The 138,403-nt window shown below is 26.7% G+C and overlaps 8 protein-coding genes and 2 pseudogenes across 12 annotated transcripts; all 10 read right to left on the bottom strand.

The window, feature by feature from the left end:
* Positions 1–2,588: 2,588 nt before the first annotated feature.
* Positions 2,589–10,929, bottom strand: LOC145973197 (aminopeptidase N-like). Its single transcript, XM_083102431.1, has 12 exons — positions 10,917–10,929; positions 10,208–10,694; positions 9,604–10,080; positions 9,282–9,465; positions 8,812–8,962; positions 8,301–8,382; positions 5,687–6,048; positions 5,240–5,517; positions 4,196–4,374; positions 3,619–3,975; positions 3,462–3,531; positions 2,589–2,788 (listed from the first exon to the last, which is right to left on the bottom strand). The coding sequence occupies exons 1-12, from the start codon at positions 10,927–10,929 to the stop codon at positions 2,648–2,650; spliced, it is 2,781 nt and encodes a 926-aa protein (XP_082958557.1). The 3' UTR covers positions 2,589–2,647.
* Positions 10,930–15,601: 4,672 nt separating this feature from the next.
* On the bottom strand, positions 15,602–24,605 carry LOC145973328 (aminopeptidase N-like). The gene is made up of 12 exons (XM_083102607.1): positions 24,509–24,605; positions 22,433–22,916; positions 21,829–22,305; positions 21,514–21,697; positions 21,049–21,199; positions 20,539–20,620; positions 18,800–19,161; positions 18,353–18,630; positions 17,232–17,410; positions 16,717–17,070; positions 16,562–16,631; positions 15,602–15,800 (listed from the first exon to the last, which is right to left on the bottom strand). The coding sequence occupies exons 2-12, from the start codon at positions 22,894–22,896 to the stop codon at positions 15,660–15,662; spliced, it is 2,742 nt and encodes a 913-aa protein (XP_082958733.1). The 5' UTR covers positions 22,897–22,916; positions 24,509–24,605; the 3' UTR covers positions 15,602–15,659.
* Positions 24,606–27,279: 2,674 nt separating this feature from the next.
* Positions 27,280–34,013, bottom strand: LOC145973329 (aminopeptidase N-like). Its single transcript, XM_083102608.1, has 11 exons — positions 33,532–34,013; positions 32,928–33,404; positions 32,609–32,792; positions 32,139–32,289; positions 31,631–31,712; positions 30,760–31,121; positions 29,933–30,210; positions 28,886–29,064; positions 28,309–28,665; positions 28,152–28,221; positions 27,280–27,479 (listed from the first exon to the last, which is right to left on the bottom strand). The coding sequence occupies exons 1-11, from the start codon at positions 33,999–34,001 to the stop codon at positions 27,339–27,341; spliced, it is 2,751 nt and encodes a 916-aa protein (XP_082958734.1). The 5' UTR covers positions 34,002–34,013; the 3' UTR covers positions 27,280–27,338.
* Positions 34,014–38,021: 4,008 nt separating this feature from the next.
* LOC145972907 (aminopeptidase N-like) lies at positions 38,022–48,967 on the bottom strand. The gene is made up of 11 exons (XM_083101950.1): positions 48,483–48,967; positions 47,901–48,371; positions 47,572–47,755; positions 44,563–44,710; positions 43,091–43,172; positions 41,124–41,485; positions 40,510–40,787; positions 39,580–39,755; positions 39,058–39,414; positions 38,901–38,970; positions 38,022–38,241 (listed from the first exon to the last, which is right to left on the bottom strand). Exons 1-11 carry the CDS (start codon positions 48,962–48,964, stop codon positions 38,101–38,103), a joined length of 2,751 nt encoding a protein of 916 aa, XP_082958076.1. The 5' UTR covers positions 48,965–48,967; the 3' UTR covers positions 38,022–38,100.
* A 2,069-nt stretch (positions 48,968–51,036) lies between these two features.
* On the bottom strand, positions 51,037–59,353 carry LOC145972908 (aminopeptidase N-like). The gene is made up of 12 exons (XM_083101951.1): positions 59,276–59,353; positions 57,580–58,069; positions 56,976–57,452; positions 56,657–56,840; positions 56,187–56,337; positions 55,676–55,757; positions 54,810–55,171; positions 53,983–54,260; positions 52,429–52,619; positions 51,944–52,270; positions 51,759–51,828; positions 51,037–51,539 (listed from the first exon to the last, which is right to left on the bottom strand). Exons 2-12 carry the CDS (start codon positions 58,047–58,049, stop codon positions 51,396–51,398), a joined length of 2,736 nt encoding a protein of 911 aa, XP_082958077.1. The 5' UTR covers positions 58,050–58,069; positions 59,276–59,353; the 3' UTR covers positions 51,037–51,395.
* Positions 59,354–60,612: 1,259 nt separating this feature from the next.
* Positions 60,613–69,733, bottom strand: LOC145972909 (aminopeptidase N-like). Of its 3 annotated transcripts, none has more exons than XM_083101952.1 (12): positions 69,655–69,733; positions 67,664–68,141; positions 67,057–67,530; positions 66,741–66,924; positions 66,251–66,401; positions 65,735–65,813; positions 64,324–64,685; positions 63,710–63,987; positions 62,617–62,795; positions 62,097–62,453; positions 61,940–62,009; positions 60,642–61,248 (listed from the first exon to the last, which is right to left on the bottom strand). In XM_083101952.1, the coding sequence occupies exons 2-12, from the start codon at positions 68,119–68,121 to the stop codon at positions 61,108–61,110; spliced, it is 2,733 nt and encodes a 910-aa protein (XP_082958078.1). In that variant the 5' UTR covers positions 68,122–68,141; positions 69,655–69,733; the 3' UTR covers positions 60,642–61,107. The 3 variants fall into 3 exon arrangements, with proteins under 3 accessions (XP_082958081.1, XP_082958078.1, XP_082958080.1); XM_083101954.1 differs by having other exon boundaries at positions 60,643–61,248; positions 66,855–66,924; XM_083101955.1 differs by lacking the exon at positions 62,097–62,453 and having other exon boundaries at positions 60,613–61,248.
* A 3,326-nt stretch (positions 69,734–73,059) lies between these two features.
* LOC145972910 (aminopeptidase A-like) lies at positions 73,060–77,627 on the bottom strand. Its single transcript, XM_083101956.1, has 8 exons — positions 77,358–77,627; positions 76,780–77,249; positions 76,451–76,634; positions 75,954–76,108; positions 74,776–74,954; positions 74,252–74,611; positions 74,093–74,163; positions 73,060–73,259 (listed from the first exon to the last, which is right to left on the bottom strand). Exons 2-5 carry the CDS (start codon positions 76,983–76,985, stop codon positions 74,930–74,932), a joined length of 570 nt encoding a protein of 189 aa, XP_082958082.1. The 5' UTR covers positions 76,986–77,249; positions 77,358–77,627; the 3' UTR covers positions 73,060–73,259; positions 74,093–74,163; positions 74,252–74,611; positions 74,776–74,929.
* A 2,646-nt stretch (positions 77,628–80,273) lies between these two features.
* LOC145973198 (aminopeptidase N-like) lies at positions 80,274–93,916 on the bottom strand (annotated as a pseudogene). Its single transcript, XR_014439386.1, has 12 exons — positions 93,901–93,916; positions 92,495–92,978; positions 91,891–92,367; positions 91,578–91,761; positions 91,157–91,307; positions 90,643–90,724; positions 89,768–90,132; positions 82,889–83,136; positions 81,305–81,531; positions 80,822–81,148; positions 80,637–80,706; positions 80,274–80,417 (listed from the first exon to the last, which is right to left on the bottom strand). The product of XR_014439386.1 is annotated as an aminopeptidase N-like (transcript).
* A 3,388-nt stretch (positions 93,917–97,304) lies between these two features.
* Positions 97,305–114,434, bottom strand: LOC145973015 (aminopeptidase N-like). The gene is made up of 11 exons (XM_083102134.1): positions 113,950–114,434; positions 113,377–113,841; positions 113,063–113,246; positions 111,530–111,677; positions 109,007–109,088; positions 103,168–103,529; positions 102,465–102,739; positions 99,032–99,210; positions 98,455–98,811; positions 98,298–98,367; positions 97,305–97,603 (listed from the first exon to the last, which is right to left on the bottom strand). The coding sequence occupies exons 1-11, from the start codon at positions 114,429–114,431 to the stop codon at positions 97,463–97,465; spliced, it is 2,745 nt and encodes a 914-aa protein (XP_082958260.1). The 5' UTR covers positions 114,432–114,434; the 3' UTR covers positions 97,305–97,462.
* A 5,117-nt stretch (positions 114,435–119,551) lies between these two features.
* On the bottom strand, positions 119,552–127,114 carry LOC145973016 (aminopeptidase N-like; annotated as a pseudogene). Its single transcript, XR_014439332.1, has 7 exons — positions 127,076–127,114; positions 125,594–126,097; positions 125,013–125,480; positions 123,568–123,751; positions 122,442–122,589; positions 120,908–120,989; positions 119,552–119,958 (listed from the first exon to the last, which is right to left on the bottom strand). The product of XR_014439332.1 is annotated as an aminopeptidase N-like (transcript).
* Between the last annotated feature and the right edge of the window lie 11,289 nt (positions 127,115–138,403).

Consider the following 138,403-nt stretch of genomic DNA (forward strand, 5'->3'; position numbering starts at 1 on the left):
TTTTACATATTGATAAAAATTAATATGTATATATTTGTTTTTATATGCTGTCTTTTTGTATACATTCTTTGTATTCCGTTTTCATATTTAAAGTTTTTATTTGTAACGATCATTTTTCTGGAACGTTCGCAAGATGAAATTAATTGAGAAATCGCATGTACATTCGATATATAAGATAAAAATATTCTACATTTTACATTATATCTTTATCTCTTTTAGAAAATTCCTGAATTTAATACAAAGTCTAGGAATGTACAATAAATAAAAAAAAAGTTGTCCATATCGTAAGAGTTGTCATTAAAATATTCGTATCATTAAAATATTTTACACTATCGTTTCCTATTTGGCATTAATTTGTACGCAAATTAATATATTCGATCATTTAATCGCTATAGAGGCTGAAAATCCATTTTTTTACATAGAATTGATTCTAAATTATTAATTATAGAAATTAGGGATAGCTTTCATCATGCATCGTCATGCATAGTAGCCACAAGATAGATTTATAAAATTTCGATTACAAATCAATTAGTCGTTATAATATAAAGCAATATACAGTTAATTGTGACATTGACGGAATGATTTAAATGTCTATAAAATTTTCAATAAATTTAAATTGCACATTTTCTGCTTTTAACTCAGAACAACTAAGTAATAAATGATTGCAAATAATAGTATATTTATTCCCTTGCTTAAAAAATGTTTATTTAATTTTTCGAATTTCTTAATGGTTTATTTTTAACAGTGAAACGACTAAGCAATAAATAGAGAAATTTTTTTATATTAATGCATAGAAAACAATATTGACACAGTAATTAAATTTCTTCACATCGTCCATTCTAGTACGCAAAAATTGTAGAATGGTTTAATATAAGATGTTGGAATGCTGAAAATGCTCGATAACATTTGATAGAGAATTTTACATTATGACGCAATAAAATTTAGTTACGAATTTTTAATAAATATGTATAATATTTTTTTAATTTCTAAGTGCTTACTGCTGCTATTTTTCTATTCAGTTATGGCTCTGAAATATGTACTATGAATTTTCAAAATAGCTTTGTGAACGTCGATAAATTTATACCAATATTATGAGATCACTTATCGATTATATGAGAAGAGAATAACAAAAATTATATTAACATGGAGAATGAGTTTACACATATTAGCTACTAAAAGAGCGAAGAATACATCATGAGAGAACTGACAAATATAAAACATCGTAAATCGAAACACACGATATCATCGAATGAAGTTTCCAGCATTTTAATTTATCGGACTTTACATGTATATATCTAAAATCATTCAGAAATAAAATTACGAGTGATATTGTTGAGTTCATATATTAATGTTTTTTTGCATGTTCGAAAAATGGGCGACAATCGGAATGTTAATGTTATGGTTGAAATATTTGTCCCATACATTGACATATTCATCAATTCAAAAAACGACATTTCTCTCGCTATGATACTCCGAGGCGTGATGTCTATAATATTATTTCTTTAATTCCGGAATGTTCAATTGCGAATTATAAAACCATCTGATTATATATTTTTGTATTATGGCAAATACAAATGATAAACGGATTTCAAAAACAAGATAATGAACATTCTTATTTAATATATAATAAAAATTAATTGCTTGTAATGATTATGAAAAATTAATTGTATTCTATGTTATTTCTTGAGCTACTTTAATTTCATGAGCAATAAACGGGTCAGCAAAATGGCTGTTTATTTTGATGTTGTACTTCTTAGCAGTGTTCCTTCAGCAAAGAAGAAAAATTAAAGAAATCTTAATTTACATTTCTCCATTCTTTGTTGATAACTTCTTTATTTCAAAGATGTGAGGAATATTTGTCGTCTTTCAATTTGGTCCATTTTAATTGAAGATTAAAATTTATAGGTTTATAGAGCAAGAAACATTTTCTTTCTCAACAGATCATTAATATTTATAATGATTTAACCACACACAACTTTGAATTCGAATAAGTGTTACTGCTTTGGTCGATTATTGAAAAATACACGATAGATGCAGTAATAATAACATATTTAATTGAGTTTCCTATATAGGGCTAAATAGTTTTGTATTATATAAGCATAGATTAAGAAGAACATCATTTACAAAGATTATAAAGTGTAATTGTTTATCTACTTCTTTGTCTTGGATTAAATTAAAAATTATAGTGGTAAATATTATATAATAACGAGTAACAAAAATATTAAGTTTGATATTTCATCTATATATTTTAAGTTTAATACACATATTTGCTAAATTTAGTTAATACTGAATTTTAATATTAAGTAAAAATATTTAAATATAATTAATTAATGTTATAAATATATACATATGTACATGTATATATATATATATATATATATATTTATATGCATATACATTATATATACATATATGTATTTATAATAAATATTATATAAATATAATTAACTATGTACAAATATTAAATTACAAAAATGCTAATATATGTAAAAATTACTTAAAATATAATTAAAAACAATTAATGAATTATTAACAATTATATGAAAATAATGATTAATTACATCAATTCATATATCTTATCCAAAACGATTATGCTACATTTTTCTTGGTTTCTAAACAGTTCGACACACTATAGATCTTTATATTTTTAGTTGGTAAAAAAAGATTGAAGAAATTCTGCCTGTCTTTTGATCTCCGACCGACGTATTTCTATCTTGTGGTCAATAACATAAAGAGTTGCAAAGAGATACCGGAAATCTTTAATCTCATTTCTGATAAATTTTTTTATCTGAAAAAAATGTTAACAAGTGTCATCAATAAATGATTTTGTAATTGTCACAGTATTATACAGGCAGAGCTTCATTGACAGAATCATGGAACAAGGTATATAGAAGATTGTGTATAAAATATATAACATACAAATTGTGTGTTTTATTCGCTGTTACAAACTTCTATAGTAGGTATGGGAGCTAATATTGAATACTTTTTGATAATAAACTTATGTTCGCAAATTTATAGTTTCATTGTGATAACAAATAAAAAGTAATACTTTCAGTCTAGCACCTTGATGAAGACAACCCATCGAACGCTACTGGTAGGTGTGTAGCAGGATCCTGTACGAGCTATGGGCTAGTCGACTTATGGGGCCTATTTTCCTATACACTGATTGAATGGCAGAGGAAATGAAATAGAAATGTTTTGTTATATTTTTATTTTAAAATTATTGTTTTGTTTTATTTTAGAAAATGTTTCAACAATTGCTCAAAATGAGTAAATTTGTCGTATGCACAACATCGGACTATATTTCGTACATAATAAGTTTACTATCACAAAATTCAATTTTAGCATTTCTAATCAGCAAAAATATGTGTAACATCGACTTTGAAACAACATATTGTAAAAAATATATTTTATAATAAAAATTTAACGATAAATATCAAACTATGATTCATTAAAATTACCTCGCCCAATTGTTCCTCAGAATACACATTATTAATTATAACAGTTAATACCGCCATCTCATTGACTGTCCTGTAAGAATAAAATAATACATTTCAATAATTAATATGTACAATAAATTTTCGTATCTATGTACTTTGAATTATGAAATATTGTTACCCGTAATAATATGTAAATTTTCTGAAATTATTTAATATGTCTTTAAGCATATATTTAGTATTTTTGGCAAGAGTAGAAAGAAAAATGTTAGCGATTAAGGCTTCAGTTCGCTCTACCGATTTGGATTGATTATAAGACAGATTGGTCATAAAATTATGCCGAAATGTTTCAAAACTAGCTGGTAATTTTTCCTCTATATAATTGAATATGATTTGAAAACTTTCACTGTAAGCTAAACATTCTAAAATTGTGTAATCAATCTCTTTCATGGAAAAATTAAGACTTCTATTCCATATAATATGATCTGGCGTTCTCAAACCATTACAATATGTCCATCTCTTCCATCCAGGCGAAATTCTACAGGAAAAGAATCCAAAAAAGAAGTAAAAATATTCTAGCAAAATTGTACTAATTGTTCTAGTGTTACATAAATAATTTTTGACGTAAGTAATAATAAATTTCTCAAACATACACCCCAGCAAATACCAAGTAACATTTATATAACTGTTATTTGATGTTTGCTGGGACAATTTAAAAAATATCTCTATAAAGTATCACGTATTATAAGAAGAATTACTTGTATCTTATAGGATTTATCAGATTCCATTTCAATTGTTCATATGCCGTCATTTTGCATATGTCATCATTCATAAGACATTTCCACTTTGCGAGTTCTTGCTTTAAACATTCAGTATGATCATCGTAAGTATCTTTGCTGAACATATTCCATTCTAAATCAAGCGGGTTTCGCACTTCCTAAAAAAGCATCTTTTTATTCAATTTTCTTCATATTATTTACAAGAATGAATATAATATATGTTCAAATACATGTATTTTTACTAGATAATTTTATTTTAATGAGTATATGAAACTTTATGGCATGAACCATTACAATTTCCAAATTTACCGATCATTTATTCGAATAATTGTTTACATATTTTATATCATCTAAATACATGCATTATTAACATGTACATATTACTCTGTGTACATTGATGTATATATCGATGAACTTGCTATATGATCTCCTTTTTTCGATGTTATACACAAATATGTCTTAAACGTACACATCACGCACAAAAACCGGTTTTAAAAATTTCAAATTGGTAGATATTCATTTTTTATAAAACGGATATTTACAAATAGATTAATATGTGCTATATAGAATGTGATAAAATTTAAATTTAAGTCAATTTGTAAAAAAAGTATTATGAAGTTTTTAATATCGCCACAAATATTTTATAACGGAAGAAAATTAATATAAAGCAAATAATTGTAATTGTATTCTATAATTTTCCAAAGTTAATTATAAATTATATCATTTATACTATAAATTTCACTATTATTCAATATTACTTATTTCAATATTAATATTACAAGAATATAGCAAAAGTTCAAAATTTAAAAAATGTAATTATTAAATTTAAAAATATAGGGGTCTTTTGAAATTAAATTTTTGACTTTTTCTGGCGAAGAAGGAGCTATATAATTAAGTTTATCTTTTTAATTCTCTACATGAATCTGATTCTTAAAGTATTATTTCATTATGATATATGAAATTACAATTATGATATGCAATTATGCATTGACTTAATAGAAAATTTCTTGATTTTATGTTTACCTTGAATTGAGGATAAAATTTTAAGAATGCTACAATATTTGACATAAATTCAAATGCTTTGATCATAGGATACCATGCTATATAATCTTCCTCCTTTCGCAAATAATTAACGAGTTCCCAAAACACGGAGACTTCAAGTTTCTTCTCGATCGCAAAATAGAATGCGTCATCGATAATTTGCGCTCGATTGAGAACATGTATATTTCTGTATTCTTCAGAATTTAAGTATCGCGCAATTTTTCGCCAATTCTCGGTATCATAATTGACACGATAGTATCCTATTATAAAATAAATTGCTTCTGTCCATTATTAGGTACTTTGAAATTACATATATTGATTCAACATATTTTGAAATGTTAAGTATATTTCGATATTACATCACAATATTGAAATTATACATACAATATGATACATAATAAAAATATAAGTTTATCATTCACTTTTTACCAGCTTGTTGTATGTTTAAAATGATCCATTGATCTTTCTCAAGAAAGAGTCCAATTATTGAATTCGATGGTGTTAACGACATGTTTGACCTAGTTCTGGTAAAATTGGACTCCGATTCCGTAGTATACGTAATAGGTATATAATATTGTTCCTCATCCAACTTGTTGTGAAATTGTGCTGATATAGTTACAATATTATTAGAATAATTTCGCATCACCTCCAACACGGGGAAACATATCTGCATGGCCCACGAATATACTGTGCTTTTCACATTAAACTGATACTCGGAATCCCATTCATCTATGATACGTTGCATGGCATTCCATAAATCATCAGCAGTTTTTCCTATAGACTCAGTGTAACTATAAGATTTAACATGATGTTAATAATGTTAAACTCTATGTATAATCAGCATCATAAAAAAGAAAATAACAATTTACATAATTTATCTTTGTACTTTTATATATATAAAAAATTAAACTATTACTAACATAGAAATATTTAAACTTTACAATATAATTTTAATATGCATAAATAATTATTTTAATTTTTAAATAAATATATAAAAGGAATAAGGCAATAAGAGCCAGCGCAGGTTTTTTGCATGTATATTATGTAATGATTGATAGGTTTACAAATCATGCAATCATTTCTTCGATTACATTAAATATTTAAATGACGCGAACGTTTCGACCCTTTTTTTGGGTCATCTTCAGCGCAACGAATTAAAGGAATAGAATACAATGGAACAAGATAATATGAACTTTCCGGTGTTAATTAAATCCATCGAGGTCGAATAAAAATAAAGAATTATCGCACATCTTGTCACATTTGCCGTGTCATAGGTCGATCGAAGCGTTAATAGGTCTATAAGACAGAAAGACCATAGATAATAATAACGACAAACCTGTCAGGTATTTTACAGTGCCCCTTTTACCATCAGTCTCAGAAAAATTCAGTCATATGGTGAGAGGCATTGATAATGTCAAAATTTCTTATTTTAGTTTTAATAAACTAAATAAGTTCATTAAAGGCCATAAAGATCCTCTACCGAAGACGGTATCGAGAAATGTAGTCTATAAGATCGATTGCAATGCGTCCTACGTAGGCCAAACAGGCAGACAACTGCTCTCTAAAAGTGAATCAGTGTATTATCACTGTAATCAGTGCTATACTTATAACTGTTTATAATCAGTGAGTATTTACTGTTTTTCAGTGATAATACACTGATTCAGTCTAGTGAAAGTAGTATATATACTATTTTCACTAGAGCGAATCAGTGTATTATCACTGAAAAACAGTAAATACTCACTGATTACAAACAGTTATAAGTACAGCACTGATTACAGTGATAATACACTGATTCACTTTTAGAGAGTGCATACTAGAATCGAAGAACACAGGAAACATATAACCAGAAATACTTCAAGTCACTCTGTTATTACGGATCACAGGTTGGGTTTAGGCCATGAATTTAAGTGGGATGAGATTAGAGTTCTAGATAATGAACCAATTTTTCATAAGCGCCTCATATCAGAAATGTTTTTTATAAAAAGACAAAGTAACAGTTTAAATTTACAGACTGACACCGAATGCTTACATCATAATTATATATCAGCTTTAAGCAAGCTTCCAAACATTTAAAGTTGTCCTCGACTGTTTACGTTTCGTTAGTACATTGTGAGTCGTTTATCAGTTCAGTCGAGGATTACAATGTTCAACTGCTTTCATCGTGTTGATTACATCCATTTAATCTATTTGATTTTACGTTTTGACATCTATTTATTTACATTGCACATCGACCTACTGTGAGTTTTCATTACCCACTTATTCCATTTAATATCACAGATTGGAGTGTTCGGGTTGATCACCTTTTAATCATTGACTTTTAGTTTTAATTTTTGGACTCTAACATGGACCAACTCATACCTCTTTGGTCTTTCAATCATGGAGGGGATCGACCTATGACACGACAAATGTGACAAGATGTGCGATAATTCTTTATTTTTATTCGACCTCGATGGATTTAATTAACACCGGAAAGTTCATATTATCTTGTTCCACTGTATTCTATTCCTTTAATTCGTTGCGCTGAAGATGACCCAAAAAAAGGGTCGAAACGTTCGCGTCATTTAAATATTTAATGTAATCGAAGAAATGGTGCATGATTTGTAAACCTATCAATCATTACATAATATACGTACAAAAATACCTGCGCTGGCTCTTATTGCCTTATTCCTTTTATATATTTATTTAAAATTTTTAGAGCCATATATTTATTTTCTTAGTTATTTTAATTTTTATTACAAAAATTAAAGTAATTTTTATATTATCCGCAAATTGGTAAAACTTGTTTCGCCAAAGATTGTTTAGTTTGAATTGTTTATAATTCGGAAACTATCAATCTACCACTTATTCACTATAAAAAACTCGAATTGAAATTTATTCGAGAAAAATTTATAAATATATAACAGGATATAAATGTGACTTTTAAAATATCCATATTTTTTAAACAATAAAAGGATGTATATTGTCAAACTTATTATATGTATATTTAGATTTTCTCTTCCTATACAATATACATACATATATTACATTACAATATAATACTCACTGATTGTTTAAATATATGTTGAGAGCTTTTGAAAATTTGTCATGCGATAATATTTGTTCTAACATGCGCCATATAATGGAACCTACGATTATTGAAATTAAAAAAAAAATGATTTAATAAATTATAATTTAAAATACTTTTCGTAATACATAAGTTTTTAAATAGCATTTAATTAAAACTAAATTTGTAACAAAGTTTGCAACTAATTGTAACAATTATATAGCAAATAATTAAGTATATGTAAAAACATTAATTTCAGTAGTAGATAGATATTTACAGTTATAATTTAAAAATTATATTGTGTAATTTAATAAAAACTATACAAAAAAGAGAAGTTAGCTTTTACTTTTACATGTTCTTTTAATACTGTCATTGCACGAAATATAATGAAATATGATAATAATAATAAAGTTAAATTACAAATACATTTGTTTATAATTTACATATGTAACTTTTCATGAAATTAACTTTCAGATGTTTAAAATTTATTTATTCAATGTTATTTACATACCTTTGAAATGAGAAAGAGAAGGAAATAAATAATTTTCCAAGTAACTATCATATTCTACAGCACAATTGATAACGACATAAGGGTTTAAGTCGAATAATTCGTGTTGAATTTGAACTACAAATAAATCCATTATCCGAGAATTTGGTAAAGCCTAAATGCAATTCAATATAATCAATCTATAATTAATGAAAAATAAAAGACTTAAGGTACATATACAAACTGGCTTTATTAAGTGCTTCTGTTAAAAATAATGTTTGTTCTTTCCTCAATAATTTAAATATAAACACATACATTCCTTATTTTTTATTAAATTTCTTTATGTAGAATTATGAAAATTTAAAGAATTTTAAGAATTATATTTTTTTATGTTTAAGAAATAAAATGGGAGATTTATACAAATATTTAAATGTTTTCTGTAGTCAACTATTAATCGTTTTAACAGTGTATTCATGCATTAGAAATAAAATAACCTTATCGATAATATCTGTTTGGAAAAATATAGCAAAGCCTTCGTTTAACCATAATTGAAACCAATAAGATGGACACAATAGATTGCCAATATATTTTTGTGTTATCCTACGTACTATTGAAGGTGCAATTATCATTTTGCGTGCGGTAGTATCCAATTCTTCATTATACATGATATCTATTTCTCTAAAAATCATTATACTAATATGTATACTGTATAAATGTATGAAAAATTTAATATAATAATAATATAATTTTTTAATTAAATATCTTAACTTATTATATTATAGAATAAATATATCAATTTTTAATTACTTATACTACCTGTAAAAGATGAATCCAAAGATATCTTTGACTCCGTCTTGTAAATTTGAGATTGCGACATGATCCACTTTATTTTCAGATGAAACAAGGGTCTCCTCAACGACTTTCTCTGAATTATGCCAATATATATAATTTTTTAAGTACATAGTAACATTTTCAATAACATATAGCGCAAATTTTGCATGCGGTATCAGTTGCGGTCTGCACCACATGCTAACAGTCTCAGTCAAGTTGATCCGATGAAAATCAAACACCATAAATGCTACATTATCTATAGAGATTAAAGCAGTCCTGTTAAAATATGTCCACACCTTATCACCTTCTGCCGGTTTAGATTCTCGTATTGGCATATTCGACAAAGCTCTGTACTTTCCATGATGCTTTATGTAAATATCAAAAGTAATTCCTAATTCGGGCTTATTCCAAAACGGAAATATTTGCTGTTCTTTTGATTGGATACCTGTTGTGATTAACCACCTGCCATATTTTAACGATATGTTTTAAATAATGGTTAACTTTAGACAATTATAAGCGCAGAATGCCTAAAGATACAATTTGTTATTTCAATATCATTTCATATGATTTCATATATTTTTTTACTTACTCTTGATCTCCGTTTATGTACGGAGTTCCGAAAGAGTCTTTTGCGATATTAATTGGAATTTCGACCCTTATGTATAGATTGTATATTCCAGGCAACAAGACATTTTCGCAATTGAACACGAATGTATTGTTTTCATAATAATTTGTTGATATGTTTTTACAAACATTCATTTCACTGTAATTTTGCGTTAATTTCCACGTCCTTACATTATTCATTGGGTCCAGAATATGAAAACTTATATTTTGTGTTGCATGAATAATATAAATAGTAATTGTGCAATCGCAAATGAAATAATCGTTGACTAATCTTAACTCCATGTTATAATGTAATGGCATTATATAAGTTGATAATTTATCGATTAATGCACTGCGTCGTGCGCTTTCTGATGTTTCATCAACCGAAATTATTGTTGCCACTGTAGCAATGTATATTAGACTACTATTTAATAATAGTTTTATGAATGTCATGTTAAATTTCACTCGGATATCTACAAAAACATTTCCTTATTAGGGTAAATGTTTACTATAGGTTACACAGCTCGAAAAATTTTTATTTTCACATATATTGTAGAGAATACATTCCTAAGTAATACACCGTTTGAATTTTGCAGCGGTCTCTTTTCGTTTCTGAGATATGCACTTTTGAAGTTTCATACTTTTATGTCATCTTTTCGTTGTATCCTATTTATATATTTACATTTCTTGTTTACATTTGTTCATCATGGTTTCATATTATATTTTACTTGTATGTTTATATTTTTTTGTTTACGTTTGCTATCTCTAATTATTATTCTAATATAAATATTCTAATAAAAAAAAAGGTAAACAATTTAAATTTATATAGAATTTAATACAATTTAATACAATTAAAAAATATCACAAATGTATGTGTACACACACACGCGGGGGGTCTTCGACCCCCCTCCCGCAACCACCCCACCGGTAGGCAAGGTGGACCTCGTTTTACAACTTACAGCATATATCCATTGTGATTGAACGCTTCGCAATGCGTCCCCTACCGGCGGGGCGGTTGCGGGATGGGGGGCCGAAGGCCCCCCTTGCACCCCCCGCGTGTGTGTGTGTGTGTGTGTACACAAACATTTATATTTTTTAATTGTATTAAATTGTATTAAATTCTATATAAATTTAAATTGTTGGGCCCATTTTATGCATAATTACCTATATTTCTTCTTAAACATACATGATGTGGTAAAATTTTATATTCTATTCATGAAACTTTTTTTGTTAATAACTATTTAATAAATAACAAACGGCTAAAACCTTTTGAAAGTTATTCAGAAAGATAGCCTCGGTATGACCAAATATAAACAGAAAAATATAAACATATTTAGAATGTAACGAAAAGATGATATAAGTATGTATAAAATTTCAAAATCGCAGGAACGAAGAGAGACCGCCGCAAAATTCAAACGGTGTATTACTTAATACTTAGGAATGTATCTTCTACAACATATGTGAAAATAAAAATTTTTCGAGCTGTGTAACCTAAAGTAAACATTTACCGAACAAACAAAGTAAACGGTAATTTTTATTTGTTTATTTCAAGTTCAGTTTCATCTTTATGATTTCTTCTAGTGCAATTACATATTTCTGTGTTCTTCATATTCTAGTATTCTATATATATAACAAATTTTAAAAACTTTAATCTCTTCCTTACATATACATGTTAAATTTATAGAAGCATAAAAATATATGAGAAATGGAAAGATATTCTCAATATAGCCGGATATTATAAATGGATTGTATGTTTACTAACATGTTATCTTCAAAATTTATATGTCTCTCCTAATATTAAGTAAGAGATGTATTAAAGATGAACGAACAATAAACATGTATCAAAATAAAGTTTATTTGAAACTCAATTGATATAACAATTCGGATCAAATATGAAAAAGAGACGATATTAGTATATGTCATGTCACATTCATTTTTTCGAACAAAATATTAATCTACTGCTCGTTCGTCATTCGCGTTCATTACATATTTAATTTAAAATGTTCTATTTAAGTAACATTAGGAGAGAACATTGGCTTTAGACATTCATTATAATAAAATATTTTAAAAACGAAATACAGATAATATTAAATATTTTTAATATAATTTTATAACTATGGTGTGTGTAAAATTAAACGCATATAATAATATTATAACGTCTTATAAATACTTCAATAAATACATAAATACGTCAATAAATACTTGACTTAGATTTCATATTTTCTATATCAAAATATGATTAAATGATGTTATTACAATATATTAATATTTTAATATCTTCTTTTAATATCTTCTTATTAGCTACACGATTTACAAAAGATATAAATAATAAAAGCAATATAGGAATATGGCTTTTGAAAATTGAAAAAGAATGTCTTTTTTAAGAAATAAAATAGTTATTCAACGTATTTTTGTATATATACATTCAAAGAAAAGGAGATTTATAAATATTTTATTGTAAATTTATTTAAAGTCTTACTCTACTTGTTGAACCAGACGTTTAAGTTAAGTTTAATTCCAAATAAACATTCAACAGCAATCTTATCGCTTCAAAAGACTGTTATAAACTGACGGCACTGTCGGCACCTGATAGTAAATATACAAGATACATTGTGTGTGTGTGTGTGTGCGCGCGCGTCTTATAAATATATAAATATTTTACATACCTTGATTGTATGTGTATATAACATAGGAATATTTTACTTATCGATAAAAATTAATATGTATATATTTGTTTTTATATGCTGTCTTTTTGTATACATTCTTTGTAATCCGTTTTCTTATTTAAAGTTTTTATTTATAACGATCATTTTTCTGGAACGTTTGCAAGATAAAATTAATTGAGAAATCGCGCGTACACTCGATATATAAGATAAAAATATTCTGTATTTTATATATTATATCTTTATCTTTTTTAGAGAATTCCAGAATTTAATTTAACAAAGTTTAAGAATGTAAAATAAATAAAAAAGCATTGTTTATATCGTATCGTAAGAGATGTCATTAAAATATCCAAATCATTAAAATATTTTACACTTATATTTCCTATTTGGCATTAACTTGTACGCAAATTAATATATTCGATCATTTAATCGCTATAGAGGCTGAAAATCCATTTTTTCACATAGAATTGATTCTAAATTATTAATTATAGAAATTAAGGATAGCTTTCATCATGCATCGTCATGCATAGTAGCCACAAGATAGATTTATAAAATTTCGATTACAAATCAATTAGTCGTTATAATATGTATAAAGCAATATACAGTTAATCACGACATTGACGGAATGATTTAAATGTCAGTAACATTTTCAATAAATTTTAATTGCACATTTTCTGCTTTTAACTCAGAACAACTAAGTAATAATAAAATGATTGCAAATAATAGTATAAATATTTCCTTGCTTAAAAAGTATGTTTATTTAATTTTTCGAATTTCTTAATGTTTATTTTTTACAGTGAAACGATTAAGCAATAAATAGAGAATTTTTTTTTATATTAATGCATAGAAAACAATATTGACAGTAAATAAGTCTTCATATCTTCCTTACTAATACGCAAGAATTGTAGAATGATTTAATATAAGATGTTGGAATGCTGAAAATGCTCGATAACATTTGATAGAGAATTTCACTTTATGACGCAATAAAATTTAGTTACGAAGTTTTTAATAAATATAATATTTGTTTTAACTTGTAGGTGTTTACTGCTGTTATTTTTCTATTCAGTTATGGCTTTGAAATATGTAGTATGAATTTTCAAAATAGCTTTATGAACGTCGATAAATTTATACCAATATTATGAGATCACTTATCGACTATGTGAGAAGAGAATAACAAAAATTATATTAATATTGCGAATGAATTTATACATATTATCTTCTACTAACAGAGCGAAGAATGTATAATGAAAAAGCTGACAATTATAAAATATCGTAAAACGAAACACACGATATCATCGAATAAAATTTTCGAGCATTTTAATTTATCGGACTCTATATGTATACATCTAAGAACATTTAGAAATAAAATTATGGGAAATATGTTGAGTTTATATATTAACCTTCTTTGCATGTTCGAAAAATGGGCGACAATCGGAATGTTAATGTTATGGTTGAAATATTTGTCCCATACATTGACATATTCATCAATTCAAAAAACGACATTTCTCTCGCTATGATACTCCGAGGCGTGATGTCTATAATATTATTTCTTTAATTCCGGAATGTTCAATTGCGAAATATAAAACCACCTGATTATATATTTTTTTATTATGGCGGATACAAATGATAAACGGATTACAAAAACAAGATAATGAACATTCTTATTTAATATATAATAAAAATTAATTGCTTGTAATGATTATGAAAAATTAATTGTATTCTATGTTATTTCTTGAGCTATTTTAATTTCATGAGCAATAAACGGGTCAGCAAAATGGCTGTTTATTTTGATGTTGTACTTCTTAGCAGTGTTCCTTCAGCAAAGAAGAAAAATTAAAGAAATCTTAATTTACATTTCTCCATTCTTTGTTGATAACTTCTTTATTTCAAAGATGTGAGGAATATTTGTCGTCTTTCAATTTGGTCCATTTTAATTGAAGATTAAAATTTATAGGTTTATAGAGCAAGAAACATTTTCTTTCTCAACAGATCATTAATATTTATAATGAATTAACCACACACAACTTTGAATTCGAATAAGTGTTACTGCTTTGGTCGATTATTGAAAAATACACGATAGATGCAGTAATAATAACACATTTAATTGAGTTTCCTATATAGGGCTAAATACTTTTGTATTATGTACATAGATTAAGAAGAACATCATTTACAAAGATTATAAAGTGTAATTATTTATCTACTTCATATTCTTGGACTAAATTAAAAATTATAATGGTAAATATTATATAATAACGAGTAACAAAAATATTAAGTTTTATATTTCATCTATATATTTTAAGTTTAATACACATATTTGTTAAATTTAGTTAATACTGAATTTTAATATTAAATAAAATATTTTAATATAATTAATTAATGTTATAAATATATACATATGTACATGTATATATATATATATATATATATATATATATATATATATATACATATGTACATGTATATATATATATATATATATATATATATATATATATTTATAAATATATATATTTATATGTATATACATTATATATACATATATGTATTTATAATAAATATTATATAAATATAATTAACTATATACAAATATTAAATTACAAAAAAGCTAATATATGTAAAAATTACTTAAAATATAATTAAAAACAATTAAAGAATTATTAACAATTATATGAAAATAATGATTAATTACATCAATTCATATATCTTATCCAAAACGATTATGCTACATTTTTCTTGGTTTCTAAACAGTTCGACACACTATAAATCTTTATATTTTTAGTTGGTAAAAAAAGATTGAAGAAATTCTGCCTGTCTTTTGATCTCCGACCGACGTATTTCTATCTTGTGGTCAATAACATAAAGAGTTGCAAAGAGATACCGGAAATCTTTAATCTCATTTCTGATAAATTTTTTTATCTGAAAAAAATGTTAACAAGTCATCAATAAATGATTTTGTAATTGTCACAGTATTATACAGGCAGAGCTTCATTGACAGAATCATGGAACAAGGTATATAGAAGATTGTGTATAAAATATATAACATACAAATTGTGTGTTTTATTCGCTGTTACAAACTTCTATAGTAGGTATGGGAGCTAATATTGAATACTTTTTGATAATAAACTTATGTTCGCAAATTTATAGTTTCATTGTGATAACAAATAAAAAGTAATACTTTCAGTCTAGCACCTTGATGAAGACAACCCATCGAACGCTACTGGTAGGTGTGTAGCAGGATCCTGTATGAGCTATGGGCTAGTCGACTTATGGGGCCTATTTTCCTATACAGTGATTGAATGGCAGAGGAAATGAAATAGAAATGTTTTGTTATATTTTTATTTTAAAATTATTGTTTTGTTTTATTTCAAAAAATATTTCAACAATTGCTCAAAAATGAGTAAATTTGTCGTATGCACAACATCGGACTATGTTTCTGTTGATTCTATCAAAAATCTAATCATCTCTAGCAAGCTCCGAACAATATGAATATCATTTTTGGATCGTCGCGTTAAAATTATGAATTTGCGAACATAAGTTTACTATCACAAAATTCAATTTTAGCACCTCTATCCAGCAAAAATATGTGTAACATCGAACTTGAAACAACATATTGTAAAAAATATATTTTATAATAAAAATTTAACGATAAATATCAAACTGTGATTCATTAAAATTACCTCTCCCAATTGTTCCTCAGAATACACATTGTTAATTATAACAGTTAATACCGCCATCTCATTGACTTTCCTATCAGAACAAAATAGTACATTTATAATTAATATGTACAATAAATTTTCGTATCTATGTATTTTGAATTATGAAATATCATTACCAATAATATGTTAATTTTCTGAAATTATTTAATATGATTTTAAGCATATATTTAATATTTTTGACTAGAGTGGAAAGAAAAATATTAGCAATTAAGGTTTCAGCCCGCTCTCTCGATTTGGATTCATCATAAGATAGATTGGTCATAAAAATATGCCTAAATGTTTCAAAACTAGCTGGTAATATTTCCTCTAAATAATTGACTATGATTTGAAAACTTTCGCTGTAAGCTAAACATTCTAAAATTGTGTAATCAATCTCTTCCACGGAAATATGAAAAGTTCTATTCCATGTACTAAAACTTGATAGTTTCAAACCATTACAATATGTCCATCTCTTCCATCCAGGCAAAAGTCTACAGAAGAAAATCCAAAAAGAAGTAAAAATTCTAGCGAAATTGTGCTAATTATTCTAGTGTTACATAAATAATTTTTGACGTAAAGTCATAATTAATTTCTCAAACATGCACATATAAAAAATATCACTATAAAAATCAAGTATTATAAGAAGAATTACTTGTTTTTTTTTAGATTTATCAGATGCCATTGCAATTGTCGATATGCCGTCATTTTGCATATGTTATCATTCATAAGACACTTCCACTTTGCGAGTTCTTGCTTTAAACATTCAGTATGATCATCATTGCTATCTTCGCTGAACAGATTCCATCTTAATTCAAGCGACTTTCGCACTTCCTAAAAAAAACATCTTTTTATTTAATTTTTTTCATATTATTTAGAAGAACGAATATAATATATATGCAAATATATATGTATATATGTATTTTTATATATGTATATATGTATATGTAATATGTATATATGTAAATATGTACTTTTAGATAATTTTATTTTAATAAGTATATGAAACTTTATGGCATGAACCATTACAATTTCCAAATTTACCGATCATTTATTCGAATAATTGTTTACATATTTTATATCATTTAAATACATGCATTATTAACATGTATATATTGCTCTGTATACATAGATGTGCCGATTGATGAATTTGCTATATGATCCTCTTTTTTCAATGTTACATATCACACACAAATATGTTTTAAATGTTGCATATTACACAAAAATATCGGTTTTATAAATTTCAAATTTGTAAATTTTCATTTTTCATAGAATAGATATTTAGAAAACATGTGTTAGATAAACATGTATAGATAAACATGTATTGTATAGAATGTGATAAAATTGAAAATATAAATAAATTTCTATAAAATATTTTATAAAGTTTTTAATATTGCAAATATTTTATAATGGAAGAAAATTAATATAAAAAAAATAATTGTAATTGCATTCTATAATTTTCTAAAATTAAATATAAATTATATCATTCATATTATAAATTCCACAATATTAATATTACAGTAAATTAGCAATTCGAAAAGTTCAAAATTTAAAATGTAATTATTAAATTTAAAAACATAAGCGTCTTCTGAAATTAAATTTTTGTCTTTTTTTAGCAAAGAAGGAACTATATAATTAAGTTCAATTTTTTCAATTCTCTACATGAATCTAATGTTTAAAGAATTATTTCACTGTCGGTATATCGATATATGAAATCACGATTATGATATGTATTATGCATTGGCGTAATAGAAAATTTCTTGATTTTGTGTTTACCTTAAATTCAGGATGAAATTCTAAGAATGCGACAATATTCGATATAAATTCAAAAGCTTTGATCATAGGATACCATGCTATATAATCTTCCTCTTTTCGCAAATAAATAGCAAGTTCCCAAAATACGGAGAATTCAAGTTTCTTCTCGATCGCAAAATGGAATGCGTCATCGATAATTTGCGCTCGATTGAGAACATGTATATTTCTGTATTCTTCAGAATTTAAGCATCGCGCAATTTTTCGCCAATTCTCAGTATCATAATTGACACAATAGTATCCTATTATAAAACAAATTGCTTTTGTACATTATTGGGTACTTTGAAATTACATATATTAATTCAACATATTTCGAAATGTTAAGAATATTTTGATATTACATCAGAATATTGAAATTATACATACAATATGATACTTAATAAAAATATAAATTTATCATTCACTTTTTACCAGCTTGTTGTAAGTTTAAAATGATCCATTGATCTTTCTCAAGGAAGAGTTCAATTTTTGAATTCGATGGTGTTAACCAAATATTTGTCCAAGTTATGGTAAAATTGGACTTTGATTTCGTAGTATACGTAATAGGTATATAATATTGTTTCTCATCCAACTTGTTGTGAAATTGTGCTGATATAGTTACAATATTATTAGAATAATTTCGCATCACCTCCAACACGGGGAAACATCTCTGCATGGCCCACGAATGAACTATGTTTTTCACATTAAACTGATATTCGGAATCCCATTCATCTATGATACTTTGCATAGCATTCCATAAATTATCGCCAGTTTTTCCTATAGACTCAGCGTAACTATAAGATTTAACATGATGGTTAATGTTAATAATGTTAAACACTATGTATAATCAGCATTATAAAAAAGAAAATAAAAATTTACATAATTTATCTTCGTATTTGTATGTATAAAAATTGAACTATAACTAACATAGAAATATTTAAACTTCACAATATAATTTTAATATACATAAATAATTATTTATTAATGTTACTTTTATACTATCCGCATCTTGATAAAACTTGTTTTTCCAAAGATTACTCAGTTTGAATTCTTTATAATTCGGAAATTATTAATCTCTCTCTATCACATATTCATGAAAAACTCGAACTGAAATTTACTCGAGAAAAATTCATAAATATATAATAACAACATAAATGTGACTCTTAAAATATCTATATTTTTTAAATAATAAAAGGCTGCATATTGTCAAACTTATTATATCTACAGGGTGACCCATTTTAACTTAGGCAGCCAAATAACTCGAAAAATAAGCAAGATAGAGAAAAATGTTTTAGACAAAAGTTGTATGGTTTCGAGGGGGCCATAAGATGGTATCATTGGTTTGACCTTGAAGAGTCATTTGAAGGTCACGTGAAGGTCACTTCAATTTTTTTAAATGGAATACCCTATATATTTTTGTACATTCTTGTAGCTTATTTTGAGAGCTTTCCAAAACACTATAATTAAGTACCTTTCCGTTAAGTACTTTTTGAGTTATGATGCTTGAAATAATTTCTTAATTTTACATAAACCGTAAAATATCTTGTAAAATATTCATTTTTCGATTATCTTACCTTAATACTTTTATGTACAAAATAATGAGAGGAATCAATTGGTGTAAAGAAAACACATAGTTGTTTTTAAGAAAAAATATGGAATTGTTAATTGCAAATTACATATTTTTTCTTCGAAACAACTATGTGTTTTCTTTACACCAATTGATTCCTCTCATTATTTTGTACATAAAACTATTAAGGTAAGGTAATCGAAAAATGAATATTTTACAAGATATTTTACGGTTTATGTAAAATTAAGAAATTATTTCAAGCCTCATAACTCAAAAAGTACTTAACGAAAATGTACTTAATTATAGTGTTTTGGAAAGCTCTCGAGATGAGCTACAAGAATGTACAAAAATATATAGGATGTTCCATTTAAAAAAATTGAAGTGACCTTCACGTGACCTTCAAATGACTCTTCAAGGTCAAACCAATGATACCATCTTATGGCCCCCTCGAAACCATACAACTTTTGTCTAAAACATTTTTCTCTATCTTGCTTATTTTTCGAGTTATTTGGCTGCCTAAGTTAAAATGGGTCACCCTGTATATTTAGATTTTCTTTTCCTATACAGTATACATACATATATTACATTACAATATAATACTCACTGATTCTTTAAATATATGTTGAGAGCATTTGAAAATTTGTCATGCGACAATATTTGTTCTAACATGCGCCATAAAATGGAACCTATGATTATTGAAATTTAAAAAAAATGATTTAATAAATTATAATTTAAAATACTTTTCGTAATAAGTTTTTAAATAGCATTTAATTAAAACTAAATTTGTAACAAAGTTTGCAACTAATTGTAACAATTATATAGTAAATAATTAAGTATATGTAAAAAAATTAATTTCAGTATAGTAGATAGATATTTACAGTTATAATTTAAAAATTATATGATATTATGTAATTTAATAAAAACTATACAAAAAAGAGAAGTTAGCTTTTAGTTTTACATATTCTTTTGATACTGTCATTGCACGAAATATAAAATATGATAATAATAATACAGTTAAATTACAAATACATTTGTTTATAATTTACATATTTAACTTTTCATGAAATTAACTTTTAGATGTTTAAAATTTATTCATTCAATGTTATTTACATACCTTCGAAATGAGAAAGAGAAGGAAATAAATAATTTTCCAGGTAACTATCATATTCTACAGCACAATTAATAACGAAATAAGGGTTTAAGTCGAATAATTCGTGTTGATTTTGAACTACAAATAAATCCATCATCCGGGAATTTGGCAAAGCCTAAATGCAATTTAATATAATCAATTTATAATTAATGAAAAACTTAAAGTATATATACAAATTGGCTTTATTAAGTGCTTCTATTAAAAATAATGTTTGTTCTTTCCTCAATAATCTAAATGTAAACACATATATTGTTTATTTTTTATTAAATTTCTTTGTGTGGAGTTATGAAAACTTAAAGAATTTTAAGAATTATATTTTTTTATGTTTAAGAAATAAAATGGGTGATTTATACAAATATTTAAATGTTTTCTATATTGTAAATTATTAATCGTTTTAACAGTGTATTCATGCATTAGAAATAAAATAACCTTATCGATAATATCTGTTTGGAAAAATATAGCAAAACCTTCGTTTAACCATAGTTGAAACCAATTAGATGGACACAACAGATTGCCAATATATTTCTGTATCATCCTACGTGCTACTGAAGATGCAATTATTATTTTGCGTGCGGCAGTATCCAATTCTTCATTATACGTAATATCTGTTTCTCTAAAAATCATTATACTAATATATGTATACTGTATAAATGTATGAAAAATTTCGGATAATAATATAATTTTTAATTAAATACCTTAACTTATTACAGAATATATATATCTATTTTTAATTATATATATTACCTGTAAAAGACGAATCCCAAAATCTGTTTGACTTCGTCTTGTAAATTCGAGATTGCGACATGATCCACTTTACTTTCAGGTGAAACAAGGGTCTCCTCAACGACATTCTCTGAATGATGCCAATATAAATAATTTTTCAAGTACATAGTAACATTTTCAATAACATATAGCGCAAATTTTACATGTGGTATCAGTTGCGGTCTGCACCACATGCTAACAGTCTCATTCAAGTTGATCCGATGAAAATCAAACACCATAAATGCTACATTATTTATGGGGATTGAAACAGTCTTGTTAAAATATGTCCACACATTATCACCATCTGCCGGTCTAGATTCTCGTATCGGCATATTCGACAAAGCTCTGTACTTTCGATAATGCTTTATGGAAATATCAAAAATAATTCTTAATCCGGGCTTATTCCAAAACGGAAATATTTGCTGTTCTTTTGATTGGATACCTGTTGTGATTAACCACCTGCCACATTTTAACGATATGCTTTAAATAATGGTTAACTTTAGACAATTATAAGCGCGGAATGCGTAAAGATAGAATTTGTTATTTCAATATCATTTCATATGATTTCATATATTTTTTTACTTACTCTTTATCTCCGTTTATGTAAATTCCGAAAGAGTCTTTTACGATATTAATTGGAATTTCAACCCTTATGTATAGATTGTATATTCCAGGCAACAAGACATTTTCGCAATTGAACACGAATATATTGTTTTCATAATAATTTGTTGATATGTTTTTACAAGCATTCATTTCAATGTCATTTTGCGTTAATTTCAACGTCCTTACATTATTTATTGGGTCCAGCATATGAAAACTTATATTTTGTGTTGCATGAATAATATAAATAGTAATTGTGCAGTCGCAAATGAAATAATCGTTGACTAATCTTAACTCCATGTTATAGTGTAATGGCATTATATAAGTTGATAATTTATCGATTAATGCATTGCGTCGTGCGCTTTCTGATGTTTCATCAATAGAAATTATTGTTGCCACTGTAGCAATGTATATTAGACTACTACTTAATAAGAGTTTTATGAATGTCATGTTAAATTTCACTCGGATATCTATAAAAACGTCTCCTTATTAGAAACAAGGTACACAGAGTGCAATTCAATTGACTTTTGTGTGAAAAAGCTTCAAGAGAATTTATATGAATTTTTAAGAAAATAAGATTTATATAAGGAAAGATACAACACAATTCAATTTATTTATAAGTAAAAGAAATCATTAATAAAAAGTAATTATAACTTAATGAAATGATATATTAGATAATTTTTTTGAAAATGAATATTGGAAAACATAAAGAACATATTTAGATAATTCCGAAAAGAACAAACAAAGTAAACAGTAATTTTTATTTGTTTATTTCAAGTTCAGTTTCATCTTTACGATTTCCTCTAGTGCAATTACATATTTCTGTGTTTTTCATATTCTAGTATTCTATATATATAACAAGTTTTAACAACTTTAATCTCTTCCTTACATATACATGTTAAATTTTTAGAAGCATTAAAATATATGAGAAATGGAGAGATATTTTCAATATAGCGGATATTATAAATGGATTGTATGTTTACTAACATGTTATCTTCAAAGTTTATATGTCTCTCCTAATATTAAGTGAGAGATGTATTAAAAACGAACGAACAATAAACATGTACCAAAATAAAGTTTATTTGAAACTTAATTGATATAACAATTCGGATCAAATATGAAGAAAAGACGATATTAGTATATGTCATGTCACATTCATTTTTTCGGACAAAATATTCATCTACTGCTCGTTCTTCATTCACGTTCATTACATATTTAATTTAAAATGTTCTATTTAAGTAACATTAGAAGAGAACATTGGCTTTAGACATTCATTATAAAAAAGATATTTTAAAAAACGAAATACAGATAATATTAAATATTTTTAATATAATTTTATAGCTATGGTGTAAAATTAAACGCATATAATAATATTATAACGTCAATAAATACTTGACTTAGATTTCATATTTTCTATATCAAAATATGATTAAATGATGTTATTACAATATATTAATATTTTAATATCTTCTTTTAATATCTTCTTATTAACTACATGATTTACAAAAGATAAAAATAATTGTAATATAGAAATATGTGTTTTGAATATTGAAAAGGAATGTCTTTTTTAAGAAATAAAATAGCTCATTATTCAACGCATTTTTGTATATATATACAGGGTGTCCCTGAGCATGTGCTCACGCACTTGTGAGGAGGTAGAGCGCAGTAAATTAAATAAAGAAATGGTGATATTTTCAACTTTTGATTCCGACCGGAAATACGCCATCCGGATCGGAAGTTGAATTTTTTTAGGGGAATATGGTACTTTTTATTACAGATTCGAATTGTACGTGAAAAAATAAGAAACTTTTGTATCAAACGTTTTTTCTGAAAGTGCCTCTGTCAATCTTAAAATTGACCTTCAAAGTAACTATGATGAACTTTCAATAATTAATATTTCTATTATTATTACAAAAATTGTTACATGGAATAGGATTTCTTTATTTAATTTACTGCGCTCTACCTCCTCACAAGTGCGTGAGCACATGCTCAGGGACACCCTGTATATTCAAAGAAAAGGAGATTTATAAGTATTTTATTGTAAATTTATCTAAAGTCTTACCCTACTTGTTGAACAGGACGTTTAAGTTAAGTTTAATTCCAAATAAACATTCGACAGCAATCCTATCGCTTCAAAAGGTTGTTATAAACTGACGGCACTGTCGGCATACCTGATAGTAAATACAAGATACATTGTGTGTGTGTGTGTGTGCGTGTGTGTGTGTGTGTGCGCGCGCGCGTCATGTAAATATTTCACACACATCTTGATTATATAGTGTATATAACATAGGAATTTTACATATTGATAAAAATTAATATGTATATATTTGTTTTTATATGCTGTCTTTTTGTATACATTCCTTGTATTCCGTTTTCATATTTAAAGTTTTTATTTGTAACGATCATTTTTCTGGAACGTTCGCAAGATAAAATTAATTGAGAAATCGCGCGTACATTCGATATATAAGATAAACATATTCTGCATTTTACATTATATCTTTATCTCTTTCAGAAAATTCCAGAATTTAATACAAAGTCTAGGAACGTACAATAAATAAAAGAAGAGTTGTCCATATCGTAAGAGTTGTCATTAAAATATTCGAATCATTAAAAAATTTTACACTATATTTCCTATTTGGCATTAATTTGTACGCAAATTAATATATTCGATCATTTAATCGCTATAGAGGCTAAAAATCCATTTTTTCACATAGAATTGATTCTAAATTATTAATTATAGAAATTAGGGGTAGCTTTCATCATGCATTGTCATGCATAGTAGCCACAAGATAGATTTATAAAATTTCGATTACAAATCAATTAGTCGTTATAATATGAAGCAATATACAGTTAATTGTGACATTGACGGAATGATTTAAATGTCTATAAAACTTTCAATAAATTTAAATTGCACATTTTCTGCTTTTAACTCAGAACAACTAAGTAATAAATGATTGCAAATAATATATTTATTCCCTTGCTTAAAAAATGTTTATTTAATTTTTCGAATTTCTTAATGGTTTATTTTTAACAGTGAAACGACTAAGCAATAAACAGAGAAATTTTTTTATATTAATGCATAGAAAACAATATTGACACAGTAATTAAATTTCTTCACATCGTCCATTCTAGTACGCAAAAATTGTAGAATGGTTTAATATAAGATGTTGGAATTTTAGTTACGAATTTTTAATAAATATGTATAATATTTTTTTAATTTCTAAGTGCTTACTGCTGCTATTTTTCTATTCAGTTATGGCTCTGAAATATGTACTATGAATTTTCAAAATAGCTTTGTGAACGTCGATAAATTTATACCAATATTATGAGATCACTTATCGATTATATGAGAAGAGAATAACAAAAATTATATTAACATGGAGAATGAGTTTACACATATTAGTTACTAAAAGAGCGAAGAATACATCATGAGAAAACTGACTAATATAAAACATCGTAAATCGAAACACACGATATCATCGAATAAAGTTTCTAGCATTTTAATTTATCGGACTCTACATGTATATATCTAAAATCATTCAGAAATAAAATTACGAGAGATATTGTTGAGTTCATATATTAATGTTTTTTTGCATGTTCGAAAAATGAGCGACAATCGGAATGTTAATGTTATGGTTGAAATATTTGTCCCATACATTGACATATTCATCAATTCAAAAAACGACATTTCTCTCGCTATGATACTCCGAGGCGTGATGTCTATAATATTATTTCTTTAATTCCGGAATGTTCAATAGCGAATTATAAAACCATCTGATATATATTTTTGTATTATGGCGAATACAAATGATAAACGGATTACAAAAACAAGATAATGAACATTCTTATTTAATATATAATAAAAATTAATTGCTTGTAATGATTATGAAAAATTAATTGTATTCTATGTTATTTCTTGAGCTACTTTAATTTCATGAACAATAAACGGGTCAGCAAAATGGCTGTTTATTTTGATGTTGTACTTCTTAGCAGTGTTCCTTCAGCAAGGAAGAAAAATTAAAGAAATCTTAATTTACATTTCTCCATTCTTTATTGATAACTTCTTTATTTCAAAGATGTGAGGAATATTTGTCGTCTTTCAATTTGGTCCATTTTAATTGAAGATTAAAATTTATAGGTTTATAGAGCAAGAAACATTTTCTTTCTCAACAGATCATTAATATTTATAATGATTTAACCACACACAACTTTGAATTCGAATAAGTGTTACTGCTTTGGTCGATTATTGAAAAATACACGATAGATGCAGTAATAATAACATATTTAATTGAGTTTCCTATATAGGGCTAAATAGTTTTGTATTATATAAGCATAGATTAAGAAGAACATCATTTACAAAGATTATAAAGTGTAATTATTTATCTACTTCTTTGTCTTGGATTAAATTAAAAATTATAGTGGTAAATATTATATAATAACGAGTAACAAAAATATTAAGTTTAATATTTCATCTATATATTTTAAGTTTAATACACATATTTGCTAAATTTAGTTAATACTGAATTTTAATATTAAGTAAAAATATTTATATATAATTAATTAATGTTATAAATATATACATATGTACATGTATATATATATATATATATATATATATATATATATATTTATATGTATATACATTATATATACATATATGTATTTATAATAAATATTATATAAATATAATTAACTATGTACAAATATTAAATTACAAAAATGCTAATATATGTAAAAATTACTTAAAATATAATTAAAAACAATTAATGAATTATTAACAATTATATGAAAATAATGATTAATTACATCAATTCATATATCTTATCCAAAACGATTATGCTACATTTTTCTTGGTTTCTAAACAGTTCGACACACTATAGATCTTTATATTTTTAGTTGGTAAAAAAAGATTGAAGAAATTCTGCCTGTCTTTTGATCTCCGACCGACGTATTTCTATCTTGTGGTCAATAACATAAAGAGTTGCAAAGAGATACCGGAAATCTTTAATCTCATTTCTGATAAATTTTTTTATCTGAAAAAAATGTTAACAAGTGTCATCAATAAATGATTTTTAATTGTCACAGTATTATACAGGCAGAGCTTCATTGACAGAATCATGGAACAAGGTATATAGAAGATTGTGTATAAAATATATAACATACAAATTGTGTGTTTTATTCGCTGTTACAAACTTCTATAGTAGGTATGGGAGCTAATATTGAATACTTTTTGATAATAAACTTATGTTCGCAAATTTATAGTTTCATTGTGATAACAAATAAAAAGTAATACTTTCAGTCTAGCACCTTGATGAAGACAACCCATCGAACGCTACTGGTAAGTGTGTAGCAGGATCCTGTACGAGCTATGGGCTAGTCGACTTATGGGGCCTATTTTCCTATACACTGATTGAATGGCAGAGGAAATGAAATAGAAATGTTTTGTTATATTTTTATTTTAAAATTATTGTTTTGTTTTATTTTAAAAAATGTTTCAACAATTGCTCAAAATGAGCAAATTTGTCGTATGCACAACATCGGACTATATTTCGAACATAATAAGTTTACTATCACAAAATTCAATTTTAGCATTTCTAATCAGCAAAAATATGTGTAACATCGACTTTGAAACAACATATTGTAAAAAATATATTTTATAATAAAAATTTAACGATAAATATCAAACTATGATTCATTAAAATTACCTCGCCCAATTGTTCCTCAGAATACACATTATTAATTATAACAGTTAATACCGCCATCTCATTGACTGTCCTGTAAGAATAAAATAATACATTTCAATAATTAATATGTACAATAAATTTTCGTATCTATGTATTTTCAATTATGAAACATCATTACCAGTAATAATATGTAAATTTTCTGAAATTATTTAATATGTCTTTAAGCATATATTTAGTATTTTTGGCAAGAGTAGAAAGAAAAATGTTAGCGATTAAGGCTTCAGTTCGCTCTACCGATTTGGATTGATTATAAGACAGATTGGTCATAAAATTATGCCGAAATGTTTCAAAACTAGCTGGTAATTTTTCTTCTATATAATTGAATATGATTTGAAAACTTTCACTGTAAGCTAAACATTCTAAAATTGTGTAATCAATCTCTTTCATGGAAAAATTAAGACTTCTATTCCATATAATACGATCTGGCGTTCTCAAACCGTTACAATATGTCCATCTCTTCCATCCAGGCGAAATTCTACAGAAAAATATCCAAAAAAGAAGTAAAAATATTCTAGCAAAATTGTACTAATTGTTCTAGTGTTACATAAATAATTTTTGACATAAGTGATAATAAATTTCTCAAACATACACCCCAGCAAACACCAAGTAACATTTATATAACTGTTATTTGATGTTTGCTGGGACAATATAAAAAAATATCCCTATGAAGAATCAAGTATTATAAGAAGAATTACTTGTATCTTGTAGGACTTATCAGATGCCATTCCAATTCCTGATAGGCCCATCTTATGCACGACATATCATCCATAATACATTTCCACTTTGCGAGTTCTTGCTTTAAACATTCAGTATGATCGTCATTGTTATTTTCGCTGACCAGATTCCATTTTAATGCAAGCGGTTTTCGCACTTCCTAAAAAAAGCATCATTTTATTCAATTTTTTCATATTATTTACAAGAACGAATATAATATATGTGCAAATATATATGTATTTTTACTAGATAATTATATTTTAATAAGTATATAGAAACTTTATAGCATGAACTATTACAATTTCCAAATTTACGGGTCGTTTATTCGAATAATTGTTTACATATTTTATATTATCTAAGTACATGCATTATTAACATGTACATATTACTCTGTGTACATTGATGTATATATCGATGAACTTGCTATATGATCTCCTTTTTTCGATGTTATACACAAATATGTCTTAAACGTACACATCACGCACAAAAACCGGTTTTAAAAATTTCAAATTGGTAAATATTCATTTTTTATAAAACGGATATTTACAAATAGATTAATATGTGCTATATAGAATGTGATAAAATTTAAATTTAAGTCAATTTGTAAAAAAAGTATTATGAAGTTTTTAATATCGCCACAAATATTTTATAACGGAAGAAAATTAATATAAAGCAAATAATTGTAATTGTATTCTATAATTTTCCAAAGTTAATTATAAATTATATCATTTATACTATAAATTTCACTATTATTCAATATTACTTATTTCAATATTAATATTACAAGAATATAGCAAAAGTTCAAAATTTAAAAAATGTAATTATTAAATTTAAAAATATAGGGGTCTTTTGAAATTAAATTTTTGACTTTTTCTGGCGAAGAAGGAGCTATATAATTAAGTTTATCTTTTTAATTTTCTACATGAATCTGATTCTTAAAGTATTATTTCATTATGATATATGAAATTACAATTATGATATGCAATTATGCATTGACTTAATAGAAAATTTCTTGATTTTATGTTTACCTTGAATTGAGGATAAAATTTTAAGAATGCTACAATATTTGACAAAAATTCAAATGCTTTGATCATAGGATACCATGCTATATAATCTTCCTCCTTTCGCAAATAATTAACGAGTTCCCAAAACACGGAGACTTCAAGTTTCTTCTCGATCGCAAAATAGAATGCGTCATCGATAATTTGCGCTCGATTGAGAACATGTATATTTCTGTATTCTTCAGAATTTAAGTATCGCGCAATTTTTCGCCAATTCTCGGTATCATAATTGACACGATAGTATCCTATTATAAAATAAATTGCTTCGTCGATTATTAGATATTTTAAAATTACATATATTGATTCAACATATTTCGAGATGTTAAAGATATTTTGATATTAAATGTATTATTATACTTAAAAATGTTTGTATTTTCTACTTTTGTGTGTGTGTGTATTAGATTTCATATGTTTCTTCGTTATTTTTAATTAAAACCTTATATATAATGATAATTTAATGATTTTGAAAAACTTTAATGTGTAAGAAATTTTTAACTTAAATTGATTTGATTGTTATCATAATGTTGACATTATACACAATATATGATAAATAATAAAAGTATTGATAAAATAATAGAAAAATTGTAAGATAGTCGAAAAATAAATATTTTACGAGATATTTTTTACGATTTATGTAAAATTTTGTCAACTTAAAGTAATCCTTTATCAATTTGAAATATCACATAAATTGTTCAATTTTTGACTATCTTACTCTTATAATTTTTTACGGAATATTGTGAGGAATCGATATATATATAGGCAAATAAAATATAAATTTATCATTCAATTTTTACCAGCTTGTTGTAAATTTAAAATGATCCATTGATTTTCCTCAAGAAAGAGTTCAATTTTTGAATTCGATGGTGTTAACCAAATATTTGTCCAAGTTATGATAAAATTGGACTTTGATTCCGTAGTATAAGTAATAGGTATATAATATAGTTTCTCATCCAACTTGTTGTGAAATTGTGCTGATATAGTTACAATATTATTAGAATAATTTCGCATCACCTCCAACACGGGGAAACATCTCTGCATGGCCCACGAATAAACTGTGTTTTTCACATTAAACTGATACTCGGAATCCCATTCATTTATGACACTTTGCATGGCATTCCATAAATTATCAGCAGTTTTTTCCATAAACTTAGTGTAACTGTAAGATTTAACATGATGGTAAATGTTAATAATGTTAAACACTATGTATAATCAGCATCATAAAAAAGAAAATAACAATTTACACAATTTTCTTCGTACTTATGTATATATAAAAAATTAAACTATTACTAACATAGAAATATTTAAACTTTACAATATAATTTTAATAAGCATAAATAATTATTTTAATTTTTATTAAAAAAATTAAAGTATTTTTATATTATCCGCAAGTTGGTAAAACTTGTTTCGCCAAAGATTGTTTAGTTTGAATTGTTTATAATTCGGAAACTGTAAATCTCTACCACTTATTCACTATAAAAAACTCGAAATGAAATTTATTCGAGAAAAATTTTTAAATATATAACAGGATATAAATGTGACTCTTAAAATATCCATATTTTTTAAAAAATAAAAGGATGTATATTGTCAAACTTATTATATGTATATTTAGATTTTCTCTTCCTATACAATATACATACATATATTACATTACAATATAATACTCACTGATTGTTTAAATATATGTTGAGAGCTTTTGAAAATTTGTCATGCGATAATATTTGTTCTAACATGCGCCATATAATGGAACCTACGATTATTGAAATTAAAAAAAAAATGATTTAATAAATTATAATTTAAAATACTTTTCGTAATACATAAGTTTTTAAATAGCATTTAATTAAAACTAAATTTGTAACAAAGTTTGCAACTAATTGTAACAATTATATAGCAAAAAATTAAGTATATGTAAAAACATTAATTTCAGTAGTAGATAGATATTTACAGTTATAATTTAAAAATTATATTGTGTAATTTAATAAAAACTATACAAAAAAGAGAAGTTAGCTTTTACTTTTACATTTTCTTTTAATACTGTCATTGCACGAAATATAATGAAATATGATAATAGTAAAGTTAAATTACAAATACATTTGTTTATAATTTACATATTTAACTTTTCATGAAATTAACTTTCAGATGTTTAAAATTTATTTATTCAATGTTATTTACATACCTTTGAAATGAGAAAGAGAAGGATATAAATAATTTCCCAGGTAACTATTATATTCTACAGCACAATTGATAACGACATAAGGGTTTAAGTCGAATAATTCGTGTTGAATTTGAACTACAAATAAATCCATTATCCGAGAATTTGGTAAAGCCTAAATGCAATTCAATATAATCAATCTATAATTAATGAAAAATAAAAGACTTAAGGTACATATACAAACTGGCTTTATTAAGTGCTTCTGTTAAAAATAATGATTGTTCTTTCTTCAATAATTTAAATATAAACACATACATTCCTTATATTTTATTAAATTTCTTTGTGTAGAATCATGAAAACTTAAAGAATTTTAAGAATTATATTTTTTTATGTTTAAGAAATAAAATGGGAGATTTATACAAATATTTAAATGTTTTCTGTTGTAAACTATTAATCGTTTTAACAGTGTATTCATGCATTAGAAATAAAGTAACCTTATCGATAATATCTGTTTGGAAAAATATAGCAAAACCTTCGTTTAACCATAATTGAAACCAATAAGATGGACACAATAGGTTTCCAATATATTTTTGTGTTATCCTACGTACTATTGAAGGTGCAATTATCATTTTGCGTGCGGTAGTATCCAATTCTTCATTATACATGATATCTATTTCTCTAAAAATCATTATACTAATATGTATACTGTATAAATGTATGAAAAGTATCGGATAATAATATAATTTTTTAATTAAATACCTTAACTTATTATATTATAGAATAAATATATCAATTTTTAATTACATATACTACCTGTAAAAGATGAATCCAAAGATATCTTTGACTCCGTCTTGTAAATTTGAGATTGCGACATGATCCACTTTATTTTCAGATGAAACAAGGGTCTCCTCAGCGACTTTCTTTGAATTATGCCAATATATATAATTTTTTAAGTACATAGTAATATGTTCAATAACATATAGCGCAAATTTTACATGTGGTATCAGTTGCGGTCTGCACCACATGCTAACAGTCTCAGTCAAGTTGATCCGATGAAAATCAAACACCATAAATGCTACATTATCTATGGAGATTAAAGCAGTCCTGTTAAAATATGTCCACACCATACCATCTTCTACCAATCTAGATTCTCGTATCGGCATATTCGACAAAGCTCTGTATTCTCGATAATGCTTTATGGAAATATCAAAAGTAATTCCTAATTCGGGCTTATTCCAAAACGGAAATATTTGCTGTTCTTTTGATTGGATACCTGTTGTGATTAACCACCTGCCACATTTTAACGATATGCTTTAAATAATGGTTAACTTTAGACAATTATAAGCGCAGAATGCGTAAAGATACAATTTGTTATTTCAATATCATTTCATGCGATTTCATATATTTTTTTACTTACTCTTGATCTCTGTTTATGTACGGAGTTCTGAAAGGGTTTTTTGCGATACTAATTGGAATTTCAACCTTTATGTATAGATTGTACATTCCAGGCAACAAGACATTTTCGCAATTGAACACGACTATATTGTTTTCATCATAATAATTTGTTGATATGTTTTTACAAACATTTATTTCACTGTTATTTTGCGTTAATTTCCACGTCCTTACATTATTTATTGGGTCCAGCATATGAAAACTTATATTTTGCGTTGCATGAATAATATAAATACTAATTGTGCAGTCGCAAGTGAAATAATCGTTGACTAATCTTAACTCCATGTTATAGTGTAATGGCATTATATAATTTGATAATTTATTGATTAATACACTGCGTCGTGCGCTTTCTGATGTTTTATCAATAGAAATTATTGTTGCCATTGTAGCAATGTATATTAGACTACTACTTAATAATAGTTTTATGAATGTCATGTTAAATTTCACTCGGATATCTATAAAAACGTTTCCTTATTAGAAACAAGGTACACAGAGTATGCAATTCAATTGACTTTTGTGTAAAAAAGCTTCAAGAAAATTTATATTAATTTTTAAGAAAATAAGATTTATATAAAGAAAGATACAACACAATACAATTTATTTATAAATAAAAGAAGTTATTAATAAAAAGTAATTATAACTTAATGAAATGTTATATTAGATATATTGAAAATGAATATTGGAAAACATAAAGAACATGTTTAGATAATTCCGAAAAGAACAAACAAAGTAAACAGTAATTTTATTTGTTTATTTCAAGTTTAGTTTTATCTTTATGATTTCTTCTAGTGCAATTACATATTTCTGTGTTTTTCATATTCTAGTATTCTATATATATATCAAGTTTTAAAAACTTTAATCTCTTTTTTACATATACATGTTAAATTTATAGAAGCATTAATGTATATGAGAAATGCAGAGATATTCTCAATATAGCCGGATATTATAAATGGATTGTATGTTTACTAACATGTTATCTTCAAAGTTTATATGTCTCTCCTAATATTAAGTGAGAGATGTATTAAAAACGAACGAACAATAAACATGTACCAAAATAAAATTATTTGAAACTTAATTGATATAACAATTCGGATCAAAATATATAAATATGAAAAAAAGACGATATTAGTATATGTCATGTCACATTCATTTTTTCGGACAAAATATTAATCTATTGCTCGTTCGTCATTCGCGTTCATTACATATTTAATTATAAATGTTCTATTTAAGTAACATTAGGAGAGAATTTTTGAGAAACATTGGCTTTAGGCATTCATTATAAAAAAAATATTTTAAAAATGAAATATAGATAACATTAAATATTTTTAATATAATTTTATAGCTATGGTGTGTGTAAATTTAAACGCATATAATAATATTATAACGTCAATAAATACTTGTCTTAGATTTCATATTTTCTATGTCAAAATATGATTAAATGATGTTATTACAATATACTTTTAAATATCTTCTTATTAGCTACATTATTTACAGAAAATAAAAATAATAATTGCAATATAGAAACATGTCTTTTGAAAATTGAAAAGGAATGTCTCTTTTAAGAAACAAAATAACTGCCTTATTATTCAACGTATTTTTATATACATATATTAAAAGAAAAGGACATTTATAAGTATTTTATTGTAAATTTATTTAAAGTCTTACTCTACTTGTTGAATCAGACGTTTAGTTAAGTTTAATTCCAAATTAACATTCAACAGCAATCTTACCGCTTCAAAAGACTGTTATAAACTGACGACACTGTCGGCATACCTGAGAGTAAATATACAAGATACATTGTGTGTGTGTATGTGTGTGTGTGTGTGTGTGTGTGTGCGCGCGCGCGCGCGCGCGTCTTGTAAATATTTTACACACACCTTGATTATATATGTATATAACATAGGAATATTTTACTTATCGATAAAAATTATATGTATATAATAATATGTATATATTTGTTTTTATATGCTGCCTTTTTGTATACATTCCTTGTATTCCGTTTTCATATTTAAAGTTTTTATTTGTAACAACCATTTTTCTGGTACGTTTGCAAGATAAAATTAATTGAGAAATCGCGTGTACATTCGATATATAAGATAGAAATATTCATTTTACTTTATATCTTTATCGTTTTTAGAAAATTCCAGAATTAATACAAAGTCTAGAAATGTACAATAAATAAAAAAAGAGTTGTCCATATCGTAAGAGTTGTCATTAAAATATTCGTATCATTAAAATATTTTACACTATATTTCCTATTTGGCATTAATTTGTACGCAAATTAATATATTCGATCATTTAATCGCTATAGAGGCTGAAAATCCACTTTTTCACATAGAATTGATTCTAAATTATTAATTATAGAAATTAGGGATAGCTTTCATCATGCATCGTCATGCATAGTAGCCACAAGATAGATTTATAAAATTTCGATTACAAATCAATTAGTCGTTATAATATAAAGCAATAGACAGTTAATCATGACATTGACGGAATGATTTACATGTCAGTAAAATTTTCAATAAATTTTAATTGCACATTTTCTGCTTTTAACTCAGAACAACTAAGTAATAAAATGATTGCAAATAATAGTATAAATATTCCCTTGCTTAAAAAATATGTTTATTTAATTTTTCGAATTTCTTAATGGTTTATTTTTTACAGTGAAACGACAAAGCAATAAATAGAGAATTTTTTTTATATTAATACATAGAAAACAATATTGACAGTAATTAAATTTCTTTATATCGTTTATTCCAGTACGCAAAAATTGTAGGATGGTTTAATATAAGATGTTGAAATGCTGAAAATGCTCGATAACATTTGATAAAGAATTTCACTTTATGACGCAATAAAATTTAGTTACGAATTTTTAATAAATATGTATAATATTTTTTTCATTTCTAAGCGCTTACTGCTGCTATTTTTCTATTCAGCTATGGCTCTGAAATATGTACTATGAAATTTCAAAATAGCTTTGTGAACATCGATAAATTTATACCAATATTATGAGATCACCTATCGATTATATGAGAAGAGAATAACAAAAATTATATTAATATTGAGAATGTTTACACATGTTAGCTTCTACTAAAAGAGCGAAGAATGCATCATAAAAAAACTGACAAATATAAAATATCGTAAAACAAAACAGACGATATCATCGAATAAAGTTTCCGAACATTTAAATTTATCCGACTCTACATGTATACATCTAAGACCATTCAAAAATAAAATTACCGGAAATATTGTTGAGTTCATATATTAATGTTCTTTTGCATGTTGGAAAAATGAGCGACAATTGGAATATTAATGTTATGGTTGAAATATTTGTCCCATACATTGACATATCCATCAATTCGAAAAACAACATTTCTCTCGCTATGATACTCCGAGGCGCGATGTCTATAATAGTATTTCTTTAATTCCGGAATGTTCAATTGCGAATTATAAAACCATCTGATTATATATTTCTTTATTATGGCGAATACAAATGATAAACGGATTACAAAAACAAGATAATGAGCATTCTTATTTAATATATGATAAAAATTAATTGCTTGCAATGATTATGAAAAATTGATTGTATTCTATGTTATTTCTTATTTTAATTTCATGAGCAATAAACGGGTCAACAAAATGGCTGTTTATTTTGATGTTGTACTTCTTGGCAGTGTTCCTTCAGCAAGGAAGAAAAATTAAAGGAATCTTAATTTACATTTCTCCATTCTTTGTTGATAACTTCTTTATTTCAAAGATGTGAGGAATATTTGTCGTCTTTCAATTTGGTCCATTTTAATTGAAGATTAAAATTTATAGATTTAAAGAGCAGGAAACAAATCATCAATAGATCATCAATATTTATAATGAATTAACCACACACAACTTTGAATTCGGATAAGTGTTACTGCTTTGGTCGATTATTGAAAAATACACGATAGATGCAGTATTAATAACATATTTAATTGAGCTTCCTATATAGGGCTAAATACTTTCGTATTATATAAGCATAGATTAAGAAGAACATCATTTACAAAGATTATAAAGTGTAATTATTTATCTACTTCTTACTCTTGGATTAAATTACAAATTATAATGGTAAATATTATATAATAACGAATAAAAATATTAAGTTTGATTTTTCATCTATATATTTTAAGTTTAATACACATATTTGCTAAATTTAGTTAATACTGAATTTTAATATTAAATAAAATATTTTAATATAATTAATTAATGTTATAAATATATATATGTACATGTGTATATATATAAATATATATGTATATACATTATATATTCTTTTTTGTATTTACAATAAATATTATATAAATATAATTAATTATATACAAATATTAAATTACAAAAAAGCCAATATATGTAAAAATTACTTAAAATATAGTTAAAAACAATTAAAGAATTATTAACAATTATATGAAAATAGTGATTAATTACATCAATATATCTTATCCAAAACGATTATGCTACATTTTTGGTTTCTAAACAGTTCGACATACTATAGATCTTTATATTTTTACTTGGTAAACAAAGATTGAAGAAATTCTGTCTGTCTTTTGATCTCCGACCGGCGTATTTCTATCTTGTGGTCAATAACATAAAGAGTTTCAAAGGGATACCTGGATTCTCTAATCTCATTTCTGATGAATTTTTTTATCTAAAAAAAATTTTAACAAGTCATCAATAAATTATTTGTTAATTGTCGCATTATCATACAGGCAGAGCTTCATTGACAGAGAGCATTATTGATAGAATTATGGAACAAAGTATGTAAAAGATTGTGTATAAAATATATTATATACAAATTGTGTGTTTTATTCTGTTACAAACTTCTATAGTAGGTAGCTAATATTGAATACTTTTTGATAATAAACTTATGTTCGCAAATTTATAGTTTCATTGTGATAGCAAATAAAAAGTGATACTTTTAGTCTAGCGCCTTGATGAAGACAATCCATCGAACGCTATTGGTACGTGTGTAGCAGTAATCCTGCTGCACGAGCTGTGGGCTAGTGGGGCCTCGACTTATGGGGCCTATTTTCCTATACACTGATTGAATGGCAGAGGAAGTGAAATAGAAATGTTTTGTTATATTTTTATTTTAAAATTATTGTTTTGTTTTATTTTAAAAAATGTTTCAACAATTGCTCAAAATGAGCAAATTTGTCGTATGCACAACATCGGACTATATTTCGAACATAATAAGTTTACTATCACAAAATTCAATTTTAGCATTTCTAATCAGCAAAAATATGTGTAACATCGACTTTGAAACAACAAACAAATATATATCAAACTATGATTCATTAAAATTACCTCGCCCAATTGTTTCTCAGAATACACATTATTAATTATAACAGTTAATACCGCCATCTCATTGACTGTCCTGTAAGAACAAAATAATACATTTCAATAATTAATATGTACAATAAATTTTCGTATCTATGTATTTTCAATTATGAAACATCATTACCAGTAATAATATGTAAATTTTCTGAAATTATTTAATATGTCTTTAAGCATATATTTAGTATTTTTGGCAAGAGTAGAAAGAAAAATGTTAGCAATTAAGGCTTCAGTTCGCTCTATCGATTTGGATTGATTATAAGATAGATTGGTCATAAAAATATGCCTAAATGTTTCAATACTAGCTGGTAATTTTTCCTCTAAATAATTGAATATGATTTGAAAACTTTCGCTGTAAGATAAACATTCTAAAATTGTGTAATCAATCTCTTCCACGGAAAAATGAAAAGTTCTATTCCATGTACTAAAACTTGATAGTTTCAAACCATTACAATATGTCCATCTCTTCCATCCAGGCGAAAGTCTACAAAAGAAAATCCAGAAAAGAAGTAAAAATATTCTAGCAAAATTGTGCTAATTGTTCTAGTGTTACATAAATAATTTTTGACGTAAAGTCATAACTAATTCCTTAAACATGCACATATAACAAATACTGCTATAAAGAATCAAGTATTATAAGAAAAATTACTTGTTTTTTTTCAGATCTATCAGATGCCATTGCAATTGTTGATATGCTTTTACTCTACATAGGACATCATGCATAACACATTTCCATTTTGCGAGTTCTTGCTTTAAACATTCAGTATGATCATTGCTATCTTCGCTGAACAGATTCCATTCTAATTCAAGCGGCTTTTGCACTTCCTAAAAAAAAAACATTTTTTAATTTAATTTTTTTCATATTATTTACAAAAACGAATATAATATATCTGCAAATATATATATATATATATGTATATGTAATATATATATATGTAAATATGTATTTTTAGATAATTTTATTTTAATAAGTATATGAAACTTTATAGCATGAATTATTACAATTTCCAAATTTACCGATCATTTATTCGAATAATTGTTTACATATTTTATATCATCTAAATACATGCATTATTAACATGTATATATTGCTCTGTATACATTGATGTGCCGATCGATGAATTTGCTATACGATCCTTTTTTTCCAATGTTATATATCACAAACAAATATGTTTTAAATGTTGCATATCACACAAAAATATCGGTTTTATAAATTTCAAAATTGTAAATTTTTATATTTCAAGAACAGATATTTACAAATAGATAAATATGTGTTGTATATAATGTGATAAAATTGAAAATATAAGTAAATTTCTATAAAATATTTTATAAAGTTTTTAATATCGCCACAAATATTTTATAACGGAAGAAAATTAATATAAAGAAAATAATTGTAATTGTATTCTATAATTTTCTAAAATTAAATATAAATTATACCATTTATATTATAAATTCCACAATATTAATATTACAGTAAAATAGCAATTCAAAAGTTTGTAATCTAAGAAAATGTAATTATTAAATTGAAAAACATAAGTGTCTTTTGGCATAATAGAAAATTTCTTGATTTTGTGTTTACCTTGAATTGAGGATAAAATTCAATGAATGCTATAATATTTGATATAAATTCAAATGCTTTGATCATAGGATACCATGCTATATAATCTTGCTCTTTTCGTAAATAAATAGCAAGTTCCCAAAATACGGAGAATTCAAGTTTCTTCTCGATCGCAAAATAGAATGCGTCATCGATAATTTGCGCTCGATTGAGAACATGTATATTTCTGTATTCTTCAGAATTTAAGTATCGCGCAATTTTTCGCCAATTCTCGGTATCATAATTGACGCGATAGTATCCTATTATAAAACAAATTGCTTTTATCGATTATTGGGTACTTTGAAATTACATATATTAATTCAACATATTTTGAAATGTTAAAAATATTTCGATATTAAATGTATTATTATATTTAAAGATGTTTTTGTTTTCTATTCTTATATGTGTGTGTGTTAGATTTGATATGTTTCTTCATTATTTTTAATTAAAACCTCACATATGATAATTCAATAATTTTGAAAAACTTTAATACTAGAAATTTTGTTTGAACGTAAATTGGTTTGACTATAATCACAATGTTGAAATTATACATATAATGTGATAGATAATAAAAAAGTTTATCATTCATTTTTTACCAGCTTGTTGTAAGTTTAAAATGATCCATTGATCTTTCTCAACAAAGAGTTCAATTTTTGAATTCGATGGTATTAACCAAATATTTAACCAAGTTATGATAAAATTGGACTTCGATTCCGTAGTATAAGTAATAGGTATATAATATTGTTTCTCATCCAACTTGTTGTGAAACAGTGCTGATATAGTTACAATATTATTAGAATAATTTCGCATCACCTCCAATATGGGAAAACATCTCTGCATAACCCACGAATATACCATACTCTTTACATTAAACTGATACTTATAATCTAATTCATTTATGATAGTTTGCATAACATTCCATAAATTATCGGAAGTTGTTTCCAAAGGCTTAGCATGTCTATAAAATTTAACATTGTGGCAATAATATTAAACATTGTGTATAATTGATCAGCATCATAAAAAAAAATCATAATTTGCGTAATTTATAGTTACACATTTTAATGTTATAATGTAAGTCTCATAGAAATATAAAAATTTGTTAATTTTAAATTATAATTTAATATGTAATACACTCGTCAACAAAATTATTGCATAGGTAATTTCATGTCAACTTTTCGCTTAACTTCAAATAAGTATAACTCCGTCAATAATGGTAGCATTTGAAAATTATTTTTCATTTTCAAGCTTAAAGCCTCTATTTTAAAAATCATTTGTCAGATTTAGAATTTATCCTCCCCCTCCTCTCGTCATCTACTTAAAAGTAAGGACGTGTTTCGTCTCCAAAATATTGCATAATTTGACGCACGAGATGGAATAAATTTTTTTCGCAAATTTTATGATAATCATCGTGTGTTGGAGGACGGAAATGTGGAAATAATCACAGCGCTAAATCAAATATGGAATGAAATTTCTCAGGCAATAATTAGAGCAATAATATGCGTGAGCGTTTGCAAGAGATTATCCGAAGATGAGGCGGCAATACACATTTTTAAATGTGAACATTTCCACATTTCTCCAACACACACACGCAGACACACATACACACACACGATGCGCCAAATCCGACCAGCAACCTCTTCGTGATGCGCATCAGGTAATGCTAATGTTGCGGTAAATGAACAAAAATATATATACGTAACTTTGATGTGTCGTAATTTCTCGAAAAGAAATCGTACAAACTTTATTATTTTTTTAATTCATAGATAAAAATCCATATTTTACAATGATTATCATGAAATTTGCGAAAAAAATTTATTCCACAGCGTGGAATGCGTCAAATTATGCAATTTTTTTGGAGACGAAACACGTCCTTACTTTTAAAGATATGACGAGAGGGATGGGGAGGATAAATTCGAAATCTGACAAATGATTTTTAAAATAAAGGCTTTAAGCTAAAGAATAAAAAAAAATTTCAATTTTACGACCATTTTTGACATTGTATTTATTTGAAGTTATGCGAAAATTTAACATGAAATTACCTATGCGATAATTTTGTTGACGAGTATATATATATATATATATATATATATATATATATATATATATTTTTTTTTTTTTTCTGTTGTAATATAACATCTATAATTTTATTAATGATTAAAGCTAATTTACCTTGACTGAATAAATAATTAATAATAATGGTTTTATAAGTTTAATTTTAATTTTAATACTGTAATTTTATACTATCCATACGTTTGTATGTTACTTGGTTTTTGAAATATTATATAATTTACATTTGAAATATTACATAATTTGCATTACACAGTAATTGTTTGTAATTTAAAAATGATTAAACTGTACTTTACTTCTTAAGAAAAACTCAAGTTGAAATTCACTCGAGAAACATTCATAAATAAAAAAAACAGCGTAAATCTGAAACTCTTCAAATATATATCTCTTTTAAACAATAAAGAAAGAAAACATATTGTCAAATTTATTATATATTTCGGTTTTCCTTTTTACTACGATGTATTTATATTATTATATTACAATATATTATACTCACTGGTTGTTCAAATATATGTTGATACTTTTTGAAAATATACTACGCGACAATGTTCGTTCTAACATGCGCCATATGATGGAGCCTATAATGATACAAATAAAAAAATGATTTATAATATATTTAAAATGCTCCTATTGTGCATTGCTTATAAGTTCGTTACATAAATAAATCTGAAATTAAAATTAAGTAACAAAGTTTGCGTATTTAAACCTATCTAACAAAAGTTAAAAAAATATTAAGTATATTTCAATAAAAAACAAGCAAAAAAATATAATAATTATAACAGATAGAAAGTATAAACGATTAGATAAATTTTATAAATTTTATTTACCTAAAATTTTTTTTGGTCGTGATAGTGATAGCATTACATTATAAAAAAGTAAAAGATATAAGAAGAAAGAAGAGAGGTAAATACATATATAACAAGATTAAAAATTAAAAAGGAAAAAAATAAAATTAGAAAAAGTGAAAACAGACATAAAAATATGTACGATAATTTTTAATTATTTTGTTTATATATTCTAACTAAGATATCGAATCAGCTGTTTCTTAAAGGGAATGAGCGTTTGAATAAAAAAAATCAATCTTATCTGAATATCTTTTTGTTGACAAACTATTAATAGACGTATATCTACCATATACAAGCATTTCGATGAAACACCCATGAAAAAACAAGCTCAGCTGAGATGCATTCAGAATATGCCAATTGAGTAACATTAAGTTATCGAAACAATCAGTACAATCATTTATAACTTTATATAAAAATGTGAGACCAAAAAGAAAGTCTTCTATTATGTAGCTACATATAGCATTCAATTTAGTTCATTATAGGCATAATCATGACAAGTGCCATGATGCCCATAGACGTATTTAAAAAAAAACACATATTTTATGAAAGATATTGAACACATTCTCAATCAAAATGCTATACTGATAAGAAGACTATAATAGAAGTAAAATTTATGGAGATGAATTACCGCACAATAAAATAATTTAATAATATTGACATTAATGAACTATTTACATACTCAAAAAATAAAGATTAGTTTCTGAAATACAGTAATTACAATTGTTCGAATATATCTTGGAAGAATCTGTTTATAATTAAATATATTTAAATGATTTAATAAGTTAAATCATTGTACAAAATCATATTTATGTCTTTTCATATTTTTTGCAATTGTAACATGTGCAATTGTAACATGTTATAATTGGAAACAATATAAGGAAATAGGTCTTAAGTGTTTGATATAATTTTCTTATTGTTATAGCAAGAATTAATTTGTAATAAAATATTATAATAAAATAATAATAAATAAGTAAATAATATAAATAAATAGTAAATAAATAAGTTGCGAACTACAAATAACTTTGTTTATAATTGATTCTTCTGATTTCTTTATGATATTGATTTCTTTATAATATTGAATCATAGCTTATTTGTTTATTTATACAATGTTATATGTACATACCTTTAACACGAGAAAGAAAAGTGTATAGATAATTTTCAGTATCATCTTCATATTCTGTAGAACTTAAATTGACATAAATATTGAAATCAAGTAATTCATGTTGAATTTGAACTATAAACAAATACATCATCCGAAAATCTGGCACAGTCTAAAAGTAGAATTCGAGTAAAATTAATCGAAAAAAAGAAGCTGTTAAGACACATATAAAAAATCATAATCAATCGCTGCTAAACATAATTTATAATATTTTGTACATTATAAAGTTTAAAGCTATAGCAAAGCGTGTTTTTATATTTAAGTGTGTCATGTACATAGACTTCGCGTTTGGCTAAAAAGTTGAACAAATTTTAGAAGGAGACAGCATGCTTTCGTGGTGTTAGTTTCTCTGTCTATCAATAACAAGAGTGGGGCAAAAATTTAATATGGCCATTACATTTGACATATGCCTTGATCGATTTCTTTCCCCCATCACGCGTCCTTAGACAAAGAAGAAACTATTATTAAAATAAGCTCTCTCTTTCTAAAATTTGACGTTGCTGAAACAATGGAGAAAGTGGGAACGCGCGGTCTATATTATACGTCTATGTTCATGGTTTAAAAAAAGTAAATGTTCTTATAATTACATAAAAAATAAATTTATAAGATTTTTGTTTAATAATTTTAGGTTAGAAATTACTCTTTAATAATTTTAACAATTAAGGATTAAAAGGCTTTATATAAATAACAATGTGAATAACACAAATTTAAATTTCACAGCAAAGAAGAGCCAGACGTATAGTGTTATATATAATAGTATGTTACATATGATAATTTTTTCAAAATTAATTTTTTGATGAAATTGATTAATTGTATACGGCGCACAAATTTTTCTTGATCCATGTACCAAATGTACAATTAAGTCCTAGGTAAATCTTTACTTTAACTTACTCACCTCCAATGACTTTGACCTTGACATATATTGTCAAGGTTATTACCCTGAGTGACCTCCAAAAAGTTTTAGCCGTCGGTCATTGTTTATTACAAAGTTATAAACAAATAAAGTTTGTCGAATTATATGGATACAATGGATACATCGCTTAGCATAGAAAATTAGAAACCCATGAGAGGTCCATCAGAAATGTATGTGTACACATACACAAATGCACACGCACACACACACACACGCGCGCGCGCGCGGGGGGTGCAAGGGGGCCTTCGGCCCCCCCTCCCGCACCACCCCGCCGGTAGGCTAGGTGGACGTTGCTTTGTTACAATGGACAGATGTTGTAAGTTATAAAACGAGGCCCCCGCGCGCGTGTGTGTGTGTGCGTCTTGTGTGTGTACACATACGTTTCTGATGGACCTCTCATGGGTTTGTAATTTTTTCATAAGCAACATGTTCACTATTTGACAACTTTGAATATACTGAATGTTTGATATACTGCGAAGCACTGTGTAATAACATGTTTATATATTTCTGATTTAGCTTACTTATTTCACTTGTGATAGAGATACTGTTGTTTTGATATTTCTTTTTTATTTTGCCTAAATAATTTATTAAATATTTGTTATTAAAAATACAAAATAATTAAATAAACGTATATTTCTTATAAATACATTTTATTAAGTACGTAATATGTTCGAAAATTACGTGAAATTCATGAAACTTTATTTGTTTATAACTTTTTAATAAACAATGACCGACGGCTAAAACTTTTTGGAGGTCACTCAGGGTAGTGATCTTGACAACATAGGTCAAGGTCAAAGTCATTAGAGATGGGTAAGTTAAAGTAAAGATTTACCAAGTCTTAATCCGAGATTTTTCATAAATCCCTCTTTACACTTCTAAGGAAACATCGGGGAGAAAAATGACGGGTTGGATCGAGAATCGAACCCGAATTTTTCGCTTGCCGGACGATTGCTTTTACCCCCGACTAAGTTATTCAGACTTTATACTTCTACCTCGATATTTCTCATTTTGCTTACAAATATCTATTACTAATCATTATAATTAACACCATGTTTCGGCCAAGCGTATGGCGCACTCTCATTCGCGTCTGACTCCTATTTGTTATAAAATTAAAATTTTTGTTAATAATGTTAGTTTTGGTAAAACTTTAGAAAAAGACACCAGGGTCGAATCGTCTTGATCTTGACATATGTTGTCAAGGTTACTGTTCTGAGTAACATTCGAAAGATTTTAGCCGTCACTCGATGCTTATTAAAAAGTTATTAACAAAAGCGTATATGTATACAACATGCGACTATACGAATTTTTAAGCAATGTTGATGTGACTTCTAAGAAAGTCAAGGTTATTTTAACTTTCTATGTAAAGCGAGGTTCACCGCACGCCACCCGTGAGTCAGCGCGAAACGAGGTCTATTATTGTATGGTTCCACATGGATTTGCAACTTTCCATGCAAAACGAGGTCTACCCTATACTACTTCTGAGACAGTGCGAGATCTATGGTTCCCCGTTTCTCATGGAAATTTGCAAACCTATGTGGAAATGTACAATAATGGACCTCGTTTCGCGCCGACTCAGAGGTGGTGTGGGGGTAGACCTCGTTTCGCATGGAAAGTTGCAAACCCATGTGGAACCATACAATATAGGCCTCGTTTCGCGCTGACTCAGAGGTGATGTGGAGTGGACCTCGTTTTGCATAGAAAGTTAAAGTAACCTTGATCTTTTTAGAAGTCAAATCAACATTGCTTAGAAATTCATATAGTCGCATGTTGCATATAATTCGTGGAAATTCTTTTTGTTAATAACTTTTTAATAAACAACGAGCGACGACTAAAATCTTTTGAATGTTACTCAAGACAGTGACTTTGACAACATATGGCAAGGCCAAGACGATTCGAGTCAGGTGTCTTTCTCTAAAGTTTTACATTTGAATTAGCATATTTTTCAATTGAAAAAATATCCAAAAAAATTTACGCAAATATTCAAGAATTTTCTGTATACATTGTTGTACTATTAATTACTTTGACTGCATTTTCAAAAATAGAATTAAAGATAAAATTACCTCATGGATAATATATGCTTGGAAAAAAACAATAAAGCCTTCATTTAACCATATATGAAACCAATAAGATGGATTGAATAGGTTGCCAACATATTTTTGTATCATCCTACGTACTACTAAGGGTGCAATTATCATTTTGCGTGCTATAGTATCGAATTCTTCATTATACATGATATCTGTTTCTCTAAAAATTATTATACTAATATGTATGCTGTATGAATGTATGAAAAATTTTAGATATATTAATATAAATTTTTATTTAAATACATTAGATTGTTATTAAATTATTATATAATATATATTTATTTTTAATTATATGTGTATATTACCTGTGAAAGACGAATCCCAAAATATGTTTGACTTCATCTTGTAAATTCGGGATTGCGATATGATCTACTTTGCTCTCAGATAAAACAGTAGTCCACTCAAGGAATCTCTTCGAATTATTCCAATAATTTCTCAAGTACATAGTAATACTTTTAATAATATATGACGCAAATTTTATATACGGTATCGATTGCGGTCTGCACCACATGCTAATGGTATCAGTCATTTTGAATCGATGAAAATCAAACAACACAAATGCTATATTATCTATAGAATTCACAACAGTTTTGTTAAAATATGTCCATATTTCATCGTACAACAGTTCAGACGATTCTCCTATCGGCATATTCGACAAAACTTTATAACTTCGATGATGTTTTATGGAAATATCAAAAGTAATTCCTAATTTTAGCTCGTTCCAAAACGGAAATAATTGCTGCTTTCTTGTTGGGATACCCGTTATGATTAACAACCTGCCACATTTTAACGATATGTAAATAATGACTAATGTTAGACAATTATAAGCGTAAATGCAAAAATATACACAATTTGCTTTTGATATTTTAATATATTCTTCTACTTACCCTTTATCTCCATTTTCGTTTATGTAAGGAATCCCGAAAGACTCTCTTACTATATTAATCGGAATATGGGACCGTATATGCAGATTGTATATTCCTGGCAATATGGTAGCATTGAAATGGTAGATAACAATATTGGTTTCATAATCTGCTGTTGTTGATAATAGTTCAGAAATGTTTCCACTGGGAATTTGCTTTAATTCCCAACTCATTAATGATATCGATTTTATTATTGAATTCGATAGATGAAAACTTATATGTTGTGTTGCATATATGATATAAATAGTGATTACATATTCACCCGCCAAGTGATAGTGGGTGAAATTTAACTTTATATTATAATGCAATGGATATATATTATCAGATAAATTGTAATTTAACGCATTGCATTGCACGATATCCGATTCTTTATCGGTAGGATCCTTCACTGCTATTGTAGCAATGTATATTATACTACTACTCAATAATAGTTTTAATAATCTCATGTTAAATTTCTTTCAGGTATCTATATAAATCATTTCTGTTATTAGAAACATATATACAAGAAATATATACAAACGTAATGTTAAATACAAATATAAATATGATAAAATTTAAAAATATAAACTTATTGAAGAACGTACATTAGGTAATTCTGAAAAGGGGAAAACACATTAATCATAATTTTTATTTCTCTGAAATTCAATTACTTTCAAGATTTCTTCTTACATATTTTTATATTTTGCGTTTTATGGCAACTGACTTTTGTACGTGATGAAATTTGTATATTTACTAACGTGTTACTTTCAAAGTGTGTTTGTTTCAACCTTAAGAGAGTGATGTATTAAAATCCAACGAAGAATAAACGAACAATAAACCGATATTAAATTTATTAAAAATTTTGTTTATATAGTTATTCGGATCAAACTTTTAACATAAAAATGTTAAAAATAACTTTGTTAGGTTAGGTTAGGTTTGTCATAGAATAAATTTATTCGAATAAAATATTAACTTATTGCACGATCTTTATTCTTATTAGTTATATATATTTAAATTATCATATTCTATTTATATAACTTTTTTTAGAGATTATTTATTATTAACTTTATAGAATATATATTCTAAATATTTATTTAAAAAAATTTGTTTCAAAACAAAATATAAATAGTACTAAATATTTTTGAGATAATTTTATAGTTGCACTGAAAAGTAGAACATACACATACTTCATAACATCAAAAAAGTTGCCTGTATTTTATATTTTCTGTATGTCAAGGTGGTCAAATTATGCTGTTACATGTCTAAATATATTGTTAGCTAGCATATATGGAAGGAATGAAAATAGTATTTGCAATAAATAAATATATTCAACCGAAAGTAGAAATGTCTCTTTTAAGAAATAAAATAGTTGATTGTTATTCCACACATTCTTACTCCATATGTATACATTCAAAGAAAAAGAAATGTAGAAGTGGAATATTTTGTTGAATATTTAATTAATGTCTTACCCTATTTGTTGAACTCACAATTATAGGTTTAATATCAAAAGCATGAACAGTCAATCTGCGATCTTATAGCTTCAAGAAGCTATCATAAACTGACGGCGCTAACATGTTACAGATACGGCATACCAGATAATAAACAGGTAATGTACATAGTATTATATAGATATCGCCTTGGTTATACATAACACAGGAGTATGTTACTCATCGATAGAAGTCAATTCGTATATATTTATTTAGTCTTTGTATTCTTTTATATTCCTTGTTTTTATATTTAAAACTTCCCTTTGTAAGAACAATTTTTCTGGGAAAACATTCGCGAGAGAGAATTAAAATTGAGAAGATTCTTACCTAAATATATAATATATAAGATAAAGATATTTTGTATATTATATTATATTTTTTTCATAAAAAAGTATTTTTTCTTCAAGAGCTCATTGTATAAAATAAATAAAAGAGACTTGCCTATATCGTATCACTTGAGATATTTTATGTTATACTTTCTATTTGGCACTAATCCTATACAAGTACGGCGATGGCTAATATTATTTTTTACTTTGCTTATAACGTTTGTGAATAATTATTACTATTTTTATCATTTATTGTTCTAATATTATGAGCAATAAACGGAATAACTTGTTTTATTTTTATATTGTATTTGCTTCAGGCAATGTTTTTTCATGGCAAAGAAGAAAAAATGTTAATTTACATTTCTCCACTACATTTTAAGATAAATTTCTTATTTCAGAAATTTCAGGAACACATTTGTTATATGTATTCTGATGCGATCAATTTTGACTGACGAAAAAATTTATAAATTTAAAGATCATAAAACATTTTCTCTCTCGACTTCTGCCGATCATCAATGTTCATAAAGGACAAATCAAATCATTTTTGAATTTATTAGTGTGGAATCAGTATTTTGGCTGGTATTTCGAAATACACAATGGGTGCAGTATCAATAATACATTTAATTAAGTTTTTTATCATGTTAACACTTTCATGTTACGTTTAAACATACATGAATACAAACTCAATTCGAAAAGCATAATTATTTATTTACTTCTCATTCTCAGTTTAAATTAAAAATTGAAATAGTAAATATTAATAAGTCGTATTATATATAATAAGTTTTATTTCTTATACATATTTCAAATTTAATACATATTTAGTATTATGTAATATATTTTAATATATATTATAAATTTTAATATTTAATAGAAAGTTGTATATTTAAATTAAGTTAATATCATATATGTACACATATACATGTATGTATATATATATATGAATATGTGTGTGTGTGTGTGTGTGTGTGTGTGTGTGTGTGTATGTGTGTGTAAATTAATAAATTTGGAAATATATTTCAATATATTTCAAACATGATATATTTGTGATATTTCTAAACAATTCGATGTTTTATAAATCTAGTTTTTCAATAAGAACTGAATAAGAACTGAAAATATTTTATTTGTCTGTCGATCTCCGACCACCGTGTTGCCAGCTTGTATTCAAAATAATCAAGAGCTTCAAAGGAATACCTGGATTCTCTAATCTCATTTCTGATGAATGCTTTTATCTAAAAAAGATTTTAACAATTGTCAGCAATAAATGATTTTGTAATTGCCTCATTATCACACATTCGAAGTATGATTATAAATAGAATTATAGAAGAAGATTATATAAAATATGTTACAATATTATAGTGAAAAGTAAATTTAATATAAAAAAATTTAATTAAATATATTTTATAATAAGACATAATAAGTGTATGGAGTTCTGATTCATTAAAATTTACCTCGTCTAATTGTTCCTCGGAATACACATTGTTAATTATAACAATTAATGTTGCAATCTTACTGACTGATCTACGAGAACAAAACAATAAGTTTATTATAAATAATTCAATAAATTTTCATGTGCTTATGTATGTAATATATCTATGTCTGTGTGTAATATATGTTCTTTAAGCAATGTTATTACCTGTATTTTATTTTTTGGAAGTTATTTAATATGTCTTTAAGCATGAACTTAGCATTTTTCGCAATAGTAGAAAGAAAAATATTAGTAATTAAAGCTTCTGTTGAGTTAACTTGATCAAAAGGTAATTTAAAATAATGGTGTACATAAATTTCTGGTAACTTTTCCTCTAAATAATTAACTATAATTTCAGAATTTTCACTGTAAGCGAGACATTCTAAAATTGTACGATCCATTTCTTTCATGTAATTATTAAAAACTGTATGCCATAAAGAACCTGCCTGTCGCAAACCATTACAATATGTCCATCTTTTCTGTCCATGCAAAAATCTACAGAAATCCAGAAAAGAATATCTTCTAATGAAATTGTGCTAATTGTTCTAATACTACATAAATAATGTTTGACATAAGTGATAATTAATTTCTCTAACATATGCACAATATAAAAAATATTTCTATAAGGTATCAAGTATCACAAAAAGAATTACTTTTGTTCAGGATTTTTCAGATGCCATTGCATCAGTTGAAAAGACTTTATTCTGCATGAAGCATCATATATAATACATTTCCACTTTGTGAGTTCCTGCTTTAAACATTCAAAATTATCATCAGCGTTATTTTCGTTATGCCACAAATCTATTTCAAGTTTCCATGCTATAAATCCAAGCTTTAATTTTTCCTAAAATTCGGCAAAAAATATAACATCTTTTTATTTCTTTCATTTTATTTACAGAAATAAATATAATATATGTGCAAATGTAAACGTATTTTTACTAGAAAATTTTATTTTAACAAGTGTTTATTTTAATAAAATTGTATAGCACCCACTATGTATATACTACAATATTCAAATTAACTTATTATTTATTTGAATAATGATATAAATAATTTATACCACATCTAAATACATTTATTATTGACATACACACACACAAACACACATATACAGGGTGTCAGGGCAATGTCTCTTCCCCAAAAAAAGCTCTTGCAACTTACCTCGAAAGCTTTTCAAAACACTATAATAAAGTATTTTTTTATCGAGTACTTTTCGAGTTATGAGCCGTGAAATAATTTCTTAATTTTTACATAAACCATAAAATATTTAGTTAAAATATTCATGTTTCGATTATCTTTATTTTGTACATGAAAGTATTATGGTAAGATAATCGAAAAATGAATATTTTATTAGATATTTTATGGTTTATATAAAATTAAGAGATTATTCCAAGCCTCATAATTCGAAAAGTACTTAATGAAAAAATACTTTATTATAGTGTTTTGAAAAGCTCTCGAGCTAAGCTACACGAGCTACATTTTGGGATGAGATTGCCCTGATATCCTGTATATATGTCAATAATATATGTATTTAAATGTGATATAACTCCGTATATATTGATACATCGATGAATTTGCTACGCGATCATCTGTTTTCAATTGATCTAATTTAAATATGCTGCATGTCATACAAATATCAATTTTAAAAATATCAAATTTGTAAATTTTCTTTATAAAACAATCATTTACAAATTCTTTAAAAAAACAAGCATTTGAAAATGGATTAATATATTTTGTATAAAATTTAACAAAATTAAAAGTATAACAGTCTATGCAAAATATTTCCAAGCTTTTAACATCCGCCATAAATATTTTATAACAAAAGAAAATAAATATAACGAAAATAATTGTAATTGTAATCGTAATCTATAGTTTTATAAAATTAAATATCGTAAATTATATTATTTAAAATATAAATTCTACACAATATTAGTATTATAAGAAATACGGAATACGAAAAGTCCAAAAATTATAACATGTAATTATTAAATTTTAGAAAACGAGACTTTTAAATTTACATAAGTCCTTTGAAATTAGATTTTTGAATTTTGGCGAAGAAGGAATTATACAACTAAATTCATTTTTTCAATTCTCTGCATGTATCTAATTTTTTAAGAATTATTTATACTATTATAATATATGAAATTGCGATATATATTATGCATTGACTTAATAGAAAATATGATAAAATTTATTATTGTGTTTACCTGGAATTGAGGGTAAAATTCTAAGAGTACGAAAATATTCGACATAAATTCGAAAGCTTTGATCATAGGATACCATGCTATATAATCTATCTCTTTTCGCAAATAATAAACGAGTTCCCAAAATATGGAGAATGCAAGTTTTTTCTCTATTGCAAAATGGAAGGCGTCATCGATAATTTGCGCTCGGTTAAGAACATGTATATTGCTGTATTCTTCAGAATTTAAGTATTGCGCAATTTTTTGCCAATTCTCGGTATCATAATTGACACGATAGTATCCTATTATAAAATAAATTGCTTCGTCGATTATTAGATATTTTAAAATTACATATATTGATTCAACATATTTCGAGATGTTAAAGATATTTTGATATTAAATGTATTATTATACTTAAAAATGTTTGTATTTTCTACTTTTGTGTGTGTGTGTATTAGATTTCATATGTTTCTTCGTTATTTTTAATTAAAACCTTATATATAATGATAATTTAATGATTTTGAAAAACTTTAATGTGTAAGAAATTTTTAACTTAAATTGATTTGATTGTTATCATAATGTTGACATTATACACAATATATGATAAATAATAAAAGTATTGATAAAATAATAGAAAAATTGTAAGATAGTCGAAAAATAAATATTTTACGAGATATTTTTTACGATTTATGTAAAATTTTGTCAACTTAAAGTAATCCTTTATCAATTTGAAATATCACATAAATTGTTCAATTTTTGACTATCTTACTCTTATAATTTTTTACGGAATATTGTGAGGAATCGATATATATATAGGCAAATAAAATATAAATTTATCATTCAATTTTTACCAGCTTGTTGTAAATTTAAAATGATCCATTGATTTTCCTCAAGAAAGAGTTCAATTTTTGAATTCGATGGTGTTAACCAAATATTTGTCCAAGTTATGATAAAATTGGACTTTGATTCCGTAGTATAAGTAATAGGTATATAATATAGTTTCTCATCCAACTTGTTGTGAAATTGTGCTGATATAGTTACAATATTATTAGAATAATTTCGCATCACCTCCAACACGGGGAAACATCTCTGCATGGCCCACGAATAAACTGCGTTTTTCACATTAAACTGATATTCGGAATCCCATTCATCTATGATACGTTGCATGGCATTCCATAAATCATCAGCAGTTTTTCCTATAGACTCAGTGTAACTGTAAGATTTAACATGATGTTAATAATGTCAAACTCTATGTATAATCAGCATCATAAAAAAGAAAATAACAATTTACATAATTTATCTTTGTACTTTTATATATATAAAAAATTAAACTATTACTAACATAGAAGTATTTAAACTTTACAATATAATTTTAATAAGCATAAATAATTATTTTAATTTTTATTACAAAAATTAAAGTAATTTTTATATTATCCGCAAGTTGGTAAAACTTGTTTCGCCAAAGATTGTTTAGTTTGAATTGTTTATAATTCGGAAACTGTAAATCTCTACCTCTTATTCACTATAAAAAACTCGAATTGAAATTTATTCGAGAAAAATTTTTAAATATATAACAGGATATAAATGTGACTCTTAAAATATCCATATTTTTTAAACAATAAAAGGATGTATATTGTCAAACTTATTATATGTATATTTAGATTTTCTCTTCCTATACAATATACATACATATATTACATTACAATATAATACTCACTGATTGTTTAAATATATGTCGAGAGCTTTTGAAAATTTGTTATGCGATAATATTTGTTCTAACATGCGCCATATAATGGAACCTACGATTATTGAAATTAAAAAAAAAATGATTTAATAAATTATAATTGAAAATACTTTTCGTAATACATAAGTTTTTAAATAGCATTTAATTAAAACTAAATTCGTAACAAAGTTTGCAACTAATTGTAACAATTATATAGCAAATAATTAAGTATATGTAAAAACATTAATTTCAGTAGTAGATAGATATTTACAGTTATAATTTAAAAATTATATTATGTAATTTAATAAAAACTATACAAAAGAGAGAAGTTAGTTTTTACTTTTACACGTTCTTTTAATACTGTCATTGCACGAAATATAATAAAATATGATAATAATAATAAAGTTAAATTACAAATACATTTGTTTATAATTTACATATTTAACTTTTCATGAAATTAACTTTCAGATGTTTAAAATTTATTTATTCAATGTTATTTACATACCTTTGAAATGAGAAAGAGAAGGAAATAAATAATTTTCCAGGTAACTATCATATTCTACAGCACAATTGATAACGAAATAAGGGTTTAAGTCGAATAATTCGTGTTGAATTTGAACTATAAATAAATCCATTATCCGAGAATTTGGTAAAGCCTAAATGCAATTCAATATAATCAATCTATAATTAATGAAAAATAAAAGACTTAAGGTACATATACAAATTGGCTTTATTAAGTGCTTCTGTTAAAAATAATGTTTGTTCTTTCTTCTATAATTTAAATATAAACACATACATTCCTTATTTTTTATTAAATTTCTTTGTGTAGAATCATGAAAACTTAAAGAATTTTAAGAATTATATTTTTTTATGTTTAAGAAATAAAATGGGAGATTTATACAAATATTTAAATGTTTTCTGTTGTAAACTATTAATCGTTTTAACAGTGTATTCATGAATTAGAAATAAAGTAACCTTATCGATAATATCTGTTTGGAAAAATATAGCAAAACCTTCGTTTAACCATAATTGAAACCAATAAGATGGACACAATAGGTTTCCAATATATTTTTGTGTTATCCTACGTACTATTGAAGGTGCAATTATCATTTTGCGTGCGGTAGTATCCAATTCTTCATTATACATGATATCTATTTCTCTAAAAATCATTATACTAATATGTATACTGTATAAATGTATGAAAAATTTCGGATAATAATATAATTTTTTAATTAAATACCTTAACTTATTATATTATAGAATAAATATATCAATTTTTAATTACATATACTACCTGTAAAAGATGAATCCAAAGATATCTTTGACTCCGTCTTGTAAATTTGAGATTGCGACATGATCCACTTTATTTTCAGATGAAACAAGGGTCTCCTCAACGACTTTCTTTGAATTATGCCAATATATATAATGTTTTAAGTACATAGTAATATGTTCAATAACATATAGCGCAAATTTTACATGCGGTATCAGTTGCGGTCTGCACCACATGCTAACAGTCTCAGTCAAGTTGATCCGATGAAAATCAAACACCATAAATGCTACATTATCTATGGAGATTAAAGCAGTCCTGTTAAAATATGTCCACACCATATCATCTTCTACCAATCTAGATTCTCGTATCGGCATATTCGACAAAGCTCTGTATTCTCGATAATGCTTTATGGAAATATCAAAAGTAATTCCTAATTCGGGCTTATTCCAAAACGGAAATATTTGCTGTTCTTTTGATTGGATACCTGTTGTGATTAACCACCTGCCACATTTTAACGATATGCTTTAAATAATGGTTAACTTTAGACAATTATAAGCGCAGAATGCGTAAAGATACAATTTGTTATTTCAATATCATTTCATGTGATTTCATATATTTTTTTACTTACTCTTGATCTCTGTTTATGTACGGAGTTCTGAAAGGGTTTTTTGCGATACTAATTGGAATTTCAACCTTTATGTATAGATTGTACATTCCAGGCAACAAGACATTTTCGCAATTGAACACGACTATATTGTTTTCATCATAATAATTTGTTGATATGTTTTTACAAACATTTATTTCACTGTTATTTTGCGTTAATTTCCACGTCCTTACATTATTTATTGGGTCCAGCATATGAAAACTTATATTTTGCGTTGCATGAATAATATAAATACTAATTGTGCAGTCGCAAGTGAAATAATCGTTGACTAATCTTAACTCCATGTTATAGTGTAATGGCGTTATATAATTTGATAATTTATTGATTAATGCACTGCGTCGTGCGCTTTCTGATGTTTTATCAATAGAAATTATTGTTGCCATTGTAGCAATGTATATTAGACTATTACTTAATAATAGTTTTATGAATGTCATGTTAAATTTCACTCGGATATCTATAAAAACGTTTCCTTATTAGAAACAAGGTACACAGAGTATGCAATTCAATTGACTTTTGTGTAAAAAAGCTTCAAGAAAATTTATATTAATTTTTAAGAAAATAAGATTTATATAAAGAAAGATACAACACAATACAATTTATTTATAAATAAAAGAAGTCATTAATAAAAAGTAATTATAACTTAATGAAATGTTATATTAGATATATTGAAAATGAATATTGGAAAACATAAAGAACATGTTTAGATAATTCCGAAAAGAACAAACAAAGTAAACAGTAATTTTATTTGTTTATTTCAAGTTTAGTTTTATCTTTATGATTTCTTCTAGTGCAATTACATATTTCTGTGTTTTTCATATTCTAGTATTCTATATATATAACAAGTTTTAAAAACTTTAATCTCTTTTTTACATATACATGTTAAATTTATAGAAGCATTAATGTATATGAGAAATGCAGAGATATTCTCAATATAGCCGGATATTATAAATGGATTGTATGTTTACTAACATGTTATCTTCAAAGTTTATATGTCTCTCCTAATATTAAGTGAGAGATGTATTAAAAACGAACGAACAATAAACATGTACCAAAATAAAATTATTTGAAACTTAATTGATATAACAATTCGGATCAAATATGAAGAAAAGACGATATTAGTATATGTCATGTCACATTCATTTTTTCGGACAAAATATTACTCTATTGCTCGTTCGTCATTCGCGTTCATTACATATTTAATTAAAAATGTTCTATTTAAGTAACATTAGGAGAGAATTTTTGAGAAACATTGGCTTTAGGCATTCATTATAAAAAAAATATTTTAAAAATGAAATATAGATAACATTAAATATTTTTAATATAATTTTATAGCTATAGTGTGTGTAAATTTAAACGCATATAATAATATTATAACGTCAATAAATACTTGTCTTAGATTTCATATTTTCTATGTCAAAATATGATTAAATGATGTTATTACAATATACTTTTAAATATCTTCTTATTAGCTACATTATTTACAGAAAATAAAAATAATAATTGCAATATAGAAACATGTCTTGAAAACTGAAAATTGAAAAGGAATGTCTCTTGTAAGAAACAAAATAACTGCCTTATTATTCAACGTATTTTTATATACATATTTTAAAAGAAAAGGACATTTATAAGTATTTTATTGTAAATTTATTTAAAGTCTTACCCTACTTGTTGAATCAGACGTTTAGTTAAGTTTAATTCCAAATTAACATTCAACAGCAATCTTACCGCTTCAAAAGACTGTTATAAACTGACGACACTGTCGGCATACCTGAGAGTAAATATACAAGATACATTGTGTGTGTGTGTGTGTGTGTGTGTGTGTGTGTGCGCGCGCGCGCGCGTCTTGTAAATATTTTACACACACCTTGATTATATATGTATATAACATAGGAATATTTTACTTATCGATAAAAATTATATGTATATAATAATATGTATATATTTGTTTTTATATGCTGCCTTTTTGTATACATTCCTTGTATTCCGTTTTCATATTTAAAGTTTTTATTTGTAACAACCATTTTTCTGGTACGTTTGCAAGATAAAATTAATTGAGAAATCGCGTGTACATTCGATATATAAGATAGAAATATTCATTTTACTTTATATCTTTATCGTTTTTAGAAAATTCCAGAATTAATACAAAGTCTAGCAATGTACAATAAATAAAAAAAGAGTTGTCCATATCGTAAGAGTTGTCATTAAAATATTCGTATCATTAAAATATTTTACACTATATTTCCTATTTGGCATTAATTTGTACGCAAATTAATATATTCGATCATTTAATCGCTATAGAGGCTGAAAATCCACTTTTTCACATAGAATTGATTCTACATTATTAATTGTAGAGGTTAAGATTGACATTCATCGTCATGCACAGTAGCCACATCGATAAATTTATATAATTTTATTATTGTAATCTTGAGTTCGAAATAAACTAACAATAAAAAAGAAGGAAATGTTGTTTCTTCTCTGCGCTCCAATTACCGTGCTGTGGCTGTCATGTGCCAATCTCGATTTAATTTTCTATTCTATGTCATTTCTAATTTTAATTTTATGAACAATAAACGGGCCAGCAAAACGGCTGCATATTTTGTTGTTGTACTTGCTTAGCTGTGTTTCTTCATAACAAAGAAAAGAGAAAAATTAAAGAAATCTTAATTTACATTTCTTTATTCCTTCTTAACTTCTTTATTTCAAAGATGTAAGGAATATTCGTCGTCTTTCGATTTGGTCCACTTTGATTGAAGATTAAAATTTATAGATTTAAATGTCAAAAAACATTTTCTTTCTCAACAGATCATCAATATTTATAATGAATTAAACGCACAACTTTGAATTCGTTAGTATTGAAGTGTTACTACTTTGGTCGATTATTGAAAATACAGGATATGTGCAGTATTAATAACATATTTTATTGAGCTTCCTATATATATATATATATATGCTAAGTAATATACTTTCGTATTACATAAGCATAGATTAAGAAGAACATCATTTACAAAGATTATATAAAGTGTAATTATTTACTTTCTTTTCATTGTTGGATTAAATTAAAAATTATAATGGTAAATATTATATAATAGCGAATAACAAAAATATTTGAGTTTAATACACATATTTAGTAAATTTAGTTCATACTAAATTTTAATATTAAGTAAAAATATATAAGAATACTTAATTAATGTCATAAATATATACATATATGTATATATTTATATTTATTTATACGTTATATATACGTTATATATACATATATGTATTTATAATAAATATTACATAAATATAATTAACTATATACAAACATTAAATTACAAAAAAGTCAATATACATTAAAATTACTTAACATATAATTAGAACCAATTAAAGAACTATTAACAATTATATGAAAATAGTGATTAATTACATCAATTCATATATCTTATCGAAAACAATTATGCTACATTTTTGGTTTCTAAACAGTTTGACACACTATAGATCTTTATATATTTAATTGGTAAACAAAAATTGAAGAAATTCTGTCTGTCTTTTGATCTCCGACCGGCGTATTTCTATCTTGTGATCAATAACATGAAGAGTTTCAAAGGGATACCAGGATCTTTCAACCTCATTTCTGATGAATTTTTTTATCTAAAAAAAATTTTAAGAAGTGTCATCAATAAATTATTTGTTAATTGTCGCATTATTATACAAGCAGAGCTTCATTAACAGAGAGCATTAATGATAGAATTATGGAACAAGGTATGTTAAAGATTGTGTATAAAATATATAACATATACAAATTGTGTGTTTTATTCGCTATTACAAACTTCTATAGTAGGTATGGGAGCTAATATTGAATACTTTTTGATAATAAACTTATGTTCGCAAATTTATAGTTTCATTGTGATAACAAATAAAGGTGTTACTTTCAGTCTAGCGCCTTGATGAAGACAACCCATCGAACGCTACTGATAGGTGTGTAGCAGTAATCCTGCATGAGCTGTGGGCTAGTCGACTTATGGGGCCTATTTTTCTATACATTGATTGAATGGCAGAGGAAGTGAAATAGAAATGTTTTGTTATATTTTTATTTTAAAATTATTGTTTTGTTTTATTTTAAAAAATGTTTCAACAATTGCTCAAAATGAGTAAATTTATCGTATGCACAACATCGGACTATATTTCGAATATAATAAGTTTACTATCACAAAATTCAATTTTAGCACTTTTAACCAGCAAAAATATGTGTATCATCGACCTTGAAACAACATATTGTAAAAAATATATTTTATAATAAAAATTTAACGATAAATATCAAACTATGATTCATTAAAATTACCTCGCCCAATTGTTCCTCAGAATACACATTATTAATTATAACAGTTAATACCGCCATCTCATTGACTGTCCTGTAAGAACAACATAATACATTTCAATAATTAATATGTACAATAAATTTTCGTATCTATGTATTTTCAATTATGAAACATCATTACCAGTAATAATATGTAAATTTTCTGAAATTATTTAATATGTCTTTAAGCATATATTTAGTATTTTTGGCAAGAGTAGAAAGAAATATGTTAGCAATTAAGGCTTCAGTTCGCTCTATCGATTTGGATTGATTATAAGATAGATTGGTCATAAAAATATGCCTAAATGTTTCAAAATTAGCTGGTAATTTTTCCTCTAAATAATTGAATATGATTTGAAAACTTTCGCTGTAAGATAAACATTCTAAAATTGTGTAATCAATCTCTTTCATGGAAAAATTAAAAGTTCTATTCCATGTACTAAAACTTGATAGTTTCAAACCATTACAATATGTCCACCTCTTCCATCCAGGTGAAAGTCTACAAAAGAAAATCCAGAAAAGAAGTAAAAATATGCTATCGAAATTGTGCTAATTGTTCTAGTGTTACATAAATAATTTTTGACGTAAAGTCATAATAAATTTCTCAAACATACACAATATAAAAATCCCTATAAAGAATCAAGTATTGTAAGAAGAATTACTTGTTTTTTTTCAGATCTATCAGATGCCATTGCAATTGTTGATATGCTTTTACTCTACATGGGAGATCATACATAACACATTTCCATTTTGCGAGTTCTTGCTTTAAACATTGCGTATGACCATCATTGTTATTTTCGCTGAACAAATTCCATTTTAATGCAAGCGGTTTTCGCACTTCCTAAAGAAAGCATCTTTTTATTCAATTTTTTTCATATTATTTAGAAGAACGAATATATATAAACGAATATAACGAATATAATATGCAAATATATATGTATATATGTATTTTTATATATGTATATATGTAAATATGTACATTTAGATAATTTTATCTTAATAAGTATATGAAACTTTATGACATGAACCATTACAATTTCCAAATTTACCGATCATTTATTCGAATAATTGTTTACATATTTTATATCATTTAAATACATGCATTATTAACATGTACATATTACTCTGTGTACATTGATGTATATATCGATGAATTTGCTATATGATCCTCTTTTTCGATTTTATACATAAATATGTCTTAAAAGTACACATCACGCACAAATATCGATTTTAAACATTTCAAATTTGTAAATATTCATTTTTTATAAAACGGATATTTACAAATAGATTAATATGTGCTATATAGAATGTGATAAAATTAAAAATTTAAGTCAATTTGTATAAAATATTTTATAAAGTTTTTAATATAGCCACAAATATTTTATAACGGGAGAAAATTAATATAAAGCAAATAATTGTAATTGTATTCTATAATTTTCTAAAATTAAATATAAATTATATCACTTATGCTATAAATTTCACAATATTAATATTACAAGAAAATAGCAATTCGAAAAGTTCAAAATTTTAAAAATGTAATTATTAAATTTAAAAACATAAGCGTCTTTTGAAATTAAATTTTTTACTTCTTTTGGCGAAGAAGAAATTATATCATTAAGTTCATTTTTTTCAATTCTCTACATGAATCTAATGTTTAAAGAATTATTTCACTAACGATATATCGATATATAAAATCACGATTATGATTTGTATTATGCATTGGCTTAATAGAAAATTTCTTGAATTTGTGTTTACCTTAAATTGAGGATGAAATTCAAAGAATGCGACAATATTTAACATATATTCAAAAACTTTGATCATAGGATACCATGCTATATAATCTTTTTCTTTTTGCAAATATATAGCAAGTTCCCAAAATACAGAGAATTCAAGTTTCTTCTCTATCGTAAAATGGAATGCGTCATCGATAATTTGCGCTCGATTGAGAACATGTATATTTCTGTATTCTTCAGAATTTAAGTATCGCGCAATTTTTCGCCAATTCTCGGTATCATAATTGACACGATAGTATCCTATTATAAAACAAATTGCTTTTGTCGATTATTAAATACTTTAAAATTACATATATTGATTCAACATATTTCGAAATGTTAAACATACTTCGATGTTAAATGTATTATTATATTTAAAAATATTTGTGTTTTTTATTTGTGTGTGTGTTGGATTTGATATGTTTCTTCATTATTTTTATTTAAAATCTTACATATGATAATTTAGTAATTTTGAAAAACTTTAATTTATTAGAAATTTTGTATAAACTTAACTTGGTTTGACTATAATCACAATGTCGAAATTATACATACAATATGATAGATAATAAAAATATAAGTTTATCATTGACTTTTTACCAGCTTGTTGTAAGTTTAAAATGATCCATTGATCTTCCTCAAGAAAGAGTTCAATTTTTGAATTCGATGGTGTTAACCAAATATTTGTCCAAGTTATGGTAAAATTGGTCTTCGATTCCGTAGTATACGTAATAGGTATATAATATTGTTTCTCGTCCATCTTGTTGTGAAATTGTGCTGATATAGTTATAATATTATTAGAATAATTTCGCATCACCTCCAACACGGGGAAACATCTCTGCATGGCCCACGAATATACTGTACTTTTCACATTAAACTGATATTTGGAATCCCATTCATCTATGATACGTTGCATGGCATTCCATAAATCATCAGCAGTTTTTCTTATAGACTCAGTGTAACTATAAAATTTAACATGATGTTAATAATGTTAAACTCTATGTATAATCAGTATCATAAGAAAGAAAATAACAATTTACATAATTTATCTTTGTACTTTTATATATATAATTAAACTATAACTAACATAGAAATGTTTAAACCTCACAATAAAATTTTAATATGTATAAATAATTATTTTAATTTTTATTACAAAAATTGAAGTTATTTTTGTACTATCCGCATGTTAATAAAATTTGTTTCTCCAAAGATTGCTCAGTTTGTGAATTATTTATAATTCGGAAACTATCAATCTCTACCACTTATTCACTAGAAAAAACTCGAGTTGAAATTTATTCGAGAAAAATTTATAAATATATAATAACAGGATATAAATGTGACTCTTAAAAACCATATTTTTGATAAATGTTTACTTTAGGTTACACAGCTCGAAAAATTTTTATTTTCACATATGTTGCGAAACATACGGTATCCACACGTGTACTTTGCAAAACGAAGGAAGTTATATACAAACTCTTATTAAAAGTTTTGGTAAACACAATGTTGAATTACATAATCGGTAAGTTTATCTTTGTTTTCTATAATGGCTATAAATTCGTACAGCTTTTGTTACGCTGGTTTCAAGATTTCTAGCGAAACTAAAAACAATAATTCTATAGCTTAGCGACATGGAAGCGACAACAAGCAAACGTAAACAAAAAAATATAAACGCATAAGTAAAATATAATATGAAATCATGATGAACAAATGTAAATAAAAAATGTAAACATATAAATAGGATAACGAAAAGATGACATAAAGGTATGAAACTTCAAAAGTGCATATCTCAGGAACGAAGAGAGATCGTCGCAAAATTCAAACGGTGTATTACTTAGGAATGTATCCTCTACAATATATGTGACAATAAAATTTTTTTGTGCTGTGTAACTTAAAGTAAACATTTACCATATTTTTTAAATAATAAAAGGATGTATATTGTCAAACTTATTATATGTATATTTTCTCTTTCGGTATATATACGTATATTATTACATTATAATATAATACTCACTGAATGTCTAAATACATGAGAGCTTTTGAAAATTGGTCATGTGATAATATTCGTTCTAACATATGCCATATAATGGAGCCTACGATTATTAAATTAAAAAAAATGATTTAATAAATTATAATTGAAAATACTTTTCGTAATACATAAGTTTTTAAATACATTTAATTAAAACTAAATTTAAAACAAAGTTTGCAACTAATTGCAACAAATATATAGTGAATGATTAAGTATATGTAAAAATAATAATTTTCCCGTAGTAGATAGATATTTACAGTTATAATTTAAAAATTATACATTATGTAATTATACATTATGTAATTATACAAAAATTATACAAAAAAGAGAAGTTAATTTTCAGTTTTACATGTTTCTTTGATACTGTCACTGCAAGGAATAAAATAAAATATAATAATAATAATAAAGTTAAATTACAAATACATTTGTTTACAATTTACATTTTTAACTTCTCATGAAATTAACTTTCAGGAGTCTATTTATTCAATGTTAATTACATACCTTTGAAATAAGAAAGAGAAGGATATAAATAATTTCCCAGGTAACTATTATATTCTACAGCACAATTGATAACGACATAAGGGTTTAAATCGAATAACTCGTGTTGAATTTGAACTACAAGTAAATCCATTATCCGGGAATTTGGTAAAGCCTAAATGCAATATAATCAATCTATAATTAATGAAAAATAAAAGACTTAAGGTATACATACAAATTGGCTTAAGGTATACATACAAATTGGCTTTCTTAAGTTCTTAAGCTTTTGTTAAGAATAATATTTGTTCTTTCTTCAATAATTTAAATATAAACACATTGTTTAGTTTTTATTAAATTTCTTTGTGTAGAGTTATGAAAACTTAAAGAATTTTAAGAATTATATTTTTTTATGTTTAAGAAATAAAATGGGAGATTTATACAAATATTTAAATGTTTCCTATTGTAAACTATTAATCGTTTTAACAGTGTATTCATGCATTAGAAATAAAATAACCTTATCGATAATATCTGTTTGGAAAAATATAGCAAAACCTTCGTTTAACCATAATTGAAACCAATAAGATGAACACAACAGATTGCCAATATATTTTTGCGTCATCTTACGTACTATTGAGGATGCAATTATCATTTTGCGTGCGGTAGTATCCAATTTTTCATTATACATGATATCCGTTTCTCTAAAAATGATTATACTAATATGTAAACTGTATAAATGTATGAAAAATTTCGGATAATAATATAATTTTTTAATTAAATACCTTAACTTATTACAGAATATATATATATCAATTTTTAATTACATATACTACCTGTAAAAGATGAATCCAAAGATATCTTTGACTTCGTCTTGTAAATTCGAGATTGCGACATGATCCACTTTATTTTCAAATGAAACAAGGGTCCCCTCAACGACTTTCTCTGAATTATGCCAATATATATAATTTTTCAAGTACATAGTAATATGTTCAATAACATATAGCGCAAATTTTACATATGGTATCAGTTGCGGGTTGCACCACATGCTAACAGTTTCAGTCAAGTAGATTTGATGAAAATCAGACACCACAAATGCTAAATTATCTATGGAGATTAGAGCAGTCCTAAAATATGTCCACACCGCATCGTGCACTGCCGGTCTAGATTTTCGTATCGGCATATTCGACAAAGCTCTGTACTTTCGATGATGCCTTATGGAAACATCAAAAGTAATTTTTAATTCGGGCTTATTCCAAAACGGAAATATTTGCTGTTTTTTTGATTGGATACCTGTTGTGATTAAGCACCTGCCACATTTTAACGATATGACTTAAATAATGGTTAACTTTAGACAATTATGAGCGTAGAATGCATAAAGATACAATTTGTTTTTGATATTTCAATATCATTTCATATCATTTCATATATTCTTTTACTTACTCTTTATTCCCGTTTATGTAAATTCCGAAAGAGTCTTTTACGATATTAATTGGAATTGCAATCCTTATATATAGATTGTATATTCCAGGTAACAAGACATCTTCATAACTGAACACAACTATATTGTTTTTATCATAATTTGTTGATATCTTTGAATAAATCACTCCACTTTCATTTTGCTTTAATTCCGACATTCTTATATTATTTATTGGATCCAGTAAATGAAAACTTATATTTTGTGTTGCACGAATAATATAAATAGTAATTGTGCAGTCGCAAGTAAAATAATTGTTGACTAATCTTAACTCCATGTTATAATGTAATGGCATTATATAATTTGATAATTTGTCGATTAATGCATTGCGTCGTGCGCTTCTGATATCATCAATAGAAATTATTGTTGCCACTGTAGCAATGTATATTAGACTACTACTTAATAATAGTTTTATGAATATCATGTTAAATTTCACTGGGATACCTATAAAAACGTTTCCTTATTAGAAAAAACGTAAAAAAGTATGCAATTGACTTTTGTGTAAAAAACCCTTCAAGAGAATTTATATTAATTTTCCTAAGAAAGTAAGATTAATATAAAGAAAGATAAAATTTATCAATAAATGAAAGAAATCATTAATAACATTTAATTATAACTTAATGAAATGTATGTTAGATATTATTTTTGAAAATGAATATTGGGGAATATAAAGAACATATTTAGATAATTCCGAAAAGAACAAACAAAGTAAACAAGTAATTTTTATTTGTTTATATCAAGTTCAATTTCATCTTTAAGATTTCTTCCAGTGCAATTCATGGACATATAATATATAGACTTCGCCTTTAGCTAAAATGTTATACAAATTTTAGAAAGAGACAACATGTTCATGTTTTCATGGTGTCAGTTTCTTTGTCAATGAATATATCTAGAGAGTGGGTCAAAAATTCAATATGGCCATTGCGTTTGACATATGGCTGGATCGACTTCTTTCCCCCAACACGAGTCGTTAGACAAAGAAGAAACTACCATAAACATTAGCTCTCTCTTTCTGAAATTTCATATTACCGAAACAAAAGAGAGAGAGGGAATGCGCGGTCTATATCTTATACATCTATGGTGCAATTACATATTTTTTTGTATTTCATATTGTAGCATTCTATATATGTATACATAACAAGTTTTAGAAACTTTAATGTCTTACATATATACATATTTTAAATTTACAGAAGCATTAAAATGATTGGGAAATGAAAGAATATTCTTAATAGTTGGATATTATAAATGGATTGTATGTTTACTAACATGTTATCCTTAAAGTTTATATGTCCTTCCTAACCTTAAGAGAGAGATGTATTAAAAACGAACGATCAATAAACATATACCAAAATCAAATTTAGTTGAAACTTAATTTGGAACTTAATTAATATAATATTTCGGATCAAATATGAAAAAAACGATATTAACATATGTCATGTCACACTCATTTTTTCCAACAAAATATTAATCTACTGTTTGTTCCTCATTCGCGCGTTCATTATATATTTAATTTAAGATATTCTATTTAAGCAACGTTCGGGGAAGTACATTGATTTTAGGCATTCATTGTAAAAAAAATATTTTAAAAACGAAATACAAATAATATTAAATATTTTTAATATAATTTTATAGCTATGGTGTGTGTAAATTTAAGCAAGCATATAATAATGTTATAACGTTAATAAATACTTGGCTTAGATTTTATATTTTCTATATCAAAATATGATTAAATGATGTTATTACAATATACCTTTAAATATCTTCTTATTAGCTACATTATTTACAGAAAATAAAAATAATAATTGCAATATAGAAACATGTTTTTTGAAAATTGAAAAGGAATGTCTCTTTTAAGAAGCAAAATAACTGCCTTATTATTCAACGTATTTTTGTATACATATATTCAAAGAAAAGGAGATTTATAAGTATTTTATTGTAAATTTATTTAAAGTCTTACCCTACTTGTTGAATCAGATGTTTAGTTAAGTTTAATTCCAAATGAACATTCAATAGAGATCTTACCGCTTCAAAAGACTATTATAAACTGATGGCACTGTCGGCATATCTGAGAGTAAATATACAAGATACATTGTGTGTGTGTGTGTGTGTGTGTGTGTGTGTGTGTGTGTGAGTGTGCGCGCGCGCGTGCGCGTCATGTAAATATTTTACACACACCTTGATTATATGTGTATATAACATAGGAATATTTTACTTATCGATAAAAATTAATATGTATATATTTGTTTTTATATGCTGCCTTTTTGTATACATTCTTTGTATTCCGTTTTCATATTTAAAGTTTTTATTTGTAACGACTATTTTTCTGGAACGTTTGCAAGATAAAATTAATTGAGAAATCGCGTGTACATTCGATATATAAGATAAAAATATTCTATATTTTACATTATATCTTTATCTCTTTTAGAAAATTCCTGAATTTAATACAAAGTCTAGGAATGTACAATAAATAAAAAAAGAGTTGTCCATATCGTAAGAGTTGTCATTAAAATATTCGTATCATTAAAATATTTTACACTATCGTTTCCTATTTGGCATTAATTTGTACGCAAATTAATATATTCGATCATTTAATCGCTATAGAGGCTGAAAATCCATTTTTTTACATAGAATTGATTCTAAATTATTAATTATAGAAATTAGGGATAGCTTTCATTATGCATCGTCATGCATAGTAACCACAAGATAGATTTATAAAATTTCGATTACAAATCAATTAGTCGTTATAATATAAAGTAATATACAGTTAATCATGACATTGACGGAATGATTTAAATGTCAGTAAAATTTCAATAAATTTTAATTGCACATTTTCTGCTTTTAACTCAGAACAACTAAGTAATAAAATGATTGCAAATAATAGTATAAATATTCCCTTGCTTAAAAAATATGTTTATTTAATTTTTCGAATTTCTAAATGGTTTATTTTTAACAGTGAACCGACTAAGCAATAAATAGAGAAATTTTTTTATATTAATGCATAGAAAACAATATTGACAGTAAATAAGTCTTCACATCTTCCTTTCTAGTACGCAAGAATTGTAGAATGATTTAATATAAGATGTTGGAATGCTGAAAATGCTCGATAACATTTGATAGAGAATTTCACTTTATGACGCAATAAAATTTAGGGTAATTATGCATAAAAGGGCCCACCCTCTCACAAATGTGTCATTGACATATGTTGTCAAGGTCCTATCTTTAATTAATATTCTGAAGGTTTTAGCCGGCGGTCATTCTTTATTCAAAAATTATTAAAGTATTTATGCATAAAAGGGGCCCCCTCTCCGATTTGCTTTATTTTTAAATATGTTATAGGGAAGATCTCCCCTATAATATATTTAAAAATAGAACAAATCGATGAACAAATAAAGTAGAATGGTTATGTCAATATTTCTCACATTTATTTGTTAATAACTTTTGAATAAAGAACGACCGCCGGCTAAAACCTTCAGAATGTTAATCAGGGATAACATCTTCACAACATACGTCAATAACACATTTGTGCAAAGGTGAGCCCTTTTTATGCATAATTACCAAATTTAGTTACGAAGTTTTTAATAAATATAATATTTGTTTCAACTTGTAGGTGTTTACTGCTGTTATTTTTTATGCAGTTATAGCTCTGAAATATGTACTATGAATTTTCAAAACAGCTTTATAAACGTCGATAAATTTATACCAATATTATAAGATCACTTATCGACTATGTGAGAAGAGAATAACAAAAAGAAGAGAATAACAAAAATTATATTAATATTGCGAATAAATTTATACATATTATCTTCTACTAAAAGAGCGAAGAATGCATCATGAAAAAGCTAACAAATATAAAATATCGTAAAACGAAACACACGATATCATCGAATAAAGTTTCCCAGCATTTTAATTTATCGGACTCTATATGTATACCTCTAAAGCTATTTAGAAATAAAATTATGGGAAATATGTTGAGTTCATATATTAACCTTTTTTGCATGTTCGAAAAATGAGCGACAATCGGAATGTTAATGTAATGGTTGAAATATTTGTCCCATACATTGACATATTCATCAGTTCGAAAAACGACATTTCTCTCGCTATGATACTCCGGGATGTTTATAATATTATTTCTTTAATTGCGGAAAGTTCAATTGTGAATTACAAAATCTGAAATTACATTATCCGATTATATATTTCTTTATTATGGCGATTACAATGATATACGGGTTACAAAAACAAGATAATGAGCATCTTTATTTAATATATGATATAAAAATTAATTGCTTATATTGTTTATAAAAAATTAATTCTATTCTATATTATTTCTTACTTTAATTTTATGAGCAATAAATGGGTCTGCAAAATAGCTGTTTATTTTGATGTTATACTTGCTTGGCCGTGTTCCTTCATCGTAAAAAAAAGGAAAAATTAAAGAAATCTTAATTTACATTTCTCCACTCTTTGTTGATAACGTTCTTAATTCAAAGATGTAAGGAATATTCGTTGAATTTCGATTTGGTTTATTTTGATTGAAGATTAAAATTTATAGATTTAAAGATCAAGAAACATTTTTCTCTCTCCACAGATCATCAATATTTATAATGAATTAAACACACAACTTTGAATTTATTAGTATTGAATAAGTGTTTTGGTCGATTATTGAAAAATACATGATAAGTGCAGTATTAATGACATATTTAATTGAACTGCTTATATAATGCTAAATGTTTTCGTATTATATAAGCATAGATTAGGAAGAAGATCATTTACAAAGATTATAAAGTGTAATTATTTATCTACTTTTCGTTTTTGGATTAATTAAAAATTGTAATGGTAATTATTATTATAATAGCGAGTAATTAAAGTATCAAGTTTTATATTTTATCTATATATTTTAAATTTAATACACATACTTGCTAATTTAATTAATACATCCGAATTATAATGTTAAGTAAACATATATATTTAAGAATATTAAATTAATGTCGTAAATGTATCCATATGTATATGTAATATAATATATGTATATATAATAATATTTATGATAAATACATACATGTATATATAAATATTTATTATAACTACATAATATTAGGTACATAATAAAAGGTATAAATATGTAATACTTATTATAATATGTATATATATATATATGTGTGTGTGTGTGTGTGTGTATACATATATGTATTTATAATAAATATTACGTAAATATAATTCGTAACTATATCTATATAAATATTAAATCTTATAAAAAGACCAACAAATGTATAAATAACTTAAAATATAAATAAAAACAATTAAAGAATTATTAACAATTATATGAAAATAGTGATTAACATATAATAGTGGTTACATACATCAATTCATATATCTTAAAACAATTATGCTACATTTTCGGTTTCCAAATAGTTTATCGCGTTATAGATCTTTATATTTTTAATCAATGATTAAAGATTGAAGAAATATTGTCTGTTTTTCAATCTCTGACCAGCGTGTTTCTATTTTACGTTCAACATCCGAAAGAATTGATTGTTCAACCTCCTTTTTAATAAATTTTTTTATCTAAAAAAGATTATTTTAAGTTATCATCAGTAAATGATTTCGTAAATGTTATCGCATTATTATACAATCAAAGTTTCATTATTGACAGAATTATAAAACAAAATATGTAGAAGATTGTATATAAAATATATAACATATACAAATTGTGTGTTTTATTCGTTGTTACAAACTTCTATGGTAGGTACGAGAGCTAATATTGAACATTTTTTGATAATAAACTTATATTCGCAAATTTATAGTTTCAATGCGATAGCAAATAAAAAAATAATACTTTCAGTCTAGCGTTTTAATGAAGACAACCTATCGAACGCTGCGTGGTAGGTGCCTACTAGAGTCCTGCACGGGTTGTCGATTTATGAGACCTATTTTCCTACACACTGATTGAGCGGCAAAGGAAGTGCAATAGAAGTGTTTTGTTATATTTTTATTTTCAAATTATTGTTTTGTTCTTTTTATTTTCAAAAAATGTTTCAAACAACAATTGCTTAAAATGAGCTAATTTGTCGTTGTATGCATGGCAATGTCGGACTATGTTTCTGTTGATTCTATCAAAAATTTAACATCTCTAGCAGGGCTCTGAACAATATGAAAGTATTATTTTTGGATCGTGTTAAAATTATGAATTTGCGAACATACGTTTACTATCAAAAAATTCAATTTTAGCACTTCTACCTAGCAAAAATGTGTGTAACATCGATCTTCAAACAACATATTATAAAAAATAAATTTTATAATATTATAAATATAATATTATAATTTTATAATATTATAAAAAATAAATTTTATAATAAAAATTTAACGATAAATATCGAACTTTGATTCATTAAAATTACCTCGCCCAATTGTTCCTCAGAATACGCATTGTTAATTATAACAATGAAATACCGCCACCTCATTGACTTTCCTATCAGAACAAAATAGTATATTTATAATTAATATGTACAGTAAACTTTCGTAGCTATGTACTTTGAATTATGAAATATGAATTGTACCCGTAATAAATTATAAATTTTCTGATATATTTTAATATATCTTTAAGCATATATTTAGTATTTTTGGCAAGAGTAGAAAGAAAAATATTAGCACATAAGGTTTCAGTTCTCTCTACTGATTTGGATTGATTATAAGATAGAAGATTCTTCATAAAATTATGCCGAAATGTTTCAAAACTAGCTGGTAATTTTTCCTCTATATAATTGAATATGATTATAAAACTTTCACTGTAAGCTAAACACTCTAAAATTGTGTAATCAATCTCTTTCATGGAAAAATTAAAACTTTTAATCCATGTAATATGATCTGGCGTTTTCAAACCATTACAATATGTCTACCTCTTCCATCCAGGCGAAAGTCTACAGAAGAAAATCCAGAAAATAAGTAAAAATATTATAGCGAAATTGTGCTAATTGTTCTAGTATTACATAAATAATTTTTGACGCAAGTCATAATTAATTTCTCAAACATGCACATATAAAAAATACCTCTATAAAAAATCAAGTATTATAAGAAGAATTACTTGTTTCTTATAGGATTTATCAGATTCCATTTCAATTGTTCATATACCGTCTTTTTGCATATGTAATCATTCATAAGACATTTCCACTTTGCGAGTTCTTGCTTTAAACATTCAGTATGCTCATCATAGCTATCTTTGCTGAACAGATTCCATTCTAATTCAAGCGGCTTTCGCACTTCCTAAAAAAGCATCTTTTTATTTTTTTCGTACTATTTACAAGAACAAATATAATATATGTGCAAATACACATATTTTAACTAGATGATTTTGTTTTAATAAGTAGGGGAGACCAGGGACAAAAGTAACAGTGTCATGAAAGTAACAAGCCTCCTACTAAACTACATAATATGTTGAATAATTTGTACTATATAGTCAAACGCGTACGCTCCGATTCTCTTCCTTTTCAGCTAATTGTTGTAGAACGATTACACCGGTTGCACATGCAGGAGTGAAATTAGTGTATTTGCATTATTCATCTAAGTATTTCTTGTTTTAGTTGTTTTGTATCTATGCCTAATTAAAGTGTATATATTGACGTAATTATTTGCCGGTGTATTCTTCTAAAATATATTCATAAGTTTTTATAGTTGATTTGGCTAAGTCTTGCATCATATTTAGGTATAATGCTTTTATTCTAAAAAATGTGTTTGGGAACGAAAGTAACACGACGCTCTGTGAACGAAAGTAACATGTTTCAATGCTTAAAGTATAAGGACTGGTCCCATAATAACTGTACCAAAGGCGATTCTTGTTATGTATGCCATAATTGTGATTCGGAATAAATACCAATCTGTTTTGTATAAGTAGTTATCATACAATTTTTACACTATTATTTAGAATTAAACTATTATTTAGACATAAAAAAGTACAAAACTGGTGTAATATTAAGTATAATTATTTTATGATATTACTTATAATTATTTTGCTTAACGAAGATTATTTCTTTTAAGTTTCTTAAAGATGATAAAAATAAATATTTATTTTATTTTTTATTTTAATATAATACAAATTTATAATAAAAGTTATCTTGCTTAATAAAAGATTACAATAAAAGTTACCTTAAATTGAAAAAAAGTCATATTTATTTTATTTTCCCGAAAATGCGAACTGTTACTTTCATCCCCAGACTATGTTACTTTCGTTCCCGTCCCCCAGGACAAAAGTAACAATCAACGTACTCAACTGACTCAGAGGTGGTGTGGGGGTAGACCTCGTTTCGTATGGAAAGTTGCAAACCCATGTGGAACCATACAATATAGGCTTCGTTTCGCGCTGACTCAGAGGTGATGTGGAGTGGACCTCGTTTTGCACAGAAAGTTAAAGTAACCTTGACCTTTTTAGAAGTCAAATCAACATTGCTTAGGAATTCATATAGTCGCATGTTGCATATAATTCGTGGAAATTCTTTTTGTTAATAACTTTTTAATAAACAACGGGCGACGACTAAAATCTTTTGAATATTTCTCAAGACAGTGACCTTGACAACATATGGCAAGGCCAAGACGATTCGAATCTGGTGTCTTTCTCTAAAGTTTTATATTCGAATTAGCATATTTTTCAATTGAAAAAATATCCAAAAAAATTTACGCAAATATTTAAGAATTTTCTGTATACAGTGTTGTACTATTAATTACTTTGACTGCATTTTGAAAAATAAAATTAAAGATAAAATTACCTCATGGATAATATATACTTGGAAAAATACATTAAAGCCTTCATTTAACCATACATGAAACCAATAAAATGGATTGAACAGATTGCCAACATATTTTTGTATCATCCTACGTACTACTGAAGGTGCAATTATCATTTTCCGTGCTATAGTATCCAATTCTTCATTATACATGATATCTGTTTCTCTAAAAATCATTATACTAATATGTATGCTGTATGAATGTATGAAAAATTTTAGATATATTAATATAAATTTTTATTTAAATATGTTAGATTATTATTAAATTATTATATAATATATGTCTATTTTTAATTATATGTGTATATTACCTGTGAAAGATGAATCCCAAAATATGTTTGACTTCATCTTGTAAATTCGGGATTGCGATATGATCTACTTTGCTCTCAGATAAAACAGTAGTCCACTCAAGGAATCTCTTCGAATTATTCCAATAATTTCTTAAGTACATAGTAATACTTTTAATAATATATGAAGCAAATTTTATATACGGTATCAATTGCGGTCTGCACCACATGCTAATGGTATCAGCTATTTTGAATCGATGAAAATCAAAACCACAAGTGCTATATTATCTATAGAATTCAAAACAGTTTTGTTAAAATGTGTCCATGTTTCATCATTTAACGGTTCAGACGATTCTCCTATCGGCATATTCGACAAAGCTTTATAACTTCGATGATGCTTTATGGAAATATCAAAAGTAATTTTTAAATTTGGCTTGTTCCAAAACGGAAATAATTGCTGCTTTCTTGTTTGGATACCCGTTATGATTAACAACCTACATATTAACGATATGTAAATAATGACTAATGTTAGAAAATTATAAGCGTAAATGCAAAAATATACACAATTTGCTTTTGATATTTTAATATATTCTTCTACTTACTCTTTATCTCCATTTTCGTTTATGTACGGAATTCCGAAAGACTCACTTACTTTATTAATCGGAATATGGGACCGTATGTGCAGATTGTATATTCCTGGCAAGATGGTAGCATTGTAATGGTAGAGGACAATATTGATATCATAATTACTCTTTCTCGTTAGAAATTCATAAATCTTTCCACTTTGAGTTTGTTTTAATATCAAATTCTTTAATGGTATCGATTTTATCATTGAATTCGATAGATGAAAACTTATAAATTGTGTTGCATATTTGATATAAATAGTGATTACATATTCACCCTCCAAGTGATAGTGGGTGAAATTTAACTTTATATTATAATGCAATGGAAATATATTGTCTAACAAATTGTAATTTAGCGCATTGCATTGCACGATATCCGATTCTTTATCGATAGGATCCTTCATTGCTATTGTAGCAATGTATATTATACTACTACTCAAGAATAGTTTTAATAATCTCATGTTAAATTTCTTTCAGGTATCTATATAAATCATTTCCGTTGTTAGAAACATATATACAAGAAATGTATACAAACGTAATGTTAAATACAAATATAAATATGATAAAATTTAAAAATATAAACTTATTGAAGAACGTACTTTAGGTAATTTTGAAAAGGGGAAAACACATTAATCATAATTTTTATTTCTCTGAAATTCAATTATTTTCAAGATTTCTTCTTACATATTTTTATATTTTGCGTTTTATGGCAACTGACTTTTGTACGTGATGAACTTTGTATATTTACTAACGTGTTACTTTCAAAGTGTGTTTGTTTCAACCTTAAGAGAGTGATGTATTAAAATCCAACGAAGAATAAACGAACAATAACCCAAATAAACCGATATTAAATTTATTAAAAATTTTGTTGATATAGTTATTCGGATCAAACTTTTAACATAAAAATGTTAAAAATAACATTGTTAGGTTAGGTTAGGTTTGTCATAGAATAAATTTATTCGAATAAAATATTAACCTATCCCACATTCTTCATTCTTATTCGTTATATATATTTAAATTATCATATTTTATTTATATAACTTTTTTTAGAGAATATTTATTATTAACTTTATAGAATATATATTCTAAATATTTATTAAAAAAATTTTGTTTCAAAACAAAATATAAATAGTGCTAAATATTTTTGAGATAATTTTATAGCTGCACTGAAAGGTAGAACATACACATACTTCATAACATCAAAAAAGTTGCCTATATTTTATATTTTCTGTATGTCAAGGTGGTCAAATTATGTTGTTACATGTCTAAATATATTGTTAGCTAGCATATATGGAAGGAATGAAAATAGTATTTGCAATAAATAAATATATTCAACCGAAAGTAGAAATGTCTCTTTTAAGAAATAAAATAGTTGATTGTTATTCCACACATTCTTACTCCATATGCATACATTCAAAGAAAAAGAAATGTAGAAGTGCAATATTTTGTTGAATATTTAATTAATGTCTTACCCTATTTGTTGACTCACAACTATAGGTTTAATATCACAGGCATAAACAGTCAATCTGCGATCTTATAGCTTCAAGAGACTACCATAAACTGACGGCGCTATCATGTTACAGATACGGCATACAAGATAATAAACAGGTAAGGTACGTATTATATAGATATCGCCTTGATTATTCATAACACAGGAGTATGTCATCGCTGGAAGTCAATACGTACATATTTATTTATTCTTTGTATTCTTTTATATTCCTTGTTTTTATATTTAAAACTTTCCTTTGTAAGAACAATTTTTCGGGGAAAACATTCGCGAGAGAAATTTAAAATTGAGAAGATTCTTCCCTAAATATAAGATAAAGATATTCTGTATATTATATTATTTATATTCTGTATATTATATTATTATACTATTTTTTTCATCAAAAAGTATTTCAAGAACTTATAGTATAAAATAAATAAAAGAGACTTGCCTATATCGTATCACTTGAGATATTTTATGTTATACTTTCTATTTGGCACTAATCCTATACAAGTACGGCGATGTCTAATATTATTTTTTACTTTGCTTATAACGTTTGTGAATAATTATTTCTATTTTTATCATTTATTGTTCTAATATTATGAGCAATAAACGGAATAACTTGTTTTATTTTTATATTGTATTTGCTTCAGGCAATGTTTTTTCATGGCAAAGAAGAAGAAATGTTAATTTACATTTCTCCACTACATTTTAAGATAAATTTCTTATTTCAGAAATTTCAGGAACACATTTGTTATATGTATTCTGATGCGATCAATTTTGACTGACGAAAAAATTTATAAATTTAAAGATCATAAAACATTTTCTCTCTCGACTTCTGCCGATCATCAATGTTCATAAAGAACAAATCAAATCATTTTTGAATTTATTAGTGTGGAATCAGTATTTTGGCTGGTATTTCGAAATACACAATGGGTGCAGTATCAATAATACATTTAATTAAGATTTTAATAATGTTAACACTTTCATGTTACGTTTAAACATACATGAATACAAACTCCATTCAAAAAGCATAATTATTTATTTGCTTCTCATTCTCAGTTTAAATTAAAAATTGAAATAGTAAATATTAATAAGTCGTATTATATATAATATAAGTTTTATTTCTTATACATATTTCAAATTTAATACATATTTAGTATTATGTGATATATTTTAATATATGTTATAAATTTTAATATTTAATAGAAAGTTGTATATTTAAATTAAGTTAATATCATATATGTACACATATACATGTATGTATATATATATGAATATGTGTGAGTGTGTGTGCGCGTGTATGTGTGTGTGTAAATTAATAAATTTGGAGATATATTTCAATATATTTCAAACATGATATATTTGTGATATTTCTAAACAATTCGATGTTTTATAAATCTAGTTTTTCAATAAGAACTGAATAAGAACTGAAAATATTTTATCTGTCTGTCGATCTCCGACCACCGTGTTGCCAGCTTGTATTCAAAATAATCAAGAGCTTCAAAGGAATACCTGGATTCTCTAATCTCATTTCTGATAAATGCATTTATCTAAAAAAGATTTTAACAATTGTCAGCAATAAATGATTTTGTAATTGCCTCATTAACACACATTCGAAGTATGATTATAAATAGAATTATAGAAGAAGATTATATAAAATATGTTACAATATTATAGTGAAAAGTAAATTTAATATAAAAAAATTTAATTAAATATATTTTATAATAAGACATAATAAGTGTATGGAGTTCTGATTCATTAAAATTTACCTCGTCTAATTGTTCCTCGGAATACACATTGTTAATTATAACAATTAATGTTGCAATCTTACTGACTGATCTACGAGAACAAAACAATACGTTTATTATAATTAATTGAATAAATTTTCATGTGCCTATGTGTGTAATATATCTTTGTCTGTGTGTAATATATGTTCATTAAGCAATGTTATTACCTGTATTTTATTTTTTTGAAGATATTTAATATGTCTTTAAGCATAAACTTAGCATTTTTCGCAATAGTAGAAAGAAAAATATTAGCAATTAAAGCTTCTGTTGAGTTAAGTTGATCAAAAGGTAGTTTATAAAAATGCTTTACAAAAATTTCTGGTAATTTTTTCTCTAAATAATTGATTATGATTTCAGAATTTTTACTGTAAGCGAGACATTCTAAAATTGTACGATCCATTTCTTTCATGTAATTATTAAAAACTGTATGCCATAAGGAACTTGCCTCTCGCAAACCATTACAATATATCCATCTTTTCCATCCGGGCAAAAATCTACAAAAATCCAGAAAAGAATCTTCTAATGAAATTGTGCTAATTGTTCTAGTATTATATAAATAATGTTTGACATAAGTGATAATTAATTTCTCTAACATATGCACAATATAAAAAATATTTCTATAAGGTATCAAGTATCACAAAAAGAATTACTTTTGTTCAGGATTTTTCAGATGCCATTGCATCAGTTGAAAAGACTTTATTCTGCATGAAGCATCATATATAATACATTTCCACTTTGTGAGTTCCTGCTTTAAACATTCAAAATTATCATCAGCGTTATTTTCGTTATGCCACAAATCTATTTCAAGTTTCCATGCTATAAATCCAAGCTTTAATTTTTCCTAAAATTCGGCAAAAAATATAACATCTTTTTATTTCTTTCATTTTATTTACAGAAATAAATATAATATATGTGCAAATGTAAACGTATTTTTACTAGAAAATTTTATTTTAACAAGTGTTTATTTTAATAAAATTGTATAGCACCCACTATGTATATACTACAATATTCAAATTAACTTATTATTTATTTGAATAATGATATAAATAATTTATACCACATCTAAATATATTTATTATTGACATACACACACACAAACACACATATACAGGGTGTCAGGGCAATGTCTCTTCCCCAAAAAAAGCTCTTGCAGCTTACCTCGAAAGCTTTTCAAAACACTATAATAAAGTATTTTTTTATCGTGTACTTTTCGAGTTATGAGGCGTGAAATAATTTCTTAATTTTTACATAAACCATAAAATATTTAGTTAAAATATTCATGTTTCGATTATCTTTATTTTGTACATGAAAGTATTATGGTAAGATAATCGAAAAATGAATATTTTACTAGATATTTTATGGTTTATATAAAATTAAGAGATTATTCCAAGCCTCATAATTCGAAAAGTACTTAATGAAAAAATACTTTATTATAGTGTTTTGAAAAGCTCTCGAGCTAAGCTACACGAGCTACATTTTGGGATGAGATTGCCCTGATATTCTGTATATATGTCAATAATATATGTATTTAAATGTGATATAACTCCGTATATATTGATACATCGATGAATTTGCTACGCGATCATCTGTTTTCAATTGATCTAATTTAAATATGCTGCATGTCATACAAATATCAGTTTTAAAAATATCAAATTTGTAAATTTTCTTTATAAAACAATCATTTACAAATTCTTTAAAAAAACAAGCATTTGAAAATGGATTAATATATTTTGTATAAAATTTAACAAAATTAAAAGTATAACAGTCTATGCAAAATATTTCCAAGCTTTTAACATCCGCCATAAATATTTTATAACAAAAGAAAATAAATATAACGAAAATAATTGTAATTGTAATCGTAATCTATAGTTTTATAAAATTAAATATCGTAAATTATATTATTTAAAATATAAATTCTACACAATATTAGTATTATAGGAAATACGGAATACGAAAAGTCCAAAATTTATAACATGTAATTATTAAATTTTAGAAAACGAGACTTTTAAATTTACATAAGTCCTTTGAAATTAGATTTTTGAATTTTGGCGAAGAAGGAATTATACAACTAAATTCATTTTTTCAATTCTCTGCATGTATCTAATTTTTTAAGAATTATTTATACTATTATAATATATGAAATTGCGATATATATTATGCATTGACTTAATAGAAAATATGATAAAATTTATTATTGTGTTTACCTGGAATTGAGGGTAAAATTTTAAGAGTACGAAAATATTCGACATAAATTCGAAAGCTTTGATCATAGGATACCATGCTATATAATCTTTCTCTTTTCGCAAATAATAAACGAGTTCCCAAAATATGGAGAATGCAAGTTTTTTCTCTATTGCAAAATGGAAGGCGTCATCGATAATTTGCGCTCGATTGAGAACATGTATATTTCTGTATTCTTCAGAATTTAAGTATCGCGCAATTTTTCGCCAATTCTCGGTATCATAATTGACACGATAGTATCCTATTATAAAATAAATTGCTTCGTCGATTATTAGATATTTTAAAATTACATATATTGATTCAACATATTTTGAGATGTTAAAGATATTTTGATATTAAATGTATTATTATACTTAAAAATGTTTGTATTTTCTACTTTTGTGTGTGTGTGTATTAGATTTCATATGTTTCTTCGTTATTTTTAATTAAAACCTTATATATAATGATAATTTAATGATTTTGAAAAACTTTAATGTGTAAGAAATTTTTAACTTAAATTGATTTGATTGATCATAATTTTGACATTATACACAATATATGATAAATAATAAAAGTATTGATAAAATAATAGAAAAATTGTAAGATAGTCGAAAAATAAATATTTTACGAGATATTTTTTACGATTTATGTAAAATTTTGTCAACTTAAAGTAATCCTTTATCAATTTGAAATATCACATAAATTGTTCAATTTTTGACTATCTTACTCTTATAATTTTTTACGTAATATTGTGAGGAATCGATATATATATATGCAAGTAAAATATAAATTTATCATTCAATTTTTACCAGCTTGTTGTAAATTTAAAATGATCAATTCATCTTTCGTAAGTAAGAGTTCAATTTTTGAATTCGATGGTGTTAACCAAATATTTGACGAAGTTTCAGTAAAATTGGACTTCGCAATATATATAATATACGTAATAGGTATATAATAGTGTTCCTCATCCAACTTGTTATAAAATTGTGCTGATATAGTTATTTTTATAATATTGTAATAATAATTTCGCATCACATCCAATGTGGGAAAACATCTCTGCATAGCATACGAATATATCATCCTTTTTACATTGAACTGATATTCGGAATCCCATTCATCTATGATACTTTGCATAACATTCCATAAATTATCGGAAGTTGTTTCCAAAGGCTCAGCATGTCTATAAGATTTAACATTGTAGCAATAATATTAAACATTGTGTATAATTGATCAGCATCATGAAAAAGAAAATCATAATTTACATAATTTATAGTTACACATTTTAATGTTATAATATAAGTCTCATAGATATATAGAAATTTTTAAATTTTGATATAATTATATACATATATATATATATATATATATATATATATATATACACACATATATTAAATTATATTAAAATTTAAAAATTTCTATATATCTAGAGAGACTTATATTATAATATTATTATATTATAACATAATATTATATATATATATATACATATACAGGGTGTCCCAGACTTAACGAATCAGCCGTTAATGGTAAATTCCTGAGATCATTTGGAGATGAAAATTCTAATACCAAAATGTTAAGGAAGATTTTATAAAAATGTCCAAACTATTGACTACTATCGCATGGGAAACACAACGCGCTCACTGCAGAAACCTATTTTTTATTTTATATTCATCCCTCTATCGATATCGACATTATCGCGCTGTACGCGGGCCCCTTAATGCGCTATGTCCCTGAGCATAGGTGAACGTAACGAGCCGATTGGTAATCTTTAATCTTTTGTAGCGTCGAAACTACATCGTGCTCAACATTTTGGTATTAAGATTTTCGTTTCCAAATGATCTCAGGAATCTACCATTAACGGCTGATTCGTTAAGTTTAGGACACCCTGTATACATATATTTATATATTTATATATGTATATTATATATATTTTTTTTCTTTTGTAATATAAAATAACAGCGTAAATTTGAATCTTCAAATATGTATCTCTTTTAAACAATAAAAAAGGAAATATATTGCAACAAATTTATTATATATTTCGGTTTTCTTTTTTGCTATGATGTATTTATATCATTATATTACAATATATTATACTTACTGGTTGTTCAAATATATGTTGATAGCTTTTGAAAATATACCAGGCGACAATGTTCGTTCTAACATGCACCATATGATGGAGCCTACAATGATACAAATACAAAATGATTTATAATATTATTAGATAATATATAGATTTATTATAATATATTTAAAATGCTTCTATTGTATTGCTTACAAGTTCGTTACATAAATAAATCTTAAATTAAAATTAGGTAACAAAGTTTGCGTATTTAAATCTATCTAATAAAAGTTAAACAAATGTTAAGTATATTCCAATGAAAAACAGATATAATAATTATAACACATAAAAGGTATAAACGATTAGATAAATTTCATAAATTTTATTTACCTGAAATTCTTTTTGGTCGTGATAGTAATAGAATTAAAAAAAAGTAAAAGATAAGAAAGAAGAGAGATAAACAATACATAACAAGATTAAAAATTAAAAAGGAAAAAAATAAAATAAGAAAAAGTGAAAACAGACATAAAAAAATGTACGATCATTTTTTATTATTTTATTTATAGAATCTAACTAAGATATCGAATCAGCTGTTTCTTAAATGGAATGAGTTGGTTGAATAAAAAAAAATCAATTTTATCTGAATATCTTTTTGTTGACAAACTATTAATAGACGTATATCTACCATATACAGGCATTTCGATGAAACTCCCATGAAAATACAAGCTCAGCTGAGATACTTTTAGAATAGAAGATATTTACAGAATATGCCAATTGAGTAACATTAAGTTATTAAAACAATCAGTGCAATCATTTATAACTTTATATAAAAATGTGAGACCAAAAAGAAAGTCTCCTATTACGCAGATATAGCATTCAATTTAGTTCATTATAGGCACATAATCATGACAAATACCATGATGCCCATAGACGTATTTAAAAAAAAAGAAAACAGATTTTATGCAAGATATTGAACACGTTCTCATCAATCAAAATGCTATGACTATACTGATAAGGAGACTATGTAATAGAAGTAAACTTTATGGAGATGAATTATTGCACAATAAAATAATTTAATAATATTGACATTGATGAACTATTTACATACTCAAAAATAAAGACTAATTTCTGAAATACAGTAATTACAATTGTTCGAATATGTCTAGGAAAAATCTAAATTTAAATTTAATAAATTAGATCATTACAAAATCATATTTATATCATTTCATATTCTTTTTGCAATTGTAACATGTGCAGTTATAATAGAAAACAATATAAGGAAATTGGCTTAAGTTTTTGATATCTTTTTCTTATTGTCAAGAATTAATTTGTAATAAAATATTATAATAAAATAATAATAAAAAAGTAAATGATATAAATAAATAGTAATGATATAAATAAATAGTAAATAAATAAATTGTGAATTACACACAAATAACTTTATTTATAATTGATTTTTCTGATTTCTTTATAATATTGACATTATTTCTTTATGATGTTCATTTCTTTATAATATTGAATTATAGTTTATTTGTTTATTTATTTATACAATGTTATATATGTACATACCTTTAACACGAGAAAGAAAAGTGTATATATAATTTTCAGTATCGTCTTTATATTCTACAGAGCTTAAATTGACATAAGTATTAAGATCAAGTAATTCATGTTGAATTTGAACTATAAACAAATCCATCATCCGAAAATCTGGAACAATCTAAAAATAGAACTCAAGTAAAATTAATCGAGAAGCTGTTAACACACATAAAAAAATCATAAACAATCGCTGCTGCTAAACATAATTTATATTTAGCACATTATAAAAAATTAAAATATAGCAAATCGTGTTTTTATATTTAAGTGTGATATGGTTTAAAAAATTAAATGTTGTTATAATTACATAAAAATATATTTATAGGATTTTTGTTTAGTGACTGTAGGTTAGAAGTTTTTCCTTAATAATTTTAACAATTAAGGATTAAAAAGCTTTATATAAATAACAATATAAATAACACAAATTTAAATTTCGCAGCAAAGAAGAGTCAAACGCGTAGTGTTACATATGATAATATGTTATGTATGATAATTTTTTGAAAATTAATTTTTCGATGAAATTGATTAATTGTATACGGTGCATAAATTTTTCTTGATCCATATACTAAATGTATAATTGAGTCTTAATCCGCGATTTTTCATAAATTCCTCTTTGCACTTCTGAAGAAACGTCGGGGAGAAAAATGATGGGGCGAAGTTAAACCGAGAATCGAACTCGAATTTTTCGCTTGCCGAACGATTGCTCTTACCCCCGACTAAGCTATTCAGACTCTATACTTCTATCACACCTTCATACTTCTCATTTTGCTTACAAATATCTATTACTAATAATTATTAACGCCATGTTTCAGCCAGGCGTATGGCGCATTAGCATTCGCGTCTGACATTTATTTCTTATGAAATTAAAATTTGTGTTAATAATGTTAGTTTTAAACTATATTATTTTCTTATTAAATTTCTCTAAATTTATAAAAATGTAAAAGACTCGAGTAATCATACGATTCGAATTAGCATAATTTTTAATTGAAAAAAACATCCAAAAAAATTTACACAATTATTTAAGAATTTTCTGTATACATTGTCGTACTATTAATTACTTGGACTGCATATTTAAAAATAGAATTAAAAATAAAATTACCTCATCGATAATATATGTTTGGAAAAACACAATAAAGCCTTCGTTTAACCATACATGAAACCAATAAAATGAATTGAACAGATTGCCAATATATTTTTGTATCATCCTACGTACTACTGAAAGTGCAATTATCATTTTGCGTGCAGTAGTATCCAATTCTTCATTATACATGATATCTGTTTCTCTAAAAATCATTATACTAATATGTATGCTGTATGAATGTATGAAAAATTTTAGATATATTAATATAAATTTTTATTTAAATACATTAAATTATTATACAGGGTTTGTCAAAAGTGTGGAAACCCCTAAATATCTCACAAACGGTGCATTTTAGAAAAAAATGTTTCAGGCAAAAGTTGTTTGGTTTCAAAGGGGCCATAAGACGGTACCATTGGTTTGACCTTGAAGAGTCATTTGAAGGTCATGTGAAGGTCACTTCAATTTTTTTTAATGGAACACCCTATATATTTTTGCACACTCTTGTAGCTTATCTCGAGAGCTTTCCAAAACACTATAATTAAGTACCTTTTCGTTAAGTACTTTTTGAGTTATGAGGCTTGAAATAATTTCTTAATTTTACATAAACCGTAAAATATCTTGTAAAATATTCATTTTTCGATTATCTTACCTTAATACTTTTACGTACAAAATAATGAGAGGAATCAATTAGTGTAAAGAAAACACATAGTTGTTTTTAAGAAAAAATATGGAATTGTTAATTGCAAATTACATATTTTTGCTGTATTCTTCAGAATTTAAGTATCGCGCAATTTTTCGCCAATTCTCGGTATCATAATTGACACGATAGTATCCTATTATAAAATAAATTGCTTAGTAGATTATTAGAGATTTTAAAATTACATATATTGATTCAACATATTTCGAGATGTGAAAGATATTTCGATATTAAATGTATTATTATATTTAAAGATGGTTTTGTTTTCTATTTTTATGTGTGTGTGTTAGATTTGATATGTTTCTTCATTATTTTTAATTAAAACTTTATATATAATGATAACACAGGTCTACAAGGTTTTGTTGTTGGGCAGCTGGGGGTCATTTCCGAAGTAATTTTCTGCGTAGAATCCGAATCCGAGGTCAGAATTGGCCCATCACGTCAGGATTTTGAGATATTTGAGGTTATATACTCGAAAAATGGCTTTTTGGGCTACTTTTGAGGTTATGTACAGAACGCACAAAATTTTTTAGCTCTTTTCTTCTAATTGCATCATTTAGTACTACTCTTTCCCTTCAAAATGAGCTGTCGAATGGTCATCTACGATTTTTCCTTGCAAAGTTACGGCCATTTTACGCCATCTTGAATTTTCAAAATCTGATTTCAGATTCTCCATCAAACCCATATATACAGTTTTCAGTCCAGGTTTTCTGGTTTATAGTTCAAAGTTTACAGGTTTAATGTGAATGCTCATGAGGTTGTTGGGCTATAACGGCGCAGGGTTTGGAATTCATCATGTCATCTTAAAATGGCCGTAACTTTGCAAGGAAAAATCGTAGATGACCATTCGACAGCTCATTTTGAAGGGAAAGAGTAGTACTAAATGATGCAATTAGAAGAAAAGAGCTAAAAAATTTTGTGCGTCCTGTACATAACCTCAAAAGTAGCCCAAAAAGCCATTTTTCGAGTATATAACCTCAAATATCTCAAAATCCTGACGTGATGGGCCAATTCTGACCTCGGATTCGGATTCTACGCAGAAAATTACTTCGGAAATGACCCCCAGCTGCCCAACAACAATCATGACCCCATTTTTTGTAGACCTGTGTAATTTAATGATTTTGAAAAACTTTAATGAAGAAATTTTAAACTTAAATTAATTTGACTGCTATCATAATGTTGAAATTATACACAATTATACACAATATATGATAAATAATAAAAGTATTGATAAGATAATCGAAAAATTGTAAGATAGTCGAAAAATAAATATTTTACGAGATATTTTTTTTGCAAAATTTTGTCAACTTAAAGTAATCTTTTATCAATTTAAAATATCACATAAATTACTCAATTTTTGGCTATCTTACTATTATAATTTTTTCGGGAATATTGTGAGGAATCGATATATATATATATATATAGGCAAATTAAATATAAATTTATCATTGAATTTGTACCAGCTTGTTGTAAATTTAAAATGATCCATTGATCTTCCTCAAGAAAGAGTTCAATTTTTGAATTCGATGGTGTTAACCAAATATTTGACGAAGTTACAGTAAAATTGGACTTCGCAATATATATAATATACGTAATAGGTATATAATAGTGTTGCTCATCAAACTTGTTGTGAAATTGTGCTGATATAGTTACAATATTATTAGAATAATTTCGCATCACCTCCAACACGGGGAAACATTTCTGCATGGCCCAGGAATATACTATGCTTTTCACATTAAACTGATACTCGGAATCCCATTCATTTATGACACTTTGCATGGCATTCCATAAATTATCAGCAGTTTTTTCCATAAACTTAGTGTAACTATAAGATTTAACATGATGGTAAATGTTAATAATGTTAAACACTATGTATAATCAGCATCATAAAAAAGAAAATAACAATTTACACAATTTTCTTCGTACTTATGTATATATAAAAAATTAAACTATTACTAACATAGAAATATTTAAACTTTACAATATAATTTTAATATGCATAAATAATTATTTTAATTTTTATTACAAAAATTAAAGTAATTTTTATATTATCCGCAAGTTGGTTAAACCTGTTTCGCCAAAGATTGCTTAGTTTGAATTGTTTATAAATCGGAAACTATCAATCTCTACCACTTATTCACTATAAAAAACTTGAGTTGAAATTTATTCGATAAAAATTTATAAATATATAACAGGATATAAATATGACTCTTAAAATATCCATATTTTTTAAACAATAAAAGAATGTATATTGTCAAACTTATTATATGTATATTTAGATTTTCTCTTCCTATACAATATACATACATATATTACATTACAATATAATACTCACTGATTGTTTAAATATATGTTGAGAACTTTTGAAAATTTGTTATGCGATAATATTTGTTCTAACATGCGCCATAAAATGGAACCTATGATTATTGAAATTTAAAAAAAATGATTTAATAAATTATAATTTAAAATACTTTTCGTAATACATAAGTTTTAAAATAGCATTTAATTAAAACTAAATTTGTAACAAAGTTTGCAACTAATTGTAACAATTATATAGTAAATAATTAAGTATATGTAAAAAAATTAATTTCAGTATAGTAGATAGATATTTACAGTTATAATTTAAAAATTATATGATATTATGTAATTTAATAAAAACTATACAAAAAAGAGAAGTTAGCTTTTAGTTTTACATATTCTTTTGATACTGTCATTGCACGAAATATAAAATATGATAATAATAATACAGTTAAATTACAAATACATTTGTTTATAATTTACATATTTAACTTTTCATGAAATTAACTTTTAGATGTTTAAAATTTATTCATTCAATGTTATTTATGTACCTTTGAAATGAGAAAGAGAAGGAAATAAATAATTTTCCAGGTAACTATCATATTCTACAGCACAATTAATAACGAAATAAGGGTTTAAGTCGAATAATTCGTGTTGAATTTGAACTACAAATAAATCCATTAACCGGGAATTTGGTAAAGCCTAAATGCAATTCAATATAATCAATCTATAATTAATGAAAAATAAAAGACTTGAGATATATATATATATATATATATATATATATATATACAATTTGGCTTTACACACCCACTAATTGCTTTTGTTAAAAATAATGTTTGTTCTTTCCTCAATAATTTAAATATAAATACATACATTCCTTATTTTTTATTAAATTTCTTTGTGTAGAATTATGAAAACTTAAAAAATTTGAACAATCATATTTTCTTTATATTTAAGAAATAAAATAACCTTATCGATAATATTTGTTTGGAAAAATATAGTAAAACCTTCGTTTAACCATAATTGAAACCAATGAGATGGACACAATAGATTCCCAAAATATTTTTGTGTTATCCTACGTACTATTGAAGGTGCAATTATCATTTTGCGTGCGGCAGTATCCAATTCTTCATTATACGTAATATCTGTTTCTCTAAAAATCATTATACTAATATATATACTGTATAAATGTATGAAAAATTTCGGATAATAATATAATTTTTAATTAAATACCTTAACTTATTATAGAATATATATCTATTTATAATTATATATATATTACCTGTAAAAGACGAATCCCAAAATCTGTTTGACTTCGTCTTGTAAATTCGAGATTGCGACATGATCCACTTTACTTTCAGATGAACCAAGGGTCTCCTCAACGACATTCTCTGAATGATGCCGATATATATAATTTTTCAAGTACATAGTAACATTTTCAATAACATATAGCGCAAATTTTACATGCGGTATTAGTTGCGGTCTGCACCACATGCTAACAGTCTCATTCAAGTTGATCCGATGAAAATCAAACACCATAAATGCTACATTAATTATGGGGATTGAAGCAATCTTGTTAAAATATGTCCACACATTATCACCATCTGCCGGTCTAGATTCTCGTATCGGCATATTCGACAAAGCTCTGTACCTTCGATAATGCTTTATGGAAATATTAAAAGTAATTCTTAATCCGGGCTTATTCCAAAACGGAAATATTTGCTGTTCTTTTGATTGGATACCTGTTGTGATTAACCACCTGCCACATTTTAACGATATGCTTTAAATAATGGTTAACTTTAGACAATTATAAGCGCGGAATGCGTAAAGATAGAATTTGTTATTTCAATATTATTTCATATGATTTCATATATTTTTTTACTTACTCTTTATCCCCGTTTATGTAAATTCCGAAAGAGTCTTTTACGATATTAATTGGAATTTCAACCCTTATGTATAGATTGTATATTCCAGGCAACAAGATATTTTCGCAATTGAACACGAATATATTGTTTTCATAATAATTTGTTGATATGTTTTTACAAACATTCATTTCAATGTCATTTTGCGTTAATTTCAACATCCTTACATTATTTATTGGATCCAGCATATGAAAACTTATATTTTGTGTTGCATGAATAATATAAATAGTAATTGTGCAGTCGCAAATGAAATAATCGTTGACTAATCTTAACTCCATGTTATAGTGTAATGGCATTATATAAGTTGATAATTTATCGATTAATGCACTGCGTCGTGCGCTTTCTGATGTTTCATCAATAGAAATTATTGTTGCCACTGTAGCAATGTATATTAGACTACTACTTAATAAGAGTTTTATGAATGTCATGTTAAATTTCACTCGGATATCTATAAAAACGTTTCCTTATTAGAAACAAGGTACACAGAGTGCAATTCAATTGACTTTTGTGTGAAAAAGCTTCAAGAGAATTTATATGAATTTTTAAGAAAATAAGATTTATATAAGGAAAGATACAACACAATTCAATTTATTTATAAGTAAAAGAAATCATTAATAAAAAGTAATTATAACTTAATGAAATGTTATATTAGATAATTTTTTTGAAAATGAATATTGGAAAACATAAAGAACATGTTTAGATAATTCCGAAAAGAACAAACAAAGTAAACAGTAATTTTTATTTGTTTATTTCAAGTTCAGTTTCATCTTTACGATTTCCTCTAGTGCAATTACATATTTCTGTGTTTTTCATATTCTAGTATTCTATATATATAACAAGTTTTAACAACTTTAATCTCTTCCTTACATATACATGTTAAATTTTTAGAAGCATTAAAATATATGAGAAATGGAGAGATATTTTCAATATAGCGGATATTATAAATGGATTGTATGTTTACTAACATGTTATCTTCAAAGTTTATATGTCTCTCCTAATATTAAGTGAGAGATGTATTAAAAACGAACGAACAATAAACATGTACCAAAATAAAGTTTATTTGAAACTTAATTGATATAACAATTCGGATCAAATATGAAGAAAAGACGATATTTGTATATGTCATGTCACATTCATTTTTTCGGACAAAATATTCATCTACTGCTCGTTCCTCATTCACGTTCATTACATATTTAATTTAAAATGTTCTATTTAAGTAACATTAGAAGAGAACATTGGCTTTAGACATTCATTATAAAAAAGATATTTTAAAAAACGAAATACAGATAATATTAAATATTTTTAATATAATTTTATAGCTATGGTGTAAAATTAAACGCATATAATAATATTATAACGTCAATAAATACTTGACTTAGATTTCATATTTTCTATATCAAAATATGATTAAATGATGTTATTACAATATATTAATATTTTAATATCTTCTTTTAATATCTTCTTATTAACTACATGATTTACAAAAGATAAAAATAATTGTAATATAGAAATATGTGTTTTGAATATTGAAAAGGAATGTCTTTTTTAAGAAATAAAATAGCTCATTATTCAACGTATTTTTGTATATATATACAGGGTGTCCCTGAGCATGTGCTCACGCACTTGTGAGGAGGTAGAGCGCAGTAAATTAAATAAAGAAATGGTGATATTTTCAACTTTTGATTCCGACCGGAAATACGCCATCCGGATCGGAAGTTGAATTTTTTTTGGGGAATATGGTACTTTTTATTACAGATTCGAATTGTACGTGAAAAAATAAGAAACTTTTGTATCAAACGTTTTTTCTGAAAGTGCCTCTGTCAATCTTAAAATTGACCTTCAAAGTAACTATGATGAACTTTCAATAATTAATATTTCTATTATTATTACAAAAATCGTTACATGGAATAGGATTTCTTTATTTAATTTACTGCGCTCTACCTCCTCACAAGTGCGTGAGCACATGCTCAGGGACACCCTGTATATTCAAAGAAAAGAAGATTTATAAGTATTTTATTGTAAATTTATCTAAAGTCTTACCCTACTTGTTGAACCGGACGTTTAAGTTAAGTTTAATTCCAAATAAACATTCGACAGCAATCCTATCGCTTCAAAAGGTTGTTATAAACTGACGGCACTGTCGGCATACCTGATAGTAAATACAAGATACATTGTGTGTGTGTGTGTGTGTGCGTGTGTGTGTGTGTGTGTGTGTGCGCGCGCGCGTCATGTAAATATTTCACACACACCTTGATTATATGTGTATATAACATAGGAATTTTACATATTGATAAAAATTAATATGTATATATTTGTTTTTATATGCTGTCTTTTTGTATACATTCCTTGTATTCCGTTTTCATATTTAAAGTTTTTATTTGTAACGATCATTTTTCTGGAACGTTCGCAAGATAAAATTAATTGAGAAATCGCGTGTACATTCGATATATAAGATAAACATATTCTGTATTTTACATTATATCTTTATCTCTTTCAGAAAATTCCAGAATTTAATACAAAGTCTAGGAATGTACAATAAATAAAAGAAGAGTTGTCCATATCGTAAGAGTTGTCATTAAAATATTCGAATCATTAAAAAATTTTACACTATATTTCCTATTTGGCATTAATTTGTACGCAAATTAATATATTCGATCATTTAATCGCTATAGAGGCTAAAAATCCATTTTTTCACATAGAATTGATTCTAAATTATTAATTATAGAAATTAGGGGTAGCTTTCATCATGCATCGTCATGCATAGTAGCCACAAGATAGATTTATAAAATTTCGATTACAAATCAATTAGTCGTTATAATATAAAGCAATATACAGTTAATTGTGACATTGACGGAATGATTTAAATGTCTATAAAATTTTCAATAAATTTAAATTGCACATTTTCTGCTTTTAACTCAGAACAACTAAGTAATAAATGATTGCAAATAATAGTATATTTATTCCCTTGCTTAAAAAATGTTTATTTAATTTTTCGAATTTCTTAATGGTTTATTTTTAACAGTGAAACGACTAAGCAATAAACAGAGAAATTTTTTTATATTAATGCATAGAAAACAATATTGACACAGTAATTAAATTTCTTCACATCGTCCATTCTAGTACGCAAAAATTGTAGAATGGTTTAATATAAGATGTTGGAATGCTGAAAATGCTCGATAACATTTGATAGAGAATTTTACATTATGACGCAATAAAATTTAGTTACGAATTTTTAATAAATATGTATAATATTTTTTTAATTTCTAAGTGCTTACTGCTGCTATTTTTCTATTCAGTTATGGCTCTGAAATATGTACTATGAATTTTCAAAATAGCTTTGTGAACGTCGATAAATTTATACCAATATTATGAGATCACTTATCGATTATATGAGAAGAGAATAACAAAAATTATATTAACATGGAGAATGAGTTTACACATATTAGCTACTAAAAGAGCGAAGAGAATACATCATGAGAAAACTGACTAATATAAAACATCTTAAATCGAAACACACGATATCATCGAATAAAGTTTCTAGCATTTTAATTTATCGGACTCTACATGTATATATCTAAAATCATTCAGAAATAAAATTACGAGAGATATTGTTGAGTTCATATATTAATGTTTTTTTGCATGTTCGAAAAATGAGCGACAATCGGAATGTTAATGTTATGGTTGAAATATTTGTCCCATACATTGACATATTCATCAATTCAAAAAACGACATTTCTCTCGCTATGATACTCCGAGGCGTGATGTCTATAATATTATTTCTTTAATTCCGGAATGTTCAATTGCGAATTATAAAACCATCTGATTATATATTTTTTTATTATGGCGAATACAAATGATAAACGGATTACAAAAACAAGATAATGAACATTCTTATTTAATATATAATAAAAATTAATTGCTTGTAATGATTATGAAAAATTAATTGTATTCTATGTTATTTCTTGAGCTATTTTAATTTCATGAGCAATAAACGGGTCAGCAAAATGGCTGTTTATTTTGATGTTGTACTTCTTAGCAGTGTTCCTTCAGCAAGGAAGAAAAATTAAAGAAATCTTAATTTACATTTCTCCATTCTTTGTTGATAACTTCTTTATTTCAAAGATGTGAGGAATATTTGTCGTCTTTCAATTTGGTCCATTTTAATTGAAGATTAAAGTTTATAGGTTTATAGAGCAAGAAACATTTTCTTTCTCAACAGATCATTAATATTTATAACGAATTAACCACACACAACTTTGAATTCGAATAAGTATTACTGCTTTGGTCGATTATTGAAAAATACACGATAGATGCAGTATTAATAACATATTTAATTGAGCTTCCTATATAGGGCTAAATACTTTCGTATTATATAAGCATAGATTAAGAAGAACATCATTTACAAAGATTATAAAGTGTAATTATTTATCTACTTCTTACTCTTGGATTAAATTACAAATTATAATGATAAATATTATATAATAACGAATAACAAAAATATTAAGTTTGATATTTCATCTATATATTTTAAGTTTAATACACATATTTGCTAAATTTAGTTAATACTGAATTTTAATATTAAATAAAATATTTTAATATAATTAATTAATGTTATAAATATATATATATATATGTACATGTGTATATATATATATATATATATATATATATATATATATATGTATATACATTATATATACATATATATATTTACAATAAATATTATATAAATATAATTAATTATATACAAATATTAAATTACAAAAAAGCCAATATATGTAAAAATTACTTAAATTATAATTAAAAACAATTAAAGAATTATTAACAATTATATGAAAATAGTGATTAATTACATCAATATATCTTATCCAAAACGATTATGCTACATTTTTGGTTTCTAAACAGTTCGACATACTATAGATCTTTATATTTTTACTTGGTAAACAAAGATTGAAGAAATTCTGTCTGTCTTTTGATCTCCGACCGGCGTATTTCTATCTTGTGGTCAATAACATAAAGAGTTTCAAAGGGATGCCTGGATTCTCTAATCTCATTTCTGATGAATTTTTTTATCTAAAAAAATTTTTAACAAGTCATCAATAAATTATTTGTTAATTGTCGCATTATCATACAGGCAGAGCTTCATTGATAGAGAGCATTATTGATAGAATTATGGAACAAAGTATTTAAAAGATTGTGTAAAATATATTATATACAAATTGTGTGTTTTATTCTGTTACAAACTTCTATAGTAGGTATGGGAGCTAATATTGAATACTTTTTGATAATAAACTTATGTTCGCAAATTTATAGTTTCATTGTGATAGCAAATAAAAAGTGATACTTTCAGTCTAGCGCCTTGATGAAGACAACCCATCGAACGCTACTGGTACGTGTGTAGCAGTAATCCTGCTGCACGAGCTGTGGGCTAGTGGGGCCTCGACTTATGGGGCCTATTTTCCTATACACTGATTGAATGGCAGAGGAAATGAAATAGAAATGTTTTGTTATATTTTTATTTTAAAATTATTGTTTTGTTTTATTTTAAAAAATGTTTCAACAATTGCTCAAAATGAGCAAATTTGTCGTATGCACAACATCGGACTATATTTCGAACATAATAAGTTTACTATCACAAAATTCAATTTTAGCATTTCTAATCAGCAAAAATATGTGTAACATCGACTTTGAAACAACATATTGTAAAAAATATATTTTATAATAAAAATTTAACGATAAATATCAAACTATGATTCATTAAAATTACCTCGCCCAATTGTTCCTCAGAATACACATTATTAATTATAACAGTTAATACCGCCATCTCATTGACTGTCCTGTAAGAATAAAATAATACATTTCAATAATTAATATGTACAATAAATTTTCGTATCTATGTATTTTCAATTATGAAACATCATTACCAGTAATAATATGTAAATTTTCTGAAATTATTTAATATGTCTTTAAGCATATATTTAGTATTTTTGGCAAGAGTAGAAAGAAAAATGTTAGCGATTAAGGCTTCAGTTCGCTCTACCGATTTGGATTGATTATAATACAGATTGGTCATAAAATTATGCCGAAATGTTTCAAAACTAGCTGGTAATTTTTCCTCTATATAATTGAATATGATTTGAAAACTTTCACTGTAAGCTAAACATTCTAAAATTGTGTAATCAATCTCTTTCATAGAAAAATTAAGACTTCTATTCCATATAATACGATCTGGCGTTCTCAAACCGTTACAATATGTCCATCTCTTCCATCCAGGCGAAATTCTACAGAAAAAAAATCCAAAAAAGAAGTAAAAATATTCTAGCAAAATTGTACTAATTGTTCTAGTGTTACATAAATAATTTTTGACATAAGTGATAATAAATTTCTCAAACATACACCCCAGCAAACACCAAGTAACATTTATATAACTGTTATTTGATGTTTGCTGGGACAATATAAAAAATATCCCTATAAAGAATCAAGTATTATAAGAAGAATTACTTGTATCTTGTAGGACTTATCAGATGCCATTCCAATTCCTGATAGGCCCATCTTATGCACGACATATCATTCATAATACATTTCCACTTTGCGAGTTCTTGCTTTAAACATTCAGTATGATCATCATTGTTATTTTCGCTGAGCAGATTCCATTTTAATGCAAGCGGTTTTCGCACTTCCTAAAAAAAGCATCATTTTATTCAATTTTTTCATATTATTTACAAGAACGAATATAATATATGTGCAAATATATATGTATTTTTACTAGATAATTATATTTTAATAAGTATATAGAAACTTTATAGCATGAACTATTACAATTTCCAAATTTACGGGTCGTTTATTCGAATAATTGTTTACATATTTTATATTATCTAAGTACATGCATTATTAACATGTACATATTACTCTGTGTACATTGATGTATATATCGATGAACTTGCTATATGATCCTCTTTTTTCGATGTTATATACACTCGTCAAAAAAATTATCGCAACACGCAATTAATATTAAAATTTCACCTAAATTCAAATAAGCGTATCTCCGCGAAAAATTATCGCATTTGAAAAATTTTTTTTTTGTTTTAAAGGGTAAAGTCTCCACTTTAAGAAACTTTCGTTAAATTTTGATTTCATTCTCTCTCCCTCTCTTCATCCCTTTAAAAGTAAGGACGTGTTTTTTTTTTCAAAAAATTGCAAAGTTTGACGAACTCTACGGGGTGTACTAAATTTTTTTCGTCAATATCATCATAACTATCATAAAATATGGACTTTTCTTTACAAGTTTAAAAAAAGATTGAAGCCCGTGCGATTTTCTTTCGCGGAGTTACGGCGTATCAAAATTATCTATGCATTTTTGTGCAACCGCCAACATTTGTATTAACCGATGGGCACCACGGGGACCACTCCACATAGCGTATCGCTGTCATTCCGGGAGGTAATAAAATTACGGGATTTGTGCGTTTATGTGGGTATTCCACCCCTAATTTTCGTTTAAACGAAGAATTTTTGTTTTCCGAATGAACAACAGTATTTTTAATACTGTGAAGTTTCGTACGTACTGAAGTAAGTACTTACAGTACATACATAATTTCACAGTACTGAAGTTCTTACAGTACATAACTTCACAATACTGAAGTTCACACAGTATACACTGTGAAGTTATGTACTGTACTTACTTCAGTACGTACAAAACTTCATAGTATTAAAAACACTGTGTTGTTCATTCGGGAAACAAAAATGCCTCGTTTAAACGAAAATCAATGTGCGCAAATTATTGCTCTTTTGGAAGAAGGGGCAAGTCAGGCACATGTTGCAAGGCGAATGGGTGTGCATCGGGCCTCAATCTCTCGAGTTTGGGCTCGTTATGAAGAAACAGGCGGATTTCGTCGGAGAAGAGGACAAGGTCGAAGACGAGCAACATCAGCTCGAGAAGATCGTCTCATCGTAAACGCGGCAATACAAAATCCAGTAATAATTGCGCGACAAATCGCTAATGACATTCTGCCGTACAGACGAATAAGCGATCAAACAATCAGGAATCGTCTGCACGAAAGAAACTTCAGTTCGCGAGTTCGTGCTCAAGTACCAATGTTGTCTGTGGCTCATCGACGTAATCGTTTACAATATGCACGCAGTCATCAGAACTGGACTGCAAGACAATGGAACAACGTATTGTTCACTGACGAGTCGCGATTTTGCCTCTTCGGTTCTGACAGAAGAGTTCGTGTTTGGCGTCGTCAGGGACACCGTTTTGAAGAGAATTGCGTCGAACCTGTTCGAGCATTTGGTGGTGGTTCAATTATGGTATGGGGTGGAATATCCACACATAGACGCACAAATCTCGTAATTGTACCATCTCCCAGAATGACAGCGATACGCTATGTGGAGGAAATTTTGCGTCCTCACATAATTCCGATGCGTCGTCAAATGGGGCGCAATTTCATTCTAATGCAAGATAATGCTCGCCCACACACTGCCAGGATTACAGTTGACTTCTTCGAAGAAAACAACATCGAGGTGTTACCACAGCGATGAGCCCGGATTTAAATCCCATCGAACATCTGTGGGATATAATGGCAAGAAGGCTGCGTGATTTGGAGAGGCAGCCAACCAATCTCCAGCAATTGGAAGCAGCTCTACAGCGAATTTGGTTCGAAATTCCGCAGGCCACAATTAGAGCTTGCATTAATATGCGTGAGCGCCTGCAAGAGGTCATCCGAAGACGAGGCGGAAATACACATTTTTAAATACATACAACATACATCCCTTTTCCAACACACACACACACACACACACACACACACACACACACACACACACACACACACACACACACATACACACACACACACACACACACACACACACACATACATACACACACACACACACACACACATGATGGGTAAAATCCGATCAACAACCTCCCCGTGGTGCCCATCGGTTAATACAAATGTTGGCGGTTGCACAAAAATGCATAGATAATTTTGATACGCCGTAACTCCGCGAAAGAAAATCGCACGGGCTTCAATTTTTTTTTAAACTTGTAAAGAAAAGTCCATATTTTATGATAGTTATGATGATATTGACGAAAAAAATTTAGTACACCCCGTAGAGTTCGTCAAACTTTGCAATTTTTTGAAAAAAAAAACACGTCCTTACTTTTAAAGGGATGAAGAGAGGGAGAGAGAATGAAATCAAAATTTAACGAAAGTTTCTTAAAGTGGAGACTTTACCCTTTAAAACAAAAAAAAAATTTTTCAAATGCGATAATTTTTCGCGGAGATACGCTTATTTGAATTTAGGTGAAATTTTAATATTAATTGCGTGTTGCGATAATTTTTTTGACGAGTGTACAAATATGTCTTAAACGTACACATCACGCACAAATACCGGTTTTAAAAATTTCAAATTTGTAAATATTCATTTTTTATAAAACGGATATTTACAAATAGATTAATATGTGCTATATAGAATGTGATAAAATTTAAATTTAAGTCAATTTGTAAAAAATATTTTATGAAGTTTTTAATATCGCCACAAATATTTTATAAGATGAAAATTAATATAAAGCAAATAATTGTTATTGTATTCTATACTTTTCCAAAGTTAACTATAAATTATATCATTTATACTATAAATTTCACTATTATTCAATATTACTTATTTCAATATTAATATTACAAAAATATAGCAATTCGAAAAGTTCAAAATTTAAAAAATGTAATTATTAAATTTAAAAACATAAGGGTCTTTTGAAATTAAATTTTTGACTTTTTCTAGCGAAGAAGGAGCTATATAATTAAGTTTATCTTTTTAATTCTCTACATGAATCTAATTTTTAAAGAATTATTTTATTATGATATATGAAATTACAATTATGATATGTATTATGCATTGGCTTAATAGAAAATTTCTTGATTTTATTTACCTTGAATTGAGGATAAAATTCAAAGAATGAGACAATATTTGACATAAATTCAAATGCTTTGATCATAGGATACCATGCTATATAATCTTCCTCCTTTCGCAAATAATTAACGAGTTCCCAAAATACGGAGAATTCAAGTTTTTTCTCTATCGCAAAATGAAATGCGTCATCGATGATTTGCGCTCGATTGAGAACATGTATATTTCTATATTCTTCAGAATTCAAGTATCGTGCAATTTTTCGCCAATTCTCAGTTTCATAATTGACGCGATATCCTATTATAAAACAAATTTATCTTTTATCGATTATTAGGTACTTTGAAATTACATATATTGATTCAACATATTTTAAAATGTTAAAGATATTTCGATATTAAATGTATTATTATATTTAAAGATGTTTGTGTTTTCTATATATATATATATATATATACACACACACACACACACACACACACACACACACACACATACATACATATATGTGCGCGCGCGCGCGTGTGTGTGTGTGTTAGCTTGATATGTTTCTTCATAATTTTTAATTAAAACTTTACATATGATAATTCAATAATTTTGAAAAACTTAAATGTGGTAGAAATTTTGTTCGTTTTGAACTTAAATTGGTTTGACTATAATCACAATGTTGAAATTATACATACAATATGATAGATAATAAAAATATAAGTTTATCATTCACTTTTTACCAGCTTGTTGTAAGTTTAAAATGATCCATTTATCTTTCTCAAGAAATAGTTCAATTTCTGAATGTGATGGTGTTATCCAAATATTTGAACAAGTTACAGTAAAATTGGACTTCGATTCCGTAGTATAAGTAATAGGTATATAATATTGTTTTTCATCCAACTTGTTGTGAAATTGTGCTGATATAGTTACAATATTATTAGAATAATTTCGCATCACCTTCAATATGGGGAAACATCTCTGCATGGCCCACGAATATACCATGCTTTTTACATTAAACTGATACTTATAATCTAATTCATCTATGATAGTTTGCATAACATTCCATAAATTATCGGAAGTTGTTTCCAAAGGCTTAGCATGTCTATAAGATTTAACATTGTGGCAATAATATTAAACATTGTATATAATTGATCAGCATCATAAAAGTAAATCATAATTTGCGTAACTTATAGTTACACATTTTAATGTTATAATGTAAGTCTCATAGAAATATAGAAATTTTTTAATTTTAAAATATAATTTAATATTTAATACACTCGTCAACAAAATTATTGCATAGGTAATTTTATGTCAAATTTTCGCATAACTTCAAATAAGTATAACTCCCTCAAAAATGGTATTTGAAAATTTTTTTTCATTTTCAAGCTTAAAGCCTCTATTTTAAAAATCATTTGTCAGATTTAGAATTTATCCTTCCCTTCTCTCGTCATCTCCTTAAAAGTAAGGACGTGTTTCGCCTCCAAAAAACTGCATAATTTAACGCATTCCACGCGGTGGAATAAATTTTTTTCGCAAATTTCATGATAATCATCGTAAAATATAAATTTTTGTGTGAATTAAAAAAAAATAAAGTTTGTACGATTTTTTTTTCGCGATTTTTTTACGACACATCAAAGTTACGTATATATTTTTGTTCATTTATTATTTACTGCCAACATTAGCATTATCTGATGCGCACCACGAGAAGGTTGCTGGTTGGATTTGGTACATCGTGTGTGTGTGTGTGTGTGTGTGTGTGTGTGTGTGTGTCTGCGTGTGTGTGTTGGAGAAATGTGGAAATGTTCACATTTAAAAATGTGTATTGCCGCCTCATCTTCGGATAATCTCTTGCAAACGCTCATGCATATTATTGCTCTAATTATTGCCTGAGAAATTTCATTCCATATTTGATTTAGCGCTGTGATCATTTCCACATACCCGTCCTCCAACACACACACACACACGATGCGCCAAATCCGACCAGCAACCTCCTCGTGGTGCGCATCAGGTAATGCTAATGTTGGCGGTAAATGAACAAAAATATATACGTAACTTTGATGTGTTGTAACTTCGCGAAAGAGAAATCGTACAAACTTTATTCTTTTTAATTCACACATAAAAATCCATATTTTACGATAATTATCATGAAATTTGCGAAAAAAATTTATTCCTCCGCGTGGAATGTGTCAAATTATGCAATTTTTTGGAGACAAAACACATCCTTACTTTTAAGGAGATGAGTGGGGGGAGGATAAATTCTAAATCTGACAAATGATTTCTAAAATAGAGGCTTTAAGCTTGAGAATGAAAAAAAATTTTTCAATTTTACGACCATTTTTGACGTTGTACTTATTTGAAGTTATGCGAAAATTTGACACGAAATTACCTATGCGATAATTTTGTTGACGAGTATATATATATATATATATATATATATATATATATATATATATATATATATATATATATATATATATATATATACATATATATATATATATATATATACATATATATATATATATATATATATATATATACAGGGTGAGTCTGATAAAACGTCCACCGTGTTTTTCTCGAAAACGGTAAGAGATAGGTAGAAGACATCCATTATGAAAATTGTAGGATAAGTAGGGGCACATACTTTGATGACCTTGAATAACCTTGAATGTCCGTTTTTCACATCAAGAATTTTAAAAAAAATTTTTTTTAAATGGAAAGGGATACTTTGTAATCACTCTATCGATAGTACTCAATGAGCTTAATAACTTTTGTATCAGTTTTTTTCGAAAATTCAACCGTTGTCAAGGTATCGACAAAATAAGTCAGAATGAAAATTTGGAAAAATCCAAACATATTAAGTCGGGTGATCTCGCAGGTGATATTACAGAACCACCTCTATCTATCCATTTGTTTGTGGATAGGTAGAGGTGGTCCTGTTCTATTCCCTGCGAAATCACCCGACTTAACATGTTTGGACTTTTACCTCTGGGGAAGAGTGAAGGAGTTAGCCTATTTTCAACGTCTTACACTCGAGAAAATATGATAGAAAGAATTAAAATAATTTTTCGCGAAATAACCATACAGGAGTTAGAAGAAGTACAAGCAAGCTTTCCGCGAAGACTACAGGCATGTCTGGCTCAACGTGGTGCACATTTTGAACACTTACTACAGTAAGTACAGTTAGGAATAATAAAAAAATTTATTCCAAATTTTCATTCTGACTTATTTTATCGATACCTTGAGACAACGGTTGAATTTTCGAAAATAACTCTGATACAAAAGTTATTAAGCTCATTGAGTACTATCGATAGAGTGACTACAAAGTATCTCTTTCCATTAAAAAAAATTTTTTTTTATTCTTGATGTGAAAAACGGACATTCAAGGTTATTCAAGGTCATCAAAGTATGTGCCCCTACTTATCCTACACTTTTCATAATGGATGTCTTCTACCTATCTCTTACCGTTTTCGAGAAAAACACGGTGGACGTTTTATCACCCTGTATATACTTGTCAACAAAATTATACAGGGTGACCCATTTTAACTTAGGCAGCCAAATAACTCGAAAACTAAGCCCAGCAAACAAAAATGTTTCAGACAAAAGTTGTATGGTTTCGAGGGGGCCATAAGATGGTACTATTGGTTTGACCTTGAAGAGTCATTTGAAGGTCACGTGAAAGTCACTTCAATTTTTTTAAATGGAACACCCTATATATTTTTGCACATTCTTGTAGCTTATCTCGAGAGCTTTCCAAAACACTATAATTAACTACCTTTTCGTTAAGTACTTTTTGAGTTATGAGGCTTGAAATAATTTCTTAATTTTACATAAACCGTAAAATATTTTGTAAAATATTCATTTTTCGATTATCTTACCTTAATACTTTTATGTACAAAATAATGAAAGGAATCAATTGGTGTAAAGAAAACACATAGTTATTTTTAAGAAAAAATATGGAATTGTTAATTGCAAATTACATATTTTTTCTTCAAAACAACTATGTGTTTTTTTTACACCAATTGATTCCTCTCATTATTTTGTACGTAAAAGTATTAAGGTAAGATAATCGAAAAATGAATATTTTACAAGATATTTTACGGTTTATGTAAAATAAAGAAATTATTTCAAGCCTCATAACTCAAAAAGTACTTAACGAAAAGGTACTTAGTTATAGTGTTTTGGAAAGCTCTCGAGATAAGCTACAAGAATGTGCAAAAATATATAGGGTGTTCCATTTAAAAAAATTGAAGTGACTTTCACGTGACCTTCAAATGACTCTTCAAGGTCAAACCAATGGTACCATCTTATGGCCCCCTCGAAACCATACAACTTTTGTCTGAAACATTTTTGTTTGCTGGGCTTAGTTTTCGAGTTATTTGGCTGCCTAAGTTAAAATGGGTCACCCTGTAGATGTTACATTACAACAGACAAAAAAAATATATATATATATATATATATATATATATGTATATTGTTGCGTCCGCGGAACGATATTAATATCGATCGCGCGCGACACAAGGATCGGCACCCGCGCACACGCTCGCGCACTCGTTAATAGGAACTCGTATTTAAATTAGAACACAGGAACTTTAATAACACCAGAGAACACAGAATGTAACAGAAATAACGATAATATAAGCTCGGGAAAATCAAGACGCGTCCGTATAGCTCGACAGCTATTTTCCAACTCAGCTGACTCTCGTTGTTTATAAACAATTGACCACGGGATCCGGACAACGGCAGGGCCGCAACGACTCGGGCGCGCGCGTAACAATATATATGTGTGTGTGTGTGTGTGTAGACACACACACACACATATGTATATATGTATATTTTTTTTGTCTGTTTTAATATAACATCTATAATTTTATTAATGATTAAAGCTAATTTATCTTGACTGAATAAATAATTAATAATAATGGTTTCATAATTTTAATTTTAATTTTAATTGTAATTTTATACTATCCTTACGTTACTTGGTTTTTGAAATATTATATAATTTTCATTTGAAATATTACATAATTTGCATTACACAGTTTGTAATTTAAAAATGATTAAACTGTACTTTACTTCTTAAGAAAAACTCAAGTTGAAATTCACTCGAGAAACATTCATAAATAAAAATAACAGCGTAAATCTGACTCTCTTCAAATATGTATCTCTTTTAAACAATAAAGAAAGGAAAATAAAATGACAAAAGCAATATACGGTTCGGATGATAACAATACGCAATAAAAAATGAAAGGCTAAAAGACCGTGGCGCAAGATGTTAGAGCGTAAAAAATAAAAGTAATAATAAAAAGACTCTAAATAAGAGACATAATATATTAATAATCAGTTAGATTTCCCCCCCCCCCCCTCCACCCTTCTTCCTATTCCTTCTTCACATTTTTTCAGTTATCGTTCAGTCTTTTCACGATCGCAATCCTTCACCTTTAGACATGGTTTGCTTGGCTTTATCTCGCGATTCTCTGTTTTCCATCTTTGTAAGTATTTAGCTTGGACTCTTGATTTCGTTCTGAATTATTTCCTATGTCTTTTGTATAATACATTGTACATTATTCGCTTTTATAACTAATGTTTTCATTTTTGCTAACAGTTTTTTGGGATATTAAACTACTAGCGTCTTATTATTTTTATGCTTGACATGTGTTTCTTTGTTTCTTGATAGCATTGCTTTCTTTCTTTCTCTTATATTTTTTACATAGGCATCCACCTCGCTCATCGATTAAGAGATTCAATTTGTTTCTGCTGACTCTTTTGTGGATCTTCCACCTGGAGAGACTCCTGGACTTTTTTAAGAATCTTTTGACCAAGCTCAATTTTATCCTTACGACTTCATAACTTATTTGGAGAAAGATTTCTGAGACTTTTTTCATCGGTGGATCGTCACACAACACAAATTTGTGAAAGAATATTCTTCGTATGCGGTTTTATTGCGTTTTTTTTCTGATGGAGAGGTGAGCGTTGGCCTTCTTTCGGAAAATCTAGCTTACGGCCAGACATTATTAGTTTTTGTAATTTGCTAACTGTCTATGCGCTTTCGTCACATCTTGTTAGCGTTTTCAAATTTTGCGACCGTTATTATTGTACACCATGGGCCTGTTCTTTTTAGCTGCACTGCTGCACTAGTGCAATTAGTTAGAGTGAAAGAAAGTACGTTTGTCTTTTTCTAACTTATTGCACTAGTGCAGCAGTGCAGCTAAAAAGAACAGACCCAATATCTATTTGTTTCCTATCGCGCTTGTCCTTGTTTAATCGCGTTTCTGTTTATTATTTAAAATTTAATTTTGTTTATCTTCTAACGACTTCTTGAACATTGAAAAGGATCTTGAAAAGATCGAAACGTACGTATGTATTTTTTATATCTAACTGATTATTAATATATTATGTCTCTTATTTAGAGTCTTTTTATTATTACTTTTATTTTTTACGCTCTAACATCTTGCGCCACGGTCTTTTAGCCTTTCATTTTTTATTGCGTAAAGAAAGGAAATATATTGTCAAATTTATCATATATTTCGGATTTTTGCTACGATGTATTTATATCATTATATTACAATATATTATACTCACTGGTTGTTCAAATATATGTTGATAGCTTTTAAAAATATACTAGGCGACAATGTTCGTTCTAACATGCGCCATATGATGGAGCCTACAATAATACAAATAAAAAAATTATTTATAATATATTTAAAATGTTTCTATTATGCATTGCTTATAAGTTCGTTACATAAATAAATCTGAAATTAAAATTAAGTAACAAAGTTTGCGTATTTAAACCTATCTAACAAAAGTTAAAAAAATGTTAAGTATATTCCAATGAGAAACAAGCAAAAAAATATAATAATTATAACAGATAGAAAGTATAAATGATTAGATAAATTTGATAAATTTTATTTACCTGAAATTCTTTTTGGTCGTGATAGTGATAGCATTACATTATAAAAAAGTAAAAGATATAAGAAAGAAGAGAGGTAAACAATACATATATAACAAGATTAAAAATTAAAAAGGAAAAAAATAAAATAAAAAAAAGTGAAAACAGACATAAAAAAATGTACGATAATTTTTAATTATTTTGTTTATATATTCTATATAACTAAGATATCGAATCAGCTGTTTCTTAAAGGAAATGAGCGTTTGAATAAAAAAAAATCAATCTTATCTGAATATCTTTTTGTTGACAAACTATTAATAGACGTATATCTACCATATACAGGCATTTCGATGAAACACCCATGAAAAAACAAGCTCAGCTGAGATGCATTCAGAATATGCCAATTGAGTAACATTAAGTTATCGAAACAATCAGTGCAATCATATAAAACTTTATGTAAAAATGTGAGACCAAAAAAAAGTCTTCTATTATGTAGATATAGTATTCAATTTAGTTCATTATAGGCATAATCATGACAAGTGCCATAGATATGTATTTAAAAAAAAACATTTCATGCTTATATTTAAGATATTGAACATATTCTCAATCAAAATGCTATGGGGAAGACCGGGGACAAAAATAACATTTTTTGTATTATACGTCACTAATTAATTATCGTTAGAGATGTAAAAAAAGATTATATGTTAAAAAACTCCATTTATTGCTCTATTATTATACCTATGTTTCCATCTCAAATGATAAATATTTAAAGAATTATTATAGCTTTTCGCAATTACGTTGATTGTTACTTTTATCCTGGGGATCTGGGACGAAAGTAACATAGTCTGGGGATAAAAGTAGTTCTTATTTTCGGAATAAGATAAATATGACTTTTTTCAATTTAAGGCAACTTTTATTATAATCTTTTATTAAGCAAGATAACATTTTTTTTATAAATTTGTATTATATTATATTAAAATAAAAGGTAAAATAAATATTTATTTTTATCATGTTTAAGAAACTTAAAAGAAATAACCTTCGTTAAGCAAAATAATTATAAGTAATATTATAAAATAATTATACTTAATATCATACCAGTTTTGTACTTTTTTAAGTCTAAATAATAGTTTAATTCTAAATAATAATGTAAAAATTGTATGATAACTACTTATACAGAAGAGATTGGTATCTATTCCGAATCACAATTATGGCATACGTAATAAGAATCGTCTTTGGTACAGTTATTATGGGACCAGCCCTTATACTTTAAGCATTGAAACATGTTACTTTCGTCCGTACAGAGTATCGTGTTATTTTTGTCCCCAAACACATTTTTTAGAATAAATGCATTATAACCTAAATATGATGCAAGACTTAGCCAAATCAGCTATAAAAACTTATAAATACATTGTAGGAGAATACACCGGCAAATAATTACGTCAATATATACACTTTAATTAGGCATAGATACAAAAAAACTAAAACAATAAATACTTAGGTGAATAATGCAAATACATTAATTTCACTCCTGCATGTGCAACCGCCGCGATCATTCTACAACAATTAGCTGAAAAGGAAGAGAATCGGGGCGTACGCGTTTGACTATATAGTACAAATTATTCAATATATTGTGTAGTTTATTACGAGGCTTGTTACTTTCATAACGTTGTTACTTTTGTCCCCGGTCTCCCCTACTGATAAGAAGACTATAATAGAAGTAAACTTTATGGAGATGAATTACCGCACAATAAAATATTTTAATAATATTGACATTAATGGACTATTTACATACTCAAAAAATAAAGCCTAGTTTCTGAAATACAGTAATTACAATTGTTCGAATATGTGTAGGAAGAATCTGTTTATAATTAAACATATTTAAATTTAATAAATTAAATCATTATACAAAATCATATTTATGTCTTTTCATATTTTTTGCAATTGTAACATGTGCAATTATAACATGTTATAATTAGAAACAATATAAAGAAATAAGTCTTAAGTTTTTGATATCATTTTCTTATTGTCATAGCAAGAATTAATTTGTAATAAAATATTATAATAAAATAATAATAAATAAGTAAATAATATAAATAAATAGTAAATAAATAAGTTGCGAATTACAAATAACTTTGTTTATAATTGATTCTTCTGATTTCTTTATAATATTGAATTATAACTTATTTGTTTATTTATACAATGTTATATGTACATACCTTTAACACGAGAAAGAAAAGTGTATAGATCATTTTCAGTATCGTCTTCATATTCTATAGAACTTAAATTGACATAAGTATTGAGATTAAGTAATTCATGTTGAATTTGAACTATAAACAAATCCATTATCCGAAAATCTGGCACAATCTAGAAGTAGAATTCGAGTAAAATTAATCGAGAAAAAGAAGCTGTTAAGACACATATAAAAAATCATAATCAATCGCTGCTAAACATAATTTATAATATTTTGTACATTATAAAGTTTGAAACTATAACAAAGCGTGTTTTTATATTTAAGTGTGTCATGGTCATAGACGTAGAATACATAGACTTCGCGTTTGGCTAAAAAGTTGAACAAATTTTAGAAGGAGACATGCTTTCGTGATGTTAGTTTCTCTGTCTATCAATAACAAGAGTGGGGCAAAAATTTAATATGGCCGCTACATTTGACATATGTCTTGATCGATTTCTTTCCCCCATCACGCGTCGTTAGACAAAGAAGAAACTACCATAAAAATAAGCTCTCTCTTTCTAAAATTTAACGTTGTCGAAACAATGGAGAGAGTGGGAACGCGCGGTCTATATATTATATGGTCATGGTTTAAAAAAAGTAAATGCTCTTATAATTACATTAAAAATAAATTTATAAAATTTTTGTTTAATAATTTTAGGTTAGAAATTCTTCTTTAATAATTTTAACAATTAAGGATTAAAAGGCTTTATATAAATAACAATATGAATAACATAAATTTAAATTTCACAGCAAAGGAGAGCCAGACGCGTATAGTGTTATATATGATAGTAAGTTATATATGATAATTTTTTGAAAATTATATTTTTTCCATTTATATTAAACCCATGGAACTGTACAATGGCTGCGTTCAGCAGGAAAAGCTGCTTTGCAACTGTTGTAAAATTCGTGAATCTGATTGGTGTATGCTCTTAGATTCAGTCAAAATTAAGAGCATACACTAATCAAGCTCACGAATTTTACAACAGTTGCAAAGCAGCTTTTTCTGCTGAACGCAGCCAATAATAGACCTCGTTTCGCGCTGACTCAGGGGTGGTGTGCGGTGGACCTCGCTTTACATAGAAAGTTAAAATAACCTTGACCTTCTTAGAGTCAAATCAACATTACTTAGGAGTTCGTATAGTCGCATGTTGCATATAATTCGTGGCAATTCTTTTGTTAATAACTTTTTAATAAACAACACAAGCGACGACTAAAATCTTTTGAATGTTACTTAGGACAGTGACCTTGACAACATATGGCAAGGCCAAAACGATTTGAGTCGGGTATCTTTTTCTAAAGTTTTACCTTAGTTTTAAAGTACGTTATTTTCTTATTAAATTCCTCTAAATTTATAAAAATTTAAAAGACTCAAGTAATCACGATTCCAAGTAGCATATTTTTCAATTAAAAAAAATATTCAAAAAAATTTACACAAATATTTAAGAATTTTCTGTATACATTGTTGTATTATTAATTACTTTGACTGCATTTTTAAAAATAGAATTAAAGATAAAATTACCTCATCGATAATATATGCTTGGAAAAATACAATAAAGCCTTCATTTAACCATACATGAAACCAATAAAATGGATTGAACAGATTGCCAATATATTTTTGAATCATCCTACGTACTATTGAGAGTGCAATTATCATTTTGCGTGCGATAGTATCCAATTCTTCATTATACATGATATCTGTTTCTCTAAAAATCATTATACTAACATATATGCTGTATGAATGTATGAAAAATTTTGGATAAATATAAATTTTTATTTGAATACATTAAATTATTATATAATATATATCTATTTTTAATTATATGTATATATTACCTGTGAAAGACGAATCCCAAAATATGTTTGACTTCATCTTGTAAATTCGGGATAGCGATATGATCCACCTTGCTCTCAGATAAAACAGTAGTCCACTCAAGGAATCTCTCACTCCAATAATTTCCGAAGTACATAGTAATATTTTTAATAATATGTGACGCAAATTTTACATATGGTATCAATTGCGGTCTACACCACATGCTAATGGTATCAGTCAAATTGATCCGATGAAAATCAAACACCACAAATGCTATATTATCTATAGAATTCAAAACAGTTTTGTTAAAATGTGTCCATGTTTCATCATTTAACGGTTCAGACGATTCTCCTATCGGCATATTCGACAAAGCTTTATAACTTCGATGATGCTTTATGGAAATATCAAAAGTAATTTTTAAATTTGGCTTGTTCCAAAACGGAAATAATTGCTGCTTTCTTGTTTGGATACCCGTTATGATTAACAACCTACATATTAACGATATGTAAATAATGACTAATGTTAGAAAATTATAAGCGTAAATGCAAAAATATACACAATTTGCTTTTGATATTTTAATATATTCTTCTACTTACTCTTTATCTCCATTTTCGTTTATGTACGGAATTCCGAAAGACTCTCTTACTTTATGAATCGGAATATGGAACCGTATGTGCAGATTGTATATTCCTGGCAAGATGGTAGCATTGTAATGGTAGAGGACAATATTGATATCATAATTACTCTTTCTCGTTAGAAATTCATAAATCTTTCCACTTTGAGTTTGTTTTAATATCAAATTCTTTAATGGTATCGATTTTATTATTGAATTCGATAGATGAAAACTTATAAATTGTGTTGCATATTTGATATAAATAGTGATTACATATTCACCCTTCAAGTGATAGTTGGAGAAATTTAACTTTATATTATAATGCAATGGAAATATATTGTCTAACAAATTGTAATTTAGCGCATTGCATTGCACGATATCCGATTCTTTATCGGTAGGATCCTTCATTGCTATTGTAGCAATGTATATTATACTACTACTCAAGAATAGTTTTAATAATCTCATGTTAAATTTCTTTCAGGTATCTATATAAATCATTTCCGTTGTTAGAAACATATATACAAGAAATGTATACAAACGTAATGTTAAATACAAATATAAATATGATAAAATTTAAAAATATAAACTTATTGAAGAACGTACTTTAGGTAATTTTGAAAAGGGGAAAACACATTAATCATAATTTTTATTTCTCTGAAATTCAATTATTTTCAAGATTTCTTCTTACATATTTTTATATTTTGCGTTTTATGGCAACTGACTTTTGTACGTGATGAACTTTGTATATTTACTAACGTGTTACTTTCAAAGTGTGTTTGTTTCAACCTTAAGAGAGTGATGTATTAAAATCCAACGAAGAATAAACGAACAATAACCTAAATAAACCGATATTAAATTTATTAAAAATTTTGTTGATATAGTTATTCGGATCAAACTTTTAACATAAAAATGTTAAAAATAACATTGTTAGGTTAGGTTAGGTTTGTCATAGAATAAATTTATTCGAATAAAATATTAACCTATCCCACATTCTTCATTCTTATTCGTTATATATATTTAAATTATCATATTTTATTTATATAACTTTTTGTAGAGAATATTTATTATTAACTTTATAGAATATATATTCTAAATATTTATTAAAAAAATTTTGTTTCAAAACAAAATATAAATAGTGCTAAATATTTTTGAGATAATTTTATAGCTGCACTGAAAGGTAGAACATACACATACTTCATAACATCAAAAAAGTTGCCTATATTTTATATTTTCTGTATGTCAAGGTGGTCAAATTATGTTGTTACATGTCTAAATATATTGTTAGCTAGCATATATGGAAGGAATGAAAATAGTATTTGCAATAAATAAATATATTCAACCGAAAGTAGAAATGTCTCTTTTAAGAAATAAAATAGTTGATTGTTATTCCACACATTCTTACTCCATATGCATACATTCAAAGAAAAAGAAATGTAGAAGTGCAATATTTTGTTGAATATTTAATTAATGTCTTACCCTATTTGTTGACTCACAACTATAGGTTTAATATCACAGGCATAAACAGTCAATCTGCGATTTGTTGACTCACAACTATAGGTTTAATATCACAGGCATAAACAGTCAATCTGCGATCTTATAGCTTCAACAGACTACCATAAACTGACGGCGCTATCATGTTACAGATACGGCATACAAGATAATAAACAGGTAAGGTACGTATTATATAGATATCGCCTTGATTATTCATAACACAGGAGTATGTCATCGATGGAAGTCAATACGTACATATTTATTTATTCTTTGTATTCTTTTATATTCCTTGTTTTTATATTTAAAACTTTCCTTTGTAAGAACAATTTTTCGGGGAAAACATTCGCGAGAGAAATTTAAAATTGAGAAGATTCTTCCCTAAATATAAGATAAAGATATTCTGTATATTATATTATTTATATTCTGTATATTATATTATTATACTATTTTTTTCATCAAAAAGTATTTCAAGAACTTATAGTATAAAATAAATAAAAGAGACTTGCCTATATCGTATCACTTGAGATATTTTATGTTATACTTTCTATTTGGCACTAATCCTATACAAGTACGGCGATGTGTAATATTATTTTTTACTTTGCTTATAACGTTTGTGAATAATTATTTCTATTTTTATCATTTATTGTTCTAATATTATGAGCAATAAACGGAATAACTTGTTTTATTTTTATATTGTATTTGCTTCAGGCAATGTTTTTTCATGGCAAAGAAGAAGAAATGTTAATTTACATTTCTCCACTACATTTTAAGATAAATTTCTTATTTCAGAAATTTCAGGAACACATTTGTTATATGTATTCTGATGCGATCAATTTTGACTGACGAAAAAATTTATAAATTTAAAGATCATAAAACATTTTCTCTCTCGACTTCTGCCGATCATCAATGTTCATAAAGAACAAATCAAATCATTTTTGAATTTATTAGTGTGGAATCAGTATTTTGGCTGATATTTCGAAATACACAATGGGTGCAGTATCAATAATACATTTAATTAAGATTTTAATAATGTTAACACTTTCATGTTACGTTTAAACATACATGAATACAAACTCCATTCAAAAAGCATAATTATTTATTTACTTCTCATTCTCAGTTTAAATTAAAAATTGAAATAGTAAATATTAATAAGTCGTATTATATATAATATAAGTTTTATTTCTTATACATATTTCAAATTTAATACATATTTAGTATTATGTGATATATTTTAATATATGTTATAAATTTTAATATTTAATAGAAAGTTGTATATTTAAATTAAGTTAATATCATATATGTACACATATACATGTATGTATATATATATGAATATGTGTGAGTGTGTGTGCGCGTGTATGTGTGTGTGTAAATTAATAAATTTGGAGATATATTTCAATATATTTCAAACATGATATATTTGTGATATTTCTAAACAATTCGATGTTTTATAAATCTAGTTTTTCAATAAGAACTGAATAAGAACTGAAAATATTTTATCTGTCTGTCCATCTCCGACCACCGTGTTGCCAGCTTGTATTCAAAATAATCAAGAGCTTCAAAGGAATACCTGGATTCTCTAATCTCATTTCTGATGAATGCATTTATCTAAAAAAGATTTTAACAATTGTCAGCAATAAATGATTTTGTAATTGCCTCATTAACACACATTCGAAGTATGATTATAAATAGAATTATAGAAGAAGATTATATAAAATATGTTACAATATTATAGTGAAAAGTAAATTTAATATAAAAAAATTTAATTAAATATATTTTATAATAAGACATAATAAGTGTATGGAGTTCTGATTCATTAAAATTTACCTCGTCTAATTGTTCCTCGGAATACACATTGTTAATTATAACAATTAATGTTGCAATCTTACTGACTGATCTACGAGAACAAAACAATACGTTTATTATAATTAATTGAATAAATTTTCATGTGCCTATGTGTGTAATATATCTTTGTCTGTGTGTAATATATGTTCATTAAGCAATGTTATTACCTGTATTTTATTTTTTTTGAAGATATTTAATATGTCTTTAAGCATAAACTTAGCATTTTTCGCAATAGTAGAAAGAAAAATATTAGCAATTAAAGCTTCTGTTGAGTTAAGTTGATCAAAAGGTAGTTTATAAAAATGCTTTACAAAAATTTCTGGTAATTTTTTCTCTAAATAATTGATTATGATTTCAGAATTTTTACTGTAAGCGAGACATTCTAAAATTGTACGATCCATTTCTTTCATGTAATTATTAAAAACTGTATGCCATAAGGAACTTGCCTCTCGCAAACCATTACAATATATCCATCTTTTCCATCCGGGCAAAAATCTACAAAAATCCAGAAAAGAATCTTCTAATGAAATTGTGCTAATTGTTCTAGTATTATATAAATAATGTTTGACATAAGTGATAATTAATTTCTCTAACATATGCACAATATAAAAAATATTTCTATAAGGAATCAAGTATCACAAAAAGAATTACTTTTGTTCAGGATTTTTCAGATGCCATTGCATCAGTTGAAAAGACTTTATTCTGCATGAAGCATCATATATAATACATTTCCACTTTGTGAGTTCCTGCTTTAAACATTCAAAATTATCATCGGCGTTATTTTCGTTATGCCACAAATCTATTTCAAGTTTCCATGCTACAAATCCAAGCTTTAATTTTTCCTAAAATTCGGCAAAAAATATAACATCTTTTTATTTCTTTCACTTTATTTACAGAAATAGATATAATATATGTGCAAATGTAAACGTATTTTTACTAGAAAATTTTATTTTAACAAGTGTTTATTTTAATAAAATTGTATAGCACCCACTATGTATATACTACAATATTCAAATTAACTTATTATTTATTTGAATAATGATATAAATAATTTATACCACATCTAAATACATTTATTATTGACATACACACACACAAACACACATATACAGGGTGTCAGAGCAATGTTTCTTCCCCAAAAAAAGCTCTTGCAGCTTACCTAATTCTACATAAATTCTACACAATATTAGTATTATAGGAAATACGGAATACGAAAAGTCCAAAATTTATAACATGTAATTATTAAATTTTAGAAAACGAGACTTTTAAATTTACATAAGTCCTTTGAAATTAGATTTTTGAATTTTGGCGAAGAAGGAATTATACAACTAAATTCATTTTTTCAATTCTCTGCATGTATCTAATTTTTTAAGAATTATTTATACTATTATAATATATGAAATTGCGATATATATTATGCATTGACTTAATAGAAAATATGATAAAATTTATTATTGTGTTTACCTGGAATTGAGGGTAAAATTTTAAGAGTACGAAAATATTCGACATAAATTCGAAAGCTTTGATCATAGGATACCATGCTATATAATCTTTCTCTTTTCGCAAATAATAAACGAGTTCCCAAAATATGGAGAATGCAAGTTTTTTCTCTATTGCAAAATGGAAGGCGTCATCGATAATTTGCGCTCGATTGAGAACATGTATATTTCTGTATTCTTCAGAATTTAAGTATCGCGCAATTTTTCGCCAATTCTCGGTATCATAATTGACACGATAGTATCCTATTATAAAATAAATTGCTTCGTCGATTATTAGATATTTTAAAATTACATATATTGATTCAACATATTTTGAGATGTTAAAGATATTTTGATATTAAATGTATTATTATACTTAAAAATGTTTGTATTTTCTACTTTTGTGTGTGTGTGTATTAGATTTCATATGTTTCTTCGTTATTTTTAATTAAAACCTTATATATAATGATAATTTAATGATTTTGAAAAACTTTAATGTGTAAGAAATTTTTAACTTAAATTGATTTGATTGATCATAATGTTGACATTATACACAATATATGATAAATAATAAAAGTATTGATAAAATAATAGAAAAATTGTAAGATAGTCGAAAAATAAATATTTTACGAGATATTTTTTACGATTTATGTAAAATTTTGTCAACTTAAAGTAATCCTTTATCAATTTGAAATATCACATAAATTGTTCAATTTTTGACTATCTTACTCTTATAATTTTTTACGGAATATTGTGAGGAATCGATATATAGGCAAGTAAAATATAAATTTATCATTCAATTTTTACCAGCTTGTTGTAAATTTAAAATGATCAATTCATCTTTCGTAAGTAAGAGTTCAATTTTTGAATTCGATGGTGTTAACCAAATATTTGACGAAGTTTCAGTAAAATTGGACTTCGCAATATATATAATATACGTAATAGGTATATAATAGTGTTCCTCATCCAACTTGTTATAAAATTGTGCTGATATAGTTATTTTTATAATATTGTAATAATAATTTCGCATCACATCCAATGTGGGAAAACATCTCTGCATAGCATACGAATATACCATCTTTTTTACATTAAACTGATATTCGGAATCCCATTCATCTATGATACTTTGCATAACATTCCATAAATTATCGGAAGTTGTTTCCAAAGGCTCAGCATGTCTATAAGATTTAATATTGTAGCAATAATATTAAACATTGTGTATAATTGATCAGCATCATAAAAAAGAAAATCATAATTTACATAATTTATAGTTACACATTTTAATGTTATAATATAAGTCTCATAGATATATAGAAATTTTTAAATTTTGATATAATTATATACATATATATATATATATATATATATATATATATATATATATATATTTATATACACATATATTAAATTATATTAAAATTTAAAAATTTCTATATATCTAGAGAGACTTATATTATAATATTATTATATTATAACATAATATTATATATATATATATATATATATATATATACATATACAGGGTGTCCCAGACTTAACGAATCAGCCGTTAATGGTAAATTCCTGAGATCATTTGGAGATGAAAATTCTAATACCAAAATGTTAAGGAAGATTTTATAAAAATGTCCAAACTATTGACTACTATCGCATGGGAAACACAACGCGCTCACTGCAGAAACCTATTTTTTATTTTATATTCATCCCTCTATCGATATCGACATTATCGCGCTGTACGCGGGCCCCTTAATGCGCTATGTCCCTGAGCATAGGTGAACGTAACGAGCCGATTGGTAATCTTTAATCTTTTGTAGCGTCGAAACTACATCGTGCTCAACATTTTGGTATTAAGATTTTCGTTTCCAAATGATCTCAGAAATCTACCATTAACGGCTGATTCGTTAAGTTTAGGACACCCTGTATACATATATTTATATATTTATATATGTATATTATATATATTTTTTTTCTTTTGTAATATAAAATAACAGCGTAAATTTGATTCTTCAAATATGTATCTCTTTTAAACAATAAAAAAGGAAATATATTGCAACAAATTTATTATATATTTCGGTTTTCTTTTTTGCTATGATGTATTTATATCATTATATTACAATATATTATACTTACTGGTTGTTCAAATATATGTTGATAGCTTTTGAAAATATACCAGGCGACAATGTTCATTCTAACATGCACCATATGATGGAGCCTACAATGATACAAATACAAAAATGATTTATAATATTATTAGATAATATATAGATTTATTATAATATATTTAAAATGCTTCTATTGTGTATTGCTTACAAGTTCGTTACATAAATAAATCTTAAATTAAAATTAGGTAACAAAGTTTGCGTATTTAAATCTATCTAATAAAAGTTAAACAAATGTTAAGTATATTCCAATGAAAAACAGATATAATAATTATTAACACATAAAAGGTATAAACGATTAAATAAATTTCATAAATTTTATTTACCTGAAATTCTTTTTGGTCGTGATAGTAATAGAATTAAAAAAAAGTAAAAGATAAGAAAGAAGAGAGATAAACAATACATAACAAGATTAAAAATTCAAAAAAAAGAAAATAAAATAAGAAAAAGTGAAAACAGACATAAAAAAATGTACGATAATTTTTTATTATTTTATTTATAGAATCTAACTAAGATATCGAATCAGCTGTTTCTTAAATGGAATGAGCTGGTTGAATAAAAAAAAATCAATTTTATCTGAATATCTTTTTGTTGACAAACTATTAATAGACGTATATCTACCATATACAGGCATTTCGATGAAACTCCCATGAAAATACAAGCTCAGCTGAGATACTTTTAGAATAGAAGATATTTACAGAATATGCCAATTGAGTAATATTAAGTTATTAAAACAATCAGTGCAATCATTTATAACTTTATATAAAAATGTGAGACCAAAAAGAAAGTCTCCTATTACGCAGATATAGCATTCAATTTAGTTCATTATAGGCACATAATCATGACAAATACCATGATGCCCATAGACGTATTTAAAAAAAAAGAAAACAGATTTTATGCAAGATATTGAACACGTTCTCATCAATCAAAATGCTATGACTATACTGATAAGGAGACTATGTAATAGAAGTAAACTTTATGGAGATGAATTATTGCACAATAAAATAATTTAATAATATTGACATTGATGAACTATTTACATACTCAAAAATAAAGACTAATTTCTGAAATACAGTAATTACAATTGTTCGAATATGTCTAGGAAAAATCTAAATTTAAATTTAATAAATTAGATCATTACAAAATCATATTTATATCATTTCATATTCTTTTTGCAATTGTAACATGTGCAGTTATAATAGAAAACAATATAAGGAAATTGGCTTAAGTTTTTGATATCTTTTTCTTATTGTCAAGAATTAATTTGTAATAAAATATTATAATAAAATAATAATAAAAAAGTAAATGATATAAATAAATAGTAATGATATAAATAAATAGTAAATAAATAAATTGTGAATTACACACAAATAACTTTATTTATAATTGATTTTTCTGATTTCTTTATAATATTGACATTATTTCTTTATGATGTTCATTTCTTTATAATATTGAATTATAGTTTATTTGTTTATTTATTTATACAATGTTATATATGTACATACCTTTAACACGAGAAAGAAAAGTGTATATATAATTTTCAGTATCGTCTTTATATTCTACAGAGCTTAAATTGACATAAGTATTAAGATCAAGTAATTCATGTTGAATTTGAACTATAAACAAATCCATCATCCGAAAATCTGGAACAATCTAAAAATAGAACTCAAGTAAAATTAATCGAGAAGCTGTTAACACACATAAAAAAATCATAAACAATCGCTGCTGCTAAACATAATTTATATTTAGCACATTATAAAAAATTAAAATATAGCAAATCGTGTTTTTATATTTAAGTGTGATATGGTTTAAAAAATTAAATGTTGTTATAATTACATAAAAATATATTTATAGGATTTTTGTTTAGTGACTGTAGGTTAGAAGTTTTTCCTTAATAATTTTAACAATTAAGGATTAAAAAGCTTTATATAAATAACAATATAAATAACACAAATTTAAATTTCGCAGCAAAGAAGAGTCAGACGCGTAGTGTTACATATGATAATATGTTATGTATGATAATTTTTTGAAAATTAATTTTTCGATGAAATTGATTAATTGTATACGGTGCATAAATTTTTCTTGATCCATATACTAAATGTATAATTGAGTCTTAATCCGCGATTTTTCATAAATTCCTCTTTGCACTTCTGAAGAAACGTCGGGGAGAAAAATGATGGGGCGAAGTTAAACCGAGAATCGAACTCGAATTTTTCGCTTGCCGAACGATTGCTCTTACCCCCGACTAAGCTATTCAGACTCTATACTTCTATCACACCTTCATACTTCTCATTTTGCTTACAAATATCTATTACTAATAATTATTAACGCCATGTTTCAGCCAGGCGTATGGCGCATTAGCATTCGCGTCTGACATTTATTTCTTATGAAATTAAAATTTGTGTATTTAATAATGTTAGTTTTAAACTATATTATTTTCTTATTAAATTTCTCTAAATTTATAAAAATGTAAAAGACTCGAGTAATCATACGATTCGAATTAGCATATTTTTTAATTGAAAAAAACATCCAAAAAAATTTACACAATTATTTAAGAATTTTCTGTATACATTGTCGTACTATTAATTACTTGGACTGCATATTTAAAAATAGAATTAAAAATAAAATTACCTCATCGATAATATATGTTTGGAAAAACACAATAAAGCCTTCGTTTAACCATACATGAAACCAATAAAATGAATTGAACAGATTGCCAATATATTTTTGTATCATCCTACGTACTACTGAAAGTGCAATTATCATTTTGCGTGCAGTAGTATCCAATTCTTCATTATACATGATATCTGTTTCTCTAAAAATCATTATACTAATATGTATGCTGTATGAATGTATGAAAAATTTTAGATATATTAATATAAATTTTTATTTAAATACATTAAATTATTATGTAATGTATATATCTATTTTTAATTATATAACATATATCTATTTTTAATTATATGTAGGGGAGACCGGGGACAAAAGTAACATTTTTTGTATTATAGGTCACTAATTAATTATTGTTAGAGATATAACAAAAAAGATTATATGTTAAGAAACTCCATTTATTGTTTCATTATTATACCTATTTTCAATCTCAAATGATAAATATTTAAAGAGCTATTATAGCTTTTCGCAAGTACGATGATTCTTACTTTTGTTCTGGGGACCTGGGACGAAAGTAACATAATATGGGGATAAAAGTACCAGTTCTTATTTTCGGGAAAATAAAATAAATATGCCTTTTTCCAATTCAAGGCAACTTTTATTATGATTTATCTTTTATTAAGCAAGATAACTTTTATTATAAATTTGTATTATATTATGTTAAAATAAAAAATAAAATAAATATTTATTTTTATCATCTTTAAAAAACTTAAAAGAAATAATCTTCGTTAAGCAAAAAAATTATAAGTAATATCATAAAATAATTATACTTAATATCACATCAGTTTTGTACTTTTTTAAGTCTAAATAATAGTTTAATTCTAAATAATAGTGTAAAAATTGTATGATAATTACTTATACAAAAGAGATTGGTATCTATTCCGAATTACAATTATGGCATACGTAATAAGAATCGCCTTTGGTACAATTATTATGGGACCAGCCCTTATACTTTAAGCATTGAAACATGTTACTTTCGTCCACAGAGTGTCGTATTACTTTTGTCCCTAAACACATTTTTTAGAATAAAAGCTAAAAGCTTTTTTAGATTATAACTTAAATATGATGCAAGACTTAGCTAAATCAACTATAAAAACTTATGAATACATTTTAGAAGAATACACCGGCAAATAATTACGTCAATATATACACTTTAATTAGGCATAGATACAAAAAAACTAAAACAAGAAATACTTAGGAGAATAATGCAAATACACTAATTTCACTCCTGCATGTGCAACCGGTGCGATCGTTCTACAACAATTAGCTGAAAAGGAAGAGAATCGGGGCGTACGCGCCGATTTGACTATATAGTACAAATTATTCAACATATTGTGTAGTTTATTACGAGGCTTGTTACTTTCATGACGCTGTTACTTTTGTCCCCGGTCTCCCCTATATATTACCTGTGAAAGACGAATCCCAAAATATGTTTGATTTTATCTTGTAAATTCGGGATTGCGATATGATCCATCTTGCTCTCAGATAAAACAGTAGTCCACTCAAGGAATCTCTTCGAATTATTCCAATAATTTCCCAAGTACATAGTAATATTTTTAATAATATATGACGCAAATTTTACATACGGTATCAATTGCGATCGACACCATATGCTAATGGTATCAGTCAAAATGATCCGATGAAAATCAAACACCACAAATGCTATATTATCTATAGAATTCACAACAGTTTTGTTAAAATATGTCCATATTTCATCGTACAACAGTTCAGACGATTCTATCGGCGTATTCGACAAAACTTTATAACTTCGATGATGCTTTATGGAAATATCAAAAGTAATTCTTAATTTTGGCTTGTTCCAAAACGGAAATAATTGCTGCTTCCTTGTTTGAATACCAGTTGTGATTAACCACCTACCACATTTTAACGATATGCTTTAAATAATGACTAATTTTAGACAATTATAAACGTAAATGCAAAAATATACACAATTTGTTTTTGATATTTTATATATTCTTCTACTTACTCTTTATCTCCATATTTGTTTATGTACGGAAATCCGAAAGACTCTCTTACTATATTAATTGGAATATCGAAGCATATGTACATATTGTATATTCCTGGCAATATGGTAGCATTGAAATTGCAGAGGACAATATTGGTTATAAAATCATAATTTGTTGTTTCTGGTTCAGAAATGTTTCCACTGGGAATTTGCTTTAATATCAATTTTATGAATGGCATCGATTTTATTATTGAATTCGATAGATGAAAACTTATATGTTGTGTTGCATATATGATATAAATAGTGATTACATATTCACCCGCCAAGTGATAGTGGGTGAAATTTAACTTTATATTATAATGCAATGGATATATATCATCAGATAAATTGTAATTTAATGCATTGCACTGCACGATATCCGAATCTTTATCGATAGGATCCTCCATTGCTATTGTGGCAATATATATTATACTACTACTCAATAATAGTTTTAATAATCTCATGTTAAATTTCTTTCAGGTCTATCTATATAAATCATTTCTGTTATTAGAAACATATATACAAGAAATATATACAAACGTAATGCTAAATACAAGTGTGTATAAATATGATAAAATTTAAATATATAAACTTATCGAAGAACGTACTTATATAATTCTGAAAAGGAAAAAACACATTAATCATAATTTTTATTTCTCTGAAATTCAATTACTTTCAAGATTTCTTCTTACATATTTTTATGTTTTGCGTTTTATGGCTACTGACTTCTGTACGTGATGAACTTTGTGTATTTACTAATATTACTTTCAAAGTGTGTTTGTTTCTTTCAACCTTAAGAGAGTGATGTATTAAAATCGAACGAAGAATAAACGAACAATAAACCGATATTAAATTTATTAAAAATTTTGTTGATATAATTATTCGGATGAAACTTTTAACATAAAATTGTTAAAAATAACTTTGTTAGCATTTCTCATGGAATAAATTTATTCGAATAAAATATTAACCTATCGCACATTCTTCATTCTTATTCGTTATATATATTTAAATTATCATATTCTATTTATATAACTTTTTGTAAAGAATATTTATTATTAACTTTACAGAATATATATTTTAAATATTTATTAAAAAAATTTTGTTTCCAAACAAAATATAAATAGTATTAAATATTTTTGAGATAATTTTATAGCTACAATGAAAGGTAGAACATCCACATACTTTATAACGTCAAAAAAGTTGCCTGTATTTTATATTTTCTGTATGTCAAGATGGTCAAATTATGCCGGTACATATCTAAATATATTGTTAGCTAGCATATATGTAAGGAATAAAAATAGTATTTGCAATAAATAAAGATATTCAACCGAAAGTAGAAATGCCTCTATTAAGAAATAAAATAGTTGATTGTTATTCCACACATTCTTACTCCATATGCATACATTCAAAGAAAAAGAAATGTAGAAGTGCAATATTTTGTTGAATATTTAATTAATGTCTTACCCTATTTGTTGAACTCACAACTATAGGTTTAATATCAAAGGCATAAACAGTCAATCTGCGATCTTATAGCTTCAAGAGACTACCATAAACTGACGGCGCTATCATGTTACAAATACGGCATACCAGATGAACAGGTAATGTACGTAGAATTATATAGATATCGCCTTGATATACATAACACAGGAGTATGTTAAGCGTCTTCTACAATGAGACTTTTCAGGAGACTTAAGTCTTACGCCTTAAGTCTCCTTAAAATCTCATTGTAGACGCCGCATTATTCATCGATAGAAGTCAATACGTATATATTTACTTAGCTTTGTATTTCTTTGTATTCCTTGTTCCATATTTAAAACTTTCCTTTGTAAGGACAATTTTTCTGGAAAACATTCGCGAGAAAATTAAAATTGAGAATATTCTTCCCTAAATATATATAAGATAAAGATATTCTGTATTTTATATCATATTTTTTTCATAAAGAAGTTTTTTTTTCAAGAACTTATTGTATAAAATAAATGTAAGAGACTTGTCTATATCGTATCACTTGAGATATTTTATGTTATATTTTCTATTTAGCACTAATTCCTGTACAAGTGCGACGATCTAATATTGTTTTTAATTTTGCTTATAACGTTTGTGAATAATAATTTCTATTTATTATTCTAATATTATGAGCAATAAACGGTATAACTTGCGTTTATTTTGATATTGTATTTGCTAGAGGCAATGTTTCTTTATGGCAAAGAAGAAAAAATGTTAATTTACATTTCTTCACTACATTTTGAGATAATTTTCTTATTTCAGAAATTTCAGGAACACATTTGTTACATGTGTTTCGATTCGATTAATTTTGATTGAAGAAAAACTTTATAAATTTAAAGATCCGAAAACATTTTCTCTTTCGACTTCCGCCGATCATCAATGTGAAGAACAAATCGAACTTTTATTTTATTAGTGTCGAATCAGTATTTTAGCTGGTATTTCGAAAAACACAATGGATGCAGTATCCATAACATATTAAAATAAACTTTTCATATAATGTTAACACTTTCATGTTACGTATAAACATACATGAATACAAACTCCATTCAAGGATTCGAAAAATATAATTATTTATCTATTTCTCATTATTTATCTATTTTAATATATGTTATAAATTGTAATATTTAACAGAAAGTTGTATATTTAAATAAAGTTAATATCATATATGTACACATGTTCATATGTGTGTGTGTGTGTGTGTCTGTAAATTAATAAATTTGGAAATTAATAAATTAACAAACATTCATGCTGTGTTTTCGAAGCAGTTCAACGCATTATAGATCTCTATGTTTTCCACCGATGAAGAAAGATTCAAGAAAGTATCTCTATCTTATGGACCTCTAACCAGCGTGTGTTATTAGCTTGCACTCAATGATTTGGAACGAATTCGTTCTTCAACCTCATTATTAATGAAATATTATATTTAAAAAAAATTATTTTAGAAATTATCATCAATAAATAATTTCGTAATTGTGTTGCATTATTATACAAGCGGAATCTCATTATTAACATAATTATAAAAGAATATACGCAGAAAATTATTTATAAAATTATTTATAAAACATATAACAGAGTTTCATTATTATTTATAAAATATATAACAGAGTTTCATGGTCGCTTCCCGAGAAAAAAATGGGTATAATATGTTCAGATATAAATATGCATAATTAGATGCAAAAAGATCAGAAAATTGGCGCGATATGTTTTTATATTTATATGATGATATTCGACTAGATCTGTCTTCATATATAATTAGATCTAGCTAAATATGATTACATAAAGATAAGATCATATTATGCCAAATTTCAAATATTATTATATACGATCATACAACATATACAGTATAATACAACATACAACATATATTATCAGATCTTTTCTTTAACCGATAATATAAAGGACATCGTACATTTTATATGAAAAAAGTGGCTTCGGTCAAATTGGCTAAAAATAAAATATATTGTAGTTTAGGTGGTGCTGATCAAAAGTTTCCTGAGGCAAAAGGTCTAAAAATCAAAAGTATAAAAGATATGATAATTTGAAATGGATAGTATTGAAGTTTACAAAACGTCTGTTTTTGAATATATAAATTAAATTAATATATAAATGTTTGAAAACAAATATTTATATATAATGTGTATCACTTCTGCAATATTTAATGATTCCAAATTCTTTCTGTTATACAGTGCCTACCAAAAGTTCCGGGCCACCTAAATAATTTTTGAATGGTTTGAAATATAGGATTGAAATTTATAGGGATACAATGGGATCACAAAGTCTATCATTTAACCACAAGAACACCCACCTCCACACCCCCGGGGGCCGGGGGGAGGGGGAGCAAGAAAATCTAAAATGGAACTCCCTATTTTTTATTGCATATTCTTGTAGCCTATCTCGAGGGCTTTCCAAAACACTATAATTAAGTTAGTTTTCATTAAGTACTTTCCGAGTTATGAGGCTTGAAATAATTTCTTAATTTTACATAAACCATAAAATATCTAGCAAGATATTCATTTTTCGATTATATTACCTTAATACTTTTATGTACAAAATAATGAGAGGAATCGATTGGTGTAAAGAAAACAGTGTAGTTGTTTTTGAGAAAAAATATGTAATTTGCATGCAAATATTTTGGTTTTATTCAAACTGATCACAATCGAAAGCTTGTATTCACATTATATAAGAAAAATGCCGTTAGATTTTTAATTACGGCTTTAGTTTCTGAAATATTTCAATCAAAAGTTTATGTGACGTCATTTAACGTAAAATTCCGGATAAGCTACTTGGTAGCGCCGCGTCAAGAACAGTGACTCTCAATGCTCGGATCCAATTTTTTATCAGTATTTTATGTACTTGTTTATATTTTGTTTTAAAACAAAATTTTTTTACGAGTACCTAGAAATATTCTCTAAAAGTTATATAAATAGAATATGATAAGCAGTGACACGTCGACGCATCGATTCACAGACACGTTCAAAAATGCCTGGCGTACAGCGGATTGTCTCGCAACCTGCAGTGATACGGTCACGAAGATCTTGAATATCACGCACTGGTGGCATTTTTGAACGTGTCCGTGAATCGATGCGTCGACGTGTCACTGCTTGTATTCAGAAAAATGGTGAACATTTTCAACATTTATTGTAACATACTCAAGGTCACATTAAAACCAAACGTAAATAAGCCTAATTAAATGATTGTCGTCTACAACAATTAAATCCTAAATTTTTCCTTGTGTAAGTAATACAACTAACAGTATTTTCAACATAACTCCTGAAATAAGCATTTCCGCACCTATGTCCATATAATATTTTTTCATCCTTCAGGTGTGAGGAATATCTCCTTAAATTTTTAACATACTCTCTAAAAGTGAATCAGTGTATTATCACTGTAATCAGTGCTGTACTTATAACTGCTTGTAATCAGTGAGTATTTACTGTTTTTCAGTGATAATACACTGATTCACTCTAGTGAAAGTAGTATATATACTACTCATCACTAGACCTTTTTAGAACACCCTGTATAAATAAAATACCTATAAAAAAAAACACTCAAAAAATATTGACCCCTTAAAAATTCTTAATATTAATAATATAATTATTGAAATATTTATTAATCTGTTTTCCTTAATATTATTTAAATCTACATTTCCTGATTCTTCAAAAGATACATAATATATTAATCACCTAAATTAATCACATAATAACTTACACAATTCTCTGCTTCTTGAAAGGAAAATTAAAAAATCTTAATGATCACCTAATAGCCCTAACAATCCTATTTCTCGACTAAGTGAAATTATTCGAGGAAAGCCTATCTCTAATTACGTATATTTTAATTACGTGCCCTAATTACATTCTTTAATCGCGTGCCCTAACCGCGTGAATAAATGTCCGACGTTACGTACTATTCTACGTAAAGCTTTTCTTCAGGCCACTTGAACTTACTTTTCGTTGATCCTGGCCACTTTTTCGCTCCATCTCTAATCAAAGATCGAAAAAGGAGATAAACACTCCTTCTTTTGGAATCTCTCCTTTTGGCTCCTTGCCGATTAATTACCGGCAAATGAGCGTAAATATTTCACGCTCATCGTAACAATCGCTCGATTTTACGATCGTTTGTTAAATATATTTGAATATAATTTTATTTTAACTCATAAAGCCAAATTACTACAAATTTCTGTATATTATATTTTCTAATAAAATATAAAATTCATGTGTGTGTATAACTTTTATCATATTACAAATTATTTAATTAATTAGTCATTTGGCTTTATATTAAGTTAAAGTTTAAAAACAATATCTACAAACAAATTCTACGATGGATGAGCTATAAGAAATTAGAATAAAATAAGTGCGCGTTATAAAAATAAAGTAGCATCAAAAATTGATAAAATTGATAAAATTATTAATGTGTGCTCTTTATTTAATAAATTAGACAAAATCTTTACAAAAAAATTTTCTTTTCTTGATTCTCCTTTTTTAATTAATACTTCAATATATTTTCGCAATAGATGCAAAGCATTTCGAAAGAATTTATTAAAAGTTATTTAATTTAATCTATCCTAGCTCATCCATTTTAAGGCAACGGATTTACTACAATCTACAATCTACAATCTACATTTACAACCTCTACGAATTCGTTACCTTAAAGTTAAATAAAAGTTTTTCTCACTCACCGGCACTGATGCGCAACAGCGGAGTTAACGAAGCTACGTTGTCTGTAACATACAAATATAAAATTCATTTATAATAATGTTCACGAAATGCAATCAATATTTCAAAAAATTTTTATCGTTCGAAATTTTATATCCGATGTGTAAAATAATAAGCAGAGATAAACACGTGTGGAAAAATTTTATGAATTTTTAAAACTGTTTCTTAAATAGAAAGTTTTATATGACTTTCATAAAACTCTTTTCCTCTAATTTTCTTTTTAATTCATTTAAATAATAAGACCGAATTATTATGCGTACAATTTATACCAATTGATATATAAATAATAAATATTCACCATCAGGTTGCTCCGCCGATGCAAGATGCCTCTCCCAGGCCTCCTCCTCCTCTCATGTTGTTGACGCGCGATACTTTTAACGGCACTCCCGCACTCACGAGCGATATTTTTATATCGCTATTTCCGCTATTTTACGCGCGATACTAAACGATACTCCCGCACTAATTCGGTACGATTAAAAATTTGGTCGCGCGATGTATATATTTAATATATATATACTTTGTACGACACTCCCGGTTTCGGTACGAGCGAAAATCCCATTTCATTTCACGAGAATCAACTTCGAGCCAACAGGTCGGGAATGCAACGATACAACGAGCAAAGACTAGGCCCGAACCGGAAAGAAGACGAAACGATTGACGGAAATAGAGGAAAATGAAGTTCACCAACTCTTTTTCGCGCATAATTATCCTATCTCGTATCGAACCTGGACCCGCTAAGCACGATTTCAGGTGCTCCGCCCGGACATATTATGCCTCCCGCGGTTGCTATATGCTACACCAGGCTGGTAGACGGCAAAAGAAGAGGATACCCACATTTTTTAAATGCTAACATTCAATTTAGAAAATGGGGAGGCAACCCCTTTTACCGAGTGAAAATCGTGCCTAGGGGAATCCACTCGACTCCTCGACAGGGTTAACACACGCAGTGCGTGTGGCTGTAGACGAGCAAAGAGAAGGCACCCATTGACGACCATTCCGAGCAATCGATCGAGTTCTAACTAATTTGGGCCGAATCACTTGACGAAGCACCAAGCACGAGTGTACGTTGCATAGCAACGTGTGCAAACTCGAAATCCTAGTTAGTTTGCATCGGAAGTAGAGATTCGTGACAATAATGAAATTGGGATTTTTATACGAAAAGTCCAACGCGGAAGCGCGAAAACGCGACGACGCGAGAATACTACAACGCGAAAACACAGTAACGAAACGCCGCCATCCGCGACACGTTGACGGCACCGACAACGCGAAAGGGTACTTAGCTTCCCCTTCAGGCTCCTTAAGATTTATCCTAAATAGAAAAATTTAAGATAAACCTCAAGGCACCATCCAAGTACTAAGCCCTCCCACCCCGACAAGGTGTACCCAATGGGAGGGTTATATTATATATAATTTTATATATGTATAATATATTTTGTGGAATTTATTTTGTAATATACTACATATATAAATTTAAATTCGCAAATATAAACGATAAATAAAAATACAAAGGATAAGAGAAAATATATTACATAAAGCAATGTTCAAAATAATTGATTTTAAAACTAATTATTGCGCGCAATTAATTTTTACATTTTTACTTTTAAATAAATATATTTTAATATTATAAATTGCGTAATTACAAAATAATTTATATTTCTTAGATATAAACTTTTAGTAATACGATAAATTAAAAAATTTCTATTTTTTTACATGTGAAATATTTAAATAAATATATTAATATGAAATATTTTATAAAACATAAGAAGTATCTGAAAATATTAATAAAAAATTTTATAAATGTTTTAATCATTTTAAAATAAAATGGAATATTTTTTACAAGTATATGTATTATATATGTTATAATTTAAAATCAATATTGAATCACTATCAAAGAAATAAAACGAAACATGTATGTGAAATATGTATATTTTGAATATATACTAATAATAAATAATTTATATATTGTTGCGTCCGCGGAACGATATATATCGAACGCGCGCGACACAATCGACATACGCTGACGCTCGTGCACTCCTAACTAATAACGCGATTTAAGGTGCACAAGAATTTTAATAAACCGCTAGTAACATACAAGAATTCAGAATAATCGTAAAACGGATCACAAATAGATGCGCGTCCGCACAGCTTGGCAGCTGGGCTCAGACTCTCTGACAGTCGTTGTTTCTAACAACATCTTGACAACGCGCGCGGAAACGATCTTCTTCGAAAGAATTCAATGGATGACGAATACATTCAGCGGGACGGGACGCAACAATATAATAAATAATGAATGTGATAAATAATTTATATCAATGACTTACATCATATCTCTTATTGGTCCATCCATTTCCAAAACCTTCTTCTTTCTTTTGCTTTTTTCGCTTTTTCCTCGTGGCACTTCAATCCTCGTTGCACTCATTTGAATTCCTCGTTGCACTTACACTCATTCATGAAAAGTTCCTCGTTGCACTTGCAATTGTGTTCAGAGAAAGAATTTGATAATATATGATACGTCTCACATCACTACTTCACTGCTCAAGAGTCACTGAGCGAATGATCGTAAGTCAGAAACACTACCGCGGTATTGTTTATATCGCCAAGGTTGACTATGTGAAGAAAGAATTTGATAATATGTGAAACATCTCCACGTCACTACTCAAGGTTACTGTGCGAATGATAATAAAGCCGTGTAACATGTTAATAATAGCGCGATACTGTTTATCAAGCTCGAACACGGTGTTATTGATAATTCTCTCGTTGCCGAAATATTTTCTGTAATATAAAATATTTGTGTGAGGAATATTAAATTATAGAAGTATTTTAATTTATTGATTAAGATTAATTGATTATTTATTAAACTATTCATCACTCATGAAGTCTTTCGTTATGCTAATTATTTGCATCTATAATTTGATTGTTTTACTTCGTGTTCTCTCACAATCCAAATTATATTGAGATTCTCAAGTAGAGTGATAAAGTAACACGGATGGAATATATTTGTGACTCTAAGTATTAAAATAATAATTATTGTCCGTAAAGATTGCAAATAATTAGCATAACGAAAGACTTCATGAGTGATGAATAGTTTAATAAATAATCAATTAATCTTAATCAATAAATTAAAATACTTCTATAATTTAATATTCCTCACACAAATATTTTATATTACAGAAAATATTTTGGCAACGAGAGAATTATCAATAACACCGTGTTCGACCTTGATAAACAGTATCGCGCTATTGTTAACATGTTACACGGCTTTATTATCATTCGCACAGTAACCTTGAGTAGTGACGTGGAGATCTTTCACATATTATCAAATTCTTTCTTCACATAGTCAACCTTGGCGATATAAACAGTACCGTGTAAGTGTTTCTGACTTACGATCATTTGCTCAGTGACTCTTGAGCAGTGAAGTAGTGATGTGAGACGTATCATATATTATCAAATTCTTTCTCTGAACACATTTGCAAGTGCAACGAGGAACTTTTCGTGAATGAGTGTAAGTGCAACGAGGAATTCAAATAAGTGCAACGAAGATTGAAGTGCCACGAGGAAAAAGCGAAAAAAGCAAAAGAAAGAAGGTTTTAGAAATGGATGGCGAATAAGATATGATGTAAGTCATTGATATAAATTATTTATCACATTCATTATTTATTATATTGTTGCGTTCCCGCGTCCCGTCCCGCTGAATGTATTCGTCATCCATTGAATTCTTTCGAAGAAGATCGTTTCCGCGCGCGTTGTCAAGATGTTGTTAGAAACAACGACTGTCAGAGAGTCTGAGCCCAGCTGCCAAGCTGTGCGGACACGCGTCTATTTGTGATCCGTTTTACGATTATTCTGAATTCTTGTATGTTACTCGCGGTTTATTAAAATTCTTCTGCACCTTAAATCGCGTTATTAGTTACGAGTGCACGAGCGTCAGCGTATGTCGATTGTGTCGCTCGCGTTCGATATGTATCGTTCCGCGGACGCAACAATATATAAATTATTTATTATTAGTATATATTCAAAATATATATATTTCACATACATGTTTCGTTTTATTTCTTTGATAGTGATTCAATATTGATTTTAAATTGTAACATATATAATACATATACTTGTAAAAAATATTCCATTTTATTTTAAAATGATTAAAACATTTATAAAATTTTTTATTAATATTTTCAGATACTTCTTATGTTTTATAAAATATTTCATATTAATATATTTATTTAAATATTTCACATATAAAGAAATAGAAATTTTTTAATTTATCGTATTACTAAAAGTTTATATCTAAGAAATATAAATTATTTTGTAATTACGCAATTTATAATATTAAAATATATCTATTTAAAAGTAAAAATGTAAAAATTAATTGCGCGCAATAATTAGTTTTAAAATCAATTATTTTGAACATTGCTTTATGTAATATATTTTCTCTTATCCTTTATATTTTTATTTATCGTTTATATTTGCGAATTTAAATTTATATATGTAGTATATTACAAAATAAATTCCACAAAATATATTATATATAAAATTATATATAATATAACCCTCCCATTGGGTACACCTTGTCGGGGTGGGAGGGCTTAGTACTTGGATGGTGCCTTGAGGTTTATCTTAAATTTTTCTATTTAGGATACATCTTAAGGAGCCTGAAGGGGAAGCTAAGTATCCTTTCGCGTTGTCGGTGCCGTCAACGTGTCGCGGACGGCGGCGTTTCGTTACCGCGTCTTCGCGTTGTAGTATTCTCGCGTCGTCGCGTTTTCGCGCTTCCGCGTTGGACTTTTCGTATAAAAATCCCAATTTCATTATTGTCACGAGTCCCTACTTCCGATGCCAACTAACTAGGATTTCGAGTTTGCACACGTTACTATGCAACGTACACTCGTGCTTCGTGCTTCGTCAAGTGATTTGGCCCGAATTAGTTAGAACTCGATCGATTGCTCGGAATGGTCGTCAATGGGTGCCTTCTCTTTGCTCGTCTACAGCCACACGCACTGCGTGTGTTAACCCTGTCGAGGAGTCGAGTGGATTCCCCTAGGCACGATTTTCACTCGGTAAAAGGGGTTGCCTCCCCATTTTCTAAATTGAATGTTAGCATTTAAAAAATGTGGGTATCCTCTTCTTTTGCCGTCTACCAGCCTGGTGTAGCATATAGCAACCGCGGGAGGCATAATATGTCCGGGCGGAGCACCTGAAATCGTGCTTAGCGGGTCCAGGTTCGATACGAGATAGGATAATTATGCGCGAAAAAGAGTTGGTGAACTTCATTTTCCTCTATTTCCGTCAATCGTTTCGTCTTCTTTCCGGTTCGGGCCTAGTCTTTGCTCGTTGTATCGTTGCATTCCCGACCTGTTGGCTCGAAGTTGATTCTCGTGAAATGAAATGGGATTTTCGCTCGTACCGAAACCGGGAGTGTCGTACAAAGTATATATATATTAAATATATACATCGCGCGACCAAATTTTTAATTGTACCGAATTAGTGCGGGAGTATCGTTTAGTATCGCGCGTAAAATAGCGGAAATAGCGATATAAAAATATCGCTCGTGACTGCGGGAGTGCCGTTAAAAGTATCGCGCGTCAACAACATGAGAGGAGGAGGAGGCCTGGGAGAGGCATCTTGCATCGGCGGAGCAACCTGATGGTGAATATTTATTATTTATATATCAATTGGTATAAATTGTACGCATAATAATTCGGTCTTATTATTTAAATGAATTAAAGAGAAAATTAGCGAAAAAGATTTTTATAAAAGTCATATTAAACTTTCTATTTAAAAAACAGTTTCAAAAATTTATAAAATTTTTCCACACGTGTTTATCTCTGCTTATTATTTTACACATCAGATATAAAATTTCGAACGATAATAATTTTTTGAAATATTGATTGCATTTCGTGAACATTATTATAAATGAATTTTATATTTGTATGTTACAGACAACGTAGCTTCGTTAACTCCGCTGTTGCGCATCAGTGCCGGTGAGTGAGAAAAACTTTTATTTAACTTTAAGGTAACGAATTCGTAGAGGTTGTAAATGTAGATTGTAGATTGTAGATTGTAGTAAATCCGTTGCCTTAAAATGGATGAGCTAGGATAGATTAAATTAAATAACTTTTAATAAATTCTTTCGAAATGCTTTGCATCTATTGCGAAAATATATTGAAGTATTAATTAAAAAAGGAGAATCAAGAAAAGAAAATTTTTTTGTAAAGATTTTGTCTAATTTATTAAATAAAGAGCACACATTAATAATTTTATCAATTTTATCAATTTTTGATGCTACTTTATTTTTATAACGCGCACTTATTTTATTCAAATTTCTTATAGCTCATCCATCGTAGAATTTGTTTGTAGATATTGTTTTTAAACTTTACTTTAACTTAATATAAAGCCAAATGATTAATTAATTAAATAATTTGTAATATGATAAAAGTTATACACACACATGAATTTTATATTTTATTAGAAAATATAATATACAGAAATTTGTAGTAATTTGGCTTTATTTGAGTTAAAATAAAATTATATTCAAATATTTAACGAACGATCGTAAAATCGAGCGATCGTTATGATGATC

The sequence above is a fragment of the Camponotus vicinus genome, unplaced genomic scaffold, assembly GCF_025532165.1.
Source record: "Camponotus vicinus isolate PSW18456_S1 unplaced genomic scaffold, iyCamVici1.0 SCAF_6, whole genome shotgun sequence".
Taxonomy (NCBI): domain Eukaryota; kingdom Metazoa; phylum Arthropoda; class Insecta; order Hymenoptera; family Formicidae; genus Camponotus; species Camponotus vicinus.

What these genes read in the sequence shown, in the direction of transcription:
- LOC145973197 (XM_083102431.1), bottom strand. An exon ending in AACATATATTTAAACAATCA is followed by an intron (nt 6,049 to 8,300) that starts GTGAGTATTATA and finishes TAAATCTTATAG; the next exon opens with TTACACTGAGTCTATAGGAA. An exon ending in AAATTTACATATTATTACGG is followed by an intron (nt 3,532 to 3,618) that starts GTAACAATATTT and finishes TTATTCTTACAG; the next exon opens with GACAGTCAATGAGATGGCGG.
- LOC145973328 (XM_083102607.1), bottom strand. Translation starts at nt 22,896, where the DNA reads ATGACATTCATAAAACTCTTATTAAGTAGTAGTCTAATATACATTGCT. An exon ending in AAACAGATATTATCGATAAG is followed by an intron (nt 21,200 to 21,513) that starts GTTATTTTATTT and finishes AATTGCATTTAG; the next exon opens with GCTTTGCCAAATTCCCGGAT. An exon ending in AGAAAATTAACATATTATTG is followed by an intron (nt 16,632 to 16,716) that starts GTAATGATATTT and finishes TTGTTCTGATAG; the next exon opens with GAAAGTCAATGAGATGGCGG.
- LOC145973329 (XM_083102608.1), bottom strand. Translation starts at nt 34,001, where the DNA reads ATGACATTCATAAAACTATTATTAAGTAGTAGTCTAATATACATTGCT. An exon ending in TTCTCTTTCTCATTTCAAAG is followed by an intron (nt 31,713 to 32,138) that starts GTATGTAAATAA and finishes CAATAATCGTAG; the next exon opens with GTTCCATTATATGGCGCATG. An exon ending in AACATATATTTAAACAATCA is followed by an intron (nt 31,122 to 31,630) that starts GTGAGTATTATA and finishes TAAATCTTACAG; the next exon opens with TTACACTAAGTTTATGGAAA.
- LOC145972907 (XM_083101950.1), bottom strand. Translation starts at nt 48,964, where the DNA reads ATGAGATTATTAAAACTATTATTGAGTAGTAGTATAATATACATTGCT. An exon ending in TTGGGATTCGTCTTTCACAG is followed by an intron (nt 47,756 to 47,900) that starts GTAATATACACA and finishes AATAATTTTTAG; the next exon opens with AGAAACAGATATCATGTATA. An exon ending in TTTAAACTTACAACAAGCTG is followed by an intron (nt 40,788 to 41,123) that starts GTAAAAAATGAA and finishes GTTTTATAATAG; the next exon opens with GATACTATCGCGTCAATTAT.
- LOC145972908 (XM_083101951.1), bottom strand. Translation starts at nt 58,049, where the DNA reads ATGACATTCATAAAACTATTATTAAGTAATAGTCTAATATACATTGCT. An exon ending in TTCTCTTTCTCATTTCAAAG is followed by an intron (nt 55,758 to 56,186) that starts GTATGTAAATAA and finishes CAATAATCGTAG; the next exon opens with GTTCCATTATATGGCGCATG. An exon ending in CTGAAAAATCCTGAACAAAA is followed by an intron (nt 52,271 to 52,428) that starts GTAATTCTTTTT and finishes GGATTTCTGTAG; the next exon opens with ATTTTTGCATGGACAGAAAA.
- LOC145972909 (XM_083101952.1), bottom strand. Translation starts at nt 68,121, where the DNA reads ATGATATTCATAAAACTATTATTAAGTAGTAGTCTAATATACATTGCT. An exon ending in CTCATGTATTTAGACATTCA is followed by an intron (nt 64,686 to 65,734) that starts GTGAGTATTATA and finishes TAAATTTTATAG; the next exon opens with TTACACTGAGTCTATAAGAA. An exon ending in ATAGATCTGAAAAAAAACAA is followed by an intron (nt 62,454 to 62,616) that starts GTAATTCTTCTT and finishes TTTCTTTTGTAG; the next exon opens with ACTTTCACCTGGATGGAAGA.
- LOC145972910 (XM_083101956.1), bottom strand. Translation starts at nt 76,985, where the DNA reads ATGTGGTGCAGACCGCAATTGATACCGTATATAAAATTTGCTTCATAT. An exon ending in TTGGGATTCATCTTTCACAG is followed by an intron (nt 76,635 to 76,779) that starts GTAATATACACA and finishes AATGATTTTTAG; the next exon opens with AGAAACAGATATCATGTATA. An exon ending in ACCACCTCTGAGTCAGTTGA is followed by an intron (nt 74,955 to 75,953) that starts GTACGTTGATTG and finishes ATGCTTTTTTAG; the next exon opens with GAAGTGCGAAAGCCGCTTGA.
- LOC145973015 (XM_083102134.1), bottom strand. Translation starts at nt 114,431, where the DNA reads ATGAGATTATTAAAACTATTCTTGAGTAGTAGTATAATATACATTGCT. An exon ending in AAGCATATATTATCGATGAG is followed by an intron (nt 111,678 to 113,062) that starts GTAATTTTATCT and finishes TTCTACTTCTAG; the next exon opens with ATTGTGCCAGATTTTCGGAT. An exon ending in TTTTCTTTCTCGTGTTAAAG is followed by an intron (nt 109,089 to 111,529) that starts GTATGTACATAT and finishes GTATTATTGTAG; the next exon opens with GCTCCATCATATGGCGCATG.